A 144,179-nucleotide genomic window follows, 5' to 3' on the forward strand; every position below is an offset into this window, starting at 1 on the left:
AGTAAAACAGATCTTTCATATATAAACTATAAAACGAGACTTATATCAAGCTGTTCAACATAAAAAAAAAAATTGCTGCAAGTTTGAACTTTTGAAGTTCTACCGATTCAGTTACCCGATTAGGAAAATCATTCCACAACTTGATCATAGCTGGGATAAAGCATCTAGAATACTATGTAGTAGTAAGCCTCGTGATTGAAAGGCCTGACTATTAGAATTAACTGTATACCTAGTATTACTAACAGGTGGTCTAGGACTTTTTGACGTATTTTTTTTTTTTTTTTTTTTTTTTTTTGGCACAGGAAATTTTGGCGTACGTTTTTTGGCATTGGACTATTTGGCATATTATTATAAAGATTTTTTTGGCATTGGACTTTTTGCATATTATTATTATTTTTTTTTTTTTTTGCAGTGGACTTTTTTGGCATATTATTATTAACTTGCCATCAGAATATAAAATAAAAGGATGAAATAAATTGGCGCTATAATATAAGTTTATTGTAAAAGGAAAGAATGTGGTTACCATAAGTGGATATGGATGGATGAAACAACAATCTCATTACATAAAGGAAAGTTGATATATATATATATATATATATATATATATATATATATATATATATATATATATATATATATATATATATATATATATATGTGTGTGTGTGTGTGTGTGTGTGTGTGTTTCTAAAAAACACTAAAATTTAGTGTAGTTAGTACTAAAATTAAATTGAAACAAAAAAATATTGTTCAACTCATTTAATTTAATTCGTAATTGTGAGCTAAGCCTCTCAGATACTCTGGTGGTTCTCTTGCGTCATAATTATATACGATTCTCCTTATCCTTTCATCTGCCTGTAAATATTTTTTCAGCTTTTGTTGTGGGGAATAACCAGATATTAAATGCGCATAATATGCATCTCTTCCTCTCTGCACCCTCTTAATTCCATCAATAAAGCGCCAGATTTTAGGATGATGTATTTGTAATGCAGAGTAAATTCGTCAGTGGGCTGCCTCTGTGTGGTTGTTTGTTTTGTCTTCCAAGTTTAAAGTTCGGTGATAAAGATTTCAAGTATCCATTGGAAAAGGGGTAGGGTGTCTTCCTCGTCTATTCCTGTTTGCCCTGCCTATGTAACTGTCCTCGAACCAATTTAACAATTATTGAAGATCATCTGGTAATGAAAGAGCATAAACATATATGTCCATGTCTTCCACAGGTACAAAACAGAGAGCCAGTATCATTCTAGTTTTCAAAGAAAATTTTGCATCATTATTGTAAGAATGAGTCATCCCTAGCCTCCTGAGATACTTATGTAGGTTATGGCTTAAATGGTAAAAGTATCCTTTTATTTCTGTGTTTGGAAAAACTTCCTTCACTGCTGAGACTAGACCAATTTCAAAATCACACAATAAACTTTTAGGAGTAACTTCTGGAAAGGCAAGTTTTCACATTTCAAATACTTTAATATACGTCACCTTTTGCTTATTGGGCAGGAGTGCGTAAATAACAGGATGAACTCCTCCAAGTTTGTGGGCCAATATAACGTATACTTGCGAAAACAATAGCCGTGCAAGATTAAAAGTACCGTCAGCGTACAATGTGTCGGATTCACCCAGGATATCTTGAACCCATGTTTTTCTTCCAAAAACTAAAATTCTGTTAGGTGATGGACCGCTGTCAGCAATCAAGAATTCTTCTTCGGTTCCGTCACAGGTTTGTAAATTTTGTACTTTTCCAGAATCTGAACATCAAAGAGATTTGTTGGGTTTGCAGGAGCCTGTTGCATTTCATTATGCTTTCTTCTTATAGTTCTTTTAATAGATTTCCGGCGTGTTATGTCTCCATAAGCTGCCTGAGATGCATTTGCTAAGCACTGGTTGACAACAGTCAAAGTATTTTCTAAGGTTTCCGTTGCTCGGTATTTTACAGCGGTTTTAATATGAACCACTTCAATTGATACTGCAGATGGACCATGGTAGTGCTGGTTAATCACTTTGTTTACTTCTCCTTTTCTCGAGTGGATTCTCCCTTTTCACACATTTTTTTTTCACATCGGTAAAACCTGATGGAATTATCCCGAGCACTACATGTATCAAATACGTAGATATATCCGTTATGTGAAAACTTCTCTTTTCCTCTTTTACTCAAAATTTCACGAGGCATTATGGGCTCTATACTATAGCAATAAAATGACAAGCTCAGAATAGAATAGAACTTGCAAACTCAGCAAAAAGCTGAAAAGTTGTGGAAGTATGAGAAAAGAAACCAGAGAAACCGAAATTGTATGTTAGTAATGATAATCATCAAATGGTTAAATGGCCAAATAAGGTAATGACCTATTAGTATTAAATCTAAATAACCTAAAAATAAACAACAACTTCTAGAAAGATTGATAAGTAAAGAAGCCATTTAAACTAGTCAATTACTAGAAAGTCAATTACTTGCAGCAATTTTTTATAATAGTACGCCAAATAGTCCAGTACCAAAAAATACATTTTATGATAATATGCCAAATAGTCCAGTGCTAAAATATACATTTTATAATAATACGCCAAATAGTCGAAAGCCAAAAACGGTACGCCAAAATGTCCACGCCAAAAAGACCACGCCAAATAGTCCCCTTCCGACTAACAGGATAGTACTGTCCGGGAAGAGCTAAATGTAAAGAATGGTCAGAATTATAAAATATCTTGAGCAACATGCATAACAAATAAATTGAACGACGGTGCCAGAGATTAATATCTAGATCAAGAATAAGAAATTTAATAGACCGTAAGTTCCTGTCCAATAAATTAAGGGGCCGGCCGGTTTTCCTATAAATGGGGCTATAGGACGAAAAACACAAAATCATAAAAAAAATTAACTGAGCTTCATATGGCAATGGAGAATGCGTATACAAAACATTTTGTCAAAATTCCTCTTACTTTCAGAGTTACAGGATAATGTGTAAAAGTAACACAATAAACCAAAAACATTGATCCCTGCAAGAAAATGAAGTATTTCTTCTGTTATAAATTTTTATAATTATTACATTTCTATATAAAACAAATGGTTACCAATGGCATCAGTATAGACTCCATGAGTCACAACACGAAGTATTACACCATAATTACACCCTTAAGGCTTCAGTGCTAGCACAAAGTGAGTACAAGTTTGAGTTTGACCTTCAACATTCACTCGCTTTTACGATTATTTTTCTTGGTTTTGATGAGAATTTCATCATGTCAAAGAGGAATAGACAATTTCCACATCTCGCTAACATATGAGAGAAGAAAATTCCCTCTAATTAGAGTTCAGAAGTGGGTAATATTGGCGATATTAGCCGAACTAGTGGAGAGAGAGGATGAAGGGCGACCGTCTCGCCTAAAGAAGAAAGATATTGAGCAAAGAGATCTTCATCTATGATTAAGTTATGATAAATAACATTGTTTTCGTTTATTAATATCCAAAAATAATCATAAAATTAATATAATCATGATTTATTTATATTGTCTTTGTAAAAATACAAAGAAAAGCTTTGAACACCCGTAGGCCTATCTCAAAGCTATACTTAATGAGCTTCAATCTTCTCCCTTAGTTTTAAAGATATGCCAGTGAGGAAAAGACAATTTCAACATCTCGCTAATATGAGGAAGAAGTGGGTAATATCGGATATATTAGCGAGTTAGTGAAGGAGAGAGATGATGAATGAGCGACCGTCTCGTCGAATGAGTGCAAGATATTAAGATGAGCAAAGGGATCTTAATTTATGATTAAATTATGATACATAACATTTGTGTTTGTTTATTAATATCTAAAAAAGAACAACAAATCATAATAATCATGATTTATTAATATGGTCTTTGTAAAAATATAAAGAAAATCTTTGAACGCAAGTATCTCTAAACTATACATGTTGATTTTCAAATTCTACCTTCTCCCTTAGTTTTAGAGATATAGCATTGAAATTTGGTATATAACTTAGAGATATTATAAAATAATCAAATAGTGTTTTTTTCTATTTTTTTTTCATATTTTTTCTTAGATTTTTCCTTGATTTATAGGCTTAATTCTTTTTACCATAATGAAAAAATTCATATTTATCAAAAAAATTACCTAGAAAGAAAAAACTATTTTATTGGAGGTCTACATAGGGAGAAGATAGAATTTGAAAAACATTCATTTTTAGGATAAAGGATCCTGGCGTCGCGAAACCGAAGGTCAAAGGTAAAAATGTATGCAGTTTTGAGTTGTCCTAAGTCACCTTATGAATGTCAAAGTCTTGACCTTAAAAAATGGCATTAGCCGGCAGGCCCCCGTAAGATCAGAATCAGCAGCTGAAGATCAGACAGAAGAACAATAATCGAAACAAAGTAGAATGAAAAAAAAATATGAAATTCTTCAGAATAGTTTGATCACAGAGAATCTTACAAGATTTTCTCAATAACCCATTTTTTTGTGCAGTTGAAGAAAACACAAAGCTAATGTGTTCCTCAAAAGTAAATATGCTGTCAAGAATCACACCTAAAATTCTAAGTCATACAAAGTTAAAGAAACATTATCAATGCTGAAATCCAGATCCTGAGTAGCTACTGTCTTTGTCCTACTTACAATCATACTTTGAGTCTTGTTAGGATTCAACTTCCTGCCCCATAACTTGCACCATACACTAATTTTAGCTATATCTCTATTAAGAGATTCAGTAACCCCAGATCTACATTCAGGAGATAGAATAGATGCAAAGAGAGTAGCAACATCTGCACATGTAATGAGCTGGCTTTCTAGGCCAAACCACATGTCATGTGTACAGTATAAGGAACAATAGATATCACATTCCTATACTCACTATGGTACTCATCAACAACTCTCTGTCATCTATTACTTATAAATTCAATAAAGTTGCTAAGAAAAGACCCACCCACTCACAACTGGCTAACTTTGAAAACAAGGACCTAGGGATTAACACGGTTAAAGGCAGCACTTAAGTTACGGCCAATTATACAAACTTCCTGACCAATAAAGGATTTCTGTATAGAATTGGAGATTGTAAGAAGGCCATCACATGCTCCAAGGCCTTTATGAAAGCTAAGTTTCAAACAGGGAATCGGATGATTACCTTCTGCAAACCTATTTAGACGTTTTGCCAAAAGACATTCAAAAATATTAGATAATGTGCCAGTTATGGAAATTGGGCGGTAATCAGTTGGACTTGAGCTGCAACAAGCACATTTACATAATGGAGTAACATTACCAATTTTCCAACAAGTGCTAAAATCTCCTCTTCTTGGTAACTTGCGTAAAATAGCATAACTTTGGAGCTAAGAAATCTGCAGTCTTTATAAAAAAAAAAAAAAAAACCAAGGTAAAATACCATTTAGGTCTATGCCTCCATTTGCATCAAGGTCCATCAAGAGAGCTTTAATACCACGAAATCGAAAAGCTAAACTAGTTAGTTTAGCCTTAGGAAAACCGGAATAAGGAAAATCAAGTTTCTCATTACACTTCTTACTGTCAAACACATCAGGCAAAAGGGTTGTCTTTTCCTTTAGATAGTGAGTGACAGAACCATCTAATTTAAGTAAAGGAGGAACTGTTGCGTTTATACCAAAGAAAGCCGATTTAAGGGTGTCCCACCACTTATGTTCTCAGGTATAGCCTACCAAAAAGGGTTTCTTTTATGGTTTAATTATATTCCTTTTCAGTTGAAGCATAAACTCTCTGAGCAAAAGCTCTAAATTGAGAATGGTTTTTCAAGTCAAATCTTATCTGTTACCCTTGCAAAGATGATTGGCCTCCTGCTTCATCAAATATCCACGTCTACAATCATCATTAAACTAAGGTTTGTCTTTCACCCGGTACCCTGGTACATGAGAAGGGATATGCCTATCAATTATGTTGACTAGATTCTCATTCAAAGGAACAACAGGAACAAAAATATTTTACAATTGTAACCAATTCAAACCTAAAAGATAACTAAAAATGCCAATCCAGTCTGCTTGAGATTTTATCTAAATCTTACATAAGTATGGTACATCAGGGGCAAGCTGCTCAGTTTTCACTACTAACGACACCAAGTAATGATCAGATGTCCCAACTGGAGAACCATCTTTACTCGTTATAACGCCAGGGGAGTTGGTGTATGTGGGCTCCAAGCAGTTACCAGACCTGTGAGTAGCTTTACTTATGATTTGCTCACAGCCTGATTCAGAGGCAAAGTGCAAAGCTCTTGAGCCATGGTGATCAGATGGAGAAACAGAATTTAACCATTCCTTATGGTGAGCATTCAAATTATCAATATAAACAAAAGAGGCCTTTCTATCATCTTGCATCTTAACCATAATTGTAAGAAAACAGACGAAGACAGAATCATCCAAGTTTGCATTCCAGTAGATCTACCACAAATGGAAGTTGTTATGCCTGGCACAAACTTTTATTACCTTGATCTCATGACTTCCCCATTCATAGCAGGATTTACTAAGCCATGATATACACCGCCATTCCCCTGGCCCTATGAATGGCATCGCGTTTCAAAATTATTCGCTTCTTAAAACCAGTTATTAGGACCTCAGATGAGTGCCTGACATTACAAACCAAAGTTTCTGAGCACAAAAGAATATCATAGTGTCTGGACGCAACTGTAAGGTCTTGAATATTTGTATGTAATCACAAATATTGCAATAAAGTAGATGACACTGACAAAGACTAAGACGTACTGGTCCAGGATTTCGCTCAATGTCTCCAGACAGAATAAGAATTAATGGCAATAAAAAAGATGTATCATACTTAAAACCTCAATTAAAAATAATAAAATCAAAAACAATATGTACAGCAAAATAAATAATGTGATAGATAAAACCCAAAAACTATCAATAAAACGTAGGAAAAAATTATCAACATGAAAGCCAAAATACCCTCCAGGATAGCCACTTCAACTGAAGGGAGGACAATCAGGATGGTTTTGAAAAGAAAAAGAAACAGATACGGAAATGACAACCTTCTTGATAGACCACCAGGCATCCATGGCCCCTCTATTAAGCCTCTCCAACATATCATTAAAAAAAAAAAAAAAACAAGAGGAAGACAAAAATAAGATAGAACAGTTTGTCTAAGTGTATACTCAAGCAAGAGGACTCTAACTCAAGACAGTGGAAGAAAATGGTACAGAGGCTATGGCACTACCCATGATTAGAGAACAATGGTTTGATTTTGGAGTCCCCATCTCCTAGAGAGCCGCTATCCATAGCTAAAGAGTCTCTTCTACCCCTACCAAGAGAAAAGTAGCCTCTGAACAATTATAGAGTAGTCAAGTGTATGAGGACACAGAAGAATGTTCAAAGAATATGCCAGACTATTCTGAGTACAGTATGTGTAGGCAAAGGAAAAATAAGCCATAACAAAAGGTAGGGGTCCAATGTAGTACTATCTGGCCAGTCAAAGGACCCAATAACTCTCTAGCGGTAGTATCTCATCCGGTGGCTGGTGCTCTGGCTAACATACTACCAAACATAAGTAATAAGTATACCTTAAAGTTAAAGATAAAACCTTTCATTAAGATTTTTTTTCTTTAAACCCTACTTCATGGCGTGCATGTACTTACGTAGACACGAGTGTCACACTAGTTCGTGGAATGTGTATATTTATGCATTGTATTGCAAGTGTTTCACACACACTCGTCCATTGTAACGGTATTTTCATTTTCATTGTTATCTCATTATACAGCTCACTGTTAACAGAACCTGTTTAAGCCTGCCCTTTTATGAATTGTTGTGTTTGAATTTTTGCTCTGAAACTCTTTTGTATATTATCACTGTTTTGATAAAGTTAGTTGCATTCATCTCACCTTTCAGTTATCCCCTTATGACTCGCACACCCAAATCTTGACCACTGGAGTGACCAGCTCTCTCCCGCCTTCCCCCTTACTGCTGTGCCTTATTGTTTGATGATACCGCCCTTAAACACTGACTCTCTTATCAATGCTACATCCATGAAACTACCGCCCTTTGCCAGTAAAGAGGCATTCGCCTGTTTTCAGCATGCAGATGCCCAGTTTTGTATTAAGGGTATGACTCAGTCAAGCACCAAACCAGACTATGTTCTAGCAGCGATCCCCGAGGATACTTTCTCGGAAATCTCTGATTGGCTTTACGAGCAAGGGGACATCCCAATAGCATATAAAGCCGTCAAAACATGCCTCCTGGAGTAGTACTCGCCACCGCCAGCTGCCCATATAGCCAAACTTTTTCAGCTCTCTCAAAAGGCTTCACTCGCCATCAGGGAAATGACCAGTATTGCTCATCTGCAACCTGCCGCAGACAGCTCTACTTATGAGGTGAACCTACTTCATGCTCTTTAGGTATGAAACTTATCAGAACAAGGAAGTGCTGTCATACTCGATGATGATATTTTGCCCATAAAGCATCTGATGACCAAAGTTGACGCTCTTATGGACCGCCATTTCACCACCTTCAAGACCTACATCAATGCCTCCACTCCTGACAAAAAGGACAACTACTTAACATCGAGCGAAGCTGACTTGAATGCGGTACAACAGATGCCCACCTCATGAAGTCCCGGAGCGGCGACAAATCCGCCCACCACCCACCTCTCATGCCCCAACCAACGACATCTACAGCCACTAACTGACGCTCATCAGCCGCAGTTATGCTACTAATACTCCAGTTTCAGGGCAGCTGCAGAGAAATGTGCGAACGATACTCAGTGGCCAAAAACGTAATTAGGCCATCACTAGTGACGGTGGCGTCCCCTGTCACTAATCTTTTCTTTTTACATGATGCAGGTACGGGCGTGCGATTTTTGATAAACACTGGTGCTTGCTGTTCTCTTCTGCCAAGGCTACTCTCCAGGACCCAACATAGTCTATCTAAGTCTGCTGACGTCCACTTTGTAGCTGCCAACGGATCTGCGATACCCACCACAGATACAATAACCTCACATTGTCCTTTGGAAGCGCGAAATATAATTGGAAGTTTCTTGTTGCTGACGTCACATTGCCAATCCTCAGTGCGGATTTCCTCTCACATTTCCAACTCCTGGTTGATGTTGTTCACCGACGGTTAGTCATTGCAGACTCTTACTCGTCGACACCTCCTCCCTCAACTCAACCCCACTCTCGACATCAGCGCACCCACAGATGCTTAAGCCCACCTCCTCACATTGTACCCAGAACTTTGCTAAACACCTGTAGTATTCATCACCATATCAAGATGATGGGGCCCCCAATGTTCGCCAGATTTAAGCATCTGGCACCAGATCGTTTGGCAGTCGCTACACAAACATTTACCAAAATGGAAGAAATGGATCTCTGCCAAAAGGCCTCAAGCCAATGGTCATCATCCTTACACATCATCCTGAATTAAGCTGACTCTCTGCATCCATGTGAGGATTACCCCTGTCATTACCCCCTTCCAAACATCGCCAACATGACCTTCTACTTGCACAAAGAGAAGGTTTTTTCCATGTTCAACCTCATGAAGGGGTATTATCAGGTGCCCATGAACCCAAAAGACATTCACCAACCCCTTCGATACATACACTTTCGATTACTCCAGTTTTAACCTTCTTAATGCTGGGGCCACTTTTCAATGCCTCGGGGATGGGATCTTAGGGGACCTTCCATTCTGTGTATGTTACGTGGATGACATACTTGTGCTCTCTTCCTCTAAAGAGGAACACCTCTCTCACTTACTCATCGTGCTCAACAACTTACAACTTTTGGCCTTGTAGTTCTGTACGACTAGTGTACCTTCTGTGCTAACGCAGTATCATTCTTAGGGCACCGCATCACTCCTGAAAGAGTCCACCCCCTCCCTGAAAAGGTAACAGTCATTCAGAATTCCACCATGACCTCGATCATCAAAGCACAGCAAAAATTCATGGGCATGATCAACTATTGTCACTATTTCCTGACAGCCATCGCCGCCAATCTTGCCCCACTTTATGGGGTCTCTTTCAAGGAATGGCCTTCTGCAATGCAAAGAATACCCTATCAACCACTGCTGCTCTCATTTTTCCTGTGCCACATGCCCCTCTCCTTATCTCCACCAATGCCAGCAATGTTGCTATTGGTGCAATACTCAAGCAGGTGCTTAATGACTCACCCCATCCATTAGACTTCTTCAGTAGAAAACTGTCCAACGAAGAATCTGGCTAGTGTATCTTTAAAGCTGTATTCACTACACTATAATTATTTGATGTCAGCTTACTCAGCTGGAATAAGATCCATTCATTAGTGTTGTTCTACATCTCATGCGATGTCACCAATTCTTCTTGGTGGGGTTTAATGATATGTTGGCATTGCTAAAATACATTTAATGTGCTGCTCAGCTCTCAATGGTTTGTGGCTCTCGAGTGAGAACTTCAACGTAAACAAACTCTTATAGAAAAAAAATATGAAAATAACAAATGAGCATAACTCTCAAAAGACTAGACCCTACTGTAATAAAAAGGTAAGAGGAGTCACATCCTATTTTTGAGACAATTAATAAAGGATTTAATCCTTCATAACATACGCTACTACACTTATACTTATTGTCTAAACATGTTCTATCAATGCAATACTGTACAACATTACTCTTAATACACGTAGTGCATATGGTATTACAGCACAAACACATAACACCTTCGATCACGAATTGCTAGTGGTGCATTTGGCTGTTCGTCACTTTCGTCACTTCCTAGAAGGTACGCCCCTCGTTATTCACATGGATCACATGCCTCTAATATACGCGATCAGTGAACAGTCCGGCGCGTGGTCAGCCCATCAATGACGACATCTCTCCGCCGTGGTTGAATACAGTTGTACCCTTCAACATGTCCTGGGAAAAGTAATCCCGTTGCCGATGCCCTGCCATTCACCTGAGATTTTATTACAATGCCTTGACAGAAGCCCACCAAAAAGATTCAGAGAACCAAGCATGTAGGACATATTACACATCCCTATGTTGGGAAGACGCTCCCCTCGACGACTCCAATGCCCCCCCTCCACCGTGCAGTCAGCACTGGTAGACCTCGACCGTGGATACATGCTTCCATGAGCTGACAAGTATTTAATTTTATTCATGGCCTCTCACATCCCTAGCGCCGATCTACTGCACAGCTACGGAAGACGAAGTTCATTTGGTGTGGCATTATTCATGATGCTAAGGGTTGGGTCCACGCCTTTACTTCATGCCAAATTTCAAAAGTAGATCGAAACACAGATTCAGGAGTGGGCACCTTTCCTCAATCTCCACGTCGTTTTAGCCATATTAAGGTCAATGTAGCAGGTCCCCTACCCGCATCACAAGGACATCGTTATCTGTTTACCATCATCGATCACTCCACTCATTAGCCTGAAGCTATTCCCTTGGAAACTGCAATGTCTACCTCATGTACATCTGCCTTACTCTCAGGGTGGAAAGTGGGATTTGGTATCCCTGAGCATAATACTTCTGACAGGGGTACCACTCTCACCTCTTAATTGTGGACATCGTCAGTCTCCTTGGAATCACTCTACATCAGACAACCGCCTACAACCCTGCTGCCAACGGAATGGTTGAACATGTTAATCGCATCCTCAACTCAGTTTTGGTGTCCCGCTGCAAATAATCCAACGGGTTTACCCAGCTTCCTTAGGTCCTTCTGGGACTAAGAACCACTCCTAAAGACACCCTGGATTTTTCGGCAGCTGAAAGGGTGTTTGGTGACCCGTTAGCTATCCATGTTGAATTTTTCCCGTCTGCAACCTCCCCGACAACCTCCAGCACCTATGTCACGTTATAGGCAATTTTTCTCATTGCCACAAGACTTACCAGCCCCAGCTGAACAATACATACCGATAGATTTGCATTCTGCAACACACGTTTTCCTGCGCAACAACTCTAGCAAGCCACCACTAATACCCATTTACACGGGCCCTTTCCTCGTGATCAGTCGTGATCCAAAATCCTTCTTACTCAACTTGCATATCTCCTGCAAGATGACCCGCCTACAGTACACCTCTCAAGAGCAGGGTGCCTCATTTCAAATGCATGTCTTTTAGGGGGGGGGGGGGGGGGGCAGCCATGCACCATATGTGTTTTACACCTGCTCGTCCACTGTAACGGTATTTTCATTTTTAGTGTTATCTTGCTCTACACCTCATTGGTAACAGAACCTGTTTAAACTTGTCTTTTCATGAACTATTGTGTTTGAATTTTTGGTGATTATTTTGCTCTGAAACTCTTATAAATAAGCACGCTGTCTATTTAAATAAAGTTAGTTGCATTCACCTCGCTTCTCAGTTATCACTTAATGACTCATTCGTACAGTATATATAGTTCACATGAATCATGTGGGCGAATACTGCAATTTTTTGGCATAGCAAAATAATAATTTGATATACTAATTAACAACCTTACAACTCAAGTCTGAGAGGATTTGATGTAGATCTAATTTTGTTAGTGATGGATACGAATGCAACGACAGTCCCCAGCAGTCCTTTGCAGGTTTGAGTGCAGGTGATCAGCCGAGGATGAAGTAATTACAGCATGGGCTTGATATTGCTCAGATCATTTGGATGCAGTGATGATGCACAAGAGCTAACTGGTGACTGCAATATTCTTGATTAAAGAAATATAGATGAACCCTCTCCAGATGATGATCTTGATTTGCTCTATGTTTCAGAACTCAATAGCGATAGTGATGGCAGTGATATAACCCGACATGGCGATATATGTATAAACATGAACCAGTACAGTAGACTTTAGACGGGAGAGAAGTGGCAGATGAACTTGGCGGGGATCATGTGACTCTCGCAGCTACAGTCCTTGCAGGAGGAGGGCGCACTCTCACGGATACAATAAAGCACCTCTTTCCATTTCGGATGACTATACTGATGTAGGATTTTATTCAGACTGAATGTGATTTTGTTGCTGAGGCAGGAATTTCAAGCAATTTCAGTCTACCCCCCACCCCCAACCCCGATGCCATTTAATGCAACTTTTTTTAACTGTTAATGAATGAAGAGATATCAAATGTTATGGTTGATGAGACAAACTGGTACCAGAGGGTAATCGGACGTGACTCAAACACAAAGAAAATGACAAGGTAGTAGCCTTTCTTGTTGCAGAGATTTGGGTATTTATAGCTCTGATTCTTCTCATGCCTCACATGAATAAACATCGTGTTTGTGACTATTGGTCATCAGATATCATGACAATATAAAATCGTTTCATTATGTTTTCCCAAAAGATGGGGATCGATGATCCTCTTGTTATGTTTAAGGGCCTTCTAATTTTCAAGCAGTATATTAGAATTAAAGAAATCATTTTAGTATTAAGATGCATGTTATATTTGACTGGCAAAGGGGAAAGGATTATAATAATATTATGTGTACAGGTATAAACCTAGATATAAGTTTTCACATTAATTAAATGCTGGCATCTATAAATTTACGTGTATTCCTATGACCCATGGGGTAGATAAAAGCGGTTTCATGACATAGGCTACATGGCAATAACATGATTCAATATAAAAATTAGAAACGCCATATCCTACTTCACGCTTAGCTAAAGTTAATAATTAATTTACCACTAGTTAATCCTCGTCGTTCGGCAACCGCATACCCCAGTTCTCTTCAGACAAAGCTGGTAAGTACCATTAGTCATCTATTATCTGTAACCAAGAAATGATCTGAACATATGCTGCCTGATCTGTCATCGACATGTTTGTATATACTATGTTATATCACTCAGATGTTAGATAACATTATGCCAAATGTTGATTAACACACTTCAGATGTTGAATAACATTATCAAGAGATGCTGAAGGGTATATTTTGTATTAGAAGCTAAAAATGGCATTCCCAGCTGTCATGTTTCCTAATAAAGGGAACTGTATGAAACAGACTGAGAAAAGACAATTGCACATGAGAGAGCATATATAGAAGAAAGGACACCTAGGGTTGTTTTCCCTGTAGAATTTTCCAGAAATACCTCTCTGTTGCAATTCTAGGATAGTTTTTGTTTGTTGGGATTTATGTATTTAGAGAGAGAGAGAGAGAGAGAGAGAGAGAGAGAGAGAGAGAGAGAGAGAGAGAGAGAGAGAGAGAGAGAGAGAGAGAGAGGGCGTGTTTTGCCAAAATATGAATCATGCACTATTTCACGCTTTTTTGTATTTAATCATATGAAGAGCTGATTCACATTGTAAATTTTTTATATAGATTGAAAAATATGTTCATATTATCAAAGGAATCGTTTAATTATGTTGAAATTATAGTTTATTTGATCTTTTGTTTGCAAAGAGAGAGTAACTCCTCAATTATATTACCAGACAGTAAATGTGCGCATTTTCTTTCCGTTTTCTAATTTGATTAATCGTTATGTTACGTTAATTGATTGTTTTCCACCATTATCACATATATTTTTTTTATTATAATTAGAAATCTAAAGTTTGGATAGAATAAAAATAAATACAGAAAATATGAAATTTGCATACTGAGAGGCTCTTCCGACTCAAGCAGTGAACACTAAGGTGGAGATACCGTATCATTCACGTGCCAGGAAATGACATACCCGCAGAAGACGCCACATCAAGGAACCCTTCACCCAATACATAGCCAAACACATCGGAGGTGATAACGGCTTTAAATGTCATTCGCTCGACACCCATGGGAAAGAGTCAAAGGAAGTACCGCTGTGGACCCCTGCCTGCAAAGTCTGATAACATTAATTGAAAACGGGTTTCCAGCTACAAGGGACGAACTAACTGAAAAGCTACAACCATATTGGCAGTACCGTGACAGGTTGTTGACAGTGGATAACGTCATCATGATGGATAAAAGAGTCCTGATACCCTCGTCACTACAGGATGAGATATTGAGAGCCCTACACGCGGCCCACCAAGGAACCAACAAAAAGCAAAACAGCTCAGGGTTCCGTGTTTTGGCCAGGACTCACCAAGGACATTGAAAACACAAGGAACAGTTGCCAAGTATGTTGGGGGATGTCACCCTCACAACTACGCATGCTGCCAACACAACCGAGCGTCCTAACCCAACCATTTCAGGCCATTGCAGCGGATTTCTTCGAAATGAAAGGCACTGGCTACCTGGTCATCATCGACAGATTCAGCGGTTGGCCCTACATTGTGACATCGGGTGCAGGGGTCAAGGGTTTCAGCAAAGCTATCCTGCACTACTTTGCTACCTTCGGAATGCCTCAGGAACTAAGCACCAACGGGGGACCTGAATTCTCTGCAAAGGAGACCTAGAGCCTACTACAGCGCTGGGGAGTCAGATACCGTCTCTCATCTGCGTACCTCCCCCAGTCAAATGGGCAGGCGGAGGCAGCAGTCAAGTCCATGAAACACCTTCTGACATCACACACCTATACGTACAGCAGCCTAGATACTGAAACTGTAGCAGCAGGCCTACTCCAATACAGGAACTCACCAGACCAGGAAACCGGCATGTCATCATCCCAGATCACATTCAGAAAAAAACCTCAAGGATCTGCTACCTGTGGCACCGGGGATGCAGGTCCTCTCCAATCCAGCAGTCCATCAAATATGGCGGGACACATGGGAACGCCAAGAGGAAGCCCTGCGCTACCGATTCACCAAGCAGGTAGACAAACTGACACCAAACACCCGGCAGCTGCCGCCTCTGAAACCAGGAGACCTGGTCCTGCTGCAGAATCCAGCAGGCAATGCCAGGGGGCGATGGGACAGAACAGGTATTGTCGTGGAAACAAGACAACATAACCAGTACTTAGTCAAAGTAAACTGGTCTGGGCGATCAACACTGCTCAATCGCCAATTCCTTCGCCATATACAAGGACAATCAAAGGTTGGACCACCAACTCTCACAAGCTCTGCACAGACACATGCACCCGATAGGGAACACATAACACACATGCAAGGCAACCGTCATACACCACACGAAACACCCACACTACCAGGCACACAGCAAGAAGGGAACCCCACAGAGACCCCACCCAAAGCCGATGATCAGACACCTGTCAGGTCGACCATCATAATCAAGTCCGTCCCCAATGCTTCAAAATGCAAGCCAACCAAGTCACCAACCAGAGAAAAACCAGCCCAAATTCACCCATAACACAAACCACAACACCGTCTCAAGGCAATACCAGACCACGCAGATGCGGACGACCCCCTGAGTACCTGAAGGACTATGTCAAAGAATGAGTGGTTCTCGGCTGAAAAACTGGGGCGATATGGAATAATGAGTTAGGACAGGTCAAATCTGGCGGGCAAGCGGCATGTGTGCCACCTAGGGGCGCAAAAGGTAAACAGGGATATAAACAGATTCGCGAGGGAAGCCTCAGCTACCGGAACTGTTATACTACAATGATCTTAGGAATATTATCTTGATTTATTTATTAGTAATAGTATAAGACGGTGCATCATTATTATGAGCCCAGAGGGGCATTATGTAATGTTTATATTGCGGGCTACATAGCAGCCAGATGAGATTCACACATTTAGATAGGCCAATCATGGGCACATTTAACAGTTATCTCAATGAGTAATTTTATGTAGGTCTGGCAGTAAATATAAGCACGCATCACAGTGTACATACATAGATTAATATATATGACAGCGCATATCCCATATCCATGCATGCCACAGGAAGGTCATATTTATATGTATATATGTATGTAGCAGGAAGGCCTATCACAGGTATGGTAGCCCATTTTATTTTATAACGATTACAGGTGTGTAATTATATACATTTATTTTTTCAGCTTCAAACATTCGTTGCATGTACCTTAAATAAAGTCATCAAATGCACGAATGTCTTATTGACCATACGCCAGAAACTTGGAAAACACTATATAAAACTCAAAAGGTAAATCAATTTTCTTACAACAAAGGTAGTAAAGTTTTAAGCCAGTAACTAGAAATGCGCTATTTCAAATTCTGACAGATATAATTTTCTCCTGCAGAAAATAAGTAAGCTTGTGCACCAGTATATAGGTACGCCTCATCTAAAAGCCCTTTTTGAAAGAGTTTCCTGTAGCAATTAGGTTAGTAAAGTTTTGAGCTCTCAACTAAAAAAACATTTAATTCAAATCCTACCAAGACTTTTCTCCTTCAGCAATGTTAATAAGGTCATTATCTAGGAAGATAATAGGAAAAATTAGGCTTTCATATGCAACAAATTCATTAAAGTGATGAGCCAATAACTAAGAAGAAACTAGTTCAAATCCTACACGATGTATTTTTTTTTTCTCACAGCAATGTCAGTAAGACTAGATACGGTAACTAGTAAGACACTAATTAAAACCCCGATGGAGAAAGTTCTCTCCTACAAGAAGCCAGTCACGAAAGAGAGAGAGAGAGAGAGAGAGAGAGAGAGAGAGAGAGAGAGAGTGAGAGAGAGAGAGAGAGAGAGAGAGAGAGAGAGAGAGAGAGAGAGAGAGAGAGAGAGAGATGATTTCAATCTTCCAGATCTCTTTTACTACATTCTTCTTGTAGCAACTATTATAAACTAAAGATGTTTATCATTTTCTAAGTTTTATCAAAGTTTAAAGGTTTTTGTAAATACCAAAATTTATATCATTAAACCTTTTTTAATTTCTTCATAAGAGACATTTCTTTAAGAAAAGCCTGGTTTTTTTTTTTTAAATTTTTTTATCTATTTATTTATTTATTTATTTTTTATTTTTTTTAAGATTTTCCTTTTTTCGTTTTTATCCTATTTTCTATAGAAACAAGCTACTTCGCAAATTAAAACCTCAGCTATGTTTGCAATACATATACACTGAGAACCAGTAAACTTATTGAACAATAATAGAATTATGGAATTTTCAGGCCACGTAAATTAGTTAATCAAATCATATTTCAATATTACAAATAGGCCTCATGATTAACACAGTCAAATACAGCACTAAATTCAAAGCCAATCATACGAACTTCTTGACTACAATCAAGGGATTTCTGTAAGGCATTGGAGATTGTAAAAAGGGCATCACAATGCACCAAGGCCTTCACGAAAAACAAATTGCAAACCAGGGAACAGATGATTACCTTCTGCAAACTTATTTAGACGTTTTGCCAAGCGACGTTCAAAAACTTTAAATAGTATGGGAGTTATGGAAATTGGGTGGTAATAAGGTGGACATCAGGTACCACAAACGCATTTACATAATGGAGTATTACCGATTGTCCAACAAGTGCTGAAAGCCCCCCATATATCTAACTTGCCGAAAAGGACACATAATTTTGGAGAAAAGAATTCTGCAGTCTTTATAAAAAACAAAGGAAAAATACCATTTGGGTCTTCACTTCCATAGGCATCGAGGTCCATCAAGAGATCTTAAATTTTACGAGATTAAAAAGCTAAACTAGTTTATTTAGCCTCAGGAAAACAGGAAGGAGGAAGATCAAGTTTCTCATTACTCTGCTTATTGTCAAGCACATCAGTCAAATGGGTTGCCTTTTCCTTTGGACAGTGAGGGACAGAGCCACCTGGTCTAAGTAAAGAATGAACCACTGCGTTTACGCCAAATAGAGCAGATTTAAGGGTAGCCCACCACTTATATTCCTGAGTTATTCCAGAGAGGATTCTTTTATGTTTAAATTGTATTCCTTTTCAGTTGAAGCATAAACTCTCAGAGCAAAAGCTCTAAGCTGGGTATCGTTATTCTAAGTCAAATCTTATTTGTTAACCCTCCAAAGATGATAGGCCACCTGCTTCTCCAAATAACCACGTTTATAAAATTATCATTGAACCAGGGTTTGTCTTTCACTCATACCTTAGCACATAAGAAGAGATACGCCTATCAATTATGTTGCCTAGAATCCTATTCAAAGGAACAACAGGATCAACACTATTATACAACTGTGGCCAATCCAAACTCAGATCACTCCAAATGCCATTCCAGGCTTCTTGGGATTTTATATAAATCTTACATGTGTATGATACGTCAGAGACAGGCTGCTCAGTTTTCACTACTAATGAAATCAAGTCATGATCAGATGTCCCAACTGGAGAATCAACCTTACTTGTTTTAACGCCTTAGGAGTTGGTGTATACGAAGTCTAAACAGTTACCACACCTGTGAGTAACTTCACTCATGACTTCCTAACAGCCTGATTCAGTCCAAAGCTTTTAAGCCATGACGATGAATAGGAAAAACAGAATTTAACCACTCCCTATAGTGAACATTGTGAATCCCAACAAAAACAAAAGAGGCATTTCTATCATCTTGTATCTTAGCCATAATGGTAAAAAGACCATCGAAGATAGAATCATCCATGTCTGGATTCAATTATATCGAACACAAATGGAATTTGTTATGCCTGCCAAAAGGTTTTATTACCTTTATCTCATAACATCGACATCTACATTTTGGTAAACAAAATAAGATTATGAGAAGAATGCCACTTTTTTTAAAAAAATAAAATATATAGGCTACTCAGATGGTCCTAGCAGTAATATGTTATTCATCGGAAACTTGGAGCCTTACAAAAGTCCTAGAACATAAGCTAGTTACAACGCAAAGGGCTGTGGGGAGAATAATGATGGCATTAACAAAAAAAGACAGAAAAAAAGTAACAAGTGGTCAAGGCATGTGAGAATGACAGATACTATATGAGAATTGAGAATAGCAGATTGGGTCCCTAGATACTGCAAATGAAGCAGAGGAAGAAAAAAACAAACGATGGACTGACGAGCTAAAAAAATCTGCTGGTATATTCTGGCATAGAAAGACCATTAACAGACAGGAGTGGAACAACATGACTGAGGCCTTTGTCCTACACATACACACACACACACACACACACACACACACACATATATATATATATATATATATATATATATATATATATATATATATATATATATATATATATATATATATATATAATCATCATCATCATCATCATCATCTCCTCCTACGCCTATTGACACAAAGGGCCTCGATTAGATTTCACCAGTCGTCTCCATATTGAGCTTTTAATTCAATACTTCTCCATTCATAATCTCCTATTTCGTGCTTCATAGTCCTCAGCCATGAGGGCATGGGTCTTCCAACTCTTCTAGTGCCTTGTGGAGCCCAGTTGAACGTTTGGTGAACTAATCTCGCATGGGAAGTGCGAAGAGCATGCCCAAACCACCTCCATCTTCCCTTCATCATGATCTCATCCACACATGGCACTCGAGTAATCTCATGAGTTCATTTCTAATCCTGTCCTGCCATTCAACTCCCAATATTCTTCTGAGGGCTTTGTTCTTAAATCTAGTAAATCTATTGGAGATTGTTCCATTGTCATACCATGACTCATGTCCAAATAGTAAAACCGATCTCACTAAACTGATATTTAGTTTGATTTCTATATGTAATTTCAGGCGATTTGATTTCCAAATTTTACTTAACCTAGACATTGTTTGAGTTGCTTTTTTTTTCAATCTTTCACTAACCTCTAATTCTAAAGACCCTGTATTGGAGATCATAGTTCCTAAATACTTGAATATTAATGCTTTCTCCTTCCAATGATATTTCATCTTCCATTGCATACTCCATTTGCATCATCTCTGTATTTCTTCTATTTATCTTGAGCGCAACCTCATGTGATATTCCATGCGTTCTGATAAGCAAGCAGTACAAATCCTGTGGTGTCTGATGTTTCTGATCAACTGGAAGTCAATTTAAGTAAATCTGAAATTCAAGTGGAGGTCCACCATCCTCCTCAACAATTAGATCAAAAAGTCAAAATGAAAATCATAAATGCAAAACCCAATCTATCAAGACCCTCTTTAATAAAACCACCTGGAAATAGTGTTAGATAAAAAACTGCTAATGGGAAGACTCCATCCAAGGGGTCTACCAAATTATAAACCATAGTTTTTTCCTCCATTTTGCAATGGAATTGTCAGGGTTTAAGGGCCAAATATGAAGAACTTAAGCTCATTATTCATGAGCATTCCCCCATAATTATATGTCTACACGAGAGCAAACATGATCATAATACTCCTTGTCCTCGCGAATATATTAGTTATAGGACACCATATGATCGCCAGGTGGGGGGAGCCATGGCAGAAGTATCATATACGTTCATCGAGATGTTCCCCAAGTATCTTTGTCTATTCATACACCTCTGCAGGTAGTGGTTGTACAGATTGATATAGGGGGAAAATATACAATTTGTTCTCTGTACTTGCCTCCAAATGGTAACATTTTGTATGATAACTTAGTAGAGGTGATTCAACTCCCTCAACCTTTTCTTTTACTTGGAGATTTGAATGGTAGACATCCTTTGTGGGGTGATGTTTTAGCAAACACGAAGGGAAATATCATATTATCAATTATGGAAAATGAAGATGTGGAACTCCTTAATACAGGAGAGCCCACACACTTTCACTTCCAGACAGGTACCATGTCATGTATTGACCTATCAATCGTAAGCTCTAATTTCCTTCTCGATTTCAATTTGAGGACATTAGATGATTGGCATACTAGTGATCATGCACCAATCATTATAAACATCAACAATGGTCCACCTTTTCAGAGACTGCCACGATGGAATCTTGACAAGGCGGACTGGGATAAATTTTATGCGCTAAGCGAAATTGAGGGGGATGCAGAACAGGTTGAAAATATTGATGATGCCCTAGACTTACTGAATGGAACTCTCCATACAGTAGGAGTCAATTCAATTTCCAAAACAACAGGGTTGTTCAAACGAGGACCAGTCCCCTGGTGGTCTTCAGAACTAACTGCCCTGCATAAAACCACAAGAAGATCTCTAACACGATTGCGTAGACGCCGAACTGATGAGAATTTAATTATATACAAGAAATGTAGAGCACAGTTCTGTCGTGCCATGAAAGAAGCTAGGCGCCAGTCATGGATTTTTTTTTTTTTTTCTAACAGTAGAACACCACCATCTTCTGTGGAGGAAAGTGAAAAAGATAGCTGGCAAATTCCCCCCAAACCCACCACCAGAGTTGAAGGTGAATGGTCAGTATATAACTGAAGCAAATGATGTTCGCAATGCTCTGGCTGATAATTTTTCAAATGTATCATGCAAGTGTGAAGGAGCTCCTGGTCACCAGTATAGGAACATTGAAGAAAAGAAAATTTTAAATTTTGCAACAGGAAGGGAAGAATCTTACAATTCTCTTTTTACTGAGAGAGAAATTGATTCCAAACTTACTCATTACAACGATACAGCAACTGGGCCCGAAGGAATTCTATATGCTATGACTAAACATGTACATTTTAATATAAAGTTATTCATTTTAAGAATTATCAACAGAATATGGCATGATCGTAGTTATCCGAGTGTTTGGGAACTAGCAATTATTTTAGCCTTTTTAAAACCCAGTGAGGACAAGTTTTTAGTGGCAAACTATCGTCCTATTGCATTGACATCTTGTTTATGTAAAATCATGGAGAAGATGGTCAATGTAAGCTGATTTGGTACCTTGAAAAGAAGGGTATTTTATCACCCATTCAATGGGGATTCAGAAAAATGCACTCAACAACTGATGTGTTAATACGACTTGAGTCTTCTATTTGTGAAGTCTTTGCTTCCAAACAGCACCATGTTACAGTATTTTTTTACCTTGAAAAGGCATATGACACTGCATAGAGATATAGTATCCTTAAAACCATTCAAGAATTTAGATTAAGAGGAGAGCTACCACTGTTTATCCAATCATTTCTTTCACATAGAGTTTTTCAAGTGAGAGTGGGGGAAACTATCAGCGAGTAAATGTCAGGAAGAGGGAGTTCCTCAGGGTAATGTGCTGAGTGTAACCCTGTTTGCACTAGCAATTAATGGGATATTAATTTGTGGATGATCTCTCCTTTTCATTTGCTGGAGCTAGAATGGCAATGGTTGAGAGAAAGCTACAACTCGTAATGGACAAAATTATTCAGTGGGCTGATATGAATGGGTTTAAGTTTTCAAGAAGCAAAACTACTATCGTACATTTCTGTCGTATCCGGGGAGTACATCCAGACCCAGATATATACAAGAAAGGTCAATGGATCCCATGTGTAGGTGAAGCTAAATTTTTAGGATTGATTTTCGATTGTAGGTTGACATGGGTTTCCCCACTTAAGGCATTAAAAGCTAAATATCTTGAGGCTCTGAATCTTTTAAAAGTATTGTCCCATACATCATGGGGGGCAGACCGTAAAACTATTCTAAAATTATACAAGGCCTTAATTTTTCCAAAATTAGTTATGGGTGTGAAATATACTCCTCAGTCACCCCAAGACGATTAAAAATATTAGATTCAATACATCATGCTGGTATAAGATTGTCCACAGGAGCGTTTAGAACCTCACCTATCCCAAGTCTCCTGGTTGAAGCTGAAGAATTATCTCTAGACCATTACCGCATGTCTTCCATTATTCGGTATTGGTTTAGGTTACAAAGACTCCCCAACTCTTTAGCTTTTCAGACTGCAAGCCTTGTAAGGAACTCAACATACTTCGAGTTGCACCCAAAATCTCCTCAACCTTATGGCTTTCAAGTAAAACAATTATTAAACAGTCTTGATAAAATTAGAGGTAGGTACTTCCATTTAAGATACCATCAACCCCTCCGTGGAAATTACCAGAAATATCTTTCTGTAAATATTTTATTGGTGTTAAAAAAAAAAAACATGACTGATTTAGGAGCTAGGTCTCTTTTTATGGAACATGTTGAAGAAACATAGGGAATCAACTTTTATATATACCGATGGCTCCAAATCCGATGCTGGCGTTGGAGTTGGAGTATACGGGACACTTCTTCCAATATCTTCCATATTTACTGCATACTAACCGCTATTGAGAAAATAGCGTTAAAAGAGGAGAGCAATTTTACCATTTATAGTGATTCAAGAAGTGTCCTTCAAGCTTCATAAGGTTTTAATTCTAGTAACCCTTTACTTTTAAAGATTTTAGAGTGGCTTTTAATTATTGGCCTAAAAGGTATAACAGTTCGATTTTGCTCGGTTCCGGCACACGTAGGTGTGTCTGGAAATGAAGAGGCAGATTCACTGGCAAAGAGGGCTGCTGCCGAGCTGCTACCAAGGTCTCCCATTCTTTGTAATGATTTTTTACCAGCAATTAAGAATTCTATTTATAACAATTGGCAACAGCATTGGAATAGTTTAAGGGAAAATAAAATGAGAGAAATATCGATTGTTATATCCCCTTGGAGGTATAATGAGATGCCCTGAAAATGGGAGACTACTCTTTGTCATCTCCGCATTGGTCACACTCGGATGACAAACGAGTTTCTGCTGGCTGGCTAACACCAACCATATTGCGACGACTGTTTGATACCCTTGACAGTGAGGCATTTGTTGACTGAATGCCCCACTTATAGCATTGGAAGAAATAGATATCTGTTTGAGGCTCGTGGTGAAGATGGCAGGTTTATCCTTGTCAAGATCCTTGGACTTGATGTGTCGTACAATGCTAGTGGCATTTTTAAATTTATATCAGAAGCAGGTTTTCTTAATGCTATTTAACGTTTATAACATATTTACTTCTAGTGGCCTCTTTAAAGTTATATCAGAAGCAGGTCTTCTTAATGCTATTTAACTTTTATAACATATTTAATTCTCTGGTTTTAATTAAATACTCTTTTAAACTTTTTTGATAATAAACAATAACAGCGTCAATGACCTTCGATGTCAGGATGCCAGAGAACTTAAAATCAATCAATCAATCTGCTAACAAGGACAACATCATCAGCATAGTCTAGATCTAATAATTCCCTATCACCAATCAAGCCTAATCCTTCTTCGCCATCTATATTCTACGCATTGCTGTACAACATGTTTCAAAATGAAAATTTGGTCTGTGTAACTTCTACCTTTTCTAAATCCTGCTTGTTCATCTCTCAGCTATTCATCAGTCTTTCTCTCCAGTCTCTTTACTTACTTTTTACTTTTACTTTTATGGCTGCATTTCCGGTCCCTTATAGCACGGGAACCCCACTCTCTACAGGACCTCCACTGTCATTTTATCTTGTTCGTTCAGAGTATTCAACATTTCATATCATGCATTGCTCATTTACTGTTTAATTGTCACTGTCAAAGGACTCACAGAATAAGAAAGTCTTTGGTTTCCTCTTGAAAGCCATAATGTCTTCAGTTATTCGGATGTCTGGTGGGAGCTTATTATATAGTCTCGGGAGTGCATATTTAAAGACTCTGGAGCCTACAGTAGACATGTATCTAAGTTCCATTAGTTTAAAACCATCTATAACAATTCTTGTGTCAACACAATTTCCACATTCACTTGCAAATGTTTCTCTGTATTCTTCTTCTAAAAGCTTAGTTGTATCAAATCTACGTATTCTATCTACCTTTCTGTTGGGTGGTTTCAGTTTTAATTTCAGTGTGGCAATTAGGAGCTGGTGATCACTACCAATATCTGCAACTACATCGCTTGTTACACACACACACACACACATATATATATATATATATATATATATATATATATATATATATATATATATATATATATATATATATATATATATATATATATATATATATATATATATATATGAAAACAAACTCCCTATTTCAAAACAATAATCTAGAAGTCTAAATCTTTGGGGGATTATAGGTAGTTTGCCGTTGTATTCCTAGAAACCTCTCTCTCTCTCTCTCTCTCTCTCTCTCTCTCTCTCTCTCTCTCTCTCTCTCTCTCTCTCTCTCTCTCTCTGTCTAGGGTGATTATGTTTTTAGTTAAATCTTATGTAATGTGCACTGATATTTACCATAAGGTAACAGTTTTATAAAGTAACATACATCTCTTCATAGGAAACCAATCCAAATAGCATTAATGCGTCAGAATATGACTGTACTTCAGAACTAAAAAAAGATATTCTACGATCTTCTCCATTACTTTGACTATTTTGTGATTGTTATGATGAAGGTAACGTAGAATGGTTACGATTTGTTCTTGTTTAGTAGCAAGTCTCAACTGGGCAATCATCTAGACTGAGAAATGCTCATAAGAAAGTTCTGTCTTTTTCAAGAAATATAACCTTAATATATTTCCAAGCAATAACTGCAGAGTTGAAAGAAATAATATGCAAAAGATGAATGAAGTTATCATCTCTCTCTCTCTCTCTCTCTCTCTCTCTCTCTCTCTCTCTCTCTCTCTCTCTCTCAGAAGAAGAAGAAGAAGACGAAGAAGAAGAATATTGGGAGTTGAATGGCAGGACAGGATTAAAAATGAAACTATAAGAGAAATTACTCGAGTGCCATATGTGGATGAGATTATGGTGAGGGGCAGCTGGAGATGTTTTGGGCATGCTCATCGAACTCCTCAAGAGACTTTAGCTCATCTAACTTTCAACTGGTCTCCACAAGGCACTGGAAGAGTTACAAGACCCATGCCTACATGGCTGCGGACTATGAAGCGTGAAGTAGAAGATGATGAATGTGGAGGTATTGATTTAAAAACTCAAGATAGAGACGACTGTCGAAATCTAACCGAGACCCTTTGTGTCAATGGGCGTGGGAGGGGATGGTGAAGATATATATATATATATATATATATATATATATATATATATATATATATATATATATATATATATATATATATATATATATATATATATATATATATATGTATATATATATATGTGTGTGTGTGTGTGTGTGTCACGACCCTTGTCGGGTCGTGGTGCAAGTTCTTATTGCACGAATAGGGAGGACAGTGTTGGAATTGCTATCCGCTATAAATCTGGCCAGTAGTAACGAAAACATTTGGGAAAACTCAACAATATTCATTAAACAACAATTTTTTTGTAAAGCCAACCTTGTGACTACCTAACAATTTAACAACTTTTCACAAAACAAATGATAATTAATAATTAACACTTAACAACTAATGATTAGCAATTAACACTTAAATAACAATTAATAATGAACACTTATTCAATTGATGATTAACAACACTTAAATAGTTAAAGACAAAATTCCCCCACACTCTCAACGAGAGAGAGTCAAATATTTGAATTACTAAACACAGAATTGATAATTAAGAAAATCCCTAGACGAGAAACACCACACTCGCAACTAGAGAGAGTCAAAAAAAAAAAAACTTAAAAATTAAACAAAACACCACACGCAAGAATAATCTTACACTCTTTGAGGCTGGAGAAAGACCACATCCACAGCTCCAAATAAGGTAGCGGCTCCAACGGCACACTGCTACTGTAGGGAGTAAAGCTCCATAGGATCCCTCATAAAAGGGAGGAAATGGAGTCCCAATCTAAAAAAAAGTTTAAAGATGGCTCCTACCTGGCAGCTGTCTCCCTACGGGCCGTCTCTCCCGAGTCCACCTCATGGCCGGGATTTCAGCGTCAGCTCTGCGGACTGCAAAAGAGAACACGCAGGAACTGCAAAACACTGCAGGTGGCAGAAATGCACCTGCAAAAAGCTGTCAACAGTGGGTGGCGCAATCATCAAAAAGCTAAATGGCAAGCAGCTGCAGTAAGTTCTGGAAACCTTGGGCCCTGACTGTCACTATAGCAAACGAGTTCCTCACTGGTAAATTCCGGTGTCTCTTTCCATCCAAGGACTCGGTAAACACAGAAAAGAAAACAAAGCGTTAAACTAGACACTTATAAACTATAAAATGAGCGGGGAGGAGGTCAAAGCAGTACTTCAACAGAAAAACTTTAAATTTACAAATACATCCTTATAAACTAGAATTTTACACTAATTTTACATAAAAACAAATAAATGTAGAAACAAGGCTGATAAAAATCAAATAAAAAATTACGTTAATACATAATAATATGTATATATAAACATATCTATACATATGCATGCACGCACACACACACACACACACACACACACACACATATATATATATATTATATATATATATATATATATATATATATATATATATATATATATATGATAAATTTTGCCCATTTAGACGTGTTTTTCATATTCAAATAAGCCATATATATTTTTGATACATTAATGTCTGGATTCTCTTAACGACCTCGGGATCAGAGCCCCAGGCGAAATCACACAAAGACAAGAGCTTGTGTCCGGCCGGGAATCGAACCCTGGTCGGCAAGCTTGTACAGACAGTGACTAAACCACTTGGCCAAGTGGTTTAGTCACTGTCACTGTCTGTACAAGCTTGCCGACCAGGGTTCGATTCCCGGCCGGACACAAGCTCTTGTCTTTGTGTGATTTCGCCTGGGGCTCTGATCCCAAGGTCGTTAAGAGAATCCAGACATTAATGTATCAAAAATATATATGGCTTATTTGAATATATATATATATATATATATATATATATATATATATATATATATATATATATATATATATATATATATATATATATATATATGTGTGTGTGTGTGTGTGTGTGTGTATATAGACATACAATACGTATTCATATACAGACTGTACCAACCGTGTGTCACACGATCGTACATGGTAACGACATTTCATTTTGTGTATATATTATGCTTGTATCTTCTCCACATAGACTGACATATACATGTTTATACATATGATTAACATGTATATATAGTTATGCACATATAACCCTATCAGCATGAACATACAATTACGTACATATCAGTACTTACATCTAACATAACAATATAGGCTATAGTTCCAAAGCAATTATGTATACTTTATGACATAATTGTAACCCCCAGTGGATGATAGCCGAGGTCTAAATATTAATTTCACAGTAGCGTTAATTATCTCCGGTACATTCAGTTTTACATTAAGTGGTTGAAGTTTATTTATATAGCTTGCAAATCTCTTTACATATAAATGCGTCAAGTTTGTACATTTCATATCCAATATTCAAGTTATTATCAAAGGTTTCTTTTATGGAACTGGACTCTATGATGATTCTTTCCAATAAGTTATTTGAATGAACCAATATCTTTGCACATGACCAATAACTGATAGTGTGATTTTTATCTCCAACGTGGACAAAGAGTGCATCATTATCTTGAGCATATTTGACACTTTTCTTTTGTTGTTCAATTCTCTTTTCTAGGGCTTTACCAGTTTGACCAATATAGAGATTTTCACATGAATTGCATGGAATACGATATACACACCCCTTGGTAATGTCAGGAGAATTCTTTATTAAGGCTTTTTTTATTGTATTGTTATTCTTAAATGCTACATTAACATTGATCTTATATTTCCTATTTTCATTTTCCCTGTAGTTCTTTTGTATCTCAGCACCACGTTTCCTTGAGATTTTTACGCATATATATATATATATATATATATATATATATATATATATATATATATATATATATATATATATATATATATATATATATATATATATATATATATATATGCCTACAGTGTGTGTATCACTCAAATTCAAATAAACCTACTGCAATTTGTGATATGGAAATATATGAAATTCCGCATTGTTAATACGATTTATTTTCAAACCCCTAAAAAAAAAGATTAGTATTACTACTTTTTATTACATAGCATCAACGAGTCTCGATCTCGTATCATGGAACATAGATCAAGTTCAAATCGTGGTGAGCGGAGCGTTTTACACACGTTTAACTCTACACTTGAGTACGAACATACGTATTCTTATAGTGAGGTACTCAGACACTTTCGTTGTGATTGGGCCGGCAAGATTTACTAGACTACTAGTGTACTTGAAGCCAATCAGCATGAGCTGCCAAAACGTTTTCTGTAGCCTGCATGTATTGATCACATGATCAGAGCTTTAAGACCTTCAGACTTCAGTGCTGTGCCTGTGTGTTGTCTGTAAGTGATAGTACACTCATCAAGAAGTTGAATAACACTTAACGTACCATAGGTAAGGCTTCGAATTTACGAAGTTTCGTCTTCATTTCTTATTATTTTCACACATATCAGTAGCAACCGGTTTAAGCTATTTGTTGCATATCTTATCATTAGGTGCCATGACTGTGATGTTCGGTGCTTTCCACTAATTTTGAAATCATTATAATCATATTCAAAATATCGGTGCATTATAAAGAAATATCATTATGAACCTAAATTTAAGACGGATTGCGGTATGCACATGACCCGTCATATCAAAAATTGCATAGTAAATTTTGATGCTGTAAGAAAAAAGATGTATGGCAACACCAACATGATGCTACACTGGCAACACCGGCTACGGGCCAACCAAAGGAAGCCAACAACAAGTGTTGGCTTTAATACCCCAACAACAACAACACCGTTGTGTTTGAGGAGCGCTCTTTCTACGTTTTCACTTTGTGTTATAATAGGCTATTACAACTGACAAGTGTACGTGAATTTCCATAGACATTTTAAATAAATGCATCTGTTTAATGTTAAGTGCTCTCTCTCTCTCTCTCTCTCTCTCTCTCTCTCTCTCTCTCTCTCTCTCTCTCTCTCTCTCTCTCTCTCTCTCTCTCTCTCTCATATTTTTCTTTGCTATTATCCACAGTTTTTCAAGATCTCTATTGTTTTTTTTTTACTTATTTCTCCCCAAGAAACTGTAAGGAAGTTATATACACTAGCGGATCCAGCGGAAAGTCACGACCCCTCCCATTTTAAGAAAAATAAAAGGGTTTTATTATAGTTACGGATGGGAAAAAGATTTAATAACAGGTGTCTCATACAGAAAAACACCAATTTTTCGAAAATGACAATTATTTTCACTGCAAATAAAAATTTGGTGATGAATATGTCGGGAATTTCGAATTGATCATTCGAAATTCCGCCATTTAACTCCACCAACGTTACGTTAAAATTTGAGGGAAGGCTGGAAGAACTCGCGGGCGTTGAGACGAATGGCTATGGTTTAATACGAGGCTGTTTTAAAGCCTAAAGAGTAACCACCTGGTAGGGAAGGAGCGGTTGTTAAAGAAATTGAGTATCTGTAATTTACCATGACGAAAATATCCTATGTATAGGTTTAGAATCAGAGAGCGCGGGAAATCAAAGTTTTCGTCGGAGCTGCAGAGCTCAGCTCTGCCTCTTTTGTCCAAGGTCCTCAGCTCAAGTAAGTGGTCTATAATTGTAGTCTCTCTCCCCCTATTGTAACCAGGTCGGTTTCCCTATAGTCTTTGCAAGTGTTATGTGAGAATTGTATCTATGTATATTTAGTTGATCCTTGTGATTGGGGATCAGTGCTATTCATTAAATTACGTGAGAAAGCCTTGGTATGCCGTTTAACAAGGCAAATTGCTGAAATTATAATTATTTTTATTTAATTTGAGTCCGATGTGCACTTAGTTTTTTTGGGAACGCATGATATTATTTCGAGTCATATATTTCATTTAGTATGCAGAGTAAATGTTTTGTTATGTTATTCCCTTTCTTAAATAACTATTTTTGTAATAAAATTGTTAAAGTGTAGCTGTATTTTGTTGATTCCTGGAAGGTTTTGGGAGTCTTACCTCTTCAAGGTCTTGCTATCGGCCCTTAACATCGGGCCAAGAACTTTATTATCTGTCGAAGTGAAATTCACGACATATATATATATATATATATATATATATATATATATATATATATATATATATATATATATATATATATATATATATATATATATATATAGAATCTCCCTGATTATAAATATTAAAGAAAATTGGTAATTGGAATGTTAGAACCATGAATCAGATTCGGGAATTACAGCAAGTGGAGAGTGATTAGAATGATGATGACACCAAGAGCAGATAAGGCATTAACCGAGTGGAGAGCTGTAAATAGTAGATCGTTACTGGGAAACTTCAGGTCAAAGCAGTGCAACATGAGTATTATAGTCTGCTATGTACTAACAAATGATTCCCCTGAAGTAAGGAAAGAGGAGTACTATGAACTGCTGAGTGTGAGATGAGATCCCAGAGAGATGAAAAGCACCCAACAGAAAGTTAGATATAATACCTAGGTTTGATGCAACTAAGCTTTTAGAAGAAGATTACATAGAAACATTTGCAATTGAATGTAAAAATCGATTTGCAGTCTTAGAGGCTTTAGAAGACGTATAGCAGACAATTAATGAAGAATGGTGGGATATTAAAAACATATATCAGTGGGTTGGTAGTGAAGGCTTGGAACACGCGAAAGCCATGGATATCAAGTGATACTTGGGATACTATAAAAAAGAGACAAAGTCATAAATTGATTGTTGAAAGTTTTCTAATAATTAAGGAAAATTACAAGATAGATCATGCTAGGTATCCCAGAAGTGATAGTGAAGTCAAAGGAAAAGCCGGCAATGATTGGAGAGAATATTTAGACAGTAAAGCCAATGAGGCTGACAAAGCTATGAATTCGGGAATTGACTATGGTGTAAGAATCGCTCATAGAATCATTAATGAAATCTCTATATAGGCAAAGAAGAAGTATATACCCATCAAAAAGAGAGATGGATCTGTTATATTAAAAGAAGAGGAAGAAAGACAACGTTGGATGGAACACTTTAGTGAGGTTGTAAATAGAAGATATGAAGAGAATAATTGGATTGATATACTTGAAGCTGATGAAGACCTTGATGTGCCTATGAATGAATGCAGTGTGTTTGAAGTGGAAGCTATCCTAAAAAATTTAAAGAGATGAAACCCCCTGGATACGACAGAATAACTGCCGAGATGATACTAGCCGAAAATGAAGTGACCACCAGACTACTTACAAGATTATTTTGTAGAATGTGGCATGAAGAGGCAAAACCTGATGAATGGGAGTTAGGAGTGTAGGTGAAAATGGCTATTAAAAGGAGACCAACCGATTGCAATAATTACGTCAGTTGATATGAAAATATATAGTATGCTTATTCTAAAGAGACTGGGGGTGAAAGAGTGTTGAAAAGCTGAAAGAAGAACAAGCAGGATTTCGAAAAGGTAGAGGTTGCACTGACCAAATTTTCATTTTAGACATGTTGTACAGCAATGCATAGAACATAGCAATCCACTTTTGATGGCCTATGTGGACTATGAAAAACATTTGATATTGGACACCGGCCAATTTTCTGGAGAATCTTATGGAATTCCTCTTAAATATGTGAATTTGATTAAGTCGGTTCATGAGCATAGCAAGTGCAAAGTGGAGTCTTATCAGATGAATTTCCAGTGAACAGCAGATTACTCCAAGGGAATTGTAGTTACCTATGTTGTTTATCCTACTCATGGATTTCATAATGCATCGAACAGTCGGAGATGGTGGAGAAGGTTTGCACTGGATTGGTGATAGGAATTTAGTAGACCTAATGTATGCTGATGATGCTGTCCTTGTTATCAAAACACCATAGGATTTGCAATGCTTCCTTACCAGAATGCATGAAATATCACACGAGGTTGGCTGAGGAGACGTTATTGTTCCACGTTTCCATCACCTCAGGGGCAATAACAAATGCCAGAAGACTCGTAATCCCCCAAACATCAACGTCCCAATCATAAGGTAAGCCATTATTTTTAGTGATATTAAGGGACTGTGACTTGTGTAGAAAAATAGTCTAGTTATGTTTAAAAATATTCCCGAAATAATATCCAAAGAAATAATGGTGTTGAAATTTTGTTACTTATTCCTTTTCTTTGTTCCTTATTCAAAATGGGAAGTTTGTTACTTATTCCTTATTACTTATTCCCTATTCAAAATAATTTTGAAAATATTTTGTTGGTTTTGGTTGCTGACACTTGACCGGAGACAATAAAGCTAATTAATTATGCATAAATATTATAGGCTATCTCCTAAACTAAACATGACAGGGTGATGATATTATTTATTCAAAATCCAAAGTTTGTGACTCATTCTGTTATGTATTTTGCACTGTAATACCATATGCGCTAGAGGCATTAAGAGTAATGTTGCACAATAATGCATTGATAGAACATGTTTAGACACAGAATAAGTGTATTAGCATATGATATGAAGGATTTAATCGTTCATTAATTGTCCTAAAGTTAGGATGTGCTTCTTACTTTTGTATTGCAGTAGGATTCGATCTTTTTGAAAGCGATGCTCACTTTTTTTTCTTTTTTTTTTTAAGTATGCGTATGAGTTTTGTTTACATATTTTCACTCGAGAGTCACAATTTGTCAAGATACGTTGAGGGCTGAGGAGCAATCTAAGCCTAAAGGAATTCAATGTATTTTAAGAATACCAACGTATCATTAAACTTCAACAAGAAGAATCGGTGACATTGGATGAGATGTAGAACAACATTAATGAATGGATATTATTCCAGGTTTGATGAAGGTGCCATTCCATTTGGGATAACCAATACCATACATAATATTGGCGACGAGGATGAGATGTAGAACAACACTAATGAATGGATATTATTCCAGGTACAGTATGTATGAAGGTGCCATTCCATTTAGGATAACCAATACCACACATAATATTGTCAAAGGTGACAAGAAACTCATGCAGAGAAACGCAACATGCAGAAGAGACAACTAGATGAAGACCCCCATACAGCAGCAGCAGGTATGCATTAAACTAGAGGAATGCCTTAAATCATTTCTACATTCAAGCTCAATGTCAAGAAAGAAGCAAACATCCTACGTATATATTATATAGGTTTGAAAAAAAATAAGGTAGGATTGAAATTTGTTACTAGTAGGCATTAGGTGGTAAAATTTCAGAAGTCAGGGAATAGCTTGCAAAAAACATTAAGTGTAAACTACCTTTAGTTGGTTGCATAACTACACAAGAGTTACAATTAACATAGAAAATAGGTTAGAATTAACTTTGTTATTGAGTAACTAGTTAATTTTGTAAATTTCATTTGCCTAACCTAATTCAGGTAAGAAGTAAAATGCCCCTAGACATCGAGCATCCAGAGAAGTTTAGCATTATTGCTGAACCCAATTCTGTTGCAATACGATGGCAACAGTGGTGTGAAGAATTTAAGATTTACATTGAAGCTTTAAGTACTATGAAAGATGCACAAAAGAAGGCGTTATTGCTGCACACAGCCTTTACAGAGGTTTGGGAAGTGTTTCAGACACTACAACCTACCAATGACACTAGTGAAGCTGCAATTAAGGCTCTTACCACATATTTTGCCCCTCAGGTCAATAAATTTTTCGAAAGGTATCAATTTACTGTACAGGCATATCAGAAAGACCATGCAAGTTTAGATGCGTTTGTGACTAGACTTAAGAGTTTAGCTGTTTCCTGTGAATTTCTAGAGTTAGAACATATCATAGATCAAGTTATTGCACATCACATGAGCTAAGAAAAAAATTAATGCATGATAAAGATTTAACACTAGGGAAGGTATTGATTACCTCTAGAAACATCAAAGAGGCAAAGTAATATAATAGGTAATTCTACAAGCAATAGAATGGAAAGTTCTAAAATTAGCAAAATAGGCTCAAAGTTGAAAGACAATGAGAATCAGAGAAAGAATACGCAAAAGCTTAGTCATAGTAAATTGCCGAACTCTGATGTTCACAAATATCAGAATCAGACCTATACGCAGAAGCAACAGGAAAAACCCAAATGCTATAGGTGTGGTAAAACTGATCCTCTTGCATAAGAAGCAAAGAAATGTCCTGCTACAGGACAAACATGCCAGAATTGTAGAAAGACAGGACATTTTTCAAATGTTTGTAGATTCCCTAAACAGTACGCAAAGAAAATCAGTGCAGCAGTTGATACTATAGGCCAAGTGAATAATGCGGAAAATTTTCATAATCAGATTAGGTCAGAAACTGATTTTGCGTTTTGCATTAATTCTATCAACAAAGGTGCAAAGAAACACATATTGGTAGAAGTGATCATAAATGGTAAAACAATTGTAAAACGGATTTTGAGCAAAGTGAAAAATCTATTTTTGGGTGATATGGCCATGTCGTCCTGATGGAATGTTCCTTTAGGCAGCTAGAGTGATACTCCCAGAGAATTAACCATAGGTCTCCAGAATTCTAACTCCTGGCGTGAGTATCCTTAATATAACTTTTAAAGATATCGCATAAAATCAGGGGACGTATTTCTTTATACGACACATGGCAATCTTCACCCCGAATAGATTTTACTCTTTGAGGGGGAAGAGTGGCCAATTGAAGGGGAGCCATTATCAAGGTTACCCGGTGGATCCCCTCCCAGTACTACTATGGCGTATTATTCCTTGTTGCATTTAAGCAGGAATAGCCACAGATAGAGTAGTTTCGGGTGGGGTTTTTCATTACGTAGGTGTCTTACTCCTTTTGAAAGAAGGGAGGGTCCATCAGGACGACATGGCCATATCACCCAAAAATAGATTTCTCGCTTTGCTCAAAATCGGTTTATTGGGCTCAGCCATGTCGTCCTGATGGAAGTTTACCAGAGAATTACTTGAAAGTACTATATCTGTGGGTTTGTATAAGGGCCTTTACTTTGAAGGAGTTCCTTATATGGTCTCCTAGACATTATATATATGACATTACTGTTATTTGTCATATCCACTAAGTTTGGAACTAACTTAGGGCTTCCTGCCCCCTGCAGGGAAATTGTCGACTTCGACTATAAGGCTTCAAAGTTTGTATTTCTGTTGGAACAAGATGGAAATTGTAGAGATTACCAGGTTGTTCTTTCAGAGATCCTATTTATAAGATTTTATTTTAGGGAACAAGATTTTATTTTAGGAAAAAATAAAAGGCTCTGGACAATTTTATTCGTACTTTTTAAGGGCGAATAAGACGCAGATACATTTATATGTCTTTATTTTTATAGACAAAATATAAAAACAAGTTAAAATGTATCATTAGAAAGAATCTAGCCTACATATATGAACATCTTGGTATATATATATTTTATAACCTGTAAGGGAAGAAAATACATATATTAGTTCATTGGTAAATGCCACTCAATTTTGTGAAATTAAACTGTTTGATTTCACTTAGATGTTGGATATGCTTCTACACTGTGTACAAATGTTCACACGGCACTGGTGTTATTGGTTAGATTGTGCACCTATATAGAACAGTCCATAAATCATCTTAATGATTTTACTAAAAGGTATTACACTCGGAGGTGCTAATACCTGTTCACCCAATACACTGTTAAGTCCCAAAACAGACCACTGTTCATTGCAGCATTAGACGACAGGTTTTATAAAACTACCTGCCGCCACCACAAAGTGTTTTATCTTGTGCACTTGCTTCGCATAATGTTTATAGAAGACTCTGGATGACTCCCAACCCATATATGAGCGGAGTCTATCAAAGTCCGTGTGTTGAAAGAAGTTCAACGAGGAAGCAACTTTTCTAGGATCGTGACCTGCGGGTGTACTGTGTCAGGATCCACTCTGCGAATAAAGTAGGTGAGTTTTGCCCTCAGTTGTTTTAGGGATAGGTTTGATCCTGAGGTTTCACCTAGGAAGAGCTTTCCCTCCTTGAAGTCTGAAGTTCTTCAAAGATAGACCTTAAGACACTCTACTGGACATAGAGAGACATCTTCCTTCAGAGGGCAGATTCTCCGAGGACCCCACCTTTTGGTGGGCAGCTCGTTTTTGGCGAAAAAGGTAGGATTGGGAAAAAGGTTCAGTTCTCCCTCTTCTGTGAACTGAATATGGCCTTCGTTCCTGGATAAGGCCACTATTTCACTAACTCTAGCCCCTGAGGCTATAGCGAACAGGAATATCACTTTCTGTGTTAGATCCTTTTGGGTACAATCATCGTTGTTCAGATTCGAAGCATAGGGCAAGACTTTGTTCAAAGACCATGATATGGGCTTTGGAGGGGTTGCTAGTTTGAGTCTAGTACATGCTTTCGGAATCTTATTGACGATTTCATTTGAAAGGTCCACCTGAAAGGCATTAAGAAGAGGTCTAGTCAAATCTGACTTACACGCAGTTATTGTGGTGGAAGCTAGGCCTTGTTCATGAAGGTAGATGAAGAAGGAGTGGCAGAAATCTATTGAAATCTCTGCCGGTTTCATTGTTTTCACGAAGAAAACCCGCTTCTCCCAAGACGATTCGTATTGTCTTCTAGTTGACTTTGACTTGTATTCTTCTATAAAGTTGATGTTGTCTTTTGAGATCCTGAACCTTTTCTTGGCTGCTAAGGCAAGAAAATCATAAGATGTAGGTTTTTGGTTCTCAAGGATGAAGCGTAGACAGTCGACTTCTGAACCAGTTGGGATAGAACTGGGTTCGGTAGAAGGAACAGCTTCAGTTTCAGTTCTAGAACTAGAGGGAACCAATTGCTTCTGGGCCATTTGGGGGCCACTAGTGCTACTGTTCCTCTGAAGGATCTCAGCTTGTTGAGGACCTTCAGCAGGAGGTTGGTTGGTGGGAACAGATAGATGTGATTCTATCTGTTCCAATCGAGGGCCATGGCGTCCATCGCTTCTGCCCGAGGGTCCTCATAAGGGGCTACATATCGAGGTATTTTCTTGCTGTGGCTCGTTGCGAAGAGGTCGATCTGCAGTTCCGGGACTTTTTCAAGATGAAGGAGAATGAGTCTGCGTCCAAGGACCATTCTGTCTCTATCGGCTTTTGCCTGGATAGAGCATCCTCCGTCATATTGCAGAACCCTTGCAGGTGAACTGCTAAGTGCCATCTTTTCTTCCTTGCCAGACGAAAGATGGCTAACATCACGTGATCGATCTCGAGCCTTGTCGGTTCAGACATTTCACTATTACCTCGCTGTCCAAGACCAGTCTGATATGGGCTGATCTGCGAGGGGATAGTTTCTTCAACGTTAGGAAGACTGCCATAGCTTCAAGGATGTTGATGTGAAAGGTCTTGAACTGGTGCGACCAATTTCCTTGCACTTTCCTTTGATGTGAATTACCACTGAAGGTTGAAGTGGTTGTAAGGGAATTGTCTTTGTCAGGCTCTTGACCACGGACCACGGCCTTAGGAGCGTTCGTAGTAGGGTTGGTGTTAATATTTGTTGATCTCTTCGAGCGTTTGATGCGTATCTTCTCCAGACTCCTGACGCATCTTTTAGTTGTGCTTTTAGCACTGGGTCTGTCACTGCTGCAAACTGGAGAGAGCCCAGTACTCTTTCCTGCTAGCATCTTGAAATCTTCTTGAGTTTCAGTAGTCTCCTGACAGATCCCGCAATCTCTCTCTTCTTCGGTGGAATGGAGAGGCGATATGACTGTAAGTTCCAATGTATTCCTAACCATTGAAACTCCTGAGCTGGAGAAAGGCGAGACTTCTTGTGGTTGATCTTGAAGCCCAGGTGTTCTAGGAACTGGATCACCTTTGTGGCTGCCTGCAGACAAGCTGTCTTGGATGCTGCCCACACCAGCCAGTCGTCCAGGTATGCCGCTACCTGAATGCCTTCTAAGCGCAGCTGTTGGACGACTGTGTCCGCGAGTTTTGTGAATATCCTTGGGGCTATGTTTAATCCGGAGGGCATGGCTGTGAAGGAATATTTTGTTTTCTGTAGCCTGAATCCTAGGTTGGAGGAGAGGGGGCGGCTGACTGGTAGGTGCCAATAAGCATCCGCCAGGTCTATCGAGTGTGTGTATGCCCCTTTCGGTAACAGGGTCCTTATGTGTTGCAGGGTAAGCATCCAGAACTTGTTGTTCTCTATAAACTTGTTGAGTGGGGACAAGGCTAGAATGACTCTGAGTTTGTCCGAGTCCTTCTTGGGAACACAAAACAGCCTTCCCTGGAATTTGATGGACTTCATTTTCCTTATTACCTTTCTGTTCAAGAGTTCTGAGGTATATTCTTCCAATAAGGGGGTGGAGTGTTGGAAGAATTGTGGAAAAGGGGGTGAAACTTTGTTCCATTTCCACCCGTGTCCATTCTTGATTAGGCTGTGGGCCCAAGGATCGAAGGTCCAACGATCCCGAAAGTAGAAGAGTCTTCCTCCTACCTGGAGCATCTCATTGCTGAGATGTTCCAGAGGGTTTTCTACCTTGACCACGTCCTCCTCTACCTCTTGAGGGATTTCTTGAGGAGCCTCTTCTTGAGCTTCTACCTCTGGGGCAAAAGGTAGTGGTGTGCCTCTCAAAGCCTGGATTGAATACAGGTGACTGAGCTACCAGCTGCTGGGGCACCATTTGAAAGGTGGTTTGTGGCTGGGCCACCATTTGGGGCACTGTGGTCATGGTCACGGTTGAATGTTGTGCAGGCCTGTGTGATACGCGTGGCTTCTTTGTCTTCTTGTTCTTTGGTTGGGGACCAGCATCTGAGGATGATTTCCTCTTTGAAGACATACCCCACTTCTGGAGAAGGTTCCTATTCTCCTTGGCAGCTTTTGCAATGACCTCCTCAACCAATTCTTTTGGGAAGAGGTCCTTGCCCCAGATACATGAAGTAATCAGCTTCCTGGGCTCGTGTTTGACCATTGCAGCAGCAAACACATGCACTCTAGAGGCCCCCCTGGCCTTAACAAAAGCGTACATGTCCTTGACAAGGGTAGCCATGTGAGTCTTGGCTAGTACCATGTACATATCTGGGGTATTGGAAAGGCTTGCACACATCTCCATACAGCTCTGAAGAGACAAAGAGGCGGCTAGTCTTTCTTTTGGAAGGTTCTCATTGCACTGTTGACCTGCTATCTCCGGATCCAGTTTAGAGACTGAGAAGGTTAGATGAACCTCGTTCCATTCTTTCTCGCAGGTAGGCATGGCTAGAGATAATGGTCTGCATTCCTCTAGCACTGGGCATGGTTTGCCCGCATCAACTGCTTTCAGCACACAGTTGAGAGCTTTAACCGAAAAGGGGAAAGCTCTGGGGGAAGGAGCAATGAAGGTAGGATGCATCTTGTTCAAAGCTGAAACCTTAGAGTTGGTGTAACCGGCTTTCTTTAAGGTATTGGTTAAGAGAGCCTGTGCCTTGTCATGCTCAAAGATTATGACCTCTTTCGGTTCCGTCTCCTCACGAGATACTTGTTCGTCCCGCAATCTCACGTAACATTCTGGGTATAGGCCAGAATTGGAGATCCTCGAGGGGTTTGGCCCCCATCTTCTCGGAGATGTACAATTTCCCATTCGTCGTGGGCATATACTCCGCATACCTCCAGGGGTTGGTTTCGGAGCATTGAGGTAAGTCAGAGGCTTTGATAGGCTTATGAGAGCCTCTGAAAGCACCCGAGTGTTTCACTTCTCTTACTTCCCTCCTCATCTCCTGTTGTTCCTTGCAGAACGATTCCATCATCTGCTGGAGTTGTCCTAGGAGTGCCTCGCTCTTGGCTATCACCGGTTCAAGATGGGGAGTTTGGGCCGAAGAAGTTGACGGCACTAGGTTGATATGCCATCACAGAAAACTGAGGGTCTTCCGTTATCGTCGATACGGTTCCTTCTTCCTCCGTGGGTGATTGAGCCACCTCTTCTTCAGGATTTTCTTGCAGAATATCCTTTTCGGTGTTGGTAGACACCTCCGACATCTGTTCCAGGGGGATGTCTATGCCTTCATGTGCCTTATTAATGTCAGCCTCTATCGTCAGCTGGATGAAGGGAGGCTTGACCTGTGCCTGAGGCACAACCGCGTCAGATTGGGCCTTAGGGAACAGAAGGCATCTCATAGCTTCGTTGGGCAGGTAAGGTCCCGGAGAGTTCTTTTGGAAGCCTCTTACCCACCTCCGAAGAGTTTCCCTTGCTGTATCCCTTGACTCCGTAGTCTCAGGGATACCTTCACGGAATCCCTCGGTCATCAGAGCCGAGCAGACGGTGCAACCCTTCGTATCCCAATACCTCAGGGTTTCAGTTGTGATGGAGCAGGGGGCATGAGACCTGTACATCTTGTGGCCACAAAAGTCCCTACTTTTGTGGTTGCAGAACATGACTGCACACTTCATCTTAGCCTCCTCCTCTAAGGAAAGAAAGAATGAAATGAGTATAGGGTAATTTATATCACTGATATAATTACACATGCATAAAATAGTATAATTTACTATTATTTATAATAGCTTAGGATAGTAAGCTAGAAAAGAAGTAGGAAAGACACATATCTGTGTTTCTTCTCCAGGCAATTGCTGTGACCTCCTACAATATTAATATTTTTAATTTCCTTATTAGGGAAAATACAGAGAGGGATAACTCTCGTACATAGAGCCGGAGTCAGTGAATACTAACACTAATTCTCCTCCACTTGTAGAATATTAATACTGAAAGGTAATCATTGGTGTCCAGATGATCTAAGTTTCATCAGGATGTTGAAGGAATACTTCACCTCAACATTTTTTAATCGGTCTCAACAATGGACTGTGAAAGGATACACAGAATATGTTGGAAATTTCATACTACTGTATCATTATATACTGTAGTTTTCTAACTTCTGTATTGCTATACTGCAGGAATACTGGCTACCGTATTGTCTTATACTGTAGTTTTACTAGTATGCTACTGGGTTAGGCTAGTACCTGGCGGCACTAGCTGACAGGGAGAGAGAAAGAATGGAAAGAAGGACTACCGTATTATTATAGTTTAGTACAATAATTAGGAGTGTAGGGACTATTGCCTCTACTGCCTTCTTTCCAGAATGAGAATTCAAATGGAAGAGGAGGAATACATTGATTCTAGATTTTAGTTTCCCACCGGCAGCCGTCAGGGCTGGCTCAACCTTTCCTGGATCTTTGCTTCTGTTAGGGAGTTGGGCGAAGCGGCAACCTAACCGCCTTTGTAGGAGCCCGGCCAGTAACCCGTCAGCCCGGCAAGCGGGGATGAATGTAGAATACCGGCCAAAAGATATTTGTGACGGCCTAGAAGGGGAAGGGAAAGGGTCTTATATTTTACAGAGAAAGGTGGCGGCAGGTATGCCTCCTACTTTCGGCTGTAAATCAAGGAAGCCTAGTTTCCTATACCGGCGCCATCATGGGCAGCAGGGTAATGACGATTCCCTAGCCTGAGACATTGCCGGATATAAGACACATCCTCTTGTCCACAAGGGAGAAAGGTGGCGGCAATTGGCAATTATACTGCCCACTTTTGGTTGTAGACTAGAGAAGCCTAGCTTCCTTTGCCAACAACTGTGTAACTGTCAGAGGAATAACTATTCCACTGTCGATAACGTTGCCGGGTACAAGACAAATTACCCTGAGTTACTGTCATATTTCAGAGCCGGGATACTCACTGGCAAAGAAGATCAACAGTAAAACACTATCCAACTCAAGCCGGAGTACACTACTAGATAGCAATGACGGAAGATAGGGTTGTCGCATGGGACGGCGGCACTCAGGGGGAAGGAAGGGTTTATCCTCATTTCTCTAAAAGAGAAGCGTATCGAATTATCCTAGTGATTGTAGGAGATATATATATCTCCGACCGAATTAATAAAAACGGTACTAGAGGATAAACGGGAGATAACGTAACTAAAATATACTATAACGAGTTAGGCTAGCCTAACTCGAGTGAGGATCTCAGCTACGCTAATACCACCGAGGCCTTATCGTATACAATAGAAACGTTTATGTGGAAGAGCAAATATTACATGTGTAAAGCTATCTTCACTAGTGTAATTTTGCCTAACTAGCTAGAATTTTTTTATAGCTAAATACCGGGAACGTCGTACTACTAACTAAATAAACAGATTTTGAGCAAAGCAAAAAATCTATTTTTGAGAGTTATGGCCATGTTGTCCTGATGGAAGGTTTTTCTAGGATTGGGCAGAGTTTGCCCTCTTCGACTGCTCTTCTATCACAGTCTAGAGCTTTCCCCGAAAGGGAGGAAGGCTCATGAGGAAGGGGCAACGACAGTTGGATGCTTCTTGTTCACTGCTGAGACTTTGGAATTATTATATTCGGCCCCTTTCTGGGTCTTGGTAAGGATGGCTTAGGCCTTGTCATGTTCGAGGGCAATGACTTCCTTCGGTATAGCCTCCTCGCAGGATGTAGGTTCATCTCGTAGTCTCACAAAGTAATCTGGGTATCCTGAAAGCTGGGCCAGAATTGAAGCTCTTCAAGGGCATTGGGTCCCAACTTCCAGGAGATATAAAGCTTCCTATTCAAACTGGGCATGTGTTCCGTCTACCCCCAGGGGTTGGTTCGGAACAGTGAGGGAGGACAGATATTTTAGGGGTCTTAGCGGAGCCCCTGGAAGCGCCAGGGCGTTTCCTTCCCTGTACCTCTCTTTTCCTCTCTTTAGGATCTTGATTATTCTCCTCTCGTTCCTTCCGGAACAGTGTCAGTATCTGCTGGATCGACTCTAGGAGCGTTTTGCTCTTGCCGAACTGTCTAGCCAGTTGGGGAGTTGGGGTTGGAGAGGTTGACGGCATAAGTTAATATGCCGTACAGTGAGCTGAGGTACCTCAGTCATCGTCAAAACGGATCCTTCTTCCTCTATGGGTGGTTGAACCACTCTTATTTAGGGCCTTCTTGCAGTAGGTCCTGTCTGGTGTCAATGAACGCCTCTGACATCCGATCTTGGTGGATGTCCAAGCCTTGCAGTGCCTGTTGATATCCGTGTCCACCGACCATTGGATAGAGGGAGGCTGGGCCTATGCCTGAGGCACAAACGTATTCGATTGAGCCTTAGGGAACAGTAGGCACTTCAAAATTTGTTAGGTAGGTAAGGTCCCTGAACGTTCTTCTGGAAGCCTCATACTCACATTTGTTGGGTTTCCCTTGCTATATCCCTTGACTCCGTAGTGTCAGGGATGTCTTTTACAAAGCCGTCGGTCAGCAAGGTCAAGCGATTGGAGTGACATTTCCGGTCCCAGAACCCCAGGGGTCCAGATACAATGCGGCAGGAGCATAAGACCCATACATCGTATGCCCACAAAAGTTCTTACTCTTGTGGTTGCAGAACACTCCTGTACACTTCACCATCAGCTCCTCCTGTCAGGGAGAGAAGGGTGAAGTGAGTATTAGTTTGTTTATATTGTTGATATAATATATACTAAAAATATGGGCTCCAGTACCTCAGGGATCCAAATATGATGCAGCGGGGAACATGAGACCTGCACATCTTGTGGCCATAAAAGGTCCTACTTTTGTGGTTGCAGAACAGGGCTGCACACTTCACCTTGCCCACCTGTAAAGAAGGAAAGAGTGAAATGAGTATGGGGTAATTTATCATACTGATAATTATTCACATGTATTAAATAGTAATCATTACTATTTTAATTAAAGCTTAGGATAGCAAGCTAGAAAGGAAATAGGAAAGACACATATCCATGTTTCCTGTCCAGGCAATTGCTGTGACCTCCCTCAATATTAATATTTTAAAATTTCCTTATTAGGGAAATATAGGGTTGAATAGCTCTCATACGTAGAGCTGGAGTCAGTGTATACTAGCGCTAACTCTCCCACAAGTGAATATTAATACTGTAGGGTAAAGATTTTTATGTTCTGATGATCTAGGATACATCAGAATGTTGAAGGAATACTTCACTTCAACATTTGCTCAGCGGTCTCAACAATGGACTGTGAAAGGACATAGAATATGTTAAAAAATCATACTACTGTATATTATATACTGTATTTTTCTAACAGTTGTATTTCTATACTGCAGGAATACTGGCTACTGTATAGTCTTATACTGTAGTTCTGCCGACATACTACCGGCTAGGCTAGGACCTGGCGGCACTAGCTGACAGAGAAAGAGAAAGAATGGATAGAAGGGCTACCGTATTATTATAGTTTAGTACAATAATTAGGACTTTGGGGACTACTGTCTCTACTGCCTTCTTTCCAGAATGAGGATTCAAATGGAAGGGGAGAGAATGTATTAATTCTAGCTTCCATCCAGCCACAAAATCTGTTGCCGGCTGCACTGCCTGTTACAGGATTTGTGGATGGCAGTCCAAGAGAAGACTGAAGAATACTCAAAGTTGTAATGGGTCTCCCACCGGCAGCCGTGATGGCCGGCTCAACCTTTCCCAAAGCCTTGCTTCCATTAAAGGGAAGGTCGAAGCGGCAATCTAGCCGCCTTTGTAGGAGCCCGGCCAGCATTGTAATCAACCCGGCAAGCAGGGAGATTGTAGAATACCGGCCACAGATGTTGTGACGGCCTAGTATGGAAGGGGAAGGGAAAGAGTCTTATATTTTGCAAAGACAGAAGGTGGCACGTCTGCCTCCTACTGTAAGGAAACATAGTTTCCTATGCTGGTGCAAAAGAATAATGATTCCTCAGCCTAAGACATTGCCAGATATAAGACATGTATTCTAGACCAAAAGGGAAAAGGTGGTGGCAACTGTACTACCACTTCCGGTTGTGGACTAAGGAAGCGGGGCTTCCTATGCCGGCAACTGTGAAACCGGCAGGGGAATGACTAATCCCCCATCAATAGACTTGCCGACAACAAGACTGAATACTCTGAGTTACTGTCGTATTTCAAAGCCAGGATACTCACCGGCAAAGAGGATAGACAGAAACACTATCCCAGTCAAGCCGGAGTACACTACTCTATGGCAAGACAAAAGATAAGGTTGCCGCCTAATGGCGGCACTCAGAGGGAAGGAAGGGTTTATCCTTGAATCTCTAAAAGAGACGAGTATCGAATTATGCTAGTAATTCTAGGCGATGTGCTATCTCTGATTGAATTAATAAAACGATACAGGAGGATAAACAGGGATAACGTTATTAAAGTATACTAAAACGCGTTAGGCTAGCCTAACTCGACTCGGGATCTCGACTACGCTACATCACCTAGGCCCTATCATATACTATCGAAACGTTTAAACAGAAGAGGAAATATTACATGTGTAATCTTATCTTCACTAGTATAATTTGCCTAAATAGGTAGAATTCATTAAAGCTAAATTCCGGGGATGTCGTACTACTAACTAAATGAAGCATTTATGGCGTACGACAGCGGTCCAAAACACCCGCCTCCGGTGATGGCTCTGCTCCACTAAACACATCTAAATTGTGCTAATTTAACTGTGAGATGGGAGGCAATAATTATACATAGGAAAGATTCAATACTCAACTTTCCAGAGGATGAAGATGCTGGAGATTGCATTGTAATAATCCTTGTAATAGTAACAAAACCGAGAGCAGTTGGGAGATACACCGTGCTTAATTCGCTACTACAAAAGGAATAGCTCGCCGGGGGTGGTACCGGGACGGGATCCACTGGGTAACCTTGATAACGGCTCCCCTTCAATTTCGCCACTCTTCCCCTTCAAAGAGAAAACTCTATTTGGGGTGAAGATTGCTATGTGTCTTATCAAGAAATACATCCCCTGATATTATGCAATATCCTTAAGAGTTATATTAAGGATACTCGTGCCAGGAGTTAGAATTCTGGAGACCTGTGGTCAATTCTTTGGGAGTATCACTGTAGCCAAATATCCCTTAGAAAGCAGCCTAAAGGAACTTTCCATCAGGACGACATAGCTGAGCTCAAAAAAGCATTTATGGCGTGCGACAGCGGTCTTAAAATGGCCGCCTCCGGGGATGGCAGTGCTCCAGTTAACACACCTAAATTATGTTAATTTAACTGTGAGAAGGGAGCTAAAAATCATACGCAGGAAAGATTAAATACTCAACTTTCCAGAGGATGAAGATACTGAAGATTGCATGATAATATTCCTTGAAAATAAGTAACAACACCGAGAGAAGCGTGGGAGAACACTGTGCTTAAATGCTACTTTTAAAAGGAATAATACGCCGTAGTAGTATTGGGAGGGGATCCATCAGATAACCTTGATAAAGGATCCCCATCAATTCGCCACTCTTCCCCCACAAAGAGTAAAATCTATTCGGGGTGAAGATTGCCATGTGTCGTATCAAGAAATACTTCCCCCAATTTTATGCGATATCCTTAAAAGTTATATTAAGGATACTCACGTCAGGAGTTAGAATTCTGGAGACCTATGGTTAATTCTCTAGGAGTATCACTGTAGCCAAATATCCCTCAGAAAGCTGCCTAAAAGAACCTTCCATCAGGACGACATGGTTGAGCCCAAAAATGCAAGTTGACACAGCAGCTGATGTATCAATTATATCTTGAGAAAACAGCTAAAACCATTCCTAATTTGCTATTAGAAGGCACAAATAGAGTTGTTCCGTAACCGAAATACAAACCACGCTATATACATTGGCTTTACTTTCGGCGTAGCTGAAATTGACGAGCCAATAGAATTCTAACGAGGGTTAACTACCCCCGCGCTAGTTAGCAAGGGGGTAGGGGAAGGGGTAGCTTGCTACCCCCCCCCCCCCCCCCCCCACACACACCGGTGCGTTGTCTCACTTCACTTTTGGCTCGGACGATGTGCAGACGTGTCTGTCTCTCGTCCTCGCTTTTGACGGCCTTAATCTTTTTTTTGCTTTTCCTCAGACTTGTGTGTTTGGAAGTTGGCCTCGCCCTTTTATCACTATCATGCCCTGAACTCTCCGGGCGCCCCTGTGGTACCTTCATGTCGGCAGTCGAAACGGATCCCCACATCCTTTGCCCACAGTGTCGAGGTCAACGGTGTGATAAGGAATTAACTTGTAGTGAGTGCAGGGAGTGGTCTACCTCCCAGTGAGAGAGGTTTGCCCGCCGGCGTAAGAAGAAGTCCAAGAAAGACCTTTCTCCTTCAAGGGTTGCCTTGAAAGAGGAAGGCTCCAGGGACTCTTCTTCCGCCGCCCAAACCTCCTCCGAAGCTCCCGCTCGGTCGGCCTCTCGTGAGAGACTGCCGAGTGGTAGCGTAGACCCTTGTTCTGTTTCCCGATCTCGGGGTGCGGGAGAGGGCGTCGCCTCCCATAGCGGGAGATGGATTTTGATTCTCATGTTGACGTCCCTAATTCTGTGTCTAATGATGATCTCTTTCAGCTTTGGGCTTCCTTGGGGCTTAAGGGCTTGCCCTCCAAGGAAGCCCTGTTTGACCTTATCCAGTTGAGGGCCGCTGTCAAACAGTCGCCGGTGATAGCAGAGGTAGACCCTCTGTCTATTGTCGACGTGGTTGTGGCAGAGGCTTCCGACGGGTCTGGTCAAACCTCTGCTGTGGCTGATGTTGCGGACGTTGCTGAAGGCTCTCCTCCCCCTTCCGAACATCCTTCGAAGGGAAGGTGGGTCCCACGGTCTCCTCTCCGGTGATCGCTCGCGATCTCCTACGCCTACCAGACCTTCCACCTCCGGCGCAGATGCGCAGCAGGCACCTCCTGATCTTGTCATCCGACGGGCAACGGTCCCTTCGGGGCAAAGGGATGTCTCCCACAGTGTGGGGGCTTCCCTTGCGCGTCAGGGTTTCCCTGCGCGTTCACGCGCAGTAGCGCGTAAGCACTCTCCAGAGTTGCAGCCACCTGACTCGCCGCGCCAGCGCTCACCTGCTCGTCAGCGTTCGCCCGCTCGCCAGCGCTCTTCTGATCGTCAGCTTTCTCCTGGTCGCCAGCGCTCTCCTCTTAGCAGTCAACACCCTCGTGTTCTTGTTGTGCGCCCAGCGCGCCAGCGGTCTCCTGATCGCACATGATCTCCTGCTCGTCAGCGCGCACCTGCGCACCTTGTTCCTGATACGCGCCCTGCGCGCCAACGCTCGCCCACGCGCCCTAGATCTTCGGATCTGGACGCGGGCAAGGACCTGACTCCTCCTTGCTCACGCGTTCTTGTTCGTCCTTCTTCTCCTGCACAACAGCACGCATGCTCTCCAGCGCGCACTTCAAGAGTTCCTGCGCGCCCGCGCGCCCACGCGCCTTCATATCCTGAGCCCGTCCGCGAGTGTTCGCCTTTGCGCGTTGCTGCGCCACCTAATCCTGCGCCCCAGCAGTATACGCATCGACACCCTCCTGCGCGCCAGCGATCTCCTGCGCGTCAGCGATCTCCTGTGCATCAGCGTTCTCCTGCACGCCAGCGATCTCCAAAGCTTCTACGATCTCCTGAGTGCCCGCGTGATCCATAGCCTGCGCGCAAGCGTTCTCCTATGCGCCAGCTTGAGCTAGATCGCCATAAGTCTCCTACGCGCACACTCGCCAAATCGCCTGTGCGCGGTCGTTCGCCTGCGCGTACTACGCGCCATCGCTCGCCAACGCCCCATCACGCGCCAACGCGCCATTGCTCTCCAACGCGCCAGCGTTCGCCGATGCGACATCGCTCGCCCTTGCGCCACAGATCTCCAGGACGCCATCGATTTCCCGCGCCTTGCCGGTCTCCTGAGCAACAGCGATCTCCGCTTCCCTCACACGCTTTTTCACCTGCGCTCCCGCGCGTTCCTTCACCTACGCGCCAACGCGTCACTTCGCCAACGCGCCCGCTCGCCAGCGCGCCCACGCGCCCACTCGCACACGCGCGCGTTTATCCCCGCGCGACTACGCGCCCGCGCTCCAACAGCCTCCCTCGCGCGATTCCTTGAATCCTCCTCCGCGCGACCCCCAGCGCGACCCCCGTTCTCGCCGGGTTCTGTAGCTCATGCCTGCGGCAGGGACGCGTGCTTCCGGATCACCATCAGGATCGCCACCGCGCAAGCGCAGGTCTCCCTCTCAGGACCAGGAAGAGTCGTCGGAGAGGTCTAAGCAACATTCTTCCCTTTCTTCTTTGCAGGTAGGCCCCGTTGCGTCCACTCCGAAGGGTCAGGAGATACCCTTCCCTCCAGCGGGAATTACGGACACTGCGTCCGTATCTTGTCAGTCTTGGTTTGGTCCTTTGATGAGAGCGGTGGTGCAGGCTATGAAGCCAGCCCTCGCCGATCTGGGACTCAAGCCAAGGACAGACTCGCCCCCGCTGAAGAGAAGGAGAGGAGTGGACTTCGTGGGGACTTCTCCCAGGGAGAAGTTGGCTCCTAAGAGGTCCGTCAGGAAGGCTCCATCCCCTTCGCAGTCGTGTTCTCCTTCTCCTGTAGACGAGGCCTTTCCGTCCTCAGGAGAGTCCAGCGAGGCGAGAACCTCTCCCTCGGCACCAAGGGGAGAGACTCCTCCTCGAGGAGGAGAAGCGACTCGCGTGGAAGGTACCTTCCAGACCTCTTTGCTGGAGTCCTGTATCCCACCCAGGAGGGAACCCAAGGACTCAAAGACAATTCCGAAGTCGTCTTCGCGGATTCGCCAGGAGCCAACCAGACCCCGGGAGAACGTCCACGTGTCTCCCCAAGAAGAGCCTCTGGGGACGGGAGACTTAGCTGCCAGTCCGCAGGGAGGAGAGCAGCATGAGTCTGAGCACGCTTTCTGGCAGGTCTTGAATTTGATAAGGCAGCTCAACAGATTCAAGGACCCGGAGATCGCCCCTCGCGAAGGCAAGGACACGGTCCTGGACCTGGTCTATGGTACTCAGAAGTAACCGAAGGCCAGCGCGGCTTTGCCCCGGTCCCAGGGGGTGAAGAGTGCCAGAGACAAGGTCGACGCTCAACTCTCAGACCTCGCCTCCTCCAGCCGCTCCTCTGCCGGGAACAGACTCCTCCCACCTCCTCGGTTACAGCAGAGGAAGTATTTTGAGATCATGTCCAGTCTAGCTCTTCCCCTCCACCACTCGGTGGAAGAGCTTACAAGGGGAGTTTCGCTTAAGAAGCTCTCCGCCCGGCAGGTGACATTCTCGGCGTCGGAGATCCTGAGCCAGGAGGTCGCGAAGTGTGCCATGCAGGCCACTTCGTGGCTGGAGGTCTGGCTGGGTTCTCTGGGCATCCTATTGCGCTCTGAGGACTTGTCTAAGGAGAGCAATAGGAAGGCCCTGGAGACCTTCCTCCTCTTGGGCACTCGCTCTCATCGAGTTCCTGGCCCACCAGGTTACCAACCTGTGGGCCAACTCGGTGTTAAAGCGTCGTGATGCGGTGACCGAGAAGTTCCACCCGTAGGTCCCCGCCATGGATGTCTGCAGGCTCAGACACTCCTCCATCCTTGGAGGAAGCTTGTTCGAGCCCAAGGACATGGAACGCACAGCTGAGAGGTGGAGGAAGTCTAGCCAAGACTCGCTCCTCCAGAGGGCCCTCGCATCTCGGCCCTACAAGCGTCCAGCTCCGCAGCAACATCAACAGCAGCCTCGCAGGACACCGAAGCAGGCTCCGGCAGCTAAGATGAAGGAGTCTAAGCCTCAGCCCTTTCCTGTCAAGGACAAGAGGGGCGGTAAGTCCTCCAGGGGAGGCAAAACTCCTAGAGGGGGCGGCCATGGCCGTAAACGCTAGGAGTGGCAGTCCCCCCGCGTGTCCACCTGTGGGGGGCTGCCTACAAAGTTGCGGGCACAGGTGGCAGCAACATGGGGCCGATTCTTGGACGGTCTCCGTGATCGGCCAAGGTTATCGCGTCCCATTCACAACATCTCAACCTCCCTTGACAGCGAATCCAGTGTCATTGAGCTCCTATGCCATGGGATCGGCAAAAGGGCTAGCCCTTCGGGCAGAAGTCGAGACCATGCTCAAGAAGGATGCTCTCCAGGAGGTCGTCAACGGCTCCCCAGGCTTCTTCAGTCGACTCTTTCTTGTAAAGAAGGCGTCTGGAGGCTGGAGACCCGTCATCAACCTCTCGGCTCTGAACAAGTTTGTCAAGCAAACTCCATTCAGCATGGAGACAGCGGACACGGTCAGACTTGCAGTGAGACCACAAGACTTCATGTGTACACTGGATCTGAAGGACGTGTACTTCCAGATCCCAATGCATCCGTCTTCCAGGAAGTACTTGTGATTCAGCCTAGACAGCAAGACCTACCAGTTCAAGGTACTGTGCTTCGGTCTCTCCACAGCACCTCAGGTATTCACCAGAGTAGGCACACAGGAATGGCATCCGTCTCCTCCGATATCTGGACGACTGGCTGATCCTGGCAGACTCGGAGTCGACCCTTCTTCGGCACCGAGACAGGCTTCTGGGACTTTGCCAAGATCTAGGGATCATGGTAAATCTCGAGAAGTCCTCTTTGCAGCTATCCCAGCAACTGGTTTATCTAGGCATGTTATTAGACACCAATCTCCACAAAGCCTTTCCATCAGACGACAGGATAGCAAGGCTGAGGAGGGTGGCAGAACCCTTCCTCAGGCAGGAAGAGCTTCCAGCCCAATCATGGTTGCGTCTTTTAGGTCACCTAGCCTCTCTGGCCCGTCTGGTCCCGAACGGCCGTCTCAGGATGATATCCCTGCAATGGCGGCTCAAGCCCCGGCGGAGTCAAGGCTCCGATTCCCCGGACTTTCTGGTCCCGATAGGGCCCACGGAACAGGCGGACCTGTGGTGGTGGCTGATCGACGAGAACCTACGAAAGGGAGTGGATCTTCTCGTCCTTCCCCCGGATTTGACGCTGTTTTCGGACGCGTCAAAAGAAGGATCTCAGGCCTTTGGTCAGAATCAGAAAAGTACCTGCACATCAACCTGCTAGAGATGAAGGCCGTATACCTGGCTTTTCAACAGTTCCAACGGACCTTGGCGGGCCACTCCGTGGTGGTGATGAGCGACAACACCACGGTAGTGGCTTATATCAACAAGCAGGGAGGTACTTTTTCACAACAGCCATCCCATCTTGCGGTAGAGATTCTGAGGTGGACCGAAGTCCACTCGATAACACTATCAGCTCGTTTCATTCCTGGCAAGAGGAATGTGCTCGCCGACAGTCTGAGCAGGGCTTCGCAGATAGTGAGTACCAAGTGGTCTTTGGATCCTCAGATAGCCAACAAAGTCCTGACTTTGTGGGGTTCCCCGACAGTGGACCTGTTCGCGAGAACCTTGAATTTCAAGCTGCCTCTGTACTGCTCCCCAGTCCCGGACCCCAAGGCTCTCTGGCAAGATGCTTTCCAACAACGGTGGGACAACATCGACGTGTACGCATTCGCATCGTTCTGTCTGATGAGAAGGGTGCTCAACAGGACCAGACTATCGGTCAACCTGTCTATGACCCTGATAGCTCCGCTATGGCATCACGCGGAATGGTTCCCGGACCTTCTGCAGCTCCTTACGGAGCTTCCGAGAGAACTTCCCCCACGACACGAGCTACTCAGACAACCACATTGCAACATCTTCCACAAAGCCGTAGCCTCGCTTTGGCTTCACGCCTGGAGACTATCCAGCGTCTCCTCACGGAGAGAGGCTTTTCACAACAGGTTGCGGAGAGAATGTCTCGTCACCTGCGAAAGTCCTCTGCAGGAGTCTACCAGGCGAAGTGGAGAGTCTTCTGTGGTTGGTGTCGTGGGAGGGGTATCTCTCCACTCGATGCCACTATTCTAGCAATAGCGGAGTTTCTCGTTTATTTGCGGGAGGAAATGCGCCTTTCGGTCTCGGCGGTGAAAGGCTATCGCTCAGCCTTAAGCCTGGCTTTTAGGCTGAAAGGAGTGGACATTTCTTCCTCGCTAGAACTCTCTCTACTCATACGTAGCTATGAGCTTACCTGCTCTCAGTCGGAAGTGAGACCTCCTCCATGGAACGTGGTTCGGGTTCTCAGGGCTCTTAAGAGACCTCCCTTCGAACCATTACGCCAGGCCTCTGATCGCCACCTGACTTGGAAGACGGCTTTCCTACTCGGGTTGGCCTCTGCCAAACGAATTAGTGAACTTCATGGTCTCTCGTACGACATCGCCCATTTAAGGGGATGGGGGGAGGTAACGTTCAGGTTCGTCCCTGAGTTTGTTGCCAAGACTCAGAACCCTGGAGTGCTGGACCCACGGTTCGACTCCTTCAGGGTCACGAGTCTCCGTTCTGTAACAAGTGACCCAGACCATCTGCTATTATGCCCAGTGAGGAGTCTGAGGCATTACTTGAAGAGGACAGCTGCAGTTCGTCCCCGCGTGCAAGCGTTATTTGTTAGCATAGGCAGGACGAAGAGGAGGGTCACCAAGAACACCATCTCGGCTTGGATTCGAAGGGTCATCCACCACGCCTTGATTCCTGACCCTCCTCCGTCACATCGCCCTAGGGCACACGACGTTAGGGGCATCGCTACGTCCCTGTCCTTCAAGAGAAACTTCTCTGTGACGCAGGTGCTACAAGCTGGGGTCTGGAAGCGTCAAACAACCTTCACAGCCCACTACCTGCAGGACGTGACCCACAGGAGCCTCAATACCTTTTCTATCGGCCCTGTGGTGGCTGCACAACAGCTGGTCTAACCTCAGGCTCCTTAATGGACAAGTAGCAGAAGGTTGAGGGCGTTGTTACCCGGTTTTAGTCTGCGTGAATGAAAGAGTATGTCTGGCCCTTACTTCTTTTTTCATCCTCCCCTCTCTTGGGGAAAGCAGCTTCCTGGTCTCCGCATAGCTGACCTCAACCTCTGCAGGTAAACCACGCTCCCTTGTGTTCCTTGTATTAAATTAATACTGTCGCGTCCCCCATACCCTGACGAGGTGGTATTGGGAACGTCCTAGCCTAGATTCCCATCTAAAGGACTCCAGGTCAACTTCCTAGGACGAGTCACACTCTATTCCTCCACACACAACTTATGTAGGCCACACGTTCCTTGCGGAGCAAGGAATTTGTGAGGCGCAGGGACTCCTTTTTCTCGAGTGCTACTCACTCGGATTCTGAGTCCCCGGGTAAAGCCAAAGCCAGTAAGGCTGGGGACCTTCCACCCTTCCTAAAGGGTAAGTCACCCAATGTAAATAGCGTGGTTTGTATTTTGGTTATGGAACAAATGACAAATTCGGAGATAATTTGTATTTTTCCTAACCATACAAACCTTAGCTATTTACACATATTTGCCAGCCAGCCCTATCCCCCAAGACAAGTCCTACCTCTAAGTGAAGTGAGACAACTCACCGGTGTGTGGGGGGGAGGGGTAGCAAGCTACCCCTTCCCCTAGCCCCTTGCTAACTAGCGCGGGGGTAGTTAACCCTCATTAAGATTCTATTGGCTCGTCAATTTCAGCTACGCCGAAAGTAAACCCAATGTAAATAGCTAAGGTTTGTATGTTTAGGAAAAATACAAATTATCTCCGAATTTGTAATTTTTGCAAGGTTATAAGGGTTTTGATATTCAGGTAATAGGTGCTTCGAACGTAGAAGTAGAGCATAAGGATTGGAAGTTAGACAGAATGCCATTAACGCTAGTGAAAAGTTAAGGACAAACTTTACAAGGTTTGGACTGGTTATAGTATATAAAATTAGATTGGCCTAGTATTTTGAAGGTTATACGTACACAAGATGAACACAAGAATGAAGTGTCTGTGGATAATATTCTATCAGAGTTTCAAGACGTATTTGAAGATAAAGTTGGTGCAGTAAAGAACGCAAAGGCAATTCTAGTTTTGAAATCAGATAGTGTTCCTAGATTTTTTGCTGCAACACCTGTACCATATGCATTGAAAAGTGCAGTTAAAACAGAAATCAAAAGATTAGAAGGTGAAGGATCTTGGGAAAAAGTTACATACCCAGATTGGGCTACGCCATTAGTTCCTATTGTGAAGGAAAACGGTCAGGTTAGGTTATGTGGAGATTACAAAGTAACGTTGAATCCATAGCTTCAGGTAGCTCAACATTATTACCAAATCCAAAAGACATGTTTGCAACTATTTGAGGATGTAATTTATTTTCTAAGTTAGATCTTAAACAAGCATTTCAACAGCTTCCCATGGATGAAAATTCACAAGAACTATGTACAGTAAATACATCCTTAGGTTTGTATAGGCCAAAGAGATTGCCTTATGGAGTAGCAAGCAGTACAGCTATATGGCAACAAACTATGGATAAGATTTTTTCAGGAATGCAAGGAGTATTTATTTTCATAGATGATATTTTAGTCTCTGGTAAAGATAAAAGAGAACATAGAGAGAGATTACAGGCAGTTCTGAAGAAGTTGAAGGAACATAGAGTAAATAGGAGCAAATGTATTTTAGAAGTTGCTTCAGTGGAATACTTGGGTTTTTTAATCAATGGCAAAGGTATTCACAAGACTAAAGAGAAAATTAATGAAGTTATATCAACTAAGGTACCAGAAAATGTTAAGGAATTACAATCATTTTTTAGGTTTAGTAACATTTTATGGAAATTTCATTCAGAATTTATCTACAATCGTACATCCATTGTATAACTTACTGAATAAGGGTGTAGAGTGGAATTGGACAAATGATTATTAGGAATTTTTTGAAAGAATCAAGCAGGAAATAACTTCACCTACTTTTCTAGTGGATTATCAAATGGATTTACCAGTTAAATTAGTTTGTGATGCATCGAACATAGGGTTAGGCACAGTATTATCTCGTGTAATGCCGGATGGAACAGAAAAGCCAATTGCTTTCCCTTCTAGAGTTTTGAACAAGGCAAAAAGGAATTACTCTCAGATAGAAAAAGAAGGGTTAGCATTAGTGTATGGAGTTGAGAAATTTCATATGTATCTTTATGGAAGGAAAAGGTTCACACTGGTTACATATCATAAACCCCTACTAGCAATATTGGGTCCTAAAGCAAGTTTACCTACGTTGGTAGCTGCAAGACTACAGCGTTGGGCAATTACGTTAGCCACATATCATTTTGATATAGAATATTGTCCTATGCCAAAGATGGGTAATGCAGAAGCTTTATCTAGATTTCCAGTAGACAAAGCACCAGAAAAGTATGATGACAGTGTATTTCTAGTTTCAGTATACGATGTACCCATTACAGCCAAGAATATTGTACATAAAACCAAGAAAGACCCAATACTTAGTAAGGTTTTTGAGTTTAATGACAGGTAGAGACTTATATGGACATGAGGTAAATCGTAAAGTCTATAAAGATATATGGAATTAATTGAGTTTAGCACAAGGTTCTATAATGAAGGGGTCAAGAGTAATTATTCCTAGTTCACTGATGGATAAGGTTTTGTCTGAAATACATGCTGATCAACAAGGTATCAACAAGGTATTGTCAGACCAAAGTCTATTGCATTGACTTTTGTCTGGTGGCCAGGTGTAGATAGAGATATTGAATTATTTGTAAGAAATTGTATGAATTGTGCTACGCAACAGAACAACCCTCAATTTGCTAGAATGCACCCGTGGGAATTACCCAGGTATCCATGACAAAGAGTGCACATAGATTTTGCAGGTCTTTTCTTAGGCTATTTGTTTTTGATAGGTGTAGATGCTTACAGTAAGTGGCCAGAAGTAATGCCAATGAAGACATCAACATCTTACGCGAAAATTCAAGTATTAATGAAAAAATTTCTACACATAGAATTCCAGAAAGAATTGTAACTGATAATGGTCTAAAGTTTACCTTACCGGAATTTAGAGATTTTTGTGAAGTAAATGGTATTAAACATGCAATTTCAGCTATATATCACTCTTCCACGAATGGAGAAGCTGGAAGGTTTGTTCAAACATTTAAGCTTAACATGAAATGCAGAAGGGTAAGTTCAAATAACATATTTTTAATGTGTTAAAGTTTTTATTGTCTTATAGAACATCACCACACAGCTCAACAGGTGTGACACCATCAAATTAGTTGATGGAGAGGAGGATTAGGTGTAAGTTATATTTGTTGTATCCAAGTTTGCAAAGTGATTTAGAAGAAAAACAGTATAAGCAATTAGAAAGTCTCCCTAAAGCAAGACATTTTTCCCTTGTTCTAATGTCATGGTAAGATTATACAATACTCCAGAAAAGTCGGTACCAGGAGAAATTGTAAAAGAGATAGGAAATTTACATTATGTTCAAGTTGGCGGAAATCTTGTAAAACGTCATGTTGATCAATTACAGGTGTTAAATAAAAGTGTTGTAGATCATGTGAATGTTAGAGATGAGAAATTTTCAGAAGTAGTTAAATCAAATATTAACCAAGATGCTCAAACAATCAGAATTAATTCATATACCAGTACAGGAAGAAGTTAGAGTACATCCTTATAGGATGAATAGAGGGAAGCCCCTTGAGAGATTAAATTTGTAGTTGTGTACAATGTCAAGTTAAGGGGGAGGAGACTGTTATGTATTTTGTACTGTAATACCATATGTGCTACTGGTATTAAGAGTAATGTTGCACAGTATTTCATTGATAGAACATGTTTAGACGCAAAATAAGTGCAGTAGCGTATGTTATGAAGGATTTAATCATTCATTAATCGTCCTAAAGTTAGGATGTGATTCTTCCTACTTTTGTATTGCATTTGCATTCGATCTTTTTGAGAGCGATGCTCACTTATATATATATATATATATATATATATATATATATATATATATATATATATATATATATATATGTACTGTACGAGTTTTGTTTACATATTCTCACTCGAGAGTCACAAGTTGTCAAACACGTTGAGAGCTGAGGAGCAATCTAAGCCTAAAGGAATTCAATGTATTTTAAGAATACCAACGTATCATTAAACCCCAACAAGAAGAATCGGTGACATCATATGAAATGTAGAACAACACTAATGAATGGATATTATTCCAGGTATGTATGAAGGTGTCATTCCATTTGGGATAACCAATACCATATATAATACATTCCTTATTCGAAATCTAAAGTTTGTGACTTATTCCTTATTCGAAATCTGTTTATGACATTCCTTTTTCGAAATCTGGAGTTTGCGACGACATCTGAAGTTTATGATATATTCCTTACCTAAAATCTGAATTTAGTGACATTTCTTATATGAAGTCTGAAGTTAATGTCTTACGAAGGCTGTGACATCCCTTTTTCGAATTCTGAAGTTTATGGCTTATTCCTTATTTAATCTGAAGTCTGTAACATTCCTTGTTTGAAAACTGAATTGTGCGACGAAATCTGAAGTGTGAGACTTATTCCTTATTCGAAATCTGAATCTTGTCGCTTATTGGCTTATTTCTTATTCGAAATCTCAAGTTTATGACTTATTCCTTATTTAAAATCTGGTTTGTTACATTCCTTATTCGAAATCTGAAGTATGTGACTAAATCTGAAGTTTGAGACTTATTCCTTATTCGAAATCTGAAGCTTATGATTTACTCTATATTTGAAATATCAAGTTTGTGATCTGTTCCTTATTCGAAATCTCAAGTTTGTGGTGTATTCGTTATTCGAAGTCTATTTGTGACTTATTCCTTATACAAAATCTGAAGTGTGTGACTTATTTCTTATTTGAAATCTGAAGTGTGTAACTTATTCCCTATGTGAAATCTGAATTTCGTGAATTAATCCTTATTCAAAATCTTAAGTGTGACTTATTCCTTATTTTTTTTAACTTTTATTTAAAATAACAAAATACAATATTTACATCTTGCCAATAAGTTATTGAACACAAGAATTCCTTTGTAACAAGTTCTTAATTTTTTCCTTATACAAAATTGACGCACACCATCTCACAATTTAATCTTCCTCATTTTCAGTAAGCTTCTGCAAATGGCTTATCCATATGCAATACACAATTTCAAATTAGAAGAACTGTTCCTATCTTTTTTACATTTAGTTTTAATGCCTAACATCAATAATTTGATCTATTCCTTACCTTCTACAAAACACAAAACCTCAAATTTACTCTTAAACTATTGAAATACATTTTTTACTATTTCACAAAAGTAAAATATATGCAGTGTATATTCTGTTCAGTCACAAAACTCACAATTATATTTAATGTTGAAACAATCAAAGCCATGGTATTTAAAAGGGGGTTAACCAAATGAATATGTCGGCAGTTATCCAAGCAATTTCCGTCTCTTTGCTCTAGTCAATTTCTTGCTTTTATTCTTTGTCATTCTGAGTTTGCCCCCTTTGACTCTTACCACCCACCGCTGTTCCTTACCGCTATCTTTAGCAACTGCTGAACTATCTAAACAACCACTAGTTGAATCGTCTTCTGATTCCGTTACTTCATCAATTACGTCCATTGTCTGTTCATCGTTACAATTTTCTGTCTCGTTTAGCCTACTCAACGCAGCAAACATTTCTCTGTCGTCTTCATTTACGCTTAACTGAGAAAAATTTTGTGAATCTATATCACTACCTACATCCTCTCTATGTATTTCAGCTACCACTATAGTTGCTTCCGTGGTTTTTTCCTCCTGGCTGCCACTTAACACTTCAATATTTCTTCAACTGATTCCTCTTGATTGTACTTCAGGCGTGGTTCTTTCTCTTCCCCTGGTTCTACCTCATCAGCTCGTTGTGTTTCTTTCGAAGTCATATTACCTGGAAGTTTACATACGTGCTGGCTATCTTGAGTTTTGTTTACCGTTCCATGCCCCTCCGTTTTGTTTACCGTTCCAAGTCCCTCCGTTTTGTTTTCCGTTCCTAGTTCCTCCGCGTTACTGGTGACTGAAGCTTCCTCTTGATTGACGTTATTCACAGACGTTCCAGTTCCCCTACTTTCTTCTACAATAGGGGCCCTGTTCCGTTTAGCATGGATCTCGGGAAAATCAGTGCTGCCCTTATACGTTTATTTTGCTATCCAGTTCATAACTGCACTCAGCAGCCATATGATCCTCCCTACCACATTTGTAGCATGTTTTTTTCTGTCCACTATAGTATAAGACAACGTTATGTCCTTGGATATTCAGTGACGAAGGTATACTCTGCTTCAATTCCATCCTTGCTGTGCGAGTGCCATTTAACAATCCCTCTGCTTTCCCATGTGAGAACTTGTTTCGCCTTATCCCAAAAACATTCCCATACTTCCCGAGAATACTTTCCAGAATGTCATTTCCCATTTCAAAGGGAGCATAGCGAATCGATATATATGTGTATTGTCTGCTGAAGTTAATGATTCTGATAGATTTCCCATTTCCAACATCAACATCTTTCTCGTCGTAACTTTCACAAAAGGACTGGAAAGCGCTAGATTTACTAAATTTCAAGACAAATTTTGCTTTACTTAATTGTTGAAAACCCTCGATGTCATTATGATCAATTTTCAGTATATCAAAAACTACATCACAAACTTCACTATACTCAGGGCTAAAAGAGAAAAGTAGCCCTATGGAGTCCTGTCTCCTAAGGGGTGGGGAATAACCACTCATCTTACGTCTAACAAGACGTACTGGTGACGTCAACATCAACCGAGGCCATGTTTTTTTCTTGGCCGTACGGCATAGGTATTTCCCACTCCAAACTTTGCTTTTCAAAAACACTACAACACACCACACCAAAAATCCCTTGCCCGATTTATTTACTGTCACTTCATACACAATCCTCGGCAAAATACCACGAGCAAGCTGAAATGACGGAGCTCTGGAACTACCGTCCGTTCACCTCGGTGGTTGTCTCGAAAGTCCTAGAAGAAAAACAGTATAAGCAATTAGAAAGTCTCCCTAAAGCAAGACATTTTCCCTTGTTCTAATGTCATGGTAAGATTATACAATACTCCAGAAAAGTCGGTAGGCTACCAGGAGAAATTGTAAAAGAGATAGGAAATTTACATTATGATGTTCAAGTTGGCGGAAATCTTGTAAAACGTCATGTTGATCAATTACAGGTGTTAAATAAAAGTGTTGTAGATCATGTGAATGTTAGAGATGAGAAATTTTCAGAAGTAGTTAAATCCAATATTAACCAAGATGCTCAAACATTCAGAATTAATTCATATACCAGTACAGGAAGAAGTTAGAGTACTTCCTTATAGGATGAATAGAGGGAAGCCCCTTGAGAGATTAAATTTGTAGTTGTGTACAATGTCAAGTTAAGGGGGAGGAGACTGTTATATATTTTGTACTGTAATACCATATGTGCTACAGGTATTAAGAGTAATGTTGCACAGTATTTCATTGATAGAACATGTTTCGACGCAGAATAAGTGCAGTAGCGTATGTTATGAAGGATTTAATCATTCATTAATCGTCCTAAAGTTAGGATGTGATTCTTCCTACTTTTGTATTGCATTTGCATTCGATCTTTTTGAGAGCGATGCTCACTTGTATATATATATATATATATATATATATATATATATATATATATATATATATATATATATATATATATATATGTACTGTACGAGTTTTGTTTACATATTCTCACTCGAGAGTCACAAGTTGTCAAGACACGTTGAGAGCTGAGGAGCAATCTAAGCCTAAAGGAATTCAATGTATTTTAAGAATACCAACGTATCATTAAACCCCAACAAGAAGAATCGGTGACATCATATGAAATGTAGAACAACACTAATGAATGGATATTATTCCAGGTATGTATGAAGGTGTCATTCCATTTGGGATAACCAATACCATATATAATACATTCCTTATTCGAAATCTAAAGTTTGTGACTTATTCCTTATTCGAAATCTGTTTATGACATTCCTTTTTCGAAATCTGGAGTTTGCGACGACATCTGAAGTTTATGATATATTCCTTACCTAAAATCTGAATTTAGTGACATTTCTTATATGAAGTCTGAAGTTAATGTCTTACGAAGGCTGTGACATCCCTTTTTCGAATTCTGAAGTTTATGGCTTATTCCTTATTTAGAATCTGAAGTCTGTAACATTCCTTGTTTGAAAACTGAATTGTGCGACGAAATCTGAAGTGTGAGACTTATTCCTTATTCGAAATCTGAATCTTGTCGCTTATTGGCTTATTTCTTATTCGAAATCTGAAGCTTATGATTTACTCTATATTTGAAATATCAAGTTTGTGATCTGTTCCTTATTCGAAATCTCAAGTTTGTGGTGTATTCGTTATTCGAAGTCTATTTGTGACTTATTCCTTATACAAAATCTGAAGTGTGTGACTTATTTCTTATTTGAAATCTGAAGTGTGTAACTTATTCCCTATTTGAAATCTGAATTTCGTGAATTAATCCTTATTCAAAATCTTAAGTGTGACTTATTCCTTATTTAAAGGCTTGAAGGTCGCTCATAAATGGCAGAGGCAAGGGACAGTGACATTGCCCTAGCAATCAGGACGATGCCCTAGAGATTGACCATATTTATATGATCAGTGCCCAAGCTAGGACCAGGGAGGGCCAGGCAGTGGCTGCTGATGACTCAGCAGATAGACCTATAGGCTCCCCCAAACCCCCCAACCTTAGCTCACAAGGATGGTAAGGTTGCAGACACTAATGGCACTAACGAGTCTGAGCGGGACTCGAACCCCCAACTGGGAAACATCAGGCAGAGACGTTACCTATCATACGAAATCTAACTTTTGTGACTTATTCCTTATCCAAAATCTGAAGTTTGTGATCGGGTGGAATTTGGGAAAGATTAATTGGCTTAATAAAATAACATTGACGAAAGTTTTGGGCCGCACTCACGTCACCCTAGTTAAATCTATAAGTTAACCTTCATTATTAACCATTCAATCACGTATATCGACGAATATAGGATCGCCCTCTCCTGGAAATGTCACAAACTTCAGTTTTCGAATAATGAATATGTCACATTCTTCAGATTTCAAATAAGGAATAAGTAACATACTTCAGATTTTGAATAAGGAATAAGACACAATTCGGATTTCTAATATGGAATAAGTCAAACTACAAATTTCCAATAAGTAAAAAGTCACATACTTATGATTTCGAATAAGGAATAAGTCAAACTTCAGATTTCGTCACACTACAGATTTCAAATAAGGAATAAGTCATAAATTTCAGATTTTGAATAAGGAATGACACAAACTTAACATTTCTAATAAGGAATATCACAAATTTCAGATTAAAAGAAGGAATAAGTCACAAACTTCAGATTTCGAATAAGGAATAAATCTCACACTTAGGATTTTGAATAAGTTATAAGCTTCAGATTTTGTCACATACTTCAGATTTAAATTAAGAAATGAGTCACAAACAGATTTCAAATAAGCAGTAAGCCACAAACTTCAGATTTCGCTAAGGAATAAGTCAAAAACTTATGATTTCAAATAAGGAATAAATCATAAACAGATTTCAAATAAGGAATAAGCCACAAAGGTCAGATGTCAAATAAGGAATAAGTCGTAACTTCAGATTCTGTCACAAACTTCAGATTACGAAAAAGGAATAAATCACAAACTTTAGTCTTCAATAATGTATAAGTCACAAACGTCAGATCTCGAATAAGGAATAAGTCACAAACTTAAGATTTCAAATAAGGAATAAATCACAAACTTGACATTTCGAATAAAGAACGTTATAAACCTCACAATTAGATTAAGGAATAAGTCATAAACTTTACATTTTGTCACACCCTTCAGATTTCAAATAAGGAATAAGTTACAAACTTCCGATTTCAAGTAAGGAATAAGTCACAGACTTCCGATTTCAAATAAGGAATAAATCACCAACTTCGGATTTCAATTAAGGAATAAGTCACACACTACATATTTCTGATAAGGAATGAGTCACAAACTTCAGATTTCGAATAATGAATGTCTCAAAATTCACACTTTGAATAAGGAAAAAGTCACAAAATTCAGATTTCATCACATTTCAGATTTTGAATGAGGAATAAGTTATAAATTTCCGATTTTGCATGAATTTCAAATTGCAGATAAGGAATAAGTCACAAACGTCAGATTTCGAATAAGGAATGTCACAAACTTCAGATTTCGAATAAGGAATAAGTCAGAAACTTGTGTCACCAACTTCAGATTTCGAATAAATAATATTATCACCCTCTCATGTTTAGTACAGGAGATATAACATTTATGCATGATTAATGAGCTCTGTTGTCTCCGGCCACAGGTCAGCAAAATATTTTTAAACTTGTTTTGAATAAGGAATAAGTAACAAACTTCACATTTTAAATAAGGAAAAAGGAATAAGTAACAAACTTTCAACACCTGAATTAATAGCCAATGACTGGGAGCGTGTGCAGCTCAACATGTACCGCTTGCCAGTCCATAGGTATTTAATTTCCTTTATTTCTCGAGCGAACTGAGCTCATGGCTGAGTAAAAACCGTTAATAGCCCCATTCCTTACAAATTATATTCAGTGAAGTGTACCAGATAATATTTTCAATTAAGGAAAGCTGTATTCTCTGTAGTTCATAGCGTCTATTCAGTGAATTTTATCTCGTTTCATTCGTAAATGAACTGTTCCTGTGCTTCCCCAGTTCCCAGTGGGGAAGGAATGAGGTCTGTGGAAATTCTTTCCACGCTTTATTTTAGTCAACCCCGTTATTCCATTTTTTATTTTTTGTTTGTTATTTTTTGGGTTTTACGCATCTCTTTTTTTTCTTTTGTTTCCTTTGTAACCTTCATTATTTTACCCTTGAATATTCATTGCTGCTAACATGTCCATCATTCCCCTGTAATGGTTTACCTTTCATCACCTTATTCCTCTGTAGATGATTTTCTCTCATTTCGTGAGCTCACAGTACATTGCTTGAAGATGCAACCGACCGTCGACAATTTTTAAAGAACAGCGCTTGGTTGCGTTCTGTTCCAAATGCTCTTGAAGCTTTGTATGTTTAACCACAATTGGTTTGTATTCAAGTAACTCTTTAATTTACGTAACTCGTTGATTTTAGCTTATTGCTATTTACATCTCAGTACCTATTTATAAGTCTGTTTAGCTAGTATTGTTTTCTGTGTTATTGAACATCACTAAACGCCTCCTAATTTTTTTGTATGTATATTAATTTTTATAAGCCAGACAGTAGGATTTCTTTATAATTACTTTCCCCTGGAGTTCCAAGAATGATCCATGTATTTATAAAAAGCACCCTTCACCGAACCACGTACTCATGAAAATTTGAAGAACAACAACTTGACCTGCTTGAACCTGCTCAATGGCGGGAGGCAGAAGCCCGTGAGCGGCCCACTTGAAAACCAGGAAGCGTTGAAGGCGGACGTAGGCATAGCCTCTTCATCTGTGACATCATTAACATAGACGTCGGTTCCACTACCTGTTGGTCAACCAGTTACTAACCAACAGTATGCCTTACTTTGAACCATTATTTAACAGATAGGCATACGAAGATAAAACACGACTGTGCAGAACTGAAGATGTACCGTGTTGTTAACAGTTTACAAGATGCTTCAACGTCTACAATCAACCCTCAAGAGCGTGAGTACAAATTAGCGGTGCTCAACCTTGGCCAAGGAACTGTCCCCTCCTTTTTTCTAGCCTTTATTTGACGATGTGCACATTTAGCTAGGAAGTCATGTTCAAACTGTCTGGTTTAATCATTCGTGGCGTGTCCATTAACATAAGTTGTGTTCCCGTTCCCCTCTATCAAGTTTGAAATTTTTGCCCGAGAGGAATGTGTTCAAAGTAGTGAGTAGAACTTTTGGTATTATTTCAGTCACCATTTTTACTTTTATTGGTTGATTAGTTATTTGATTATTGATTTACGATTTAATTGATTTGACCATTTTCTTGGCATTTTTCATTTTTCATATGCCATGCGGTCTTTATTCAAATTTCAATTAGGTAGTTTTGCTGTTTTTTCCTGTGTCAGTTAGGTGAAAATTCCTGTTGTAATTTATCTTGACCTTTACATTTTGAAATGACTAAATGAGTTATCACATGAGGTGAGATATGACTTAAGGGTAAGTTTATATTTATGTCAATCTAAAGCTATCGGTGTCAATCCTTCATTGTAATGTTCTACGGTATTACCTCCCGGTGGTTCTTAGAACGTTTTGACTTTTACAGTACTGCTCCCCCTAACTCTTTGAGAAACTGTCGTTAACGTAACTGATTCAATCGAACCACACTTGATTGGGATTTACTATTCTGCGCCCTGGAGTAGCATCTGAACATCAAGGTGATATCGGTGCCGACAGTCCCGGTATAGAATAATCTTTGGACTTAAAAGTGTGTATGGAAAGCAAACCGTCTTCGTTGCGGTTCTCTAGTTTGTCAAGTGTGAGAGTGTTGGCATTCTATTCTTCAGGCTCTGGTCCGGAAATCAGAAACGGGGAGGCCTTTCCCGGAATTATTTCCCACAAGGTCTAGCTGGTTGTTCGGTTTATTTGTTGTTGGAATGGAGGTCAAATTCAGTGAAAGCACATTATTTATTATAACAAACGCTTTCCAGTACATAGGAGTAGTGATTTTTTTTTTCTTTTTTTCCGAGCAAAGCGAGCGCACATTGGAGCAAAAACTTGATAGTTTTATAAAACTAATATCCCTATTCATGAATCACGAGTGAAGTAAATCCGATAGTACTTTCAATACGGGAAAAACTGTTATATTTCTTTTTGATTTAATAGCTACCTTTATTTCATCTGTAAATAAACATGCATGTTCCCATTCTTCCTCGACTGAGGCCCCATTTCCCAGTACCCACATGTAGCCATGGGAAGGAAAGGGGTCTAACGGGTTGCATGGTGGTTGAGCTGTTGAAATGAAATTCAATTTCAGTGGAAGCACATTATTTATTACAGAATAAACTAGTTTCTCTGTTTGAAATGTCCATTTATGCGCAATAGACAAGGGTAAGTGGGAATGAGCTCAATTCTCTTGATGAATTATTTCTTGAGCATTGTGAATTCAATATATATATATATATATATATATATATATATATATATATATATATATATATATATATATATATATATATATATATATATATATATATATATATATATATATCTTTTTATATGCAATGTGCTTTGGAAGATTCCCAAAGGCCCTTTGGCTGGATTTTATCTTTTGTATTTTGAGGACAAAACATGGGCGGAGCTAGCTCAGAGAGAGAGAGAGCTATCTAGCGTTGCGTGGGTAACTCTGACGTCCTTAGCCCAGCCTCAAAGCTATCAGATCTCGGTCCTGGAATCTTCTGGAAGTAGCTAAGTTTCATTTATAAAGGCGACCCCCAGCGTTGCATAGATCAGATAGAGAATTCAAGCCTTAAGTCATAGTCATCTCCCCCTTTCTCTCTCAGCTCAGTGTATTGTTTTAAAAGTGATCAGTGAAATATCGAAATTTTGGTGTGACAGGTTTTTGTAAACATAGTAAGTACTTCTAAAAATTCTCCTAGAGTTTTTGTAACTGGCCCTGTAGTGAAGTGAAAGGTATTTGTATCATGATCTGGTTATCTATTTTCTTTTTATCTTTCTTCGTGGCCAAGTGGTAAGTCAGTGTTTATACAAGATTCCCGGACCTGAGTTCGACTCCCGGCTGGTCAGAAACTCTTGTCTTTGTGTGATTTCACCTGGGGTTCTGATCCCGAGGTTGTTAAGAGAATCCAGACATTAATGTATAAAAAATAAATGGCTCATATGAATATGAAAAACACGTCTAAATGTGCAAAATTTATCATTAATCGAATGCCAAGTCACAAACTTACCATTTAGCTACGATGGTGAAGATGGGTTGATGTCAATTCTAAGTACAAAATTACCAGAATTCGACAGGTATAAGTACAGAAGAATTGTCATTGACTTTTTATCCTTCTTCGTGGCCAAGTTGTAAGTCACTGTTTATACAAGCTTCCCGGACCAGGGTTCGACTCCCGGCCGGTCAGGAGCTGTTGTCTTTTTATGATTTCGACTGGGGCTCTGATCCCGAGGTCGTTGAGAGAATCCAGACATTAATGTATAAAAATATATGGCTTATTTGAATATGAAAAACACGTCTGAATGTTCAAAATTTATCATTAATAAAATGCCAAGTCACAAACATACCAATAAGCTACGATGGTGAAGATTGGTTGATTTGAATTCTAATTACAAAGATCATAAATTCGACAGGTATAAGTACAGAAGAATTGTCATTGACTTTTACCTTTTTTTGTGGCCAAGTGGTAAGTCACTGTCTATACAAGTTTCCGGGACCAGGGTTCAACTCCCAGCCGGTCAGAAGCTGTTGTCTTTGTGTGAGTTCCCTTGGGGCTCTGATTAAGAGGTCGTTAAGAGAATCCAGGCATTAATGTATGAAAAATGTATGGCCTATTTGAATATAAAAAACAGGTCTAAATGTGCAAAATTTATCATTATGAAATGCCAAGTCACAAAGATACCAATGAGCTATGATGGTGAAGATGGTTTGATTTCAATTCTAAGTACAAAGATCCTGAATTCGACAGGTATAAGTACAGAAGAATTGTCATTGACTTTCATCTTTTTTTGTGGCCAAGTGGTAAGTCACTGTCTGTACAAGTTTCCTGGACCAGGGTTCGACTCCCGGCCGGTCAGAAGCTGTTGTCTTAGCGTGAGTTCCCTTGGGATCTGATCCCAAGGTCGTTAAGAGAATCCAGACATTAATGTATGAAAAAATGTATGGCCTATTTGAATATAAAAAACACGTCTAAATGTGCAAAATTTATCATTATGAAATGCCAAGTCACAAAGATACCAATGAGCTACGATGGTGAAGATGGGTTGATTTCAATTCTAAGTACAAAGATCCTGAATTCGACAGGTATAAGTACAGAAGAATTGTCATTGACTTTCATCTTTTTTTGTGGCCAAGTGGTAAGTCACTGTCTATACAAGTTTCCTGGACCAGGGTTCGACTCCCGGCCGGTCAGAAGCTGTTGTCTTTGCGCGAGTTCCCTTGGTGATCTGATCCCAAGGTCGTTAAGAGAATCCAGACATTAATGTATGAAAAAATGTATGGCCTATTTGAATATAAAAAAAAAAAACACATCTAAATGTGCAAAATTTATCATTATGAAATGCCAAGTCACAAAGATACCAATGAGCTACGATGGTGAAGAACGGTTGATTTCAATTTTAAGTACAAAGATCCTGAATTCGACAGGTATAAGTACAGAAGAATTGTCATTGACTTTCATCTTTCTTTGTGGCCAAGTGATGAATCACTGTCTATACAAGTTTCCTGGAACAGGATTCGACTACCACCCAGTCAGAAGCTGTTGTCTTTGTGTGATTTCGCTTGGGGCTCTGATTCCGAGGTTGTTAAGAGAATCCAGACAAAATATAAAAAATATATGGGTCATTTTAATATGAAAAACACGTCTAAATGTGCAAGGGTCGTTAAGAGAATGCAGACATTAATGTATAAAAAATTTATGGCTTATTTGAATATGAAAACACGTCTAAATGTGCAAAATTTATCATTAATCGAATGCCAAGTCACAAACTTACCAATTAGCTATGATGATGAAGATGGGTTGATTACAATTCTAAGTACAAAAAACCTGAATTCGACAGGTATAAATACATAAGAATTGTCATTGACTTTTATCTTTCTTTGTGGCCAAGTGGTAAGTCACTGCCTATACAAGTTTCCTGGACCAGGGTTCGATTCCTGGCAGGTCAGAAGCTGTTGTCTTTATGTCGTCTCGCGTGGGGCTCTGGTCCTGAAGTCGTTAAGAAAATCCAGACATCGATGTATCAAAAATACATGGCTTATTTGAATATGATAAACATGTCTAAATGTGCAAAATTTATCATTAATCGAATGCCAAGTCACAAACATACCAATTAGCTATGATGGTGAAGGTGGGTTGATTTCAATTCTAAGTACAAAAAACCTGAATTCGACAGTTATAAGTACGGAAGAATTGTCATTGACTTATATCTGTTTTTGTGGCCAAGTAATAAGTCACTGTTTATACAAGTTTCCTGGATCAGTGTTCGACTCCCGCCTGGTTAGAAGCTGTTGTCTTTGTGTGATTTCGCCTGGGGCTCTGATCCCGAGGTCATTAAGAGAATGCAGACATTATTGTATAAAGAATATATGGCTTATTTGAGTATGAAAAGCATGTCTAAATGTGCAAAATTTATCATTAATCGAATGCCATGTCACAAACATACTAGATGATGAAGATGGGTTGATTTCAATTCTAAGTACAAAGAACCTGAATTCAACAGGTATAAGTACAGAAGAATTGTCATTGACTTTTATGTTTCTTCGTGGCCAAGTGGTAAGTCACTGTCTATACAAATTTTTTGGACCAGGGTTCGACTCCCGGCCGATCAGCTGTTGTCTTTGTAAGATTTCTCTTTGGGCTCTGATCCTGAGGTCGTTAAAAGAATCCAGACATCAATGTATCAAAAATATATGGCTGATTTGAATATGAAAAACCGTCTAAATGTGCAAAATTTATTTATTAATCGAAGGCCAATTCCCAAACATACCAGATGATGAAGATGGGTTGATTTAAATTCTAAGTACAAAAAACCTGAATTCGATAGGTATAAGTACAGAAAAATTGTCATTGACTTTTATCTTTTTTCGTGGCCAAGTGGTAAGTCACTGTCTACAGAAGTTTTCTGGACCAGTGTTCAACTCCCGGCCAGTCAGAAACTCTTGTCTTTGTGTAATTTTGCCTGGGGCTCTGATCCCGAGGTCGTTAAGAGAATCCAGATATTAATGTAAAGAAAATATACATTTCATTTAAATATGAAAAACACGTCTAAATGTGCAAAAGTTGTCAATAATCGAATGCAAGTCACAAACTTACCAATTAGCTACAATGGTGAAGATGGGTTGATGTCAATTCTAAGTACAAAATAACCTGAATTCGACAAGTATAAGTACAGAAGAATTGTTATTGACTTTTTATCTTTCTTCGTAGCCAAGTTGTAAGTCAATCATTAGATAACTCTGACATCCTTAGCCCAGCCTGCAAGCTACCAGATCTCAGTCCTGGAATCTTCTGGAAGTAGCTAAGTTTCATTTATAAAAGCTACCCCAGCGTTGCATAGATCAGATAGAAAATTCAAGCCTTAAACCATAGTCATCTCCCCCTTTCTCTCTCAGCTCAATGTATAGTTTTAAATGTGATCAGTGAAATATCGAAAATTTTGGTGTGACAGGTTTTTGTAAACATAGTAAGTACTTCTAAAAATTCTCCTAGAGTTTTTGTAACTGGCCCTGTAGTAATGTGAAAGGTATTTGTACCGTGATCTGGTTATCTATTTTCTTCAAGTATCAAACTTAAATATTGTGCTCTGGTTTAATTTCAAGTGAAACAAGTGACTGTATAATTTTCATAAGTATTATTTCTTTTGTCTTAGTCTTAGGTTTATTCAGATTTAATATTTCAAGTCAAGTAATTATATAATTTTCAGATCGTAACATTTTTGTCTTAATCTAAGTTTTGTTCAGACTTAATATTTCGAGTGATGTATTTGTTTTATGCAAATTCTTTCGAAGTGTTGTAATTTATATAAAATATATTTATATTTGTAAAGAATGTATTATTCTAATCACCAGTGTTTAAATTAGTATTTGCTCATATCCTGTAAGAGTTTGTTTGAATAATTCTTAAGAATAATTACTCAGTTTTGTTTTGAGTGTACTTAAAAAGACCTTTGGATATTCAGTGTTTTATATATTGCTGTCTGGGAGTTGAATAACTGTCTCAGAGTTTGTGTATTAATATTTCCATGTGTAACAGATTTAATGAAAAAGAAAACAAGTGAGTTTGGAATTCGATAGGTTGTTTAGCGTGCCAGCCGTAATATATATAATATTATATGTCTGGTTCCCAGACACGGGACCATCTTATAGTATGTTTCTGTGATCGATTCACATAGACCTCGAACTACATTAAGGAAGTTCCCTTACAATATAAATATATATATATATATATATATATATATATATATATATATATATATATATATATATATATATATATATATATATATATATATATATATATATATATATATACACAGAGGGTGTGTGTGTGCATTATGGTTATATTTTGCATATTTCTTTAAACCTGTAGCAGTTGTCGCTTGGACTTGTATAAGATTATATTACATGAAAAGGAGAGAACCTTATGAGTATTTCACTCGTATTCTCTGATTTGAGAATACGATGACTGCTAAAGTGAAACTCGCTTCTAAACAAGAAAGGCTATTATAAGTTCATAACCATTTTACAGTACATTATTAAAATAATCACAAAATATTTAACTATCATTCTATATCAATATTAAGAACAATTACATATCAATTGCCAAATATATTCTTTAAAGCCGAAACAATGTGGAAAATCGTATAATATCTTTTACCAGATATAGACTATGGACATATCCTGACTCATTAATGTTAATTGAATTAATTTTCTATGAAGAGATATCAATTAACTTATAAAACTGTTACACTTTGCATAAGTTACAGTGAATGACAGTGCAGATTACATATTTTTAATTAATAATATAATAAATCTATACAGAGAGAGAGAGAGAAAATATCGACTAAGTGTTCATGTATCAATATCATGGAGTTAGATTATTATTTTAGAATAGAGTTTTGTTTTCAATATATATATATATATATATATATATATATATATATATATATATATATATATATATATATATATATATATACATATATACATATATATATATATATATATATATATATATATATATATATATATATATTTATATATACATGTTTATATATAGGCATTTATATATATATATATATATATATATATATATATATATATATGTTTATATATATATATATATTTATATATACATGTATATATATATATATATATATATATATATATATTATTATGGTCTTTCTATGCCATTCTTTACATGCAAATTTCCTTAGCTAATCAACCCATCGTCTTCTCTTCCTTCCCTTGCTTCTTTTACAATCTCTAGCGACCCATTCAGTTTGCCTTAAGTTGAGGTGGAAAGAAGAACCCAAGACTATGGCTCTTTACCAAAGTCTTCCTACGGTGTGCTACCTGTAGAGGTTAACACGTTTTTTGACAGGAAACCTGTTAGTTCCAGTTTTTTTTTTTTTCCAGACCTGTTGATAAGGTTTTCCAGCCATAATCTGCTAAGGGTTTTATCAATGCTCTTAATGGTTCACCGCACCTTATTTGTATCATGCGTGGATGGTTGTGTAGTCATTTGTTTTGAGGGAAGTTGTTCCTATGACTGAACATTCGTTTATTGGGGAATGTGCTTCCTTTCATTGGGTTGGTGGTGGCCATTTAAGTGTTCCGTTCCATTTTATGGATCTTTATTGTGACTGGAAATCAGGGTCTGATGTGGTTTCCAAGTTTCATGTTAATGGCGTTCAAGTTTTCGCTTGGCAATGACTTAGTATATGAGAAAGTTGATGTCCGACCGAAGTCGGTCAAAAAGCCAAATTCTAATCATGAATTGGAGGTTCTCAGTCGGAATTTGTCTACAATGTTTTTTCGTGTGACTCAGCAGAAGACTTAGAGTTCTAACTACACGTCTCGTGATAACATGATGGTATGTGATAATGTCTCCACTGTTGTTTATTCTACCGACTTGCTTCGTGAAGACATGTTAGTTTGTGGTGCTGAACCACTAACCACTGATGATTCATCTACTGGCCTATCATGAAGGTATATTAATTTATGATACTTTTTTGACTGTTGACTGCTCTACCAACACTTCAGACTAATATATTGGTTCATGGTAATGCTTCTGCTGTCAACTGTTCTTCCATCCTGTCTTGTGAAGAAATTTTGGTTAGTGATGTCATGTCATATGACCTCTACAAACCTGTCTTGTGAAGACACGTTAGTTTTTGATGAATCATTTATTGAGAGTTCTAATGACTTGTCTTGAAAATACCTTGGTTTGTAATATCTCTTCTGCTGATGATGTTAATTTTTCTGAGAGATTTCTGTTTAATTACTTAATACCGATTTGTCTGATTCTAGACGTGTCAGAAATAACTGGTAATTTTTCATTCAAAAGTTGCCATGATCTTAAGTCTGGTTCAACGCTGGTTGTAGGTCAGAAGTCTGACCATGGTATTGTTTGGGTTGTTACCCCTGAAAATGATAATATTGATGTTCTTAGTCTCACTCATGAACAGCACATGACTGGTCATTTTGGAGTATGTAAAATTTTGAGTTATGCTATCAAGCATTTATATTGGCATGATGATTAGCAAGATATGGCCCAATTTTGTTGTACCTGTCCTGTATGCCAAGCTATTGAGAAGTCCAGTCAGACTTATCCGAAAGTCTCACTGAAGTCCATCTCTGAATATGATGAATTATTTTGTCATGTCCATAAAGATGTTGTTTGAACCCTAGCTGAAAAGAGGCATAAGTTAACAAATTGTTTGTGAATTTTAACGCTTGTTGAGAAGATACCTTTGAGTTTTCTTTATAATGATTTGTGTTGATATTTTTTGTGATTGTTTATCCACTTTCTGTAAATTCAGAAATTCTCACTTGAAATAATATAAAGTTTTATTTTAGGTTTTTTGCAATAAGGTCATTGTATTTGTACACTTGTTTGATAAGATTATTTTGTTTGTATAGGTGAAAAGTTGTTCGTTAATGACCGCCAATTTTTTGCTAAGCAGGGGCATTTGTTATATGTAAATTAAATTGGTCAATTTTATGCGATAGAACATGTGGGAAAGGTTTATGTTTACATGATAAATGCTAATGTTAAAATTTAGAATATTGTAATGGTTTGTAAGTCGAGATATCATTTTATTCTAGAACCAGAGCTTCTGGATATTTCTTGTATCCTATTGTCATCTCCAGTGTGCGTGTTTCATATTATAATTCGCACTGAACAATCAGGAATTTTCAATATAAAAGACTTGCTTTGTTTTTCTCGAGTTAACATTGCTCTTGTGGAGACAGTTCTGTAACACCTGCTGTGATACTGCTAAATTTCTTCCATTATTACTGTGAAACTGCTAAATATCTTCCTTTATTACAATGCTCCTGATAAGCAAAATAACAAGGAAACCTTGGAAGATCAAATATCATCAGAAGCTGTGTTCCCGTCTTTTTTTGAAACTGTATTCTAAAGTTTTGTCGTTTGACCTTCAGAAGTTGCCGATCTTGTCTGCATCTGAATTTCAGTGTTGGTGGTGGTGTAGATTGGCTCTCAAGACGGACCACGGGTTCTGGCATGGTACCCCATAAGGGGTAATAGAAACTGGTAATGTTTTGCGAAACGAGTTAATGTGCTGAATTAGCACAGGAAAAGGATGACGACGATGATATGAATCATATAACGACCAGGATTTAGCCCGAAGCTGGAGTAAGGGGCACCGCAAAGCAACTTGCTGTCTTTCCAAACCCGCTCCTTCCTCGGTCGTGGATAAATTCAGTTTTTCTTATAGAAGGTCTATATTGGACGACGATCTGAATCTAAAATCAGAGACATAAAACAAAAAAGATTCAACTATTCTGTAAATTACTGTTAACAGGTGAGCTGTGAATATTATGAATTGTTGGCTATTTTCTTTCACTTTTACTATTTTGCTATTTTTCATGCTAAAAAGTAATACATCGAAGTAGATTTGACATATTCCACGTTGTATAATAGCTGACCATATCAGTGGGCAGTTTCAAATGGACCTCGTTTTAACCTTGCATTATTCAGTCACGTGAAGGCAGATACGTTGGCCTGTGCAAACTTGAAGTGCTATGCCTGATCCAAAATCGTGATGAATCTCTCTGTAGAAGCAGAGTTCTTAATGGGTGTCTATAAAGATTACAAGGAGTGATCATGTGGTTCCAGGGGATTATCATCATCATGACTGTTGAAGCAAAGGACCTCAGTTAGATTTCCCTGGTCATCTCTATCTTGAGCTTTTAAATCAATACTTCGTTCGTCATCTCTAACTTCACGCTTCATAGTCTTCAGCTATGTAGGCCTGGATCTTCCAACTCTTCTAGTTCCTTGTGGAGCCCAGTTGAAAGTTTGGTGAACTAATCTCTCTTGGGGAGTGCAAAGAGCATGCCTAAACCATCTCCATCCACTCCTCACAATGATCTCATCCACATATGGCACTTGAGTAATCTCTCATATAGTTTCATTTATAATCATGTCCTGCCATTTAACTCCTGATATTCTTCTGAGGGCTTTGTTCTCAAATCTACAGTAATATCAGGCGATTTGATTTCCAAATTTCACTTATCCTAGCAATTGTCTGATATGCTTTTTTCAATCTCTCATTAAATTCCAATTTTAAAGATCATAGTTCCTAAATATTTAAATTATTCCACTTCATTAATCCTTTCTCCTTCCAATGATATTTCATCATCCATTGCATATTCTATTCTCATCATCTCTGACTTTCTTCTATTTATATTGACCACATGCTCATGTGATACTTCTTGCATTCTGGTTAGCATGCTATGCAAATCCTGTGGCGTTTTGCTAAGAACAGCATCATCAGCGTATTCTTAGTCTGCTGATTTCTTATTACCAATCTAGTCCAATCCTCCTTCACCTTCCCTAACCGTTCCATGCATTACAAAATCCATAAGGAGGATAAACAACATAAGTGACAACACATTCCCTTGGAATACTCCACTGTTCACTGGAAATTAGTTTGATGGGACTATTATCATGTGCAACTCATTAATTTTGCACTTTCTATGGTCATGAATAGACTTAATCAAATTTACATATTTTAAGAGGAACTCCATAATAACACAGGACTCTCCACAAAATTGGCCGGTGCACACTATCAAAGGCTTTTTCATATTCCACAAATGCCATCAAAAAGGGATTTCAGTATTCTACACATTGCTGTACCACATGTCTTAAAGTGAAGATTTGGTACAAAATCTACCTTTTCTAAATCCTGCTACATTATCTCTCGGCTTTTTTATCAATCTTTTTCTCCAGTCTCTTTAGAATGACCATACTATATATTTTCATGACAACTGAAGTACGTGTGATGCCTCTGTAATTATTGACATTAGTCAGATCTCCTTTTTTGCCATTTTCACCAACACTCCTAGCTTCCATTCATCAGATTTTACCTCTGCATGTCACATTCTACAAAACCATCTTATAAGTATTCTAGGAGTCACTTCATTTTCGGTCAAAATCATCTCGGCAGTTATTCCATGGTATCCAGGGGCTTTCCATCTTTTGAGTTTTTTTTAATGATAGCTTCGACTTCAAACACTGAATTCATTCATGGACACATGGAGGTCTTCCTTAGCTTCAGATATATCAGTCAAATTATTCCCTGCATATGCTATTCATGACTAAAGTGTTCTCTTTTTATGGGTATATGCTTCTGCTTTTTTTCCCACTAGAGATTTCATTAATAATTCTATGAGCAATTCTTACACCATAGTCACTCCCAGAATTCATGTCATTGTCAGCCTCATCTGTTTTCCTGTCTAAATATTCTCTCCAATCATTCCTTACTTTTCTTTTGACCTCACTATCAGTACTGGAATACTTAGCATGCTCTACCTTGTAATTTCATTACTTCCTCGGGAACTTTCAACAATTAATTTTTGTCTCTGTCTACTTTTCATAGTATCTCAAGTATCATTTGATATCCAAGGTTTTCTTGTGACTGCATGTCCCATAACTTCATTTCAACTGCCTGTTATATCCTCTTAATTTCACACCATTCTTCATCAAGTGTCTGCTCTTCATCTCTCAAAGTCTCTGTGACTGCAAATCGATTACTACATTCAATTGCAAAGGCTTCTTTGTGCTCGTCATCTAGAAGCTTAGTTGTATCAAGCCTATGTATTCTATGTACATTTCTGTTTGGTGCTTTGTTTTTATTTCAGTGTGGGAATGAAGAGCTTGGTGATCACTACCAATATCTGCACCTCTATGGCTTTTTTACATCTCTCAGAGTCCTCCTTCTCTCTCTAATTATGGCTTTGTGATCTATTTGATTTTTGTAACTGGCACATGTTGAAGTCTATGTATATTTGGGGATGTCTTTGTGCTGGAAAAGAGCACCTTCAATCCCTAGACGTTAGCTGTTTAACGGTTTATTAGTAACTGACAAAATGTTCTCACCAGATATGTAACAGAACTCATTGTTGACAACTTAGGATAACAATCCAATTACAAAACAAGGATACGAGGATAAAGTACCAATTATATCTTGAAATACATTTTGGTGGTAAACGAATATGTATCATGTTTCCTCCCTTCTCTGTTTGCTTGGATTTTACAAAAAGTAAAGCAAAATATCAATATATGAATTGAGAATAAAAACAATATAATAAAAAAGTTGACTTTTCAAAATCCTGACTTAATACAGTGACTTCCCCCAAAAATATAAATGTCACTAAAATATATATATGAAAGGGAACAAATATAGATTAGAATAGGCAAAAGTAAACAAAATTCTTAAGTAACAAATAGAATTTCTTCAACATAAAATTCATGGACTCATATATGGCGTACTCATTTAAGGCTTGGACCATGCAGATTTTAAATAAACTATTTACATTTTAACATCATGGAATTTTGAACAACTGATAGCAAATCAAATAATGTTTCTCATGCGAATTTCCCCATTGACATATGACACCAGATTCTTCTCATTTTAGCATGACAAAATTTGGTCTCAATAAAGATATTATGCACCTCTGGGTTATCTTTACCTTCCTTTGTCAAAATATCTGCGATCATCTCTTGTTTCAAGCCAGCTATAAGATTAAACAGAAATATCTTCCAACTTTTCTTTCAAATCTGTTATTGTATTACGAAGCAATCGCTCCTCCACCTGCTTTGTACTATCAATTGATTCCAGCAAAGGCCTAGAATCAGTAAACAATCTGACAGGAAGATTCACTGAATCTTTAATAGCTTTTCCAAAGAGTAAATGCCCAAACTGTGCAGCAAAGAATACCGAATCATCAACTAATTTAGACTAATTCTTTGTTCCAGCTACCTTTGCAGAATGACAAACATTTCTTATTGTCTTTGATTTCCAAAAGATAGGCACAGCATCATACATAATCTTTGATCCCAATAAAATAAGATTTCCTCCTATACTTTTATCATCAGTCCTATAAGAAGTGTCCCCTAGACCAAAAATAACAAGATCCTTTTTATTGCCAACTCTGGAGAACACCACTTTATTTGATTTGCTATGAATTCTCTTAACGACTTGATTTACCCTCTTAATATCTTTTATCTTTGCTTCATTATTCTTCATTGACATTAGTAAAGCAGTTATTGACAAATCTGGTCTAGTATTTGCGGCTAACCAACTTGTTTCTCGCATAATTTCGATAAACATTATTTTCCTGCTTTGTCAATGGATCATCAGGCTTAGCTTTACGAATATCTTGTATCTCTTCAAGACTATTTGCATAATCTCCCATCCGGATTACAATTTCATCTCTGGTCTTTTGTATATCTATACCAGTGAATCTAAATCTATCCTTTTCGACCTTCGGAACTGTCAAAACACTTTGCACTTTTTCTGTGAGTTCATTAACAAATTCTTTTATTCCTGCTATGCTGAAATCATCCACACGAGTAATTACCATCCCTATAAGATCGCTTCCATCATGTTGATAATAAAATGCTTTATCACCACTCACATTCCTCGAATCTTCGTGCTTAAATATATCTCTTATTCCCAGCCAAAATTTACTTCTAGCATCATCAAGACCATACAAAGGTTTCTTCAATTTCCAAATTACACCTTCTTTCAAATCTTTAGGAGGTTCAATAAAGACATCTCTATCCAAAGTTTTAGACTGCAAGAAAGCAGCCCTAATGTCAACTGATTGCACATTAAACTTCACATTTGCTGCTACAGCTAGAAATATTTTTACACTTTCCCTCATAGCAGTATGAGAATCAGCTTGAGTTTTGCACTCTTCCTGGAAGCCTCTTGCAACCAACCTGGCTTTATAATCAGTCCTTTGGCCATCATGTTTTTCCTTCTTTGTAATTACCCATCTACTGCCGATTCTTTTTGTCCATGATCTTTGACTTCCTCAAAAGAATCATAATATTGGAGATTTTTATATTATTTTTCTTTAGCTTCAATCACTTCTGGCATCTTATGATATTTAAATGGGAGTTCATACGGTATTATCAAGGTGAAAGCATTCGGCCTTCTTAGACTTCAGCCAATGGGCACCAATAAAATCACCCTTTTGCTCAACATAATCAATGCTTTTATGATTACATGTGCTTTTCCTCTCTCTCTTTCATAAAATTATTGACTTCATTGTGGGTTCTTTCCTCTTCATCTCCCTTTTCAATTAACTCAACCTTTCTAGATTGAGATCTCAATTTTCCCCTGCATTAATTTCTTACTCCATCTTTCTCTTTATCAAATTTCTCCTTAGTAATGTTATTTACTTTGTTAATCAGCCCTTTATCACTGTCTTCAAGGGCATAAACTCTGTACGGCTGTACTTTACAATCGGCCACCTTTTTTAAATCACCGTTTGCCCATGTGAAAACATCTCTGTTCCTATGACAAAATACCTTTACTGGGCCGCACCAGCTTTTATTATTCTTCTCCTGATGAAATACGAGATCTTCCTCTTCATATTTAATGTCATTAAAACTACCCTTTCTCACTTCCGAAGCTTTGATCAACTTATTTTGAAATTCTTCTTCCCTAAATTTCTTGGTTTTCTCATGGTGCCTTTCCATGATCTTTGAAACCGCTTCACTGTCAAATAAACTCTCTGTAGCTAAATTACCTTTTGAGATTCCTGGAAAAGTAATTGATTTACCTGTGAACTAGTCTCATGGGTTCATATCCAAGTATATTTACATTAGTATTGTGTGTCCATGCTGCCATATTTACTGCCATTTTCAAATCCATCTTTTTGTCTGTCTAGTATCTTGTCAGAGTAACATCAGCAGAATGATGATTTCGTTCATTTAAGCCATTGCTCCAAGGAGAATATGGTGGACCAAACTTTACTGTAAAGCCAAACTTACTTGCATATTCATTTAACTCCTCATTGTGAAATTCATTTCCATTGTCAGCCCAAAAACCAGTTGAAGGAAAACCAAACCGCCAGTTCCAACCATTATTCAAAGCATCAGCTACAGTTTCCATTTGCTTATTTGAAAGTACTACACCTGAAATAAATCTTGTGAGTGAACAAACCATCCAAAGTATGTACTTATTTCCATTCTGCTTCAAATCGATAGCTACAATCTGGTTAAAATCAGTTACCTTTGGAATTGCTACTTTTGGCCTCCCCAAAGATCTTTTGAATTTCTGACAAACTCAACAATTGATTACTGCCTGTTTAATTGTTTTCCTAATTTCATCATTTAACTGATTAGTATTTCTATACGCCCAAATTAGCTGTTCTTCTCCTTTGTGTTTAGTTACCTCATGAATTCCTTTGACTTGTTTATAACTTTGTACATAGTTTTTTTTCTTTTTCATAAAGAAAACTGTCTCATTTGTTGTCCATGTGCCACACTTTTATAGTTGCAAAGCTTGATGTCCTCCATCAGTATCATGCAACTGAAATCTTTTTGACTTCTGTAAATTAATAACCATGATATTATCATGCATGATATCTACGTTCCATTCCTTTAATTTATTTTTGCCGAACAAGAAAGGAATATTTTTGGCGTCAATCACATGTGTTTCAACTATCATCTTTACAAAACCTTCTTCAGAATTTTTTTTTCCAAACAACTGGAAGACTGATTATTTCTGCACTGTGAAAAACAGGTCCATCACCAAATCTAAAATCCTGAGAACAAGACTTACTTTCCAAATCCTCCCTACTTATATCATTAATATCGAGATACCCGTCTAGCCATTTCCTAACAACGAGAGTTTTTGGGAACCCGGTATCAACAATCATTGCTTCCACCTCAACACCTTCTTTCGTCAAATGAACCTCCATAGTGTGATCTATTACTATCTTCCTGCTTTCTTCAGCTACAAATCTAACATTATTTGCCTTCTTTATTATCTCTTTAACTCTTTCATTTCCTTCATAAGTTTCTCAGTCGAGTAGTTTTACCTCTTGAACGACTCTTATTTTCTTGCCACTTTCCCTCTCCAAGTAAAAGGCTATTCGGGGTGTAAATAGCTATGAGATGTGTCAAGATACGTCCTTACGCAATATCCCTTGGAGAAATTTAAGGGATACTCGCTCCAGGAGTTAGAATTCTGGATACCTTCAGTAAATTCTCTGGGATATATCACTGTAGTCACATATAACTTAGGAAGCTACTAATGAAGGAACTTCCATCAGCACGACATGGCCTAAGCCCAAAAATCTTACATAGAAAGCAGGCGGCAGGTATGCCTCCTTCTTTCGGCTGTAAATCAAGGAAACCTAGTTTCCTATACCGGCGCCGTCTTAGGCAGCAGAGGAATAACGATTCCCTAGCCTTAGACATTGCCGGATATAAGACATGTCTTCTAGTCCACAAGGGAGAAAGATGTCGGCAATTGTAATACCCACTTTCGGTTGTGGACTAGGGAAGCCGAGCTTCCTATGTTGGCAACGGTGTAACCGGCAGAGGAATGACTATTCCCCCATCGGTAGCGTTGCCGGCAACAAGACAGAATACCCTGAGTTACTGTCGTATTTTAAAGCCGGGATACTCACCAGCAAAGAGGATCAACAGAAAACACTATCTCAGACAAGCCGGAGTCTCAATGGCAATGATGAAAGATAGGGTTGTCGCCTGTGTTGGCGGCACTCAGGGGGAAGGAAGGGTTTATCCTCATTACTCTAAAAGAGAAGAGTATCGAATTATGATAGTAATTCTAGGAGATATCTATATCTCTGACCGAATTAATAAAACGATACGAGGGGTTAAACAGAGATAACGTTACTAAAGTATACTAAAACGCGTTAGGCTAGCCTAACTCGAATCGAGATTTCGGCTACGTTAGTACCACCAAGGCCCTATCGTATACGATCGAAACGTTTTATCAGAAGAAGAAATATTACAGGTGTAAATCTTATCTTCACTAGTATAATTTTGCATAAATAGCCAGAATTTCTTTAGAGCTAAATACCGGGGACGTCGTACAACTAAATAAAGCATTTTTGGCGTACGACAGCAGTCCTAAAATGGCCGCCTCCGGTGCTGACTCTGCTCCGCTTAACACACTTAAATTGTTAATTTAACTTAGAGAAGGGAGCTAAAAATTATACACAGGAAAGATTAAATACTCAACTTTCCAGAGGATGAAGTTGCTGGATATTGCATTGTAATATTCCTTAAAAATAGTAACAACACCGAGAGCAACGTGGGAGAACTTAATTGGCTACGTAAAAAACGGATTTTGAGCGAAGCGAAAAATCTATTTTTGGGTGAGATAGCCATGGCGTCCTGATGGAAGGTTCCTTTTTGGTAGCTTCCTTGGGTATATAACTACTAAATATTCCCAGAGAATTTAACCACAGGTTATCACAGAATTCTAACTTCTGGAGCGAGTATCCTAAAGGTTTCCCTTTAAGACATCGTATATCAACAGGGGACGCATGTATTAACGCGCCACATAGCTATCTACACCCTACATAGAGTTAACACTTCGATGTGTAGGGGCGGAGAATAGCTGGGGAGCCGTTCCACAGGTAATCTCGTTCGTGGCTACTTTTGGTACTCGAGACGTAAACAAACGGGCGCCATTGCTAAATGACGTCACGTCCGTCCTCATCCTGAAGCCAGTTGCTTGCCGATCACCATGATACAGCAGAGCAGGGTGGGACCTGAAAAACTGGACGAAGTAGCAGGGAGGGTCCATCAGGACGCCATGGCTATCTCACCTAAAAATAGATTTTTCGCTTCGCTCAAAATCCGTTTTTTGGGCTCAAGCCATGGCATCCTGATGGAAGAATACCAGAGAATCAATGTATCGTGGTAGATTTTCCCCTTTTAGTGTAAGTGCCGAGGGCTTTGAACAGGTTAGCATGGTAATCTTAATAGAAGTACCGTAGGGAAGAGAACTTCCTGCCCCCCTGGCAGTGAAGTCCCCACGGGCCATGCCGAAGATCAAAGTGGTCATCGAAAGGCTACTCACCTTGCTGGGAGAACATGAAGAACTTGGAGACAAGACTGAATGGTTGGCATTCATATAGGAACATTCTCAAGGGCAGACAAGTGGTGGTTAGGCACTGTATGTTAATAGATAATCGTCTGGTCTCTAAGATATGAAGTAAGTATTCGTGTAGGAATATTACATTGCACAGGTGAATATATAATAAGGGTTGAAACCTTAGTAATCTTCATCAAATATAAGAGGAAGGGGATAATAAAACTATGATAGACGTGTATTTCATAGTATAAGTAGGAGCGGATTGAGACGCACAAGTAATAAAATAGAAATTTTATTTCACAATTGCAGAATATATTAATGAAATGCAATAAATATGTAAAAGTAATTTACAACAGATTATAATGTACATAGTAATGAAAGATGGGCTCTTGAATCTGAAAGAGAATTTCAAAATTATTAGTAGGCACTCGTTCCAGAGGAGCGTCAGTCTTTAAAATTAAAACACATCATGCTCTAGGCATGCGGCACTCGTGTGACGACTATGACATTTCACCTGGGAGAAGAACAGTATATGAAAAAACACTAAGTGTCTTTGAAATCACTACGTATCACTCGAGGGTCAACATAGGCACCCGTAGAGTTAGAGTCCCAAGTAACTCACTGTTCTATGCAGAGTTAGGTGCAGGTTTCATAACACTACCTGCGGCTACCACAAAATGTTTGACTTCATGCACTTGTTTCGCATAATGTTGGAAGAAAACACGCGAAGATTTCCAGCCTGTGAAACTCTTAAGGCTTTCGAAATCCATACTCTGAAAGAAATTCAGAGACGATGCAACTTTTCTAGGATCGTGACCGGCGGGTGTACTGTCAGGATCCGCTCTGCGAATGAAGCAGGTGATTTTCGCTCTTAGTTGTTTCAGTGACAGGTCGCTGCCCAAACCTTTTCTTCGCGGCTAGGGAGAGAAAATCATGAGATGAAGGTCCTTGATTTTCGATGATGAAGCGAAGACAGTCGACTTCTGTACTTGCTGGGAGAGAACTGGGCCCGGGAGAGGGATCAGCGTGGGCTGCAGCTCCAGGACCAGGGGGTACCAATTGCTCCGGGGCCACTTGGGAGCCACTAGGGCCGCTGTCCCTTTGAAGGTTCTCAGCTTGGAGAGGACTTTCAGCAGAAGGTTGGTGGGAGGGAACAGGTAGATCTTGGACCATCTGTTCCAGTCCAGTGACATGGCATCCACTGCTTCTGCCTTGGGGTCCTCGTACGGGGCCACATATCGAGGAAGTTGATTGTTGTCGCTCGTTGCGAAGAGATCGATCTGAAGTTCTGGGACTTGGTGAGAGATGAAGGAGAATGATCTTGCGTCTAGAGACCATTCCGACTCTATCGGGCTTGTCCGGGATAGAGCGTCCGCCGTCACGTTGCGGAATCCTTGTAGGTGAACTGCAGACAGGTGCCATTTCTTCTTCTCTGCCAGACGGAAGATTGTCAGAAGCACCTGATTTATCTGGGGCAATCTTGAGCCTTGGCGATTGAGACATCGAACTACCACAGAGTTGTCTAGGGTTAGACAAATATGGATCGAGGGAGGCGGGGAGAGTTTCTTCAGCGTTAGAAGGACCGCCATGGCCTCCAAGATGTTGATGTGAAACGTCTTGAATAGGGGAGACCATGTGCCTTGAGCCTGTTTTTGGTGGGAGTGACCTCCCCAACCCTCCAGCGAAGCGTCCGTGTGGATGTTGAGTGATGGAGGTGAGTGTTGAAGAGGGATGGACCTTTTCAGGGCCATTGCTTCCGACCACGGCTTGAGGAGCAGCCGAAGTCTGTTTGGGAGCTGTCTCTTGAGGTCTCTTCGAGCGATGGATGCAGAACGTCTCCAGACTCCCGCGGCATCCTTTAGCTGTGCACGTAGCACTGGGTTTGTCACTGAGGCGAACTGTAGAGAGCCTAGAACTCGTTCCTGCTGACGTCTTGAGATCCTTTTGGATTTCAGCAGTCGCTTGACAGACCCTGCTATTTCCTTCCTTTTCTTCTGGGGGATGGAAAGGCGGTGTGACTGAAGGTTCCACTGGATTCCTAACCATTGGAACTTCTGAGCTGGAGAGAGGCGAGATTTCTTCGCGTTTATCTTGAATCCCAGGTGTTCTAGGAACTGGGTGACTTTGCTGCAGGATCTTAAACAATCCTCGGGCGATGGAGCCCAGACTAGCCAGTCGTCGAGGTAGGCCATCACCTGGACGTCTCGGAAGCGGAGCTGTTGTACTATGGCGTCCGCCAGCTTTGTGAAGATCCGAGGGGCCACGTTGAGGCCGAAGGGTATGGCCCTGAAGGCGTAGCTTTTCCTTTGGAGTCGAAATCCTAGGTAGGAGGAAGCGTGGTGGTTCATTGGAACGTGCCAGTAGGCATCCGCTAGGTCTATGGAGACCGTGTAAGAACCTCGAGGCAGAAGGGTCCTTATCTGTTGAAGAGTCAGCATCTTGAACTTGTTCGCTATGAACTTGTTGAGGGGCGATAAGTCTAGAATGACTCTGAGCTTGTCGGAGTCCTTCTTGGGGACGCAAAACAGTCTCCCTTGGAACCTGGTTGACTTTACCCTCCTTATCACCTTCTTGTTCAAGAGATCTAGGACATATTCTTCCAGAAGGGGGGTTGATTGTTGGAAGAATTGCTGGAAGGTTGGGGGTGGTTGAGTCCAACTCCAGCCTAGACCCTTCTTGACGATGCTGTGTGCCCAGGGATCAAAGGTCCAACGATCCTGGAATTGGCGGAGTCTTCCTCCCACCGGAAGCACTTCATTGCTTCTGGTGTCCCAAGGGTTTACTGCCTCGGCCGCTAGCTCCCCTTCCTCCTCTGCCTCTGGAGGGACGGCGAGATGCGTCTCTGCCTGCACCTCTGCTTGAGCCTCTACCTTTGGACGTGTCGTCATTTAGCAATGGCGCCCGTTTGTTTACGTCTCGAGTACCAAAAGTAGCCACGAACGAGATTACCTGTGGAACGGCTCCCCAGCTATTCTCCGCCCCTACACATCGAAGTGTTAACTCTATGTAGGGTGTAGATAGCTATGTGGCGCGTTAATACATACGTCCCCTGTTGATATACGATGTCTTAAAGGGAAACCTTTAGGATACTCGCTCCAGAAGTTAGAATTCTGTGATAACCTGTGGTTAAATTCTCTGGGAATATTTAGTAGTTATATACCCAAGGAAGCTACCAAAAAGGAACCTTCCATCAGGACGCCATGGCTTGAGCCCAAAAATGAATAGTACGCCGGAGTAGTACTGGGAGGGGATCTACCGGGTAACCTTGATAACGGCTCCCCTTCAAACTCGCCACTCTTCCCCCTCAAAGCGTAAACTCTATTCGGGGTAAAGATTGCCATGTGTCGTATCAAGAAATACGTCCCCTGATATTATGCGATATCCTTAAAAGTTATATTAAGGATATTCGCGCCAGGAGTTAGAATTCTGGAAACCTGTGGTTAATTCTCTGGGAGTATCACTGTAGCCAAATATCCCTTAGAAATCTGCCTAAAGGAACCTTCCATCGGGACGACATGGCTAACCCCAAAAATATTACGTTAAGTAATTATTGAGACGAATAAAAAATTGGGAGCAGTAATGCAAAGTAAAGTATATAGTTTAAAGATATGGATCTTCACCTTCGAAGAAGATATTCAATACAGTAATAAGTTGCTCACTAACACACCTTTTTTCAAGTTACTTACTCCTTTTAAAATATCGGGTATATTGTCCTGAGATTAAATACTGTATTCATAATAGAAAATCAAGTAAATGAGGGGGTAAAAATACGACAAGGTTTAATTAACCTAATCTTGATTTATTATACAAATTTACATTAAAATAAATGGACATCTGAACAATACAAAACGTAACAAAAAGAAATGCAAATTAATGAAAAATGTGGTTTAAGAGACTTGTGGTCTTCTGCAATAATTAATAATTGAAATTGGGTCAGCCACGTGGCCTGTGACCCCGAGACTCTAGTTTCAAAAGCAAAAACGAAATGCAAACCGGTACACATAATCCCACCGCACACAACCCAAAACATGTAAAAGCCAGTTAACCTAATCAAGTTAAAAGTTAATCTAAACTAAAAAATAGGGGAAAACTAACTGGACACATTTTTGTACCTGCACTCCTGGGAAGACAGTCCTTGTCCTCAAATGGCTTTTGACCGGATCGTTGCACAGTTGGCACTTTTGACTGGCTTACCCCAAGAATCCTCACTTTTGGTAGGTATGGTTTAACAGGCTCTTGTTCTTCCTTCTCTCCAACCTGCAGGACTCCTGTGTAAGGCAAATTTTGGGAAGTGGAGTGTGAGCCAGAGGTGTACGGATCTACTGACAGGCAGGTCAGTCGGTCACTACGGCTTTCGAACGAATGGGGCTAGGTTAGGGTCGTGCGGATTCACCTAGCTTTACCTTCCAAAACAGGTGAGAGTCTTGATGCGCCGGGTAATCCAGTGGAGGTGCCATATCGGGACTTTAGGACAGGACAATATATTATTGCAAGGAGTGCATAGGAGGCAGGATTTTGCATAAAATACTTTAGAGAAATCTTGCTGTTCTAAGGGAGTTTATATATACAATAATCCTACCTATTCTGGCTAGCTAAAAATTAATGAGTTAATGATCAATTAGCAATGGGCTGGTGCGATGGGCATAGGTCTACATCCTTAAAATTAACAAACCTTAATTGGTACTGAGAAATAAAAGCTGCATTAAAGTCGGTTGCATTAGTTTTAGGAAAGGACCAACATACGGCGGGGTAAGGCCTTTGCTGTGCGTATCTACTCTGTGACGTCACGAGCACTGGTCATGAGCATGGCGTACGCTGATCTTTCGGTAAATAAAACTTAATGTAGGAGAGAACGTTTAAGGGGTAGCTACAGTATTATTAAGAGAGACCCAAAAATACAAAAGGAAGAAGAGTGAAGATAATTCTTCACAACCAATGACTCATGCAAATTAACGAGTTACTTAAACAAAAACAATCAGTTTAAATGTTTTGTGTTACATGAGCAATTGTTAACAAAACACGCCCCAATCTATCGGCACTTTGCATCGCTAATACGCGTACACCAGAGCACAAGATTCAGAAAGCTGAAACAGTATTATCTATGGAGGATTGGTTGAGATGAAAGGTATAATATTACAGGGAAATGATGCGCATATTAGCTTAAATGAATAATTAAGGTATGACGAATGAATAATAAAGGTATAATAAATGAAGGTTAAAGGAAACAATGGAAAACTGTGGTGCGCAAAACTCAGGAATAACAGATGAAAATTAAAAAATGGAATTACGGGAATGATAAAAATGAGCGTGTGGTGCCGAAGCAGTATCTAGAACTCTCGTCCCAGAACACAACAATATTCTCGAGTTACAATTACATAAACATATAAGATGATTTTTTTTTATTATTATATTTACATCAACATACTTGAGTGAATAAGCACTTTTCAAAAGTTTTGTATTACAATATACATAAATGTAACGCACATTTAACGGGACATTTCCTCCACATCCAAAGTTCTCGTTACTCCACCAGGTTGTTTATCCACTTATCCTCTTATAACCGTTGGCAAACATGGATTGCTAAGATATACCGCCTAGGGGAATATACAGGGGAATATACCTGCGAATAAAACCTAACTGTCTGGTATATACAAGATAGTACTTGTTCGAAAGTAAAAATTCCCAAGTAAAACAAATCATGGAAAGGATAAATAGGAATAGAAAAGATAAATCGGCGTAAGGATGAATTTTCATAACCAGTTTTATTTGAAAAGCAGACCGTATGTAATTTATGATTTTGTCGCTTTAAATGTAATGAATATTTTCTTAGAAGAAATAAAATGTTTCTTAACAATAACCATGGAACAATGACACTATAAGGCTAAAACATTTATTAAAGTTTTAGGCGCCTGATTTATATCTCTGACAGTCAGCGGTTATGTAAATTTAGATATCAATAATATATACGATTAATTATAGTTATCCTTCTAATTACTTTTAGAATAATAAACAAGAATTTGTGAATTTGTATTTCATTACTTTTTTTTTTTTTTAGGTAAATGAGAAATTATGTTTATAGACCCAGTTATGATCGTTATTGCTTGTAGGCGTATAAGCCTAAATTGGATGTTTCAAATAAAATTGAGTAAGTTAATAGGAATTCTACCTGTTTGTAAATCTCTTGTATTTGTGTAAGTCAAGAAAAAAAATATGAGATTGATCTATTTCTATACTCACTTAAAGATAACCAAAATAAAAAAAAATATATATAATAATAATCAAATTAACTCTCATACATTTAAATGAAAGATTTTACAGAGTACCCTGGTGGTTTTTTTTTCCCTTAAGTATTTTTGTTACATTATCGTTATTGTTATGTTTTCTACATCCAAGCACTTATAAATTTAGACGGGATTAATTTATAAAAAGAATTCATAGCATTTTCCGATCGTTTAAAGATGAAACTATTGTCAGGAGTAGGCCTACATTTCATCACTACAGAACCTAAAGAGGAGCGTAAAAACCCACCCCTACGGCGGTTAGTGTCATCTATGCAATGCCAGTTTTAACCCTTTATTGACCTTAATTTCATGGTGCAACTGCCGAGATTTTCTCCAGATATGGCCCACATTTTATACATCCATTCCTAATGTTTCTGTTCAAAATGTCGAACTAGCATATCAATAATTTTACAGACTAGGATAAAAAAAGGCATCAATGTTCTGTGACGGGCTGAGAGAAAGGTTGTGACTTAAAGGCAAGTTGAAAACAACTGAGTGAGTTTATTGTAGAACACTCTCCTTTATATACAAAATCTCAAAGCAACAAGATATTTCATGTTGAAAATTCGACATTGTTACAGAGGAGAAAAGCAGACATGATTTTTCAGGTTCTTTTTAGTGCGAGGGGAGAGCGAAGATACAAGCACAATATGAACTATGTACGATCGTGTGACACACGGTTGGTACATGGCTCCCCTCCCTAAAAATGACATATTGAACATGTTAAATAGGTGCCCTAAATCTGGAGAGGCAGTAATAAAAACTGTGGCGATTAGTGGCAGTGAGTGGCTGTAGAAGTCGTTGGTTGAGGGGCGAGTGAGTGGTGGATGATGGGTAGCTTTGTTACTGCTCCGGCTCGTCACAGGGTAGGCGAGTGTGTCCTACGGCATTCATAGGCGTGTGTGTCCTACGGCATTCATAGGCCTACGGCATTCATAGGCGAGTGTGTCCTACGCCATTCATAGGCGAGTGTGTCCTACGCCATTCATAGGCGAGTGTGTCCTACGGCATTTATAGGCCTATGGCATTCATAGTGCATTCATAAGCGTGTATGTCCTACGGCATCCATAGGCATGTGTGTCCTACGGCATTCACGTCAGCTTCGGTTGAAGTTGAATAGGTGTCCTCTTCGTCAGGAGTGGAGGTGTTGATGGAGGTTTTGAAGGTCATAAAGTGGCTGTCCATAAGGGCACGAAGTAGGTTCACCTCACGAGGAGAGCCGTGTGCGGCAGGTTGCAGGCAAGTGATACTGGTCATTTTCCCGAGGTTGAGCGAAGCCCTTTGGTCCCCCAATGGTTGTTGAGAGAGCTGAAAAAGCGTTGCTATACGGGCGGCTGGCGATGGTGAGTACTGCTGCAGAAGGTATGCGTTGATGGCGTCATAGTAACGGTGAGAGGTGGGGGCGGGGGTGGAAGGCGGGAGGAGCGAGTCACTCCGGGGTCACCAATGTGACGGGCCGAGAGAAAGGTTGTGACTCAAAGGCAAGTTGAAAACAACTGAGTGAGTTTATTGTAGAACACTCTCCTTTATATACAAAATCTCAAAGCAAAAAGAATTTTCATGTTGAAAATTCGACACTGTTACAGAGGAGAAAAGCAGACATGATTTTTCAGGTTCTTTTTAGTGCGAGGGGAGAGCGAAGATATAAGCACAATATGAACTATGTACGATCGTGTGACACACGGTTGGTACAGTTCACTAAAGTAGAGAAGTAAAGGAAGAATAATTTTTTTCTATTTAATCCTTTGAAAACATAAGTCATATCTTGTTTGTAATTAACCAAGTAATTATTTGTTCTTTCTCGCATAAAAGATTTTATAAAAGTGTCTGAATTGTGTAAAACTATGAGGTCGTTACCAGGAGAACTGAATGAACCTTCTTCAGATTTTGTACTATTGTAATCCTCTGAAAATCTAATCCCTTCACACTTGATCTTCACTTATCAGTTACTACTTGAGGAGTCACTACCTTTTTATAAGAATATTGATTAGTATGTAGTTGACCAAATATTTAATTGACTAGTCAAGGATGAAAAACAGGCAAATAAGCATAGTAATAAAAAGTTATAAGTTATAACTTTACGAATATATTCTGATGGTAAGTTCAAATAGCTTTCAGAAAATTAAAAGAGTATGAAGTTGCAAATGGCATTTTTATGAAAAAACTGATGTTACTTAAAATTCAGTAATGTTGTTTCTCCTTTTTTCAGACATTGGAATACTGATGATGCTAAGGAGATACAATCATTAGCTACTGGACCTATGATAAATTTCACCGTATTTCATTATGGCAGATGCATACCCCAAATACTCAGATCTGGACCTGGAGTTTGCAAAGTTGCTAAAGTGTATTAATGTTGTTGGGAAAAAAGCTATGTGTGACATTGCAAAGAAAATATATTCCTGTCGAAAAATGAACACAAATAATGGCAGTAAGCCTCTTAGGAGTTTTATAGAAGAGAATAATATCCAAGCTGAATTTGAGGAGGAGGATTTCCTTCTTGACTGTAACATCACAAAAAGAGAATTTGATATACCGTTTGCATGCAGAATAATCAAAGTTGTATGCAACTGTGTTTATGAAGAATTAAGTAATCACTGTCAGAATAAAATAACTTTTATTGATCATATAGCAGACCACTTGTGCTTTGAATATAACAGAAATTTAACCCTCTCAAAAATCCAAACAACAGTGAAGTATTTAAAAGAATCGTTGAGTGTTATTTATGAAGGCCTTGCTAAGATTATAAACAAGGGTGTACCAAAAAGTCAAAGAGTCAATTTTAGTACTCAGGTCCAAAAAATGCAGGAATCCATTGAAAATATTACGAAGGGCAAAATGTCTGTGTCGACAAAGGCTCTAGAGGAGTTTAAAGAACAGCTTTTCTTCAAGATAGTACAGTCAGCAATGAGAGAAGTCCTTGAAATCTATGATAATCAAAAGAAATACAAAATTCTTGATCCTCGTACTTGGATTGATAGCAGTGAAGGAAACAGATTTGATTTAGATACAGTGTTTACTAGTCCTGAACTGACCCAAAACCAGAGCAAGATTAAAATGGACGAAATGCTTACTGTTCAAGCACTAAAGGGCGGTAAACAAGAGACTCCAGCCACATTAATTATAATAGGCGAAGCTGGGTCTGGAAAGACATCCCTGTGTCATTATATTGTCAACACCTGGACGAAAGAACAAGAAAATATTTCAGGCCTTTCTAAATTCCAACTATTACTTTTAGTAGAAATTCGAAGAACATCTGCATGTAGCCTTGAAGAGTTCTTGAAAACACAGTTGATGGTGGGTACCTTTAAAACTTTTGCCCCAAAAGATGTATTGAACGCATTAACCAAAATGAAAGTTCTTATTGTTGTTGATGGATATGATGAAGGCAATAAGAACTCTGATAAATTGTTGCATGATATTTTTAAAACATTCCAAAACAACAGAGTTATACTGACCTCTAGAACATGTACTCTTAACAAGGTTCTGAAAATAATTAGTAGGCATAATATCCAATCTCTCTCAATTGACTTGCATGGTTTTAACACTGTAAGCCGCAAGTGTTATATCACAAGAGTTTTTGGAGGACTCAAAGTCCCTCACAAAGGAATAAACGAGAATTGCGAAAGATTTCAAAAGTATATAGAAGGACGAGGACAAGTATTGAGAGAGCATTTGAATCTACCCCTAACAATAGCTTTATTGATAGTTCTATGGCTAGATGATCCAGAAAATGTGAATAATGTAACCACGGCAACCTCTTTATACCAAGAATTATTCAAACTTTTTCAGAAAAAACTGATGGAACGTTTAATTTCACAACGCAAATTCCAAAATGGAGAGAACTTGCCCCTTCTCTTAGAAAAAATTCTTCTCAAGTTAGGTGAACAAGCATGGCATATGTTGAAAGAATGTGCGGACTCAGAATTAACACACGAGTTTGGGGTGGAAATTAAAGAAGAATGTGACAAATATGGAATTGATTCAACAGAGTTCTTGTGTGCGTTTCTCAAGTGTGATATTGATCGGGATAGAGATTCTAAGCCAAATGTGTATTCGTTCCTGCATAGAACCCAGACTGAGTATGTTGCAGCCCTATTTTTAGCCGACCTTATTAATGGAGGAAAGACTGAGGCACTGCACCAAATTTCTAGTGAAGTAGAAAACTGGGAACAATATCAGCAACTGCTCCTTTACTTGACTGGCAACATGGCTCTTAGGAAAACCCTGATGGGATTAGAGGCAGAAATTTTAGAACTGATTGCTAGAGGTAATGTCGACTATTCTTATTATGCTTACTGGTGGAACTTGGTTTCTGAGAGCCTTATTAATTATGAAATTCATGAATTCCCGCACTACAGTATTCAATACAAAGATCTTGTTCACCCAGAGATAGGAAAAATCATTGCTCAGAATGAAAAATTTCTATCTAATTATGCTGTGTGGGAGCCAGATGACCGTAATATCGCCGCTGCTTTACGGTTAATTGCCCTAATTCCAGTTTGTGTGCAAACTTTGAAGATCGATATTCCAGAAAATATAGAACCCTTAGATATTTTAGATTTCATAGAAGCTATAGAAGACGTAGGGAAACACAGATTTAAAAGTCAAGGACAGATCGAAACTGAACTGAGACTGAGAAGACATATTCTACCAGGATGTATAAACTGCTCTGATAGGTTCCTCCGAGCAACACAAGGTTGGGCCAACCTTACAGTATTCGCTGGTTCCATAAGACACAGAATGGATTTGCGTAAGATATTCCCAAGGCTGAAAAATATTTCTTGCAAAATAACAACTCCTGAAGTTCTAAAATCTCTCAAAAATCTTGCCAAACATGTGAGAGTGTTGCGTATTACAATCGGATTTTCACAGGAGTGTTCTCCCAGTTCTCTACAAGTTCTAGGTTTTAAGGGAGAGCTTGAATTTACTTTTCATCATATCAAAGAGGAAAACGTCCAGTGGATGAAAGATGTTCTAATCAAGCTTACGGGAAGGTAAGTATATCAAAAATATTTATTTTGTGTTTAAATAAAAAAAAATCTTTGAAATTAATTTCTATGGGAGAACACTTCGTTTCATTGTAGTGATCATCAAGAAGAGCAATGCAGTTTTGACTACAGTATGTGCATAATTTAGATTTTTCTCTTGATACTCAGATAAATGTCTTCACTTATTCAAATGGGTTTACATCGTATGCACTCACCTGAAGAGTGGACAAAACGAATGAACAATCTCTCCCCCCATCTATATAATATAAAGTGTTACTTTAAACAATTATCAGTGTAGCTTACTATAGAGTAGACAAAACGAATGAACAATTTCTCCCCCTCTATATACAGTGTTACTTAAAACAGTTCTCAGTGTAGCCTACAATAGAGTAGACAAAACGAATAAACAATCTCTTCTCCCCTCCATACATGTTACCTAAACCAATTCTCAGTGTACTATGGAGTAGACAAAACGAATAAACAATCTCTTCTCCCCTCCATATATGTTACCTAAACCAATTCTCAGTGTACTATGGAGTAGACAAAACGAATAAACAATCTCTTCTCCCCTCCATATATGTTACCTAAACCAATTCTCAGTGTACTATGGAGTAGACAAAACGAATAAACAATCTCTTCTCCCCTCCCTATATGTTAGCTAAAACAATTCTCAGTGTACTATAGAGTAGACAAAACGAATGAACAATCTCTTACCCCCTCCATATACAGTGTTACCTAAAATAATTCTCAGTGTAGCCTGCTATTGAGTAGAGAAAACAAATCGACAATCTCTTCCCCCTCCATATATGTTACCTAAACCAATTCTCAGTGTACTGTAGAGTAGACCAAACAATTGAACGGTCTCTTATCCCCTCCATATATGTTGCCTAAACCAATTCTCAGTGTACTATAGAGTAGACAAAACAATTGAACAATCTCTTATCCCCTCCATATATGTTAACTAATACACATATGTTAACTAACACAATTCTTAGTGTACTGTAGTATAGAGTAGACAAAACGAACGAACAATCTTTCCCCTCCCCCTCCATATATGCCACCTAAAAGTTTCTCCTTCTCATGGGGCTAACATATACAGTAGCCTGGTGTATGAACAGAATTTATCTGTTTTCCCTGACATGTGACAGTTGCCATTACCAAGTGCTTTATTTCTTAAGAATACTAAACCTACGACAGCAAACATGCAATTCAAGCTGTCTTCCATTAATGTGAAGGTACATTTCATATCTGTAAGGTTTGAATGAAATTCATTTATGCCCGTTTCTTTACTCCCAACAGAGATGGTTTTGAATCACTGTACTTGGAGAATAGTGAACTGGATTATGGAACCCTCGAATTGCTAATACATAACTTAAACGGCCGCCTGCATAAAAGAATGCAAGTGAATAGAAATGGAGAACCTGATGAGAAAATAGAAGAAACACTTGTAAAAGGGGCTCACTTTCGTATGGAATGGAGCGATTGAGTTTTGTAAATGAGTCTATTTTAGAATTAAAAACATTTACATAATTACTCAGACTGGACCTGTAAACCTAGCTATACCTTGCCTACTTTCCTGTTTTCTTTCTTTAATCCTGCTATCCAACTTTCAATTTCATTACACAGCGATGGGTTCCCCAAGTTTTAACCCTACCAGAGCCCCAAGTCTTATGGCCCAAGTTTAATACATCTGACCATCTTAACTTCTCTAATAAATCAATTACATGTTCTTTTTCTGAAAGGCAAGATTTGTCACCCTTGAAGTTAGATGATACTAGTGTTATATCTGGTCCTTTTCCATTCATTTTTTTGCAACCTCTCTTGAACATTAATTTATGTGGTAATATCAGAATGAATTACCTGTTATGTAAAAATCTATCAAGAATTGAAGAATAGGATGAATATCAATCATTCACATTTAAGACATCAAATTACTGAAAATTAGGACCATTACTGAATTATCTTTATGTGCATAACATACTGTAGAATGTTTGACAATATGCTGAGGGCAAAATCTAAACCGATATTACAGAACTGCTCTTAAGGGTCGAGCTTCTTGTTGGTTCTGTATGATTCATTGTTAATATTAAAAAAGATAATTATTTCTGTGCCCTTATAACTATTTCTTTATTATATTTTGTTCTGACAAGGACCAGCATCATATGATTTGTTTGGTTACGAAGGACTGTGGACAATCTTCAGTTGTGAGTTATAGTGAAATTCATAACACTTACATTAATAAACTAGAAAGGGCACTCGGTAGAGTGCATAACTTCACCTATATCATATTGTATATTTCAAGAGAGACAATTGATTTTATGCATATTTTGGCACTAGTTTTATGCAAATCAGATAAAAATTGACCGCAATATAGCAAAATGACGTTTTTAACCTTTTCGTTGCCTTGACCTTTGACCCACTTTCTTCCAAAATCTAACCAAATTGTCCTTGGATCATCGCCAATCCTCCCACCAACTTTCATGAGATTCGGTCAAATAGTTTTGAGTTACGCAAATCCCAATGACACAGATAGACTTACAAATACATTAATACACAAACGTGGGTGGTGACATCACTATACTAGTATCGTGAATTTCACAAGATAGGCAATTAAATTATGCACATTTTGGCCCTGCTTTCATGCAAATCAGATAAAAAAATCGACCATGATATACCAAAAAGAATTTTTTTTACCTTTTCGTGACAGCATTAAACTTTTGACCCAATCACTCCAAAAACCTAATGAAATTGTCTTTGAATCTATCTGTATTGGAATCACAAATTTGAATAACTAAAAGGATTTATTCCTTCTGAAGAATATCGGGAACTGCTTACCGTATATCCATGGGCTAATATGTAATACCATAACGATCAAAGAATATGATATAGTTTTCAGGTGACTTAGCTATGTAAAAGCACACCAATTTCCCCATACCACTGACATCTGAAGAGGATTCCAATGTATTTAGAGAGATTACTACCGGTAGAGAGTTATTGGGTCCAATCATCCCACCAAATCTCTTGAGATTCGGTCAGATGGTTTTTGTGTTTTGTTATTCGTTTTTAAACCTTTTCGTGACTTTGGCCTTGACTTGAGATTAAATCACTCAATGTGTAATAAAGTTGTCATAATGACTAATCATCCCACCAAATTTCATGAGATTCGGTCAAATAGTTTTTCCGTTATGGGAGTCACAATGACACAGACAGACATACAAATACATAAATACACAAACGTGGGTAGTGACATCACTATATCATGTTGTATTTTGCAATATAGGACATTGTGAAGAACTTTCTTCACTCTTCTTCTTCACAGTCTATTTTTATATATACGTTGTTATTGCTCGTGACGTCACGGCGTGGGACGTGATTGCTCAATTGATTACCAAGCCTTTTGCTAGGCATTGCCTCTTGCATTGGCAGCCCGTAGACCGGAAATGTGAGTGATGACTCTTCCTTAAGTGAGTGTCTTGAGATAATTATCTTTTGTATTCATTATTTAACACCTTTAGTATTTTTGTACTTTTAAATTTTTTCTCTACTACAACTCAAGTCTGCTAGTCTAGGAGGTACATTTGTCCACACATGTAAACCCGATTTGATAATTACCTTTTAGTTTCCTTTTTTATTTTGTATGCCAGATTTTTAAGGTTAGGATTATCTATGTTCCCTGGAGTCACAAGATTGCTCCTTGTGTTCTAAATAAAATACTTTGTAAAACTCACAAGACAAAGTCTTTTAATCCTGTCCAAAACTAGAGATGGCATCTCAATACCACTGGCCTACGCATCTCGCTGCACTACTGTTGGGAAAAGGAAGCTGGTGGTTGACGACCTCAACCTAACCTCACAAAGTTCCAGACCGCACTACTGCAAGGTGGGTCAATTGCCTACCGTGAGTCAACTTCGTGCTCCTACTCATTCCCACTAGCCTGTCCCATTGTACATCAATGGATCCAGATTCCAGGAGCAGCAAGGGACATAATAGAAGCCTTGAGAAGTCGCAGAAATTGAGAAAAAGGCAGCAATCCCTGTAGGGAGGCAGATCAAGGATAGGGGTTAGTTGGAAGGGGCCATTGACTCCACTATTTATTATTATTATTATTATTATTATTATTATTATTATTATTATTATTATTATTATTATTATTATTATTATTAGCTAAGCTAGAACCCCTAGTTGGAAAAGCAAGATGCTATAAGCCCAAGGGCTCGAACAGGGAAAAAATAGCCCAGTTAGAAAAGGAAATAAGGAAATAAATAAATTATATAAGAAGTAATGAAAAATTAGAATAAAATATTAAAAATAAACATTAAAACAATAATTTCATATATGGACTATAAAAAGATTTATGTCAGCAAGTTAAAACTTTTGAAGTTCCACTGATTCAACTACCCGATTACGAAGGTCATTCCACAACTTGGTCACATCTGGAATAAAACTTCTAGAATACTATGCAGTATTGAGCTTCATGATGGAGAAGGCCTGACTATTAGATTTAACTCCATGCTTAGTATAACGAACAGGATGGAACTGTTAGGGAAGATCTGAATGTAAAGGATGGTCAGAATTATGGATAATCTTATGCAACATGCATAATGAACTAATTGGACGATGGTGCTAGAGATTAATATCTAGATCAGGAATAAGAAATTTGATAGACTGTAAGTTTCTGTCCAACATGTTAAGATGAGAATCAACAGCTGAAGACCAGGCAGGAGAACAATACTCAAAACAAGGTAGAATAAAAGAATTAAAAGACTTCTTCAGAATAGATTGATCACCAAAAATCTTAAAAGACCCAATAAGCCAATTTTTGGGCAATTGAAGAAGACAGAGATCTAATGTGTTTCTCAAAAGTAAATTTGCTGTCGAGAATGCCACCTAGAATTTTAATATTTATACTAAGTTAAAGAAACATTATCAATGCTGAGATCCGGATGTTGAGGAGCCACTGTCCTCGACCTACTTACAATCATACTTTGAGTTTTGTTAGGATTCAACTTCATACCCCATAATTTGCACCATGCACTAACTTTAGCTAGATCTCTATTAAGGGATTCAGCTACCCAAGATCTACATTCAGGAGATGGAATTGATGCAAAGAGAGTAGTGTCATCTGAATATGTAAAAAAAAAAAAAATTCTAGGCCAAACCACATTTCATGTGTATATAATAGGAAAAGTAATAGGCAAAGAACGCTACCTTGAGGAACCAAAGATAACACATTCCTATACTCGCTATGGAGCCCATCAACAATAACTCTTTGTGATCTATTACTTAAAAATTCAATAATGATGTCAAGAAACGACCCACCCACTCCAAACTGTTTGAGTTTAAAAACGACGGCCTCATGGTTAACACGATCAAAGACAGCAGCAAAATCAAGGCCTAGTGAGATGGAACTCAAGATCAACATTCGACATGGGCGCCAAGGATCAATAATCTTGTGAATTTAGTTAATGACCATTCCCCTTTTAGATGATTTTTCATTTGGCTCCAAGTAAAGTTTAGGTAACGTTCTGTCATTACATTTTTTTCCGGCTGTGTGCATGGAATTCAATGTAATTTTGTTTTATTTAAGGGTAATTGTCTCATGTCACTGACCATGTCTTTGTACCTCACAGTAGCCTACTGGCTAGGTAGGGACAAGATTTGCTATAAGATTTTGATTCTATTTATTCTGTTTGAAGGTTAATTCCACGTGTTTATTTGGTCTATTGTTTTCAGTGTTCATTTGTATTGTTAATTGTGGTTAACATTTCATTTACTAATTTTGCCATTTGAAGAAGTCATTATTGAGTTACTCTGGTTTTTTATTACTCTGGTAATAAAAAAAAATTAGAATAGATTACATACATTGGTATCTTTAATCTCTAAATTGAAGATTGCATATAAACAAGCCAATAATTTAGTGCGGGTTAGTTGAAGCCAAGACATTGAAGAGAGTAATCTACTGTAGGCATGGGTAAGTTGGTATAAGCGAGTGTATGCTTCCTTAATTTACTGCTTTCAAGGTGGAAATCCCCATTTTACTTTATTTAAATACACCACTGCTCCTATCCATTGCCTTTGTCTATATCAACGTAAATGCCAGTCCAGCATCTCGCTGGGGTCACTAGGGTGGATTCAAAATAAAACCTAAGAGTGTAGATGGCCTTAGAATGACAAAGCCAAGGTAGACCATCAATTAATTACTTAGCCGCTTGTAGAGTTTTTAGGTCTCTGAACAGATAACACTATCCTATTAGAGTGAAGGTTTGTGAACTGCATCACCAAAGATATTGACAGGGTGCTGTGCCCTTGAGTGTTAGTGCTCCTAACCTCCCCTGTTGATCTGTGTTGCTTGTTGTAAAGAGATTTACCCAGACTGAGGTCCCGCTCATCTTTAACAAAAATAGATTCTCTACAGCAATTGAATTATGCACATTATGGCACTGCTTTCATGCAAATCATTTTTTTTACCTTTTCGTGACCTTGCCCTTAAACATCTGATCTAATCACTTCCAAAATCTAATGAAATTGTCTTTGAATCTGTCTTCATCTGCATCATAAGTTTAAATGATTTAAAGGATTTACTCCTCCTGAAGAATGTCGGGAAGGGCTTACTGTACATCCCTGGGCTAGTATGTTATACCATAACTGTCAAAGAATATGATATAATTTTCAGGTGACTTAGCTATGTAAAAGCACACCCATTACCCCATACCACTGACATCTGAAGAGGATTCCAATGTATTAAGAGAGATAACTACCGGTAGAGAGTTATTGTGTCCAATCATCCCACCAAATCTCTTGAGATTCGGTCAAATGGTTTTTGTGTTTTGTGATCCGTTTTTTACCTTTGGCCTTGCCCTTGACTTTAGACCCAATCACTCTCAAAATGTATTAAAATTGAACTTGGATCATTGCCATTCATCTCACCAAATTTTATGAGATTCTGTCAAATAGTTTTTGAGTTATACGACTCATAAACACACGCAGGCAGGCATACATAGGCCTATTAAAGAAAAAAAAAAAGAAAAAAAAACATATCTTTCGCTGCAACGAAGTTAGTGAAGGTAAAATTAATTCGTTTATTATGTTCAAAATTTTTATTATTATTATTATTATTATTATTATTATTATTATTATTATTATTATTATTATATTATTATTATTATTAGTACTACTACTACTACTACTACTACTACTACTACTACTACTACTACTTACTAAGCTATAACTCTAGTTGGAAAAGCAGGATGCTATAATCCTAGGCGTTCCAACAGTGAGGAAAGAAAACAAGGAAAAATAAAATATGTTAAGACAGTAACAATATTAAAATCAATATTTCCTATATAAACTATAAAAGGTTTAACAAAACTAGAGGAAGAGAAATAACATCAAATAGTGGGCTCAAGTGTACCCTCAAGCAATAGAACTCTAACTCAAAACAGCGGAAGACCATGGTACAAGGGCTATGGCACCACCCAAGACTATAGAACAATGGTTTGATTTTGGAGTGTCGTTCTCCTAGAAGAGCAGCTTACGATAGCTAAAGAGTCTCCTCTACCCTTACCAAGAGGAAAGTGGCCACTGAACAATTACAGTGGAATAGTTAACCCCTTGGGAGAAGAAGAATTGTTTGATAATTTGTGTTGTCAAGTGTATGAGGACAGAGGGGAATATGTAAAGAATAGGCCAGACTATTCCGTGTATGTGTAGGCAAAGCAAAAATAAACCGTGTCCAGAGAGAAGAATCCAATGTAGGACTGTCTGCCCAATCAAAGAACCCCACAGCACTCTAGCGGTAGTATCTCAATTGGTAAAGCTTCTATAAGAATGGTTACAAAATAGTCTTTATTATTAGAGAAATGTATTAAAAAAGAAACACAAAACTACTTCAAGAATGAATAGGCTCCTCTTTACAGCATATTTATATCATAATTCTAAATACTATTGGAATTTTCCCTTTTTCTTGGTAAAATTATCTGTGTTGTGGTTTACTTTCTTCAAGTTTGACAATGAAACTAAATTTTACAGACTATTTTCTGAGTTGAAGCATTTTATACACTTTTTCCTTGTTATCTCCGAAACCAATCCCTGGAGGTATGCAGCGTTCATGCCCATGATGAATGGGAAACTCTACATCTCAAAGAAGATGGGGGCCATCCCCCTCGACGATATTCAATTTTGGCCAAACCTTTCGGCTTACCCAGAATGTTTCATCCGGTTGAAGATTGAGCCGGCGTCTAAGGAAGAGACGGAACCTAAGGAGGTCATGGTTTTTGAGCATGACATGGCACAGGCTCTCTTGACGAGTAGCCTGAAGAAGGCAGGTGATACGAATTCTAGCGTTTCTACGTTGAACAAGAAGCACCCTACTTTTCTTGCTCCTTCATCCAGAGCTTTCCCCTCCACGTCGAAAGCTCTCCACTGTGTGCTAAAGGTGGTTGATGCAGGCAAACCATGTCCTTCGCTGGAGGAGTGTAGGCCACTGTCTCTGGCTTTGCCCACGGGCGAGAAGCATTGGAATGAGGTCCATCTAACCTTCTCGGTCGCAAAGCTCGACGCGGACATCACAGGACAGCAGTTCAATGAGAACCTCCCGAAGCTGTCGGACTTTCTCCTGAGAAGAGAACAAAGACAAAAGAGAGACTAGCCGCCTCTCTGCCCCTCCAGAACTGCATGGAGATGTGTGCAGGCATTGCAAGCACCCCAGACATATATACAGCCCTAGCCAAGATGCACATGGCTACATTGGTCAAGGGCTTGTACGCTTTTGTGAAGGCTAGGAGGCCCTGCAGAGAGTTTGTGTTTGCCAATGCAACGGTCAAACACGAGCCCAGGAAGTTGATCACTTCCTGCATCTGGGGCAAGGACCTCTTCCCATAGGAAGCAGTCCAAGAGGTAGTCGACAAAGCCGCCACGGAGAATAGGAACCTTCTCCAAATGTGGGGCATCTCTGCTAAGAGAAAATCTTCCCCTGATGCTGGTCCCCAACCTAAGAGGAAGACGAAGAAGCCAAGACTGCCTCCTCGACCTGTGCAACATCCTACGGTAACCATGACCACGGTGCCCCAAATGGCTGCTCAGCCGCAAACCACTTCCCAGGTGGTGCCTCAACAGCTGGTAGTTCAGTCACCACCCTTTAACCCAGGTTTTGAGAGGCACACCACTACCTTTCGCCCGAAAGGTAGAGGATCTAAGCAAGGCTCCTCAAGAAACCCCTCAAGAGGTAGAGGAGGACGTGGTCAAGGTAGCAAACCCTCCGGATCATCCAAGCAATGAGATGATCCAGGTAGGAGGAAGACTTCTCCACTTTCGGGATCGTTGGACCTTCGATCCCTAGGCCCACAGCCTAATCAAGAATGGACTAGGATGGAAATGAAACAGATCTCCACCTTCATTTCCTCAATTCTTCCAACACTCCACCCCCTTACTGGAAGAATATACCTTAGAACTCTTGAACAAAAAGGTTATAAGGGAAGCAAAGTCCATCAAATTCCAGGGAAGGCTGTTTTGTGTTCCCAAAAGGGACTCGGACAAACTCAGAGTCATTCTAGATTTGTCTCCACTCAACAAGTTCATCGAGAACAACAAGTTCCGGATGTTAACCTTACAACACATAAGGACCCTGTTACCGAAAGGGGCGTACACAGTCTCAATAGACCTGGCAGATGCTTACCGGCACCTTTCAGTCAGCCACCCCTCTCCTCATACCTAGGATTCAAGCTACGGAAGACAAATTATGTCTTCAGAGCCATGCCCTTTGGACTAAACATAGCCCCAAGGATTTTCACAAAACTTGCAGACACAGTCGTACAACAGCTACGCTTAGAAGGCGTTCAGGTAGCAGCATACCTTGACGACTGGCTGGTGTGGGCAGCATCCAAGACAGCCACAAAGGTGATCCAGTTCCTGGAGCATCTGGGGTTCAAGATCAACTACAAGAAGTCTCGCCTCTCTCAGGCTCAAGTGTATCAATGGTTGGGAATCCATTGGAACTTGCAGTAACACCGCCTCTCCATTCCACCAAAGAAGAGGAGAGAGATTGCGGGTTCTGTCAAGAGACTACTGAAATCCAACAGGATTTCAAGACGCTAACAGGAAAGAGTACTGGGCTCTCTCCAGTTCGCAGCAGTAACAGACCCAGTGCTAAGAGCACAGCTAAAAGATGCTTCAGGAGTCTGGAGAAGATACGCATCAAACGCTGGAAGAGATAAACAGAGACCGACACCGACCTTACTGCGATCGCTTCTGAGGCCGTGGTCAAAGGTCAAGAGCCTAGCAAGGACTATTCCCTTATAACCACCTCAACCTTCGGTAGTCATCCACAAGGATGCCTCAACGGAAGGATGTGGAGATCATTCCCATCAAAGGAAAGCCCAAGGTACCTGGTCATCCCTGTTCAAGACCTTTCACATCAACATTCTTGAGGCCATGGCAGTCCTCCTAACATTGAAAAAGCTATCCCTGTTATGTATTATTGTAATGTACTATATTATTTCAAGTGTTGCAGGTATTGCGCAACATTGCATCATATTGCATGAATAAGACATGTTATGCTTTATACATAAGAGTAATGATTTGTTTTGGTATTAGGATTCAAACATTTGTTGGTTACCTCAGAGATAGGATGTGATTCTTTATAGTTTTATGCTGGAGTGGGATTTAAGTCTTTTCAGAGCGATGCTCTTTTGTTTAGCAATGTTTTGGTTTGTCAGATTGTGTAGGACGCTCCATATACACTTGGGAGTTAGCTGTCACAGAGTAAACATTATAATGTAGTCTTTTATACATTAAATGTATTTTATAGAATACCAACGTCTTATTACCCATCAAGCCAAAATCGACAACGTCAGATGGGATCAGCTGAGAAATAATTACTAACAATTGTTCATCTATGGTTCCAGGTAATTATTATGGTTAATAGAACTTCCTACCTAAGCATCAATATCGAACATTTGACAACGTCTGTTGGGATCAGCTGAGAAATAATTACTAACAATTGTTCATCTATGTTCCAGGTAATTATTATGGTTAATAGAACTTCCTACCTAAGCATCAATATCGAACATTTGGCGACGTAAAGGACGACGGACAAGCAGGGAGAAACATTGGACCCTACGCACAAGGACGGCCAGCACAAGAGAAGGTCGTTTGTACATAAGGGGACAAGAGTAAAATCGCCCAATGAAGATTTTACCAGCAGCAGAATAGGAATTTCATCAAATACACAAAAGGGTGAAATTTAAAGTTGGGTAGGTAGGAAGTACACTTGTGACTGCAGAACAGTAGCTTAACCTACCACAGTTATTAAGGTAAGCAAACAAAATGCCTTTTAACATCGAGCACCCCCCAGGTTTCAGCATCACTGCTGAGCCAAATTCTGTTGCAACACGATGGCAACAGTGGTGTGAGGAATTTAAGATTTATTTAGAAGAATTAGAGAACATGAAGGATGCACAAAAGAAGGCATTATTACTTCATACAGCAGGTAGGGAAGTTCGGGAAGTGTTTAAGACTTTGCAGCCTACAGATGACACAAGTGAAGCTGCAATTAAGGCTCTTACCACATATTTTGCTCCTCAGGTCAATAAATTTTTTGAAAGATACCAGTTTTCAGCGCAAGCTTATCAGAAAGAAAATGAAAGTTTAGATGCATTTGTGACTAGACTAAAGAATTTAGCCGTTTCATGTGAATTTCTAGAGTTAGAAAATGTTATCATAGATCAAGTAATTGCACATTGCACATCAGAAGAGCTAAGAAAGAAATTATTGCAAGATAAAGATTTAACATTAGAAAAGGTATTGATAACAGGCAGAGCTTTAGAAACATCAAATAGGCAAAGTAACATAATAGGTAGTTCTACAAGCAATAGAATGGAAAATTCTAAAATTAATACAGTAGGTTCTAAGTGGAAAACCAATGAGAATCAGAGAAGGAATATGTCAAAGCCTAGTCATAGAAAAGTGCCTAACACTAATGTTCATAAATATCAGAATCAGGCTTATACACAGAAACAACAGGAAAAACCCAAGTGTTTTAGGTGTGGTAAAACTGATCATCTTGCATACGAAGCAAAGAAATGCCCTGCTACTGGACAGACATGCCAGAATTGCAGAAAGCTGGGTCATTTTGCAACTGCTTGTAGATTTCCTAAACAGTACGCAAAGAAAATAAATGCTACAGTTGATACTATGGGTCAAGAGAATAATAAGGAAAATGTTCATGATAATCAGGTTAGTTCAGAAACTGATTTTGCCTTTCGCATAAACTCAGTCAACAAAGGTGCAGAGAAACATATCATGGTAGAAGTAATCATAAATGGTAAACCAATTTTGATGCAAGTTGACACAGCAGCCGATGTATCAATTATGTCTGAGAAAATGGCTAAAAGCATTCCTAATTTGTTATTAGAAGGTACAAATAGAGTTTTGAAAAGTTATAATGGTTTTGATATTCAGGTAATAGGTGCTTCGAATGTAGAAGTACAGTACAAAGAACAGAAATTAGAGAGAATGCCATTAACAGTAGTAAAAGGTAATGGACAAACTTTGCTAGGTTTAGATTGGCTACAGTATTTGAAGTTAGATTGGCCTAGTATTTTGAAGGTTGCAGGTAGACAAGATGAAAACAAAAATGAAATGTCTATGGATGATATTATATCAGAGTTTCAAGACGTATTTGAAGATAAAATAGGTACAATAAAGAACGCAAAGGCAATTTTAGTTATGAAACCTGACAGTTCTCCTGACAGTTCTCCTAGATTTTTTGCTCCGAGACCAGTACCGTATGCATTGAAAAGTGCAGTTGAAACAGAAATCAGGAGATTAGAAAGTGAAGGTTCTTGGGAAAAGGTTACATATTCAGATTGGGCTACACCATTAGTTCCTATTGTGAAGGAAAGTGGACAGGTTAGGTTATGTGGAGATTACAAAGTAACGTTAAATCCACAACTGCAAGTAGCTCAACATCCCTTACCAAATCCGAAGGACATGTTTGCAACTATGTCAGGATGCAGTGTTTTTTCTAAATTAGATTTAAGACAAGCATTTCAACAGCTTCCCATGGATGAAACTTCACAAGAATTATGTACAGTAAATACATCCTTAGGTTTGTTTAGGCCTAAGAGATTACCTTATGGAGTTGCAAGTAGTCCAGCTATATGGCAACAAACTATGGATAAGATTTTTTCAGGAATGCAAGGTGTATTAATTTTTATAGATGATATTTTAATTGCGGGTAAAGACACAAGAGAACATAGAGAAAGATTGCGGACAGTTCTGAAGAAGTTGAAGGAACATAATATTAGAGTAAATAAGAACAAATGTATTTTAGAAGTTGATTCAGTGGAATACTTAGGTTTTGTAATAAATGGCAAGGGTATTCACAAAACTAAAGAGAAGATTAAAGCTGTACAATCAACAAAAGTGCCAGAAAATGTTAAGGAATTACAATCATTTCTAGGTTTAGTAACATTTTATGGGAATTTCATTCAGAATTTGTCTACAATTGCACATCCATTGTATAATTTGTTGAATAAGGGTGTAGAATGGAAGTGGACAAAAGAGTGTCAGGAATCTTTTGAAAGAATCAAGCAGGAAATAACATCACCTACATTCTTAGTACATTATCAAATGGATTTACCAGTTAAATTAGTATGTGATGCATCAAACATAGGTTTAGGTGCAGTATTATCTCATGTAATGCCAGATGGAACAGAAAAACCAATTGCATTCACTTCTAGAGTATTGAATAAGGCAGAAAGGAATTACTCTCAAATAGAAAAGGAAGGTTTAGCATTAGTTTATGGAGTTAAAAAATTCCATATGTATCTGTATGGTAGGAAAAGGTTCACACTTGTTACAGATCATAAACCTTTATTAGCAATATTGGGTCCAAAAGCAAGTTTACCTACGTTGGTGGCTGCAAGACTACAACGTTGGGCAGTTACGTTAGCAACGTACCACTATGATATAGAATACCGTCCAACATCAAATATGGGTAATGCAGATGCTTTATCCAGATTACCCGTAGACAAAGCTCCAGAAGAGTATGATGACAGTGTTCTGTTAATTTCTGTATATGATGTACCAATAACTGCAAAAGATGTAGCACACAGTACCAAGCAAGACCCAGTACTTAGTAAGGTTTTGGAGAGTTTAAAGACAGGTAGAGACTTATGTGGAAAGGAGGAAAATTGTAAACCGTATAAGGATATATGGTATGAACTGAGTGTGACACAAGGAATAGTGATGAGAGGTTCCAGGGTAGTTATTCCTAATTCACTGATAAATAAGGTTTTGTCTGAAATACATGCTGATCACAAAGGTATTGTAAGATCAAAGTCAATTGCGAGAACTTTTGTATGGTGGCCAGGTGTAGATAAAGATGTGGAATGTTATATAAAGAATTGTATGAATTGTGTTATGCAACAGAACAATCCTCAATTTGCTAGAATGCACCCGTGGGAGTTACCCAGGTATCCATGACAAAGAGTGCATATAGATTTTGCAGGTCCTTTTTTGAATTATTTGTTTTTGATAGTAGTAGATGCTTACAGTAAGTGGCCAGAAATTATCCCAATGAAGACAACAACGTCTTACGCCACAATAAAAGAGTTAACGCAAATTTTTTCAACGCATGGTATTCCAGAAAGAATTGTTACAGATAATGGTCCACAGTTTACCTCACAAGAGTTTAAAGAATTTTGTAATGTCAATGGTATAAAGCATACATTTTCAGCTACATATCATCCATCCACTAATGGAGAGGCTGAAAGATTTGTTTAAACACAATATGAAGTGTAGAAAAGCAAATTCAGGTAATATATTTTTGCATGTGTCAAAATTTTTATTGTCTTATAGAACAACGCCCCACAGCACAACAGGCGTGGCACCCTCAAATTTGTTAATGGGAAGGAGGATAAGGTGTAAGTTAGATTTGTTGTATCCAAGTTTGCAAAGTGATTTAGAAGATAAAGGGTATAAACAAGTAGCAAAGCTTCCTAATGTAAGACATTTTCTACCTTTGTCTGATGTCATGGTAAGATCGTACAACACTCCAGAGAAGTGGGTACCAGGAGAGATTGTAAGAGAGATAGGAAATTTACATTATGATGTTCGTGTTGGTGATAATGTTGTAAAACGTCATGTTGATCAATTACAGCCGTTAAACAGAAAGACAGTAGAGCATGTGAATGTTAGAGATGAGAAACTTAAAGAAGTAGTTAGATCAAATGAGTCAAGTATTAACCAAGATGGTCCAACATCCAGTGTAGATTCAGAACCAATTCATGTACCAGTACAAGATGAGGTTAAAGTGCTTCCTAATAGGATTAACAGAGGAAAGCCCCCTGAGAGATTAGATTTATGAAGATTTTTACAATGTCAAGTTAAGGGGAGGAGACTGTTATGTATTATTGTAATGTACTATATTATTTCAAGTGTTGCAGGTATTGCGCAACATTGCATCATATTGCATGAATAAGACATGTTATGCTTTATACATAAGAGTAATGATTTGTTTTGGTATTAGGATTCAAACATTTGTTGGTTACCTCAGAGATAGGATGTGATTCTTTATAGTTTTATGCTGGAGTGGGATTTAAGTCTTTTCAGAGCGATGCTCTTTTGTTTAGCAATGTTTTGGTTTGTCAGATTGTGTAGGACGCTCCATATACACTTGGGAGTTAGCTGTCACAGAGTAAACATTATAATGTAGTCTTTTATACATTAAATGTATTTTATAGAATACCAACGTCTTATTACCCATCAAGCCAAAATCGACAACGTCAGATGGGATCAGCTGAGAAATAATTACTAACAATTGTTCATCTATGTTCCAGGTAATTATTATGGTTAATAGAACTTCCTACCTAAGCATCAATATCGAACAATCCCCTCACAGATCAGCCCACATCAAGTTGGTGTTGGACAGCGAAGTGATAGTGAGATGTCTGAACCGACAAGGCTCGAGATCGCCCTACATCAACCACGTGATGTTGGCCATCTTTTGCTTGGCAAGAAAGAAAAGATGGCATTTATCAGCAGTTCGCCTACAAGGGTTCCGCAATGTGACAGCGGACGCTCTATCCAGGCGAAAACCGATAGAGTCAGAATGGTCCCTAGACGCAGACTCATTCTCCTTCGTCTTGGAAAAAGTCCCAGAACTGAAGATTGACCTCTCCGCAACCAGCGGCAACAAGAAACTACCTCGATACGTAGCCCCATACGAGGACCCTCGGGCAGAAGCAATGGACGCCATGTCCCTCGATTGGAACAGATGGAGTCATATCTATCTTTTCCCGCCAAGAAATCTCTTGCTGAAGGTCCTCAACAAGCTGAGATCCTTCAAGGGGACAGCAGCAGTGGTGGCCCCCAAGTGGCCTAAGAGCAATTGGTTCTCTCTGGTGATAGAACTGAGGCTGAGGCTGTTTCCTCTACCGAACCCAGTTCTATCACAACTGATTCAGAAGTCGACTGTCTACGCTTCATCACTGAGAACCCAAAACCTTCATCTCATGATTTTCTCGCCTTAGCAGTCAAGAAAAGGTTTAGAATAGTGAAAGACAGTATCGAATTTATAGAAGAATACAAGTCAAAATCAACCAGAAGACAATATGAATCGTCTTGGAAGAAGTGGGTCTCTTTTGTTAAAGCAAAAAAGCCGACAGAAATCTCAATAGACTTCTGCTTGTCCTTCTTCATCCACCTTCACCAACAAGGCTTGGCTTCCACCACGATAACCACGTTTAAGTCAGCTTTGACTAGACCTCTTCCAGGTGGACCTGTCGAACGAAATCTTCAACAAGATTCCGAAGGCATGCGCTAGACTTAAACCAGCAGCCCCTCCGAAGCCCATTTCATGGTCTTTGGACAAAGTCTTGAACTATGCTTCGAACTTGAACAATGAAGATTATTCCCTAAAGGATCTAACACAGAAAGTGATATTCTTGTTTGCTATAGCATCAGGGGCTAGAGTTAGTGAAATATTAGCCCTATCAAGAGATGAGGTCCATATCCAGTTCACAGAAGATGGAGAACTGAATCTTTTTCCCGATCCTACCTTTCTCACCAAAAACGAGCTACCCACCAAAAGGTGGGGTCCTTGGAGAATCTGTCCTCTGAAGGAAGATGTCTCTCTATGTCCAGTAGAGTGTCTAAAGGTCTATCTTCGAAGAACCTCAGACTTCAAGGGAGGACAGCTCTTCATAGGCAAAACCTCAGGATCAAGCTTATCCCTGAAACAACTGAGGGAGAAGCTCACCTACTTTATTCGCAGAGCGGATCCTAATAGTACACCCGCAGTTCATGATCCGAGGAAAATTGCTTCCTCGCTGAACTTCTTTCAGCATATGGACTTTGATAGACTCCGCTCATATACAGATTGGAAATCCTCAAGAGTCTTTTATAAACATTATGCGAAGCAAGTGCATGAAATAAAACACTTTGTGGTGGCGGCAGGTAGTGTTATAAAATCTGTCGTCTAGTGCTGCGATGAACAGTGAACTGTTTGGGACTTTACAGTGAATTGGTGAAAAGGTGTTAACACCTTTAAGTGTAATACCTTTTATTAAGGGTAACCCTGGTACCCCTTGGACTGTTCTTTATAGGTGTAGAATCTAACCAATAACACCAGAGCCGTGTGTACATTTGTACGCAATGTTTGAACATATCCAACATCTAAAGTGAAATTATCTTAATAATTTTGCAAAATATTTGAGTGGCCTCATTAATATATATTTCTTCCCTTACAGGTGATAAATATATATGTACTTTAAGAATGTTGTTTATGTAGTAAATGATTCTATTTTAATGCATTTGTTGTTGTATTTATTTTTGTCTATTCAAATAAATACTAAAAATGCATTTACGTCTTATTCGCCCTACAAGTAGCTGAATAAAACTAGTCAGAGTCTTTTAATTATTTTCCTAATTCAAAATTCTTGAAGTTGCTTTCATGTGTGAACATGCTTGTGGTAAGTTAATTCTACTTTGTTCTCACAAATACAAAACCTTGTCGCTTCTATAGTCAGTGTTGACAGATTCCCTGCAGGGGGCAGGAAGCCCTAAGTTAGTTCCAAAGTTAGCAGATATGACGAATAACGGTAGCGTCATATATTTATGCGGTCTGGGTGACCATATAGAAGCTGATTCAAGGTAAAGGCACTTATACAAACCCACAGATATAGTACTTTCAAGTAATTCTCTGGTAAACTTCCATCAGGACGACATGGCTGAGCCCAAAAAACGGAAATTTATTTTTGGGTGATATGGCCATGTCGTCCTGATGGACCTGCCCTCCTTTCTAGGAAATGAGTATACATATGTAACAAATCCCCACCCAAAACTACTCTATGTGTAGCCATCCATGCTTAATTGCAACAAGTAATTAGTTGCACCGTAGTACGGGAAAGGGGATCCACCTGGTAACCTTGATGACGACTCCCCTTCATTTTCCCCACTCTTCCCCCTCAGAGCGAAAACTCTATTCGGGGTGAAGATTGCCATGTGTCGTATCAAGAAATACGTCCCCTGATATCATGCGACATCCTTAAGAATTCTCTTAAGGATACTCGCGCCAGGAGTTAGAATTCTGGAGACCTATGGTCAATTCTCTGGGAGTATCACTGTAGCTAAATGTCCCTTAGGAAGCTGCCTAAAGGAACCTTCCATCAGGACGACATGGCCATATTACCCAAAAATAGATTTTTCGCTTTGCTCAAAATCCGTTTAATACGCTTGTTTGTTCAGGTATCCCAGTATCACAAAAAAGATAGCAGGCGAACAATAGGTTATTATTATTATTATTATTATTATTATTATTATTATTATTATTATTATTATTATTATTAGCTAAGCTATAACCCTAGATGGAAAAGTAAGATGCTATACGACCAAAAGGCACCAATAGGGAAAAATCGACCAGTGAAGGTAGGGAATTGAATAAACTACAAGGAAAGTAATGAACTTGAAATAAAATAGGTCAAGAACAGTAACAACATTAAAAAAGATCGTTCATATACGACTATAAAAAAACTTCTAAAAAAAAAAGAGAAAGAGAAATAACAGAATAGTGTAGCCTACCCTCAAGCAAGAGAATGCTACCGCAAAGACAGTAGAAGACCATAGTACAGATGGTACTACCCAAGGCTAGAGAACATTGGTTTGATTTTGGAGTGTCCATCTCCTGGAAGAGCTGCTTACTATAGCTAAAGTCTCTTATACTTTATTCAAGTGGAAAGTAGCCACTGAACAAGGAGAATTGTTTAGTAACCTTGCTATTGTAAGGCGTATAAGGACAGAGGAGACTGTGAAAAGAATAGGCCAGACTATTTGGTTTATATATATAGGCAAAGGAAAACTGAGCCCTAACGAGAGAGAGAGAGAGAGAGAGAGAGAGAGAGAGAGAGAGAGATCCAATGTAGCGCTATCTGGCCAGTCAAAGAACCAAATAACTCTCTAAATACGTTGAAATCATCTTCAGACATCAATGCTTTAGGGCAATTGGTGTGCTTTTACATAGCTAAGTCACATAAAAATTATACCCTTCTTTGATAATTATGGTATTACGTATTATCCCAGGGATATACAGTAAGCACTTCCTGACATTCTTCAGAAGGAATAAATCCTTTGAATTATTAAAATTTATGATGCCAGTACATCCAGATATTCTTCAAGAGAAATAAATCCTTTGAATTATTCAAATTTATGACACCAATATAGACAGATTCATCGAACTAGTGCTGGTCATATGCTTTATACTTCACGCATATGGTTAGCCATAACAAGGTAATATGTAAATTACGGCGAATAAAGACCTTGTTTTCCCTTACTATTCAAGGTTGAATGATCGGCTTGTAGTTAGGTACTATTTCACTTACCAGATGATGTTAGGTTAGGTTAATTCTGTAGGAATATAAAGATAGTGGATGGACTTAGGTTAAGAGTTAGCTAGTATGCTGATATTGAGGTTAAGAAAATAGATGGAGTTAGGTTAAGGGGTAGCCAATGAGATTAGGAGAATGTGTGTGGAGTTAGGTTAAAGGAACGCCAACTGGAATGGATCGATTTTTATGGACTGGAATTATGCTATTTACCATATCTATCACAATGAATATATATATATATATATATATATATATATCATCATCATCATCATCATCATCAACCATTACAAATCCTCTGCAAAAAGGGCCTCAGATATGTCCTTTCACATGCATCTATTTATGGTCTTTATATGCCTTTCCGCATACACAAATTTTCTTAATTCGTCAATTCACCATCTTCCCTTTCTTCCCAGTTTCTTTTGCAGTCTCTAGGGACCCAGTCTGTTATTCTGCATGTCCATCTATTATTTGTCATTCTTATTACATATCCTGCCCATGTCCATTTCTTTTTCTTACATGTTTTTAGAATATCCTCTACTTTAGTTTGCTCTCGTATCCATGTTGCTCTTTTTCTGTTGCTTAGTGTTATTCCTATCATTATTATTTTGATAGCTTTTTGCTTTGTAACTAGTTTATGTTCTAAGGCTTTAGTAAGGCTCCAAGTTTCTTATACAAAAGTTAATACTGGTAAGACCATCTGATTAAATACTTTTCTTTTTAGAGAAAGTAGTACTTTTCCTTTCATAATTTCATTTTGTTTCCCAGTAACTCTCCATCCAATGCCTATCCTTTTAATCAGTTTCGTGTCCTGGGGAAAGATTTACTGTCTGTCCTGAGTATGTATATTCATTAAAAATTTGTTGTCTCTATATTTTCATTAAACATCATCATAATTTTACTCATATTCATTTTCAGTTCTACATTTCTGCTTTCTCTATTCAAATTGTCTACCATCATTTGTATTTATATATATATATATATATATGTGTGTGTGTGTGTGTGTGTGTGTGAATGTATATATATACATATATATATAAATATATATATATATATATATATATTGTGTGTGTATATATATACATACTTATATATCTATCTATCTATCTATCTATATATATATATATATATATATGTGATAAATTTTGCACATTTAGACGTGTTTTTCATATTCAAATAAGCCATATATATTTTGGATACATTAATGTCTGGATTCTTTTAACGACTTCGGGATCAGAACCCCAGGCGGAATCACACAAAGACAAGAGCTTGTGACCGTCCGGGAATCGAACCCTGGTCAGGCAAGCTTGTAGAGACAGTGACTGCCACTTGGCCACGAAGAAAGATAAAAGTCAATGAAAATTCTTTATATATATATATATATATATATACAGTATATATATATATATATATATACATATATATATATATATATATATATTCTTATGAAGCTGATCTAGTGTAGAGTAAATAAGTTAATCAGGTATTCTATCTATTTTCATTTGTGCATTGAAGACATGAATGGCCAGCTCTCAAGATGAGTTTACATGTTTATCATGTAAATTACGTTAGATTTTCGTCGTTAATTTCATTGTATTTTTCATTCAAGTCAGTATGTATAAATATATGTTATTTTGAAGAATTAAATTTTTTTCACGTATTTTGTTACGAAGTCTTATATAAATGTTAATATTTTTTTATGAGGTATTGCATCATGTTTGTGAGAAAATATGGAATACTTATATGTGCCACGAGCTTTTGAATGTTCTTGAAAACCCTAGTGTTAGATCTCATCTTATTTCTATTTCGAGGACAAAGGGTGGGTGGAGGTATCGGAGAGAGTCATCTCATGATTGCATTGGTACACGTCCGATAGAGTAATTTTTGGCAATCCTTAGGCACCTTAAGCCAACCCCCAAGCTTCCAAATCTCGGTCCAAGAATCTTCTGGAAGTAGCTAATTTATATATAAGCGGCCCCAGGGATGCGTGGGACAGAAGAGAAACGGCCGTCCTGTGAAAGAGCCAAAGTGCATCCCTCACTCTCTCTCAGTACCTTTAGTGTGTCCTCTTCACTGTGATTTTGTGCCTCAATGTAAAACGTGTGTTGAAACAATACGAAAGACGAAAAGGGTGATTTTGAATTTATTGTGTTGTGGTGAATGTTGGTATTGTGTAAATTTTTGTAACTGGCACTGCACAAGTTAGTAAGTGTATCAGTTACTTTATATAAGTTATTTAAGAATTTAAGCATTGGAGTGTAATTATTTCTTTTGTCTTAGTCTTAGGTTTTATGCAGATTTAATACTTCAAGTCAAGTGATTAAATAATTTTCAGAACGTAACATTTTTGTCTTAATCTAAGTTTTGTTCAGACTTAATATTTCAAGTGATTTATTTTCTTATGTAAATTTTTTCAAAGTGTTGTAATTTTTATAGAATATATTTATTTTTGTAAAATGTATTATTTCAATCACCGGTGTTCATTTCATACTCGTCGTATCCTGTTAATGAATCGAAGTAAGAAGATGTTTGAATAGATCGTAATAATAATTACCCAGTTTTGTTTTGAGTGTACTTAAGAGACCTTTGGGTATTCAGTGTTTTATATATTGCTGTCTGGGAGCTTCATAACTGTCTTAGAGCTCGGGTATTAATATTTTCATGTGTAACAAATATAATAAAAAACAAACAGGTGACTTTGGAACTCGAGAGGTTGTATAGCTTGGCAGCCTTAATATATATATTATATTTTGGTTCCCAGACCACGGGATCATAGTGTAATATATATATAAATATATATATATATATATATATATATATATATATATATATATATATATATGTATATATATTGTAATATTATTGCTATATATTTCTAAATTATTTAAGTTTTTATAGATGTATAAGGTTAAATATACTGTAGACTTATTGTTTTCCTGCTTTATTGTTTGTCTTTTCACTGGTGGTTATGTTAGTGGTTATAATGGACTAACGGCTGTTTTATATTTTCAAGTGGTGTTGGTTACGTGGCTGCGCTCCTGCGTGAACGGAGTTTTGGAGGGGCTTTTTTTGAGGATGGTTCCTTAGTGTGTTTCTGAGCCTCCAACATTGAAGGGCACGACATTTGCTACTGGATTATATTTACTCCTCGCCATTGCAGAGCTACAGTGTGAAGCTATTTAGCTTTTTGGATATCCTTTCTCTGCAGCAAGGACCCAGATCATCTTAACATTTTGTGCACTGCCCTTGGTTCAGTAAAAGCCAAGGGGACCTCTCTGTCCCAAGGTAATAATATTTATACCTGCTTAAGTATCGTGATCACGACCGTTGATAGTCAGCTGACGTCATTAGTGGAGCTTGTGAAAGCCTTTCAATCACACCAGCCATCGTCAATTTGATAGGGATATTTAGTTTGTATTTGTTAGGATGTTCTCACTTTTCGTTGGCCTTCTCCTTTCTGGACCCTCTCTCCATTTAGTATGCATGTGTTGATGATCTTTCTGTAATTGTGTAATTGTTTTCTTTTACAGGGAGTTAAGATTAAGTGTGTATCATATATTATTGTATTATTGTGGTTCAGGTGTTATTTCTGCCTTGTTATTATGTATTAAAATTAAGGAAATTTTTGTGGTATTTTCTTTGTCCCCTTGAGTTGACTTTGCACTCGTATTGATGTTTGGTTACTATTCCACCTTTAGTGGACTTAGTACTGTATGATGGTGAATACTATTTGATAAGTGTAGTTGTTTTGAGTGGTGGTCAAAGCCAGCCATCACAATATAAATATGTATATATATATATATGTATATACACACACACACACACACACATATATATATATATATATATATTCATATATGTATATACATACAGTACATATATATATATATATATTTACACATATATAAATATATATATATACATATATATACTTATATATACATATATATATGTATATATATATACATATATATATATATATATATACTATATATATATATATATATATATGTATATATATACATATATATATATGTATATATATACATATATATATATATATATATATACATATATATATGTATATATATATATATATATATATGTATATATATAACATATATAAATATATATATATATATATATATACATATATATATACATATATATAGATGTGTGTGTATATATATATATATATATATATTATGGCTGGAAAATTACATAAACTCCTGATCTCCAAACTCACCTGTTTATTTTCACATAAATCTGTTGCACTCGAAAAGTAATACACCCGAGCTCTGAGAATATTATATAACTCCCAGACGGCAATATATATGAACACTGTATATCCAAAGGTCTCGTACATGACACTCAAAACAAAACTGGGTGATTAATTAATAAGAGTGATTAAAAAACAACTTCTTACCTTGGTTCTAGTCAGGGATTATGAACAATCACTCATACAAACATCGGTGAGCGAAATAATACACACTTTACAACAATAATACCAAAGAATTAACACCAAAATTAAATTACTCAAAATATTGAATCAGAACAAAGCCTTAGAATAAGACAAAAGAAATTATACAATCACTTGTTTCACTGGAAATTAATTTTTAAAAAATTTCATTTTGATAAATAAGGAAAATCGTTAACACTTTAACACTAATGATTAAACACTAAATTAAATTTACATAAATGTAACTGTTACACTTACGTCTTTTGGATCACATGAGGTTACCAAACAGGTAAGTCAAAATAAATACACTTCACCGTTTACCCTAAACCTCACAGGGCCAGTTATAAAGATTTGTGTAAGAAAGTACTTACATTAACACACTACACGTCAATTAACATTCAATAATTCCACTATACAGGATATAGGTTGGGTAAAAACTTATTCACGTTTGAGAGGGCACATACTTGATGCATTTAAGAGGAGAGAGGGCGTTTGCTCTTTCAAAAAGATAGGCTGAGTCTCTTCTGCTGCTTCCGATTTCCTGGGGGCATATATATATTTTCTTAATACTTATAGATAATTCTAGTAGATTATTTTCGTAGCTTGGGGGCAATGCTTTAATTGCGAAGTTACTAACGTAGAAAATTGAATATAGGGACCAAGCTTTCCTTGCAAGGCAACCCTCTCTCAGCTAACTCCACCCACCTCCCTCCTCAAAACCAAAAAAAAAAAAAAAAGAATAAATCTATTTTGAGAAGTTTCATACACATTCTAACCACGTAAAAACATAAACATGACGTAATACCTTGTGTTCATACCTTGTATGGGTCATACAGCATATCTAAATGAGGTTACATAAGACTCCGTAACAAAATATGTGAAATAAAAAAAATAATCCTTAAAAATAACATAACTTTACATATACTGAAATAAATTGAAAATGCAATTAATTGAATCACAAAAGTCTTATGTAATTTACATATATTTATTTAAACCTACATGAGTGAGACCCTCCTTATGAGCTGGCTATGTATCTCTTAAATACACAAATGAAATACATGAATAAAATATTTGCTCTATAATAGACCAGCCTCGTAAGAATATATATATATATATATATATGTGTGTGTGTGTGTGTGTGTGTGTGTTCTTACGAAGCTGGTCTAGTGTAGGGTAAATAATTTATTAATGTATTTTATTTATGTTTTCATATGTGCATTGAAGAGGTGAATAGTGAGTTCCTCTCAAGTAGGTATACAGTTTGTTATGTATATTATGTAAGACTTTCGTCATTAATTTATTTGTATTCTTCATTTGAGTCAGTGTATGTAAATTTACGTTATTTTTAAGAATTAACTTTTTATTTCACGTATTGTGTTACGAAGTCTTACGTAACCTGTTAAGAGTGTTGTATGATCCATATGAGATATGAACAAGGGCTTATGTAGGTATTTTTTATATTTCTATGAGGTATTGTGTCATGTTTATGAGAAAATACGCTATTTTTATATTTGCCACGTATTTTGGAAGGTTCTCGAAAACTCTAGTGTTAGATTTGTTTTTTTTAATTTATTTCCGAGAACGGTGGGTGGGCGGAGCAGCTGAGAGAGAGATTTGCCTGAAACCAAGGTTTGATCCCTGAATTTTTATCTAGATGATAACTCTGGCGGTGCTAGAAACCAGCCCCCAAACCACAAGAATAATCTATAAAAATGTTTGAGAAGTTACTAATTTTATATATAAGCGCGTCCAGGGATGCGTGGGGCAGAAGAGAAATAGCCGTCCTGTGAAAGAGCCAAAGTGCCCCCTCTCTCTCTCTCTCTCCAAGTGCCTATAGTGTGTCCTCTCCAGTGATTCTGTGCCCCAACATAAAACGTGTGTTGCAACGATACGAAAGATGAAAAGGGTAATTTTGAATTTATTGTGTTGTGGTGAGTGCTGGTATTGTGTAAGTTTTTGTAACTACCAAGTAAATACATGAAGCCAGTAAGTTTATCAGTCATTTTATGGAGTGCAATTATTTTTTTTGTCTTACTCTGAGGTTTATACAGATTTAATATTTCGAGTCAAGTGATTATATTGTGAGGACAACAAGACGAGCAGAGAGAGACTGACAATTTACTGAATATGCAACGGTCACTATATTACAGAGTGTGACTCAAAGGCAGGATGAAAGTAACTGAGTAAACTTTATTACAGAACGCTCTTTTATATATACATAAACCCCAGGCAATGTAACGAGCCGAGAGAAGGTTGTGACTCAAAGGCAGGATGAAAGTAACTGAGTAAACTTTATTACAGAACGCGCATTTATATATACATAAACCCCAGGCAAAAAGGGCATACAAAACATAACAGGTAATTTCATGTTCAACCGAAAAGCTCACCAGTCAACAGTTAACGGTGAGAAAAACAGACATGTTATTTCAGGTTCTTATCAGTGCGAGGGGAGAGCGAAGATACAAGCATAATACATATAAAAAATGAAATGCCGTTACTATGTATGATCGTGTGTCACACGGTTGGTACAATATATATATATATATATATACATATGTATATATATATATATATATATATAAATATATATATTATATATATATATATACAGTGGAACCTCTACATACGAATGTCCTAACATACAAATTTTCCAACATCCGAAGCACAACTCGACCAAATTTCTGTCTCGACACCCGAAGTGTTGCTCCAACATACGAAGTAAACAATACGCGTATGCGTGGAATTTTCTCGAAAGCGTCAACCGAGGTTTGTTGTTGATGCCGCTAGACGGCAGCACATCGGAGGGACGCCAATCGAGCGTCACCTTGATCAGTCCTCTCATCTCGTGCGCATCGTGTGGTTGTTTCTTTATTTGCTCAGATATTAACAGTGTTTTTTATCTTCCTTTTTCACTTGTTGTTTTCTGTGTTTCGTAATCATGGGTCCTAATAAGCTTAGTTTCGATTCAGGAAGTAGTAGTAGTGGTGAGAAAAGGAAAAAGTCAATGCTTTCATTAGAACTAAAGCAAGAAATAATAGAAAAGTATGAGCGAGGTGTACGTGTTAGCGATCTGGCCAAACAATATGGCCGGAATATAGCTACGGTCTCGACGATCATAAAACAGAAGGCAGCCATTAAAGCAGTGAAACCTTCGAAGGGGATCACGATTATTTCCAAACGTCGTAGCCCTACCCTTGAAGAGATGGAACGCTTTTGTTAATATGGATCAAGGACAAGGAGATTGTTGGCGATACGATCACTGAAACTATCATTTGTGAAAAGGCCAGCGCTATCTGCAGTGACTTGAAGGCGTCGGGCTCTGGGAGTGATGCTGGGGAGAGTTCAGCCGATCCTACGACAGAGGAATTCAAGGCGTCTTGAGGTTGGTTCGAGAAATTTAGTAAACGAAACGGGATTCATTCAGTTCTTCGGCATGGAGAAGCTTCGACTTCGGACACCAAGGCTGCTAAAGACTTTGTTAAAGAGTTCGAAAGCATCGTGACGGAGGAAGGCTACGTAGAGCAGCAGGTGTTCAACTGTGATGAAACCGGTCTGTTTTGGAAAAAGAGGCCTAGTCGAACGTACATTACCGCCGAAGAGAAGAAAATGCCTGGACATAAGCCAATGAAGGGTCGGTTGACTCTTGCGTTTTGTGCCAACGCCAGCGGGGACTGCAAAATTAAGCCTTTATTAGTTTACCATTCCGAAAACCCTAGGGCATTTAAAGCACATAGAATTAATAAAGACCTGCTACATGTTCTATGGCGTTCTAATTCTAAGGCTTGGTTTACTAGGCATATCTTTGTGGAATGGGTCAACGTAGTTTTCGGCCCTGCTGTCAAGAAGTACCTTCATGAGGGGAATTTGCCTTTGAAGTGCTTGCTTTGTTTGGACAATGCACCCGCTCACCCCCCCCCCCCCCCCCGGACTCGAAGATGATATCATCGACGAATACAAATTCATCAAAGTGTTGTATCTTCCACCGAATACCACCCCTATCCTCCAGCCCATGGACCAGCAAGTCATCTCTAATTTTAAGAAGCTGTACACCAAGCACTTATTTAAGCAGTGCTTTAATGTCACGCAAAGCACCAACTTAACTTGAGGGAATTTTGGAGGAGCCACTTTAATATCGTGCACTGCTTAAAGATCATAGATCAGGCTTGGGAGGGAGTAACTCGTTGGACCCTGAATTCAGCTTGGAAGAAGCTTTGGCCTGATGCTGTTGCTCCCAGAGATTTCGAAGGTTTTACCCCTGATAATGAACCTGTGCTTGGCGCCGAGAAAGACGTCGAAGAGATTGTATCCCTTGGCAAGTCCATGGGTCTGGAGGTGGACATCACCGAACTCGTCGATGAGCATCATGAAGAGCTCACCACCGAGGAACTCAAGGAGCTGCAAGCCATGCAGCATAATGAGTTCCAAGCACAGTTGAGTGAGTCGGAGGAGACCGAGGAGGTAGGACAAATCTTAGGTACGGTAGAAATAAAACAGATGTTGGCATATCATCAACACATGGTTGATTTCATCGACAAGCATCACCCACAGAAACTTCAGGTTTGCTGTGTAGTTGTGCAGTTCGATGATGTTTGTTTAACTCATTTTAGAAAAATCCTCAAAAGCCGTACCAAGCAACTTTCACTCGATAGTTACTTTAAAAAATCTCTAAAACGGTCAAGTGATCATGATGAAAAGAAAGACAGTGAAGCAAAGAAAAGGAATACCGAATTGAGTGAAATTGATGAAAATTAAAAATAAGAAAAGGAAAAAAATTTAAAAAAAATATAAAATTATAAAAATGAAAAAAAAAATATAAAATTATAAAAATGAAAAAAAAAAAAAAAGCTAAGTTAAGTTAAAGTTCACGTAGTGTAAGTTAGTGTAAGTTATCGTACACGTTATCGAACAAAGTCGCCGTCCCTACCTCCTCGCTGATCTTCCATCTCCTCCTGCGTAGCAGTCCATACACCTGCGCTGGCCTGTCGCTAAGGTAAAGTGTTACATAAAAACCCCTTTTTTATTTATTATTTCTTTATTATTATTCTTTTTTTAGATAATTATTATACTGTATTGCATTAATGTTATGTGTAATTATGTGTAGCCATTTATTAAGGAGTTATTATGGGTTTCTAGGCTGAGGAACGAATTAAACAAATTACCGTGTATTTTTATGGGAATATTTGCTCCAACATACGATCGTTTTAACATACGAAGCAGTTTCTGGAACGAATTAAAATCGTATGTAGAGGTATCACTGTATATATATATATATATATATATATATATATATATATATATATATATATATATATATATATATATATATGTATATATATATATATATATATATGTATATATATATATATATATATGTATATATATATATATATGGTGTGCTACTGTCTTAAGCACACATTTGAGTATGAGTTGTTTTCAGATGTATTTAAATGGATTAACTGAATACATCATAATGGTTTTTAAGTTTTATTTTTATAAAAACAACAGAGTTAAACATCTCCATCACTGGAGGAAGCTGTGTTGGTCCAGACGACCAATTCTGGTGAAGTTTAGATATGAACTGAATAAATTATCGATATCACAGATATCGTATGCTTGCTTTAATTTAGCCACGTGACGGAATCGGAAGACACCTGCATCCGGTGACGTCACAAACTTTCACACGAGGAGACAATGTGTTGACGTTAAGAAAGAATGTCAATTTGCCGAGGTTAGCATTATACATCCTGCTTATAATTTGAATGACTACAGCAAATCCCAGGGTTAGCTCTTCCAACCAACATGACATATTACGTCATTTGTTTTAAACATGTAATATTACTATTCTAATTATTACATAAGCTCGGCCAGCTATCTCAATTTTTTTACAAAAATTTAACAACAAGCCGAAACATGGTTATTAGGTGTGACTGGACATACGTATTATTCTTTGTTTAACTTTAGCCATAATCAACTGAGGACGAATGTCCAAATAGGCACAATAAAAAATAATAACAATAATGCATACAAAAAAGATATTACCAAAGCAAAAAGAAAAATGCATGATAAAACCAAGATCATATATATGGTACGTTGCTAGCAAATGATTACATGGTACCAAAAAACAAAATAAATTCTGACTTACATATGATTCGGTAACTTGATAAAGAATAATTGTTACCTTTGTCAGAAACAAGATACTCAATTTTTAGTGCACAAACACGAATTCCTGGTACGTACACGTACCACGGTTTCGTACATATATATATATATTTATATATAGGGCTGATATATTTTATTAGATGCCCATAGATTCTGTTATATATTTTATTATATATTTTTTTTTTCTCTTTTCTTTTTTAACATTCCGGCTTATATATTTTTATTAGATGCCGAGAGAAAAAAATGATTTATATACTTTTTTATTTTATTTATTTTTTAAATGTTGTTTTAAATGTATTTTTAACAATGCAAATGTAGAGAATTTCTTTAATTACATATTACTAGCGTACTAATCAGCTTTTCATACAAACATCTTCCCGACAAATTACTCCCTTAGCGAATGAGGTGGCCACTCATACAGCTTTGAACTGGATTAAATAGGGGGTATTGTCAGGGCTATGCAACTCATTCCTTTGTAGCTGCTTGCTGTGCCGTAACCTACGCCAAACAAGGATGTTCACGGCGATAAATATCATCACCGTGAAACACAAACTAGCCAGTATTATGGGGTGAAGAATTTCTTCATAAGTCGGTGACAGGTGGTCCTTTTCGGTAAGTTTCATCAACCGCTTTGCCACACGGCCGTTGTATGGGAGAGGAAGTGCTGGCATTGTAGAGGTCCACGTGAAGTTCGCGAAGTAGGCTCGTTCTCTGATGATTGTCCGTAGGCCAGTCACCATGGAATTCGGGGAAGTCCCGATACAACCATCTGCTGCGACGAAGATGTGGGTGAAGGATGTGGATCCGTCAGGGCATGATACATTGAAGCCGTCCTTGTCGTATCGTATCCACGAGCCATTATTTAGTCTGCAATTGAATTCTTTATTGTCAAAGGGATAAAGCTTATCCAGACAATTTTCACTTGTATGGGAGAGAGCACCGTCTAGCACTATACCTAACTCGCATGAATCCATTAAGTTTTTACGGAATTCAAATGAGTCAGCTGTACATATTTTTCTATCCATTGCGTCTGAACAGTGAGTTAATTGATTTAAGTCTTTAATGACCGTATATGTTTCCTTGTCTGGGGAAATCAATACGTGTCCTGTCAAACTGGATATTACTGGATTTGAGTGATTCGTCATGAAAGTCGGAAATGGTGATATCCTGTAAGATTGCCAGGCATCAGAAGAATCAAAGGGAATTGTAATCCTAATCTTGTTATTATCTACGTTTACTGTAATTAGGCTGTAATAAAATTCCAACCTATGTTCGTCTAACAAAGGAACATAGCCTAGTTTATCCCTTCCGTTCTCCAGAACTAATTTTAAGTAACGTATAGGCAACAAATGGGGCGACAATACATCTTTAGTTGCTAACGTGATAGCTTCTACATAATCCTTGGATTTCTCAATGAAATGTGCAATTCTGTTATGTATGTGATCTATCTTTGAATCATAATACGTTAATGTTGCCAACAAATCCTGTACTTCCATAATTTGAACGATATTATCTGAATGTTCATTTAACAAATCCATAATTTTATTGATTGAAGCTAACTGATCCCTTAGTTCTGACATAATCAATTCATCTTTATGAGTCAAGAACTCAATTTTCTTATTTTGATTACTAATTTTAAGACGATTGGAAATTCCTAAACCTAAACTTGCAACAGACCCAAAGATGCTTAATGCAGCATAAATGAACGGATTCCGTCTTTCTTTATGTTCGTGTCCTACAGTCCACATCAAAAGGTCATAAGCCAAAGATCCTGTCTCGCCAGTCTTATTTTTCAAGTCATCAGATAGCATCTCTGCAACTTTTAATGTTGATCCAAGCAAACTCTTAGTAGTCAAATGAAAATGTCTTCTATGCAACTCATCCAATGATGCAGAAAACCTTGAAATGGCGGTTCTTAAGCTAGTGACATCATTCTCTTGAAGAAAAATTGCTTGCATATGCACTTCGACAATTACGTTGGTTGATGTAATAAAAATGTCTTCTTGTCTTTCAACTATATTGCCATATTTAAAATATATATTTTTAGTCTTAGAACTCATCCCATATGATAAAAATGTCTGAGCGAACAATATCACTCCCAACAACAAAAAATTCATCTTGGAAACCTGTAACGAGAAAAAATATATGTAATTACTCCTGTATTAAAAAGAAAACTTTTAGTCACACAAAATAAAATTTTTCCTAACTTCTTTTCCCCTCTTTTCTTTTTAATTTCTTATGTGAGACAATGGTACTATTCTCTCATCCGTGGGTTGGGCTACGTTTTGAATCCTAAACCTATTGGCCGTTAATGTTTCCAAAATGTTAAATGGGCCTTCAAACTTAGATGTTAGTTTATAGTTGAGCCCTTTTCTGACATTGATTTGAATATAGATGTTATCACCCAAGGTATATGTTTTAGTTGGTTTCGCTATTTTATCATGATTCCTTTTCATTATGATTTGTGATTCTTCTAAATTCTTTCGAAGGATATCATATCGACTTATACTTGCATTTATACATTCTTTTAAAGGATTTGATAGATTAGTTGTAGGCGTTAATACATGGAAAGGTGTTCTAACTGGGGTACCATACAATGCTTCATGCGGTGACATTTTAATTGATATATGATATGAATGATTCAGAGTACTCAGTGCCGCCGGTATTGCAATATCCCAGTTGGGGTCTGATCCCCCTAGTGTTACCCTCAATATATTTAATATCTTCCTATTTGCTCTTTCCACTAGCCCATTCGACTCTGGGTGATATATCATGGTATTAATCTTCTTTATGTTGAGGAATTCACACAATGAGGTAAGAAAGTGATTATTAAATTCACCACCCGAGTCTGAGATTATCATGTGTGGAATTCCATGTTTACAAATGTAACACTCGTAAAACTTCCTAGCGCATTCAATCGCAGTTTTAGTTTTAAGCGCTATTAGTTCTGTATATCGAGTTAAAGCATCTATAATTACTAAGAGGTGCTTATTTCCTTTGTCTGACTCGTAAAATCCTGTTAACAAATCTAAATGTATTCTTTCAAAGGGTTGATTGGGAACAGGATAAGCTCCTAGGCTGACAGGTGTTTTCGTATGCCCTTTGTTTTCCTGACATGTGCGACAATTAGCTATGTGTCTTTTATATCTGTAAGCATTGTATGCCAATAAAACAATGATTTGGCTTTCTGTGACATTAATGAGAACCCAGGGTGTCCATGTAATGGATTTGAATGCAACCAATTCAGGACAGTGGAAATAAGTGAGTTTGGTACTACTACCTGGTCGTTAGTTACATGTGGTGTATTGCGGGTTTTCCTTGTCACAGTCCTACACAGAATATTATCTTTGATTATATAATTCTGCTGCTTATACTTTATATATTCCTTTTCTTTATGATTGCCTTTCAAAGCATTTATAATTGTTTCTATTTTCTGATCTTTTCTTTGCTCAGTCTGTAACAATTCAGCACTCCAGCCTAAATCTTCTTGTTCAGATATTGTTTTTACAATAGGCATGGATGTTGATATATCTATTAATTCAGCTAAAGGCTCCGTACAAGATGACACGGGGTTGCGTGATAATGCATCCGCAATGATATTTGCTTTCCCAGGTAAATACCCGATTCTTGCGCCAAAATCTTGAATGATCAAATGCCACCGAGTTCGTTTAGGGCTGTGATTGAAGCCTTTAAAGAACTCTGTTAGTGGTTTATGGTCAGTAAGAACCTTAACGGGATAACCGTAAATTATGAACTTAAAATGCACTAGCGAATTAACAATAGCTAGTCCTTCCTTGTCTATTACTGCATACTTACTTTCGGAAGTTCTCAATTTTCGAGAATAGAAAGCTATCGGGAAAAACTGTTTATCATATTGCTGAAGCAATACCCCTCCTACTCCTAAGTCTGAGGCGTCTGTTGCAATGAAGAATTCCTTACCGAAGTCAGGAAATTTTAAGATAGGAGAACTACACAGTTCATCTTTCAAAGTATTAAACGCCTGTTGATGTTGCTCAGACCATATGAAATCTACGCCCTTCTTCGTAAGATCAGTTAAAGGAGCGGATATTATTGAATAGTTGCGTATAAAACGCCTGTAATATCCACTACAACCCAGAAATTGCTGTATTCCCTTGACATTAGTAGGTATGGGAAAATTACGTATAGCCGACACCTTATCATGGACTACTTTAAGACCTTGGCTTGACACCATGAAACCCAAATATATTAATTCTGTTTTGAAAAATTCACACTTACTAATTACCCTTAAGTTATGTTGTCTTAATCTCTGTAGTACTAGTTCTAACTTACGTAGATGTTCTTCTAAGGTGTTGGAAAAGATTACAAGATCATCCATATAGGCATGCAATATATCCCCTAACAAGTCTCCAAACACTATGTTAATCATTCTTGTAAATGTTATAGGAGCACAACGTAAACCAAATGGCATCCGTAAAAATTCATAATGTCCCCTGGCTGTGCTGAAGGCTGTGTATGGGATACTATCTTCTTCTAATGATATCTGGTGAAAGCCTTTAAGTAAGTCCAAACTGGTAAAATATTTATTCTGACCTAACAAAGACAAAATATCGTCAGTACATGGCACTGGGAATCGATCAGGGATCGTTTCCTCGTTTAAACGACGAAAGTCGACGCAGATACGCCATGTTCGATCTTTTTTGGGTACAACTATTAAAGGAAAATTATAAGGGCTATTTGATTTTCTAATGACTCCTTCCTCTAACATTTTACCTACTTCATCATTTATTTCATTCTGGAATTTCATAGGGAGTCTGTACGAGGGTACATATATAATTTTCTGCTTGTCTTTTAACCTTATTTGATGCTCGATCACATCTGTTTTTCCTAAGGATCCATCCGTAGTGGAAAAGACATCTGTATATTTAGTTAAAAGTTCAAAAATTTTCTGCTGAATTTCTTCGTCTTGAATGTCCTTACTGATTTTATTTTTAATAGATCGCAAAAGGGATTCATCCGCAACTGATTGAGAGTGATTGATTTCAGCAACGGTAAGAATACGATATTTATAAACTTCTACATCCAAGATATGTTGATTTTTGTGAATTACTAAAGTGTTATTTAAATGATTACAGACTTCGATATTACATTGCTGATGTGAGCTGGATACATATTAATGTTTTTTACTACAACAAATGTATCGGCAAACGTGCGATTACCGACTCTGAACTGAATATGAGTTATGCCTATGACGTTTAATTCATTATTTCCTATACTGAAAGTCTAATTCCTGATTTTTCAATCGGAAAGTTCGAAAACAACAAATGATGCGTCTTCAAATCCATAATATTACGTGGACTACCAGAGTCAAAAAATAACGTAAAGGATTTGTGTTCTAAATTTACAGCATATAAGGTTGGCCGTAACTCATTTTGGCTTATTATTGTATGAATTCGTTGCAAATCTACGGGAGCATGCACTGTTTTACTTAATTCGGCCGTGTGTTTCATAGGAAAATCTATTGTCTCACAATTATCTGATAAAACATTAAATTGATTATTCAATACTATTGATGTTGACATAAATGACCTTGACCCAACATCACTCTCTTCCCCTCTAGAGTTAACTATGTGGTATTTGCTTTGCTCTGCACATTCTGAAAATTAGGCTGACTTTGCGAGGTCTGGTTTGACGGCCCAGGCTCAGCGATATTTGAAGAAGTGTTTGTTTGTTTCGGACTCTGAACTGCATTGACATTTTGTTGTTTCTTCTTATTGTTAAAATGAGGATTTTTCTTTTTATTTCCATATGGAACTGACTGTGGAATTGACTGTGTATTTCTAGGATATTGTTGTGTCTTACGCGCGTAACATTGACTATAAGAATGCGATGCTGTGTTGTGAACTGAACAAAATTTCGTTCTACAGTCTGCGCTTATGTGACCTTGACGTTTGCAGTTGTAACACGTCACTCCCGCTACTGGACTGTTAATTACGTTCACTGTTTGTGGTTTTGTTTCATTCTTAGTAAAAACTTGAGTTAACACGTGATCGAGATCTGGACACTTGGACATGTGTTTCTTTATCTGTTTATAGACATCCAATTCCGTACTTGCAGGCATTAACTTCTTATCAAAGCACCGCACTAAAGCTTCAGGCAACATAAGTGTCATGCAAGTTAAATACATTAATCGTAAAAAATCTTTCACGGAGATGTTATCGTTAGTAACCCAAGTGGAATTACCTAAAATGTCCTGATATTCGTTAAGCCTATCAGCTATGAGAGCTGCTCTCTCAACAACATTAAGCCGATTCATAGTGGCTTGATTAAGTGTATTTCGTAACGTTAACACTACATCCAAAGCTTCCTCACCCCCATAAATCGCGCGTAACCTAACTTTGAAATCATCCCAAGTAACTGTTTCCTGAAATGAAACACCTCTTAAATACGCACTCGCATCCCCTTTAGAAAAATCTATAAAACTTTTAGCTTCTTGTAATTGTACAAAAGGATCTACGATTTGTTTGGCATTTAAATGGGCATCAACGGATGAAATCCATGACTCCACATTTTGTGGCAAGAACCCGTTGACCCGACCTTGAAAAGGAAGGATTGCTGACCTGGCATTTACAAGCGTCACAATTGGAGGAGGATTAGCCTGGCCTACACCACTAGGTCCAGGGGTAGGGCTGACAGGAGGAGCCATGACTACTGTATTATTTTTTTCTATCTCTTTGACCCCTTTCAATCCTATCAAAATATCTATATGAGTACAGACGCCCACTGCGTAAACGCATATGTATAATAAAATTCCCCCAACAATGTTACTAATCCCAAAACATTTCCCCCCAAGAGTTTCTGAAAGAAAAAGGAATTAGCACAAAGAAAGAAAAATTCTAAATGAGAATTCGGAGTTTCTTATAACAAAGTTTAGGAATTCACTCACCCCAGTAATAATTGACTAACGACTTGTGATAACTACACTTCACTGCCCAAACTGAAATGAATACAAAAACGTCTGTACTTAGCTTATATATGAAGTCGACACGTCCTCTCTCTCTCTCTCTCTCTCTCTCTTGATGTTTTGTTAGCGATGTCTCGTTCTAGTTTCTTGTTGAATGTAGTTCTTCCTGGATATGTCTTGCAATTGTTGAACGCCAGTCCTTGGGTTTCCTAGGATGTTGATTGAAGATTCAAGTTGTATACTAACATATGTTGATGTTAGCTTTTCCGTTGGACTTAATCAAAATTGTAGATTCTTGTAGATAATATTGAGTTCTTGAAGATCTTTATCAGGTTTTACAGCTTTTATTTTGAAGTCTTGAAGATCTTTCTCTGGTTTTACAGCTTTTATGTTGAAGTCTTGAAGATATTTCTCTGGTTTTACAGCTATTATTTTGAAGTCTTGAAGATATTTCTCTAATTCTTAGAGTTTAACCGCTGTCTTAGAGTTTAATCGCTGCCACCATTTATTGGTGTGCTACTGTCTTAAGCACACATTTGAGTATGAGTTGTTTTCAGATGTATTTAAATGGATTAACTGAATACATCTTAATGGTTTTTAAGTTTTATTTTTATAAAAACAACAGAGTTAAACATCTCCATCACTGGAGGAAGCTGTGTTGGTCCAGACGACCAATTCTGGTGAAGTTTAGATATGAACTGAATAAATTATCGATATCACAGATATCGTATGCTTGCTTTAATTTAGCCACGTGACGGAATCGGAAGACACCTGCATCCGGTGACGTCACAAACTTTCACACGAGGAGACAATGTGTTGACGTTAAGAAAGAATGTCAATTTGCCGAGGTTAGCATTATACATCCTGCTTATAATTTGAATGACTACAGCAAATCCCAGGGTTAGCTCTTCCAACCAACATGACATATTACATCATTTGTTTTAAACATGTAATATTACTATTCTAATTATTACACACACACACACACATATATATATATATATATATATATATATATATATATATATATATATATATATATATATATAAATATATATATATATATATATATATATATATATATATATATATATATATATATATATATATATATATATATATATATATATCCCTTTCTTAGTGGGGATACCTTAACGTGGCGAAAAAGTTTGTGTATCGCAATATTTAGCAAAGTAGTAAAACCCACAGCCACCCATACTAGGTTTGTTTTGCCATGAGCGATCACCAATCTGTAGTGGTTAGCTTGGTGATGTTAATGAACAAACTGTGGGAATGACCAAGAAGATGTTGTTTCTAATCCACTGCAAGACAAAGGCCTCGCACAATATATACATACATACATATATATATATATATATATATATATATATATATATATATATATATATATATATATATATATATATATATATATATATATATGTATATATATATGTATATATATATATATGTATATATATATATATATATATATATATATATATATATATATATATATATATATATATATATATATATATATACAGTATATATATATACATATATATATACATATATATATATATATATATATATATATATATATATATATATATATATATATATATATATATATACATATATATATATACACTCAGGCACACTATTCTATCTTGTTTTTTTTTCTTGTTTTTTTCTTCCTCTTGTTTTTTTTGAAATGGTGTGTTGGGCAGGCTTAATAGAAGGGCCATGGATGCCTGGTGGTTTATCAAGAGGTTGTCTTTTCCTTTTTCTGATTCTTTTTCTTCTCAAAACCATCCTTACTGTCCTCCCTTCAGTTGAAGTGGCTATCCTGGAGGGTATTTAGCCTTGCATGGTGTATCGGCTCCTCCATGTTGACCAGTTTTTCCGACTTTTTACTATAGTCTATGGGTATCATCAATCACTTTGTTTATAATTCTGTACGCATTGTTTTTATTATAATTCTTGTTAATCTAGTTTTTAAGTATGATGTGTCTTTTTTATTTCTATTTATTCTTATGCTGTCTGGAGACATTGAGCGAAATCCAGGACCAGTACGTCCTAAATTTCGTCAATGTCGTCTTCTGTATTGCAATATTCGTGGTCTTCATGCAATTATCCAAGACCTTACAGTTGCGTCCAGACAGTATGATATTCTTTTGTGCTCAGAAACTTTGGTTTCTAATATGAGGCACTCATCTGAGCTCCTTATAACTGGTTTTAAGAAGCCAATAATGTTGAAACGTGATGCCATCCCTAGGGCCAGGGGAATGGCGGTGTATATTAGGACCGAGTACCCTGCTTCTCATAAGTCCTGCTATCAATGTGGATGTCATGAGATTCAGGTAATAAAAGTTTGTGGCAGGCATAACAACTTTTATTTGTGTTCGATCTACCGGAATCCAGACATGGATGATTCTATCTTCGATTGTCTTCTTACCATTATGGCTAAGATACAAGAAGATGATAGAAAGGCTTCTTTTGTCTTTGTTGGTGATTTTAATGCTCACCATAGGAAGTGGTTAATTTCTATCTCTCCTACCGATCGCCATGGCTTAAGAGCTTTAGACTTTGCCTCTGAATCCGGCTGTGAGCAAATAATAAATGAAGCTACTCACAGGTCTGGTAATTGCTTGGACCTCGTATACACTGACTCCCCTGGCGTTATAACTAGTAAGGTTGGTTCTCCAGTCGGGACATCTGATCATGCCTTGATTTCATTATTAGTGAAGACTGAGCAGCCTGTCCCTGATATATCATATTCTTGTAAAATTTATATGAAATCCCAAGCAGACTGGAATGGGATTTTACATGATCTTTTGTGCTTGAATTGGTCACAATTATATAATAGTGTAGATCCTGTTGTCCCTTTGAATGAGAATCTAGTCAACATAATTGATAGGCGTATCCCTTCTCGTGTGCTAAGGTACCGAGTGAAGGACAAACCGTGGTTCAATGATGATTTAGACGTGCTTTTTTGGAGAAGCAGAAGGCCTATCAACTTTGGAAGGGTAACAGATCAGATTTGACCTGGAACAACTATACTCAGCTTCGAGCTTTTGCTCAGAGAGTTTATGCCTCAACTGAAAAGGAGTACAATTTAACCATAAAAGAAACACTTTCTGGTACAATTCAGGAACATAAATGGTGGTCTACCCTTAAATCTGCACTCTTTGGTGTCGATGCAACAGTTCCTCCTTTACTTAAACCAGATGGCTCAGTCACTCACTGTCCAAAGGAAAAGGCAACCCTTTTGGCTGATGTTTTTGACAATAAACAGAGTAATGAAAAACTTGAACTTCCTCATTCCTGTTTTCCTGAGGCTAAACTAACTAGTTTAGCTTTTCGATCTCGTGAGATTAAAGCTCTGTTGGTGGACCTTGATGCTTATGGAGGTGTAGACCCAAATGGTATTTTTCCTTTGTTTTTTATAAAGACAGCAGATTTCTTAGCTCCAAAGTTATCTGTTATTTTGCGCAATTTAGCAAGAAGAGGATCTTTTAGCACTAGTTGGAGAATTGGTAATGTTACTCCTCTATGTAAATGTGTTCGTGGTAGCTCAAGTCCCACTGATTACCGCCCAATTTCCATAACTCCCATATTATCTAAAGTTTTTGAACGTCTTCTGGCAAAACGTCTTAATAGGTTTGCTGAAGGTAATCATCTACTCCCTAGTTTGCAATTTGGTTTTCGTAAAGGCCTTGGAGCATGTGATGCCCTTCTTACAATCTCCAATGCTGTACAGAAATCCCTTGATTGTGGTCGGGAAGTTCGTATGATTGGCCTTGATTTTAGTGCTGCCTTTGACCGTGTTAATTATGAGGCCCTTGTTTTCAAACTGAAACAGTTGGGAGAGGGTGGGTCCTTTCTTAGCATTATTATTGATATTTTAAGTAATAGATCTCAAAGAGTTGTTGTTGATGGGCACTATAGTGACTATAGGAATGTGATATCCGGTGTTCCACAGGGTAGTGTTCTTGGCCCATTACTTTTCATACTATATACACATGAAATGTGGTTTGGCCTAGAAAACAAGCTTGTTGCATATGCAGATGATGCTACTCTCTTTGCATCAATTCCATCCCCTGAATGTAGATCTAGGGTTGGTTAATCCCTTAATAGAGATTTAGCTAGAATTAGTGCATGGTGCAAATTATGGGGTATGAAGTTGAATCCTAACAAAACTCAAAGTATGATTGTAAGTAGGTCAAGGACGGTGGCTCCTCAACATCCAGATCTCAGTATTGATAATGTTTCTTTAAATATGTATGACTCTTTCAAAATTTTAGGTGTGATTCTCGACAGTAAATTTACTTTTGAGAAACATATAAGGTCTGTGTCTTCTTCAGGCACAAAAAATAGGCTTATTGAGAAAGTCTTTCAAGATTTTCGGTGATCAATCTATTCTGAAGAAGTGTTTTAATTCTTTCATTCTACCTTGTTTTGAGTATTGTTCTCCTGTCTGGTGTTCAGCTGCTGATTCTCATCTTAATTTGTTGGACAGAAACTTACGGTCTATTAAATTTCTTATTCCTGATCTAGATATTTATCTCTGGCACCGTCGTTCAATTAGTTCATTATGCATGTTGCATAAGATATTTCATAACTCTGACCATCCTTTACATTCAGATCTCCCAGGACAATTCTATCCTGTTCGTAATACTAGGCAGGCATTTAATTCTAATAGCCAGGCCTTCTCCATCACGAGGCTCAATACTACGCAGTACTCTAGAAGTTTTATTCCAGCTGTGACCAAGTTGTGGAATGATCTTCCTAATCGGGTGGTTGAATCAGTAGAACTTCAAAAGTTCAAAGTTGGAGCAAATGCTTTTTTGTTGACCAGGCGGACATGAGTCTTTTTATAGTTTATTTATGACATATTTATTTATGACTTATTTCCTTTCCTCACTGGGCTATTTTTCCCTGTTGGAGCCCCTGGGCTTATAGCATCTTGCTTTTCCAACTAGGGTTGTAGCTTGGATAGTAATAATAATAATAATAATAATAATAATAATAATAAGATACTTGCTCTTCATTATGTAGGGTATGTATATATATATATATATATATATATATATATATATATATATATATATATATATATATATATATATATATATAAATTATGCACATTTAAATGTTTTTTCATATTTCAAGTAAGCCATATATTTTAATACATTAATGTCTGGATTCTCTTAACGACCTCGGGATCAGAGTCTCGAGGCGAAATCTCTCAAAGACATTAGCATCTGACCGACCAGGTTTCGAACCCTGTATGCATATATATATATATATATATATATATATATATATATATATATATATATATATATATATACATAATTTGACTGTATACACACAGTATAAATGTATATTTACATAAGATGAAAAAATAAGAAATCATCTTGAATTCAACAAAACTTGTATGTATTACGCATATATATATATATATATATATATATATATATATATATATATATATATATATATATATATATATATATATATGGAATGGTAAAGTGTAGCTCAAGTGATATAAAGTGAAGGTGGAAGCAATATTTTGAAAGATTGTTAAATGAAGAAAATCATAGATTTATAATTGCAGATGGCAATCTAAATTCATGCATTGTAAGAGATATAGAGAAGAAATTAAGGTTGCCCTCAGGAAGATGACAAATGGAAAAGCTACGGGACCTGATGAGATCCCAGTGGAAGTCTGGAAATGCTTGGGGTAATTTGGAGTGGAAATACTCTGGGATCTGATGATAAAGATACACCGAAAAGAAAAGATGTCCAGAATGTGGTAGAATAGCTTTATAATACCCATATTCAAAGAAAATGGGGATGTACAAAATTGTAATAATCATAGGGCAATCAAACTCCTCCCACATGTCATGAAGCTTTGGGAAAAGATTATAGAGCGCAGGATAAGGGAAGAGACCAATATTGGAGAAGAATGGTTTGAATTTATGCCAGGCAGAAGCACGACGGATGCAATGTTTGTACTAAGGCAGTTGATGGAAAAATATAAAGGAGACCAAAAGGAACTACAAATAGTATTTACTGATTTAGAGAAGGCTTATTATAGAGTTCCATGGCAGGAGATATGAGGTCTGAGAGAGGGAGGGGAACACCAGAGAAATATGTTAGACTGATCAGAGATATGTATGAAGGAGCAGTCACACAAATAAGAACGAGTGTTGGTTTGACTGAGACATTTAAAGTGAGGATTGGGTTACACCAAGGCAAGACTTAGAGAAGGCTTATGATAAGGTTCCACGGCAGGAGATATGGAGAAGTCTAACCGAGAGGGGAACACCACAGAAATATGTTAGACTGACCAGAGATATGTATGAAGGAGCAGTCACACAAATAAGAACGAGTGTTGGTTTGACTGAGACGTTTGAAGTAAGGGCAAGATTGTCCAACGACCATGAGATGGTCTTGGGAGGAGCATTTGACTTCAATTTAGCACATGCATTAGGGAACAGTTCCCTATTAAGTTCAATATCAAAAGCGTAAGTGATAGGTCTAGTTAGTGCTGACTTTAATGAGGCAATAGTTTTAGAGGCCAAACCTTGTAATGAAATAAAGAAGGAGATACAGAAGTCCATATTAATGCAAGAGGGCTGATGTACGTTAACAAATTCCACTCATTTTTTCCCAGGAAGGCAAGTATTGTTGTTTCGTAGTAGCGAACTCGTATTCTTCTATAACGTCAATTCTCCCCTTCACAACTTTGATCCGCTAGGGTGACAAAATCATGAGCTATGGTTTTTCGTTATCCAAGAGGAATCAAAGACAGTCTTCTGTGGAACATCCTGGGGTAGCAATGGAGATGGTAGAGGGATCTGGAGAGGTTTGAATCCCAGAACCAAAGGGTACCAATTGCTCCTAGGATGCTTTGTAGCCACTAGAGCTGCTGTCCCTTTGAAAGTCCGCAGTTTGTTCAAGACTTTCATTAGGAGGTTGAACAGTGGAAAGAGTTAAATGTGAGACAACTGGTTCCAAGCCAGTGGCATTGCATCCGTTCCCGTCACTTCCGGATCTAAGTTTGGTGCTATTTACTGGGGAAGCTTCTTGTTGAAGCTCGTTGCAAAGAGATTTATTTGCAGTTCTGGAACTTGCTCTAGAATGAAACAAAATGATTTTGCATCTGAAGACCATTCTGTTTACTAGAGGCTTCAATTCTGAAGCCTGCATCTGTTGTCACATTGTGAACCCCTTCTAAGTGAACTGCTTACAGATGCCAATTTCTCCGCTTTGCCAAGGGGAAAACGTCTAAAATTACATGGTTGATCTGAGGAGACCTGGAGCCCTGTCCATTGATGCAGTGGACTATCGTTTTGCTGTCGAGAACTAATGTGATGTGTGATTTTTTCCTGGGGTTCAGTCTCTTCAGAGTTAGAAACACTGCCATAGCTTCAGAATGTTGATATGGAACTTCTGAAATGTGGCTGACCATTGACCCTGTATCTTCTTGGAAAGGGGAATGTCCCCCACCAACCCTTTTCCGAGGCGTTCGTGTGAAATGTCACAGAAGGAGGATACTGTAGAGGGACATGAGTCGACAAGCTCTTGGCAGTGACTATGGCTTGAGCTGTTTGAGCATCAAAGCCGGGGTTTTGTTTTGTGGTGAAGATCTCTCTGACCATTTGATGCCTTTCTTCTTCAGACTCTGTTGGCATCTCTGAGTCTTGCTTTTAGGATTGGGTCTATCATGGCAGTGAACTGCAGCGATCCTAAAACTCTTTCCCGTTGCCATCTGGTGATTACCTTCAAGCGAAGTAACCACCTGACAGATTTTGCAATTTCCTTTCTCTTGCCTTGCAGTAGAGAAAGGATGTGTGACTTTAGATTCCAGTGAAGCCCTAGCCACTGGAAATCTTGAGCTGGAGATAGCCTGGACTTTTAAAGGTTGATTTGAAAGCCCAGAACTGTAGGAATCTCATGGCCTTTTGAGCTGCTAGAAATTATTCCGGCTTCGCTACAGCCCAGACTAGCCAATAGTCTAGGTAAACAATCACCCGAAGGCCTTTGTTCCTTAGTTGTTGGACAATGGCCTCGATTACCTTTGTGAAAATCCTTGGAGCTGTACAGAGCACGAAGGGCATAGCTCTGAATATGTAGGCCTTTCTTGCCAGTCTGAAACCTAGGTATGGGGAGAAGCACCGACTTAACCGAAGATGCCAATAAGCATCGTTAAGATCTGTATAGACGGTGTAGACCTCCGGGGGTAGTAGGGTCTGTATTTACGAGATAGTCAGTTTCTGGAACTTGTCATTCAGAATGAATTTGTTGTGGGAACAATTCCAGAACAAGTGTTCGAATCTTTCTTGGCCACGCAGAATAGCCGCCCTTGAATGTTCATGGATTTTGTGCAACGGATGACTGGAGTGGTTTCTGTCTCCATTTCAAGCCTAATCCCTTTGAGACTATGCTGTGAGCCCTAGGATCACACTCCCATCGATCCCTGAAAAGGACTTCCCCCTACCAGTAGCTCCTCATTGTTGTTGTGAAGGACCTGCTTCATTAAACTCCTTACGACGACTCCCTCGGCCCCTAGATTGACCTCCCCTTCCAGACCTTCCTCTGCTGCTAGCACTTTTTTTTTGTAGTGGCTAAGGCAGGAAACTGTGACACATACTGCCTGGGAACCGTGTACACAGTCTGTGGGATCATGGAAACTGAGGCTGTTGCGACAGGAAAGGTTTTCCTGCCTTTAAAGGGTCTCCTAGGCTTCTTGCCTTTGGGTTGAGGTCCTTCTTCGTGGGTGAAATTCCTCTTAGAGGACATACCCCACTTTTGTGTAAGGCTTTTTTTTTCTCCTGAGCCACTTTATCCATTTCTTCCTTAACCAATTTCTGAGGAAAGAGATCTTTACCCCAGATATTTGAGTCAATCAACTTTCTAGGCTCATGCCTAATAGTTCCTGTGGCTAGGACGTATTCTCTGCATGGTCTTCGTGCTAAAAAAACAGATTTTGACATAGGAAAAATCAATTTTTGGCTGAGATAGCCACGTCATCCTGATGGAAGTTCCTCAAAGGCAGCTTTCTACTTGGGATATTTCTGCAAGTGCTATATCAGAGAATTTAACCTGAGCATTATCAAAGGGTTCTTACCCCTGGAGCAAATATCCAGAGAGATATCATGTATACAACAGGGATGTGTTCAAAACAAACCATGGCTATCTTTCCCCCGAATAGAGTTAACCATGTCTCAAAGGATAAGGGATAGGATTGGATACTTGGGCGAGAGCTGTTGCAAGTTCCAATCCCAATGTGCTACTACAAACACGTTTCCTGCATTAACATTCTATGGCAGACATCGTATATAGCAAGGCCTCACACTGAAAATTGGGAGGGGATGAAAAGTAACGGGGGTAGGGGGGGGGGTTGTTTCATCAGGACGACATGGTTATCTCACTCAAGAAATTAAATGTACCAAAGAATTAGTATTCTCAGTTGTGGCCTGGAGTGTTTTAACCCTTTAACCCCTCAGAGACTTATTCACATTTCCACCTTGCAATGGTAACAATGGTCCTAAGCTATGAGCACAAGCGATTTGTTTGTAATACAAGTAGGAGTAAAGGAATTTAATTGCACAGTCCCACTCACTGGGAATAAAATCTTTGTCTCAAGTAGTCAGTCAGACCCAAGTCTATAAAAGGAGGGTTAAAAAAATGGAGGTACACTGCCTTTATTGTGAACAGTAGGTCCAATTAAAGGAAACACAAAAAGAACAATAGTCTTATATTATTTCCAAAGATTCATAATATGAATATTAAACAAGTGCAGAAAACCAAAGATTTCAGATCCTAGAATCATGTAACAGAGTAGTAAAATAGTAATACTCATATAATAGGAAAATATCACCTTCAACCCCTTGAAAGTATAGAATAGTACATATTGCAAATAAGAACATTATTCCACTTGCATAATGTAGGCTGAAAAGTCCCAATTATACAGCCCAGGAGAGTCCATGCACAGCACTTAAGAAGCTGGTTTAATCAAACTACCAGCGGCTACCACAAAGTGTTCAATCTCTTCCAACTGATGTAAGTAATGGTTGAAGAACACTCTTGAAGATCTCCATCCAGTGTAAACCTGTAAGACTTTAAAAGACATGGATTGGAAAAAGCTTAAGTAAGAGGCAACTTTCCTAGGGTCATGACCCGATGGCATACTATCAGGGTCAGCCCTTTTGATGAAATAATTGAGTTTGGACCTTAGTTGTTTTAGAGAAAGATTAAATCCTGTCGTTTCCCCATTAAAAAGTTCCAAGTTGCAGAGAAAT

At 38.5% G+C, this 144,179-nt stretch overlaps 1 protein-coding gene across 2 annotated transcripts; it reads left to right on the forward strand.

Moving 5' to 3' along the window:
• The first annotated feature begins 29,604 nt into the window (after positions 1-29,604).
• On the forward strand, positions 29,605-100,138 carry LOC137631805 (uncharacterized). 2 transcript variants are annotated; one of them, XM_068363789.1, is made up of 4 exons: positions 29,605-29,817; positions 34,286-34,427; positions 93,638-96,425; positions 97,719-100,138. In XM_068363789.1, the coding sequence occupies exons 3-4, from the start codon at positions 93,715-93,717 to the stop codon at positions 97,903-97,905; spliced, it is 2,898 nt and encodes a 965-aa protein (XP_068219890.1). In that variant the 5' UTR covers positions 29,605-29,817; positions 34,286-34,427; positions 93,638-93,714; the 3' UTR covers positions 97,906-100,138. The 2 variants fall into 2 exon arrangements, with proteins under 2 accessions (XP_068219890.1, XP_068219889.1); XM_068363788.1 differs by lacking the exon at positions 34,286-34,427.
• Positions 100,139-144,179: the final 44,041 nt, after the last annotated feature.

This window comes from Palaemon carinicauda, chromosome 40, assembly GCF_036898095.1.
Source record: "Palaemon carinicauda isolate YSFRI2023 chromosome 40, ASM3689809v2, whole genome shotgun sequence".
Lineage (NCBI taxonomy): Eukaryota > Metazoa > Arthropoda > Malacostraca > Decapoda > Palaemonidae > Palaemon > Palaemon carinicauda.

Coding starts and splice junctions, on each gene's coding strand:
- LOC137631805 (XM_068363789.1), top strand. CDS start 93,715: ATGGCAGATGCATACCCCAAATACTCAGATCTGGACCTGGAGTTTGCA. Junction 96,426..97,718: donor CTAATCAAGCTTACGGGAAG/GTAAGTATATCA, acceptor TACTCCCAACAG/AGATGGTTTTGAATCACTGT.